The sequence below is a fragment of the Tinamus guttatus genome, unplaced genomic scaffold (genome assembly GCF_059628265.1).
Source record: "Tinamus guttatus ecotype Peru unplaced genomic scaffold, ASM5962826v1 Tinamus_guttatus_pri_ptg000045l, whole genome shotgun sequence".
Taxonomy (NCBI): domain Eukaryota; kingdom Metazoa; phylum Chordata; class Aves; order Tinamiformes; family Tinamidae; genus Tinamus; species Tinamus guttatus.
Window position 1 is genome coordinate 2,887,069 of NW_028288579.1, and position 144,179 is coordinate 3,031,247.

At 42.8% G+C, this 144,179-nt stretch overlaps 2 protein-coding genes across 3 annotated transcripts; both read right to left on the reverse strand.

Annotated features, from left to right (window-relative positions):
* Positions 1-10,950: 10,950 nt before the first annotated feature.
* Positions 10,951-13,313, reverse strand: NOG (noggin). Of its 2 annotated transcripts, none has more exons than XM_088538066.1 (2): positions 13,151-13,313; positions 10,951-12,702 (listed from the first exon to the last, which is right to left on the reverse strand). In XM_088538066.1, the coding sequence occupies exon 2, from the start codon at positions 12,242-12,244 to the stop codon at positions 11,573-11,575; it is 672 nt and encodes a 223-aa protein (XP_088394192.1). In that variant the 5' UTR covers positions 12,245-12,702; positions 13,151-13,313; the 3' UTR covers positions 10,951-11,572. The 2 variants fall into 2 exon arrangements, with proteins under 2 accessions (XP_088394192.1, XP_088394197.1); XM_088538071.1 differs by having other exon boundaries at positions 10,951-12,705.
* Positions 13,314-39,581: 26,268 nt separating this feature from the next.
* ANKFN1 (ankyrin repeat and fibronectin type III domain containing 1) lies at positions 39,582-97,318 on the reverse strand. The gene is made up of 17 exons (XM_010212519.2): positions 97,118-97,318; positions 91,160-91,370; positions 86,549-86,743; positions 85,017-85,130; positions 72,067-72,164; positions 70,770-70,860; positions 66,941-67,048; positions 60,035-60,134; positions 58,706-58,838; positions 58,276-58,392; positions 54,650-54,865; positions 52,329-52,495; positions 50,681-50,831; positions 48,736-48,904; positions 45,516-45,682; positions 42,726-42,945; positions 39,582-40,593 (listed from the first exon to the last, which is right to left on the reverse strand). Exons 1-17 carry the CDS (start codon positions 97,307-97,309, stop codon positions 39,797-39,799), a joined length of 3,246 nt encoding a protein of 1,081 aa, XP_010210821.2. The 5' UTR covers positions 97,310-97,318; the 3' UTR covers positions 39,582-39,796.
* Between the last annotated feature and the right edge of the window lie 46,861 nt (positions 97,319-144,179).

Genomic DNA, 144,179 nt, shown 5'->3' on the forward strand with positions numbered 1-144,179 from the left:
GACAGTGAGAAACAGAACTGACATACAGCACAAATGAAGATGCCAGGGGTACTGAAGTCAGCAAGAATCATTTTCATTTACTGAAAGAGGAGTTTCGTCAAGACTTGAGTTGTGTCCATTTCTGGTTTCCAAAACTCCGATGCTCAGTTTGGTACATAAGAAACTCAGGATGTCTATCTGGCATTTAAAACACAACATAAAGACCTGCAGATATGTACTTGGGGCTTGAAGACAACCACGGTGCCAATACACACACAAAGCGAATCCAGAGACAAGTATGAGTCAGACAAAGAAAAACTGCAGTATTTGTCCAGGCCCTTTCTACTTTTACACATGCAGAGAATCTTTACCTAAGCAAATCATCCCATTGATTACACATGCGAGAAGGAATTACTTGCATGGAGAAAGGTTACTGGATCTGGTCCCTGCTCTATGCACACTGTGATATAAAGCCAACTCTTACTTAGTCCCAGACTTGTTCCTATTAGTTCTGAGTATTAGGTTAAGGCACAGGAGACCACACGGCAGAGCGTTTTGTCTTCCCTGCCAACTTCGGTCTAGGTAATGAAGTCATTCTCCTCTGAGTTTGATGTCAGGTTGTTGGTTCCAACTTAAAGTTTGCAGCATGGATAGACCCTACAATGCAGAGTTATTTGCTTCCTTGGAATATCTTTTAGCAATATAAGAAACAGTTAAAAGCAAAGAGCACAGTAAGGGACAAATGGCTTTCCTTGTTCCCTGGCTACATTCTGGAAGAACCTCCCCACACACTTTGCTATTAGAGCTACATTCCAGCCTAGAGTTGCAAACTCGTACCCTTAGAAACAGTTGTACACACTCACAGGAACACACATATGCACATACCCATTTAGCAAATGACCGGCAACCAAAAGGCTTTCCAAGTTAGATTCCCGTCTTTGTGTTCAGAGCCGTGGAAGACGCTAGTGCGATTCCAAATTAGCCATGTCACTCACTAGAAGTGACCTGCCACGTAAGGGAAGATACCTCCCAGAACCGTAAAGCCCATTGATCCCCAGGAGCAGCGTGGCTACGTGCCTCGGAGCAGCCCCACAATGTCGGGTCAACTGTTGTTCCTGGCAGGACACTGCTGTGGAAAGCGGCAGCAGAATCAGGGACTCATCACTAGCAGCATGTGTTGCTATGGACACCATTGAAGAAAAGCAAAATCATTTGAGAAGGAAATAAAAGACTCTTTTCCATCAATAGTGGCAGACACTCTAATAGGTTAGTGATCCTGGTGGAATGCTAATCAACAGCACATAGAAAGACTTGGAAGTCAGGCAACTTTTAATATTCCTAGTGAAGGAGCGCAGGAGTAAATTCATGCAATACGTGGCTATCCACAGGATTTGTATTAATCCTTAGTACTGAAAACACAGGCATCAAATGGTAATGCTGCAAATAAATGAGGTCATATTTCTGTCTTATGAATTTTTCTTCTCATGGATCTCACACGCCGTATTCACCTGGAGACCTCCTCTACGCAGCCCTAGGAGCAGATGCCCAAACGCGCCTGGAGTCGCTGCTTGTGCAAACCGAACGGCTCTCCTGACACGAGCGGAGCTACGCTGATTTATGGCAGCTATGGATCTGGCATCTGATTTGAGCTGTGAGACAATCTAATTTTTCCATTCCTAGCAGCTCTGGTGAATAATTTAAATAAATGCTTGGAGCTCACCAAAAATAATATATTTTCAAATTTTTGGTGAATGGAAAAGTAAAAAAATATTGGCTTGGAATCATGCAAATCACTCTGTGCAGTCTTAAAGAGTTCAATTGTGACTGAGAGGTGCTTTTTGTCTTACATTGGTTTAAAACTGATAGATTTTATGCAAGAGAGCTGAGTGAGGATAGGACTTTCAAAATGTAAAAAACACACTTTAAATAAAAAAATAAATGGGTGTTCATATAAACCTGAAAATGTCAAAACAAAATATTTGAATTTTTAAAAATTGTTTAATGGTTTCCAGTCTGGAAAATGGCCACAGTTTTCAGCAGGTGTGAATCTTTAAATGTTACACTGCCACTGAATCACCATTTTTGCCCCAGAAAAGCTGCTAATATATTTTTCTCAGCTGCAGGAGTAGGTAAATCCATTGTCCTCAGTAAGACAATTAGGGCCAGGAGCATTTATTGTTTTAACTGAACCTAGAAAACTATTCTGAGCAATTTACAGCAGAGGTCTAGAAACACGGACATTTTCTCAAAGGGACTTTCAATCTACTTTCGCTTGCAGTGCAGTGACATGGATTCAAAATACCACAACGAAGGACAAGGGGTACAGCAATAAACTATAAAAATGCTCAGTACAGGTTAGAAAGCAGCGAAGTCCTTGGAAATAAAACGTTCGACTTGCACATTGCAAATACTAGAGCAAAAATTACTCTTGGGAGCCTCTGAAGAAGATTTGGGGATGATTTGTAATAGGGCTATTGACTAATCTGCAGTAGAGCTATCCAGGAATTGAAGGTATTCAGTCCTATAACTCAGTGCTGTGACAAATCATTTTATTTTTGGTTTTCCAAAGAAAGGAGGCTTATGGGGCTCCTTCCTGCCAGCCCATATGCCCTCTTGGTTGCTAGTATTAAATCCTTGACAGTGACAAAAAAACCCAGCGGCCCAATTGGGCAGAAAAACCCTACCGGACCTCTGGGATTGCTGGGTGAGCTGAGGCACGGGCTGAGCTTCTGCAGGAAGAGGAAAGGAAGGAAGAGGAAAACCCAGGAGCAGGCATCACCACCGGCAGCCCGGCGTCTCGACTCATTCCCAGTTGATGTCACCTGGCTCGCAGTGCCCGGCCAAGACCTCACTCCCCAGAAATGGGAGGGTCAGGTTAGCACTGTCCGAGTTTGGCTCCGGATAGATTTGGCAAATGAGCTCCAGAAATTCACTGTCAAGACATAAATCCACAGGAAACCAGGTTTCACATGTTCCATGGCTCAATACACTCTAAATATTGCAATTTCCCCTCAGTGTTCAAATGATTGTTTCCAGTGAGCAGCACAGCAGGTCATTAGAGGTTACAGTAAGAGCTGTCACAAAGTTGACCATAGGCAGATAGGCAGCACCCTTGTAAAATGAGTGTACTGTGCTCTTCTCCGCGACACAAGACAGCAGCTCCCTCCTGCTGCCGGCTAAGGGTTTCCTGCAGCTGCCGAGGCAGGGCTCTGTGCAGGGGCACTGCCGCAAGCTGCTGCCAGCACTGAGACCGGCTCCTGCAAGGGACAACCAACAACCTTCGCCCTAAAGCCGCCGAACACGACTGCTTTGCGCCGGGAGGCGTCCCAAGAGTTCTTGCAATTACAGGCTTTCATCTCAAACGCAGCAAAATCTCAGTGGCTATGCTGGAAATTTCTCACAAAATTCTCATGAATGGGCAATGTAACTTTAGGGTGTATATATTGTGCCAAAAGAAAAAGAAGTGATAAAAAGGCCATGTTTTGCTTTTTACAGAAAGCCACTGAAGTTCCAGAAAACTAACAATTTTCACAGAAAACTTTCAACTTCATAAAACATCTACTATTTGACTATTTGGTAAAAAAAAATACACTATGTTGACCAGCTTTAGGGAGGCTATGTTAACAGACACAGAGCAATTTCAGCGGCAGCGTGTCACTGTGCAAAAGGCAGCAAGATTTTAGGCCACAAGATAGAGAAAAAGACTTCATTTATTTGATAAGCAGATTAAGATCTTCAATTGGCATCAAATAGCTGTATTGAAGTCAATAGGCTTATCCATTACATAGGCAGGGGCTGATGGAGAGCTGAGGGAAGGAGGACTGGAGCCTGGGGCTGCCCCTTCGGCACGTGGCAGCAGGAGGAGGGAAGGAAAGGCAGGGAATGCTGCCTTAGCCCTGCCTCCCCATCCTTCCAGAAAACACGGCTTAGAAACTAAGTATTTTGCTTTAGGATTTCTCTCCTGTAAGAAACTCTCAAGTACTGCTTTTTCTCATGATTCCAGAGCAAGCAGATTTGGGAATGAGTATTTCGTAGCTTCTAAGTCAGATGCCTAAATCATACACATTTCTTCTATGTGCACCTACGTCGATGAGCTGCTTTGGAAAAGAACAATCTCAGTATAACCGGAATTTGCCCAACGTACATTCACGGTATCAGATACGAGCTTAAGCAGTAAGCCTCCATCTGCTGTCTTTTAACTGTGCGGAGTATTATCCTTGTCTCCTGCCGGGAGCTGGGAATTGAAGCATCCAAAACTCAACCTGTATTTTTTTTTCCTGATAGGTGTCTGAACGTGGAGCAAGATACCTAATCTTAGGCATCCCAACCTGAAAATGTCGGCCTTAAAATCTCTTGGCATCTCTCAAAAGCTTGAAAGTAAGAGGAGCCTAGTCTGGCTGTCTGAAAGTTTCATTTAGATTGCTTTAAATATATTGTGGATGATTACAGTCTGAACATTGCACTACATGCCACTTCATTAGGCTTACCCACTTTTTTGTTCGTACCATAGATGGGAAATTAAAAATGATCTCTTTAAAAACTCTGATATTTAATTTCCCATAAGATATGAGGGAGATTCAGGGCAGTGTCTGGAAAAAAATTAGGATAATAAGGTGTATAAATCTCTGCTTCATTTGAAACAAAGCATAAAAGCCAACCCCACATTAATTTTTTTGCTGAAAGAACTTCAATAAGTTTTAAAGTAAGTGTTTCATTTACTGCCACATGCCACACATACATGGCAAACAGTTTATACAAACCACAACACTCAGCTGTTCCTGGTTAGGTAGAACAGCGCTGCCCTGAACACCCAAGCTGCTTTTGGTTCCTGCGGGACTCTCTTACACAGGGTGCTGGGCATTCTGGCCTCATCCAAGGAGAACTTAAATGTTTTCCTTGAATTGGGAGCATGGTCCTTGTGTGGGAGAACTCCAAGTCTAGGTTGAGCACTTTGTTGGCTCAGGCTAAAATGCTTTGCGCTTTTGAAGACAGCTTACGCGCAGTGTAACTATCCCTGAGCTGGTGCTCTAGCACTGCTGCCTTCCCGTGTAGCTTCAGGGAACTTCCCCAGACTTTGCGGCTAAACAGAACGCTCCAGCGGTAAATGCCCAAGCTGAGAGAGCCAGAGCCCCCGTGGAAAGGAACTGTTCACACGCTTCACAACCCGACAGCCCAGGAGCAGGTACAGCAGGACACAGCAGAGATAGCAAGTGTGAAACGGCACCGAATGCAGCGCTTCAGCAGAACTAAGACGGGAAGCCTTATTCACGAGCGCATCAGGGTTCAAGTCAATGACCTCACCTATTATACTAGTATTTGTGACAAAACAAGAGTCTAGCTGCTTATTCCCAAACGACATGATGTACCTGGAAATCTACTCCATTTTAAAAGACCATATTTCAGGCCATCTCACCTGCTTATAAAGTCACTTTGACAACATATGCTTGTTTACAATCATATTTAGCAGTATTTTCCAGTATCTTGTTGCTATATCAAAAACACAGAGCACACAGAGGAATTGGTCTTTGCATGGGGCAAAATAAAGCTGACTAGATATGTAGTATCTCTAAATGTCCAAAGCCAACTAGGAGGGAGAGTGAAGGAAAATTATTGTCTGTCCATTTTATGCTCACAGACAATATTATGAAGTGCTTGGAATACCAGAAGGTTCATTTGGAAACAGAAGAGAGATGTTTACACTGACCCTTACATAAATATGTGTTGGGTTTATGTACTTCTTTTTCCTAATACTTGAACTTGAATTCAGCTTATTTACTGCTGAGAAAAGGTGTTGGACTTTTTATTGCAGAGAATTGGTGCAACACAGCAGCTTGGCAAACATATTCTGAGTCACAGCCCGTTTCATCTCTCATTCAGTAAAGGACGTGTCCAAAGCACCGCACGGCTGGGGTGCTATGTGAGGGTAGCATCTAACCTGAGCTCGTACAGCCTTACCCAAAGCACACCAACCCAGGCTGCAGTTTGCACTGGTACCATATGAATTTACTGCAAAATAATTTATACTACTCCATGCAGCAAGCATTTCCAATTAACGTAACAGCAAGGTGGGCACTTATATTGGCTGCATCCTCCTCTGGACCATCATTTTGCATCCAAGCCAGGTAAAAAGACTGTAACAGGCACAGGCCAAGTACAAAGATGTCACTGTGCCAGCAGGAATGTACTCTACACCGTTAGAACTGCATCTAAACAAGGGGCTACACTGGTCGTATTCTCTATCAACCCTCCTGAGATAAACAACCCCCCTCAACAACAGCATCCTCTTAGGGCTACTCGGTCACAAATGTAGAGCAAACTTGCTCATCCCGTTTCATTTTGCTCTTTTGATCCAGAATCCTTGCAAGCGTGTCCGTTCTGGTGGTGGCTTTGGGATCTGGATCCTGCTCGGTAGGATCTATGCAGAGACCAACAACTCGCTCTGCGCAGCCCACTATGCAGGCATCAGATGACTGTGGCTTTCAGTTACTACCTCTGGACCGAAGCCAGAAGCCTAGCGGTGAAAAGCTCTTTATACCATTACCAATCCCCCGAGCCACCCAGTCCTTCTCCATTGCATACAGGTTTTTAGTGTTGTGCCTTAAGATCTGTTCTGGTTCTGAGTAACGTTCTTTGTGATGGGAGTCTTGCCACTCCCCCTCTCATGAGGAAAAAAAATACCCAAGGAAGGAGTGCGAAACCTATTTTGAATCCCCTTTATGATTATCTGATGCAGCCAGGACTCCTGGATTCTCTTGGGGACAGGCCTAAGTCCTCGGGAATGACTGTCTTCAGTGAGGAGCAGACTCCACCTATGACATGTTATTACCTGTGTGCCTTCAGTCACTGCTGGCGGCTTTACCGTGGCGGCAGCTCCCTTGCAGAGGTCCCTCTGCACGCTGCCAGGGCAGTCCTTGCAGGAATGGCTGTTAGGCTTTCAGGGATATTTGCAGACTGACCCGGCCTAAGGCTCGTCTGATCCTGAGATCTGCCTCAGACCCTTGCATGGGTCTGGCCCATGTTCAATGGCATCCCTAAAGACAGAAGGTAGAACCAGTGAGTCCCGGGGACATCTCTGTGCAGTTGGCTTCCATCAGAATTCTCTATCTGAAGAGTCAGAGGCTAAATCGTGCCACCCCTGCAGCCCCTGGCTCCCAGTTCAGCAAAGTGGCTCACTGGGAAGCTGTACCCACACACAGTTCTCTTCCAGAAGTCCTCGGAAAGCAGCTCACATGTACCAGCTGGTTCCCCCTACACAGGACAGCAGGAGACCTAGCAGCAATACACTGGTACCCGGCGTCACGAAGGAGGGCTGGAAGCTGCTGATCCTGCAATAACACCTTAAAGGATTTAGAGTCTTTAATGTTGATTGCTGAATATTTCTGCTCCCCTCTGAACCATTCCAACAGTTGTTTCAAGTGAACATATTCATTCCTTTCCCTTTAACCATTGGAGCTTCTTGCTCGGTTTGTGAGCAAGAAGAGGGAATGAAAGGGTCTCTTCAAATTTGCTGTAGCTGCTCTCTTAAAAGAGAGCATTGACACAGATTCTGCAGCCTTGCGTGCAGTAAAGCTCCCCCAGGAGTTACATGCACAGAAAGACTGCAGGATCCTTGTGGGTACTCCAGGAAGAGCGTTGCTATTCTCCTCCCCACTGCATGAGACTATCGTATCTATTCCGAGCATGGATCTACCAGGTGGCAGCGTTCCCCTGCCAACATACCTTTGGTTTGGCTCACCTTGAAAGCTATGATGTTACATTATATGATGACGTCATTATATTTATTTCAACTTTCAATGAAGAGCCCTGGCAAATCTCCGAGCTGGAATATCTTCTTTTTAATGGATCCAAGATCCAGCCAGCATAGTGCAGATTACATTTATATAACACAACCCAAGTAATGTGAACTGCTAGGAATTTTTTTAACAGCTGTTGATGTTACTAAATTAAGGGTATTTCTCTGTTAAAACTATGGAAGAGGAAAAACTCGTCCCACGTTTACACAAACACTAATGCTCTAATGTCTAGCTGTGGTTATTTTTTGTGCTAATTCTGCCAAATCTCCAGAAGACTTTATCTTTGTGGTGGTATTTTTAAAGAGGCAAAATGAATCACATGCACTTTCACAGTTAACTACGAGTGTGAGAACACCACGTCTTAATGGGGGACGGGTAACAAAGTTTGCTAGTTAGTCCTTACCTCAACTCTTCTGGAATGGGTTTCTTACAAACCTTTGGAAACCTTACTTCTGGTCCTCATTTTTTATCCTATTATCTACAATGTTACTCTTATAACTTTGAAACTGGTCTACAACACAACTTGCTCTAGAAGTCACATACTTTTCCAGATAAATTGAAGTATAAAGTTTTCAGGAATGCTACACAAGATACTGTTTTGCACTGGCAAAAACATGCAGCCCCATGGAAGAATCCCCGCAAGCACTGGGCCTACTGTGCTATATTTTGTATCATCACATGATGAGAGAAAACAAGTCACTCTGGACAGAGAGTAACCACACAGATAAAGCTGAAGCCCTCTACACCTGGCACGGAGCCGTTCCACACAAGTTAAAGGACTCATCCAAGGTTACAGAGTTCATGGTGGCTGTGCAAATGGATTTATATTCCAAATATTGCACATTAAGGTACTAAAATTGCAAAGAAAGAAACTAAGCAGCAACTACGAGCTCACTTTCAACCTCTTCCTTCTTATTTCTTCCCCACAGTGGTCTCTGTGAGGTCTTATGATACCACTACAAAGACCAGCAAAAAAAAACTTGGCTGTGTTATGAATTGATTTCAATTTAAAAGAGTCATAATTCAATTTTGTTTTAAAAACATATTACAAAATCTAATATTAAAAAGATTTGCATAGAAACATTCATCAGAAAGATATTTTATTTGTTTGGCTTGAAACACTTCCACTACAAGCCAAATATTTCAACACTAGAGCAGGAGGACCAGAAAGTGAACCTGACCAGAAACAACAGTGAAAACTATTAGTTTATTTTTGCTCTAACAGCTGACAAAATTTAGCTATTTATTTAAAAAAAAATCCTTGTGGATGGTGAAACCTGTATGTTTTTTTCTTTTAACCTGGACTATTCTTGGAAAAGTATTAGGAATTGGGCTTTACTAGTAGCGAAAGTGTGTTATGTACAGGCATTTTATTAATTACAATCACTGTCAAATTAAAAGATAAGACAGATATGGAGATAGACATCTAGGCTATATATTACTAGCACGTTGACTTTGCACTCACATAACACCCACAGACACATGCATCCCTGCACACAGAACATTTTAAAATCTCTAACCAAGCCGTCCAAGGTAGTTTCCAGATGAAGTCTCTGTTTGCCCCATTGCTCTGATCACAGACAGATAAATCACTGGCTGAGTCTTCTAGCTAAGCAGTGAGAATATTACTTTAGTAAAGCTTGCTAATGGGGCAAAGGACCTTGTATTGTAATCCAGTGACATTTTCAACCTTCGGAGAACTTTTGTTGACATTCCCGAGTCTCTGGCTGCCATCCCAGCATGAAATAGTTTCTGTTCACATAATTCTCGTGTTTACCAGTCATGAAAAACTCTTGCTTTTGGCTTTTATTTTTTTAAGTAAACTTTTTTTTTTTTTTTTGCCAGAGAAACTCCATCTAAAAAAATATTGGCCCCAGGCACAGAAGGTTTTGCATAAATTCATATGTGATGAATGGCTGATTTTAATGTTATTTGGGTATTTGTCAGAACCTAACAAATATACATGGTAATGGTGGTTCATAAACTTAAACATCTCAATATCCCCTTTCTTCTAGAAATAAATTACGTTTGTTTGCCCTGCCTGGAGTCCTAAGGTAGCCGACATTAGGAATATTTTAAATGTGATCATCCATCCAGCATGTCTTTCAGGCGCCACGAAGATTAAATGAAAGAATCATAAGATGAAGGTCTTTAACTTTTAATCCTTTTACAATGAACCCTTAGATAGACATGGGGGCAGGGTGCCTCCTATGTGAGTAATAATGCCTCTGTTCCTCTTCACTAGGTTAATGAATACCCTAAATGTCCCAAGATCTGATTTTTTTTCCTTCCAAACTATTGAAATTAGAGGCAAGGAGACGGGTGGTAAAACACACCGAAGAGTGTGTGTGGGGGTGAATACGCACTCGGAGATAGGCACCCTGACCGCTGCCCAAAGCAGGGCTGGGCTGGGGCCGTGCGAGACCCACGGGTCTGGAATAATTAGTCCAGATTCCCTGAGAGAGGAAGAAAAAAAAAAAAAAAAAAAGAGGGAAAAAAGCGTTCGGTTCCAAGGTAAATGGGGAAAGGGCTGTCTGCGCTGTCAGGCAGCCCTTGAAGAGCACGTGGAGGGGCCGCCCGGCAGGCGCTATCGCCCGGCTCGCCCCGCACGTGGAAGCCCGGCGGGCGCTCGGGGGTCCGCGCAGGACGGCGCAGAGCCGCGGGCTTCCCCGCGCAGGAGGAGGCGCCGCAAAGGCAGCGGCGGAGGCCCCGCTGCGCGGTCCCGCGGAGCCGGCTCCGTCCTGCCCCGGCAGCGCGCGGCTCCGCCCGGGCCGGGGCCGCGGAGCGCGGCCGCGCGAGCTGTCACCGCAGCGGCGAGCAGCGTGTGCGCGCTGCAAAGCCCGGAGCGCCGGGGTCAAGTTTCAGCAGTGCCCACCACAATGGTAGGTGTGAGAGACACGTGTCGCGCTGGAAGTGACATGTCAGCGGCTGCAGAACCCGGCCGGCAGCTGCCACCGCGCGCCCGCGAGCGCGGCTGCGGGCGGGAGCCCCCCGCCAAGCGGGACCCCGCGCCGCTTGGTAGCGGAGGGGCCAAAAACTGGCGGCCGCCGCAGCCACGGGCGGGTGCCACCTCCCCCTGCCGCCGAGCAACGTCCTGCTGAGCGCGGAGAATGAGCAGGAGAGAGAAGAAAGACCCCCGAGGGCGGCCAAAGCACAAACCAAACACAATCCCAACGGCTCGTGTTTTAGTGGTTGACTTTAATTCTGCACTGCACTTTTACTACAAGGATATAAAGAATAAATAGCCGATACTCTTCATTTACATAGGATTAAGTCATTCAAACTGTTCTCTCTATTTACAATAACATTGTGCTCTAGGCTTTTTTTTTCTTTTCTTTTTTAATCTAAAGTCCGTAAGGAAAAAGAAAAAAAACTCACACACACGCTTTCCGAAGAATGGAAAATAGCTTTAAAACGTTTTCTTATCAAAAAGTTTGGTTTTTATTTTTTAATCCTTTTATTAAAAAAAAACAACAACAACAACAATAACAACAACAAAAACAACTTCGCCAAAGCAAAGCAACTTCTCTCTGGAATATAAATACCAAAAAAAAAAAAAAGATACATTAGCAACGATCAGGGTAATAGTCTTAAAAATACAGTAGACACTGATTATTTCACGTATAATACTGACCTTTTAATAGTATATTAAAACGGTGCCATATATACACACAATATACATTCTCCTACACGTTACAGTGCATTACAACGTTAACCGGAAAGCAAATGTCTTTTATTTTTGTTGCAGCAAAGGTCCACGTGAGTCCGCTAGAGAAGGGGCAGGCGGGGAGGTGCAAGCCCTAGCAGGAGCACTTGCACTCCGAGATGATGGGGTACTGGATGGGTATCCACGTGCAGCGCTGCCCTCCCCGGCGCTGGCACCTCCACCTCAGGATCGTTAAATGCACGGACTTGGCAGGCTTGCAAACCATGCCTTCTGGGACTGAACAAGACCTTTTACTGTAGCAGCTGCCCACTTTGACATACCGGGGCCAAAAGCGGCTGCCGAGATCGTTCCACGTGTATAGGACCGGGCAGAAGGTCTGGGACCAGAGCCACATCTGCAGCTTCCTGCGCAGCTTCTTGCTCAGCCTGTGCTTCTTGCCCGGCTGCAGCCCGTCGTAAAACTCCAGCCCTTTGATTTCGCTGGGCATCGCTCCCGAGGGTCTCTGCCTGAGCAGCAAGTCCAGCTCAGCCAGGTCGTCTACTCCCAGCCGGTCCTCGGGCAAGGAAATAGCCATGAAGTTAGGGTCGAAGTGTCCGCCCATGAGGCTCCTGAGCAAGGTCTCGTTAAGATCCTTCTCCTTGGGGTCAAAGATAGGGTCCGGGTGCTCGATTAGATCCACCAAGGGCAAGTTGTCGCTGGGAGCCGGGCGGATGTGCAGATAGTGCTGGCAGGCGCCTTGCTCCAACCGGAGACCCAGCAGAACCACTACGGCGTATATAGTCACAAGGCACTGGGAATGATCCATCCTCGGGAGATCGGTGGGGGGGGGGGAGGGGGGCTGGGTTCACCAAACAGCAGGGGAAGAAGGTGCAAGCAAATACATCAGAAAACTTGTACGGGGATATCCAAAATAGCTTGTCTTTAACGGGGATCACCTCCACTCCCCGCACCACCAGCAAAGGCAGCCCTCTAACAAGCCAGGAGAACAAGCCCCCTGCAAATTCTCTCTCTTGCAAGCTTCTCTATAAAATTTCTCCCAGTGGAGCCGCTCCAAATTTCTGCCGCTGCCGCTTCTTTTCACCTTCCCCGGGAAAGGGAGATGCCTCTTTTTGTTGCAAACTCTGTTTGCTGCTTCTGCTCCTCGTTGTCTGCCCGTCCGTAGGGAAGAAGTTGCTGCCGATTCCTCTTCTCCGCTCCTCTCCACCGTTTGCAAAGCAGCCTCCTCAGCAGCAACAGCAGCCACGCACGTTGGCACCAGTTTGTCTGCTTTGCAAGGACCCAAAGCCTTTAAATTTCCTGCACTTTCAGCTTCATCTCCATGGAAACCACAGACTCTCTTCTAGCCCACCCCACCCCCCTTAAAAAAAACACACCCGCACACACTCCCACCGCAACCCCCACTCCCACCCAAGTCCGGGAGCGCCTCGCTCCCCCTCCGCAGACACCGTGTGCCGGGCCCCGCCGCTGCCCGTCCCCCTCCTCCCCGCCCTCCGCAGCCGCCGCTCGCGGCTCCCGCGGCGCCTCGGGAGATGCTGCTGTCCCGGGAGCGGCGCCGCTGCCCTCGCTCCGCGCGCCGGTGACGGCTCCTGCGGCCTCCCCGCTCCGGCGCCGCTCGCCGCTCACCCCGCGGCGCGGCGCGGCGCGGCGGGCGCCCCCCTCGCTTGCCCCGCGCAGCAGCGGTGCCCGGGCTCGCCGCCCCGCTCAGCGCTACCTGGCTGCCGCGGCCGCCTGTGCCCGGCTCCGCACATGGGCCCGTGATGTAATTGCCGCTGGGCGCCCGCGCTGGCTCCCCGCCCGCGGGGACTCGGCAGACACCTCCTCTGGTTGCGCGGGGCTGCGCCGGGCCGCGGCCCGCGGCGCCGCCGCCTGCCCGGCCCGAGCGAGCCCTCTGCTGGCGGCGCCGCGCGCCGGGCCGGGCCGGGCCGGGCCGAGCCGCGACAGGCCGGGCCGGGGTCGCGCGGAGCCGGGGGCGACCGGCGGCGGCTCTGCCAGCACCTCCCGCGGGGACCGGGCCCAGCTCCCGGCACCATCCTCCCCGGGCCCGGCTGCGCAGCACAGGTAGAAACTGCTGCAGGCGCCCGAGCCCGCGGCCTCTGCACGGGGCTCCCGCATCCCCCGCACGCCAGTCCCACTGACTTGTCTGGACCGCACATTGCCCGGGCACATCATAATTCCTCAGTGAATTCCTTGCAAAACCCGTCATTTTCCTGTTAAGTTCTCTAGGACTTTCCCATCAGAAATACAACTGCTGGGCACCCACCTAAGCTACCATTCCATACACACAAGACATAAAGTCCAACTCGACAGCAAATACGTAAAACAGCTTTAAAAGACACTACTAAATGCAGCTTCCATTGCAGAATTATTCTCACAAAGAGCACTTGAGAGGGCATGACAGCACAGACAAGGAGGGCTGAGCAGTCTATTAAGATTTCAGTAAAATTTCCCGAAGTGCTTGAATCCCATTCCTGCAGGCTATTTAGGCACTTAGGAGCCTAAGTTTAATGGGTCTGAAGCTTAGTCATTTCACCTAAATTATTTATGTATTTTTATATGTTACCTTTCAAATTTAGGCTCATTATGAAAGTAATATACAGATTGTATTACCTAGGCTGAGCTGTTTTTCTAAAAATTAGCTATGTTTTTTCAACTGTTTTCACTTCCTAAGTAAACGCTAAAATAATGCTGCTTTAAGTCTTATTTTTCTTTATTCCTGAGCATGTAGGACACTTTATAAATAATACATAACAACTGAAACAAATGTCACAAGGTGAAAAACTTGCCCCAGCTCTATACAGTGACACTTGCTACTACAGTGACAGTTAAGGATCGTTTGGAGTTTTGATTTTTCTTTTTATCTGGTTGTTTAGGTCTCTAGCTTCATCTAGAACCTGGTGAGGATATTGCTTATTGCTGAAACTCGGCATACAAATTGTCCTTGGAAATAAGTGAGAAACCGCACTTATCTTTCAAAATGAAATCAAAAACATTTCAAGGAGCAGAAGCTTATCAAGAACTTGAGACAAACATTTGGCTGAATGTAGGGCTTTGATGCTGAGCTGAACACAGGCAAGACCTGGAGATGCAAAGCTCTGCACAGACGAGGCGAGTGTGCCCAGCCACGAGCGCCTCCGGCTCAGCTTCTCAGCAGGCGGCTCAGCCTCCTTCAGCCCCTGCGCCGCTCCCACCTCCAAGAAACCTGCCCGGGAGATATTGCTGAGCTGGGGAGGGATTCTTCAACCCTCCCTTACTCCCATACACACCTTTTTGATTCTGCCCACTGCAGGACAAAGCTGCAGCTGTGTCTCCTGGCATTGCCTCTGCCCACATGCAGGTGATCCATGGTTTCTCACTGAAGGCAGCACTGAATTTTGTTCATGAACAAGAATAAGGAACTAGGAGCTTGTTTGCCCAACTGCACTGCAACAACATTCAGCTTTGTAGTATTGCTAGAGCAGGTTTTGAAGAGGTCTCATGTGGCTGCTTTCAGGAGGAATTGCTTCTAAGATGGTAAAAAAGCAAAGGGCTTTTGGAGGTGTCTCTATCTGCGCTTTTCTCCTGCCCTCTCTTCTTCTGCCCAGCCAACCTGATCTCATTGCGGGAAGTGGAACTATTTTAGGGGGATTTATTGAGAGTGCAAGTAAGGATAGGCTGCTCTGGCTACTAAAACATGGATGTGTGAGGTGACTGAGGAATAAAGAATCTGCTCCTGCTTGGATTCACTCCTCTCGTTTGCCCCTTCTCAGGGAATCTTTGATGCTACACTTCTACTTCTTTGTAAAGGAATTCTATGAAGTTAGTCAAATACTAGGTTAGATCAGCCCCTTTTCCCAGTGAATTACTGGCAAAATTTGCCACTGGTATGAGCCAATTCCTCTTCATTGCGTACATGGCAATGCTGGCCAAAGAAAAGGCCACGAGAAGGTAGTAAGCTCTAAGTCAGTGCAAATATTTTTGTATTCATTTTTAAACTTGTTTAAACACAGAGACACAGATAACAATACCAGGTTAAAAGAACAGAACTTCAGCAGAAAGCTAAACTTCAGAAGTTACATCCTTTCTTCTTTAATAAGCTCATTTTAATAGGCTGGCCTGAAAACAATTTTTTTAATGACCGGTCTCTGAGTGACCTCATGAACCAAATTACACGCAGGAGGCCAAGCCTTCAGCAACGAGGCTGCTGCAGGTCGGCTGCCTCTTTCAGGGCCAGAGTTGCCGTTCCGGGCAGAGCAGACTGGGCTTTGATAATTCCTAAAGCGCAGGTGTCTGCAGGGGAGCAAGCACCGAACTCCTGGCCAGGCCGTGAAGGCTCTAGGGAAGCAGAAGTGACAGAAGTCACTTGTGGCCCAAGAAAGCTCTTGGTGGAAGGGCTGATAGCAGCACTGGGGAAGAGCTGCCAGGAACAGATCTGCCAGAGGCCTCTGGGTCAGAGGAAAAAGAGATTTGGATTCCCATCCAACTGGTTTATTTAGGGGTTTGCTGAAAACAGTCAATGAAACCAATAAATGAAACCCTGAGGTAAAGGGCCTGATCCAGACGCTGTGTATGATGCCAGCCTTTCCTGGGCTAGGGAGAGAGGCCAGCAGCTCGTGGAGGCCTTAGCTGGTCATTCTACTGCCAATGGTGCATAAAGCAGAGGAGAAAACAACTCCCTTCACCTCAGCTTTATTGGCTCTGGAGTGCTGACAGTAGTAAAAATGTGTTTTTTCAGTAGACAAAGTAAATACAACTTTCAAGGCACAGAGGAAGCCAATGCGGGCAAGACTAAGATGCCATTTCTACAGGATCACATCTCTGATGAGGAGAGAAGAGGTATGCAGCAGCCACTACTCTGCTTATGACTGCAGAGGCACAGCTCCCAAAACATTATGAAAGAAACTGATGCACAGAAGAAACTCTCAAAAGTTTTTCCCCATTAAATTGATTAATAGAAAATGTCAGGCAACTGAGCTCACTTTTAGTCTTACGTTGTAGTTAGCTGATAGATAAGGGTCAGACCCCTATACATTTTGTAAGAAACTTCTTAGGGATTGATTTTCAGCCTTCTTTTAAACTGTGTTTCTGAAGTAGTCTACTTTCAAAGTAGGAGTATTTCTAAAGGAGATGCAGAGCTCTCAGACATTTGCCATTCAGCTGTCTACCCCATTTACGTTGTCAGTAACTGTAGGCCTTGGCCATCTCCACAGGACTCCATTTTCCACAGGTAGAAAATCACCATTTTATTGCTTTCCTTGCACTCTAAAGATGCAGGAAGAAGATTCTTTGCATTCTAAAGATTCAGGAAGATCTAACTGCAAGTTTGAAATCAACTGCCATGCTTCAAGGTACCTTACTCATTTCCTTTTCCCTTTACAGAATCACAAAAAAAGAGAACAGCGTAAATGTGTTAATGGATCAGCTAGTAGATGATCAGCTGCTCTGAAGGAAAACAATTATGAATCACCTACTTAGGCAGGAAAACAATACCGAGAAGAAAGAGCTACCTCGAAATCCCAAAGGAATGGAGACATAGACGGACACATTTGGTCAAGAACTTGCATGTGCATTGATAAACAATATATAAATAATATATTTTGAAACTCAGCTCTCCAATGAGTGTTTTATAGTGAACTAAATTCTATGGCGAAAGATCCATTAAAGAGATGAAAAAAGCAAAAAGGAGACCATCAATTAAAAAAAAATGCAGATTATTTCTTAGTCTTCTATAACTACAACTGTATGTAAAGATAGACTTGATGCTTGCCAAATGTATCCACTGCCTTAAAAAGGAGAAAAAAGTGAAGGCCATAAAAGAACAGAAAAAAAAATCTGTCAAGGTCCTTAAGGAATTGCTCTACTTTGCTCATTTCATGTCATTCCTGCTCTTAAAATACTGTGCCTTTCTGATTCTCAGCCCACTCGCCTCTTGCTCCTGCATTTTTCCTAAGGTATAGACTTTTGTCTTTCGACCAGGGCTTGTGCATTCATCTGCTGATAAACTGTTTATCTTAGCTTTTATGAGGGCGCCTTGCTGCAAGCCAGCCAGAGACAGGATCCTGGGTGTTTGTCTTTTTTTTTTTTTAAAAAAAAGAGGGTCCGGGAAGTGGCGGGTATTTATACCTCCCCTTGGCTCTATATATCATGGGAGGTGGAACTCCACTGTCTCTGTTTCGTTTTTTCTCTCAGCAGTGTCTTCTGCCGTAAATCTGAATCTCGGAACACAGTTCTGCTGCCTGCAACTTCACTTGGAGGAATTAAACAGAAGTTTTATTTATTTATTTATACAGAAGGTTTGCAACAGGGGAAAGGCAAAGCTCTTCTAACATTCCCCCATGCCACTACCCCACCTAACCATCCTATTTTTTTTGTGCCAGATGTAAACATCTCAGCAGTCAAGTGAAGAGACCAAAGCTGGTTGAGTGTCTCACAGTTTGCATACCAATTCATTACAGAGAGGGAGGCCAGTGGGAGAACTGGCAAAGATGAAACAGAAACCAAGACATTTTTTATGTTAAAAAATGACACTTATATTTACAAGCAATGGCTCCTGACGGGTATTTGAATCTCCACACAGGCAACATTGTTTATCCAAACAAACTCCCTGTAGCAGCATATTTTATACATACACACTATATGACAAGTAGCAATGTATTTATGCTTTTTTTGCCACCCAGCTTATGAAGATAAACATCTACTGAGGCAAACTAAGTTTTTACTTTAATATTCCCTTTCTATAAAACACTAAAGACAACTGAGTGACAGGTATTCAGTGAAGAGAAAAAATACAGCAATGACCCCCCCCCCCGCATCAAGCCTTGTAGCAATGTGAGTGATTCATTGATGCCAGCTACTGAATAACCCTGATACATAACATTTCCCACCTCTGATATTTAAAAAGACCCTCCTGCCCTTTTAGCACCAGTGGAGCCCTTGAAATGTTTTATAGCTAATTGTCTAATGCTACTTGATGAATAGCTGCTTGACTGAAAATGACAACCTCTTTTCTCTCAACTACTTCATTTTCCTGGCTCCAGTGGAGGTGAAGAGGAAAAAATAAATCCGATTACATCATATTTAGTCTTCTGGTTATGAATGAAGGAAAATTAAACTTACTTTAAAAGTACCTCTATCAGCTAAGCTTTGAGCTCCAGATCCCCTGCACTAAGTAAGCATTGCTTCAGATGTTGGGGCAAAACATTCCAAGAGACTCAAGGGTTTTGTGGAAGCACAAAATCCCAAAGGCAGGGTCTAATTCTGACCAGAAAGCCAGGGGGAGCAGGATCACAAGTACATCTAACTCCGAAATCACTGGCCAAATCTAGAATGGCTTCACTTGGCGCTCAGAAGCACCAAGTTATGGTACAGAGTAAAAATAAAATAAAAATAAAATAAAGTAAAAATAAAACAGTATTTAGCATAATATAGCCTGTATAGCCTGACTGCAGTTTACTTCAGGAGGAAAAAGAGCAAAGTAAGGTCCCACAACTTGGTAATAATTGTATCATTATGCACTGTTTAAGTTTGTTCTGGCTAGAAAATCTGTAAAGATGAAGAAGCTTTAATAACTAGAACAAGATTAGACTGCATATCAGTTTAATCTTGCATGTCTTGCCTCAGTGTTTTGTATTTATCGCTCTTTCCTGCTTCTTACGCTTTATCCCTTTAGGGAACCTGATATCTTCTGAAAGACGCAGATCACAATGATCAGACTTGTGTGTGTAACATTAGCCAGTCTTATCTTTGCAGCCGTCACAAAATGTCACAAAACATGAGTTCATAATGACTGGGCTGGCCATGAAAGGCTGTGTGTTCAAGAGAATAACTCTCAGAGAAACGTGTATCTTTAACGGCAAGTGAAATGATTTCTGCTTTCTCCCCACATGATAAAACAGGTATATTCCTGGCAGTATATGATTAGTTCAAATAGAAAAACAGACACAAAGGAGACTGATCCCAAACTTGGTGATGTTCAGTATGAATCACCAGGATATATATCTTTGGCTTGGGAGTTTCAAGCCTTTCTTTGCCTGCAAAGGCAAAGGGAACCAGGCGAGTAAAATAATGAACCTAGGCTTCCCAGACACAGATCTGACATTTGCTCTCTCTGACTCGGGCTTTGACTGGGTTCAGGGATTAATTAGGCCATGCAAACGAGTTAGCTTCTCTCTTCTGGCAACCGAGTCACGTAGGGAACCCCCACCCCTCCCCTTCCCCGCACTCCCCTTCCCCATAATGAAGCATGACTGTAGTAAAACAAGTCTTTTGATGGTGCCTCATCTCATCGCTTTCAAGACAAACAACGTCTCCGAAGCCCCCCACCTGCTTTTATTTTTCTTATATCTACAGTTACATCTTGGGTGTGTTTACTCATCCTCATTAAATATGTTCCCCCCCTCTTTTTTGATATCCTTTATTGCAGTTTACACAACACATCAATTAGAGGATAGACTTAAAAGCTTTTAGAGTCATTCTTGGGTATAGTGCAACATGCCACAGCACCACCACCTCCAAAAGAGAATTGACACAGGGTTTAGTAGGAGTGAGAAACGATCATCCTCAGCAAAGAAAGAAGTGGTCACAAACATCTACTTCACTCACAGCAAGACATGTCTCACGTACAATCAATTCTCTTTGATAAACCTGAGAGAGGAGCGTTTTTCTTTTTCTTTCTTTTTTTTTTTCATTCAGAAATATTCCCAAGTAACTATTATCAGAGGATAATAGCATTCCTTTCAACACAGACACTGGAAAGTCTAAGACGGCACAGTAGGAATAATCACCCACCACAGGACTAACAATCAGCTAGACTTTCTTGCATACACCTTGGTCTTAAGATTGTTTCTTTTCAAGCAAGATTGAAATAATGACATTTCCACTGAATGCCCTCACTGTTTAGCATGCCTTCTGAAGCTACATCACCTTTTATAGTGGTTGTTTTCACAATAAACATATCAGCTGTCCATTAAGATACCACACACACAGTCATTCTTTTACCATTATTTAGATTTGTTCTCTGACCATGTGTGCGTGCATGCACATGCATGTAGAATTCCTCCTCATGTAGGAACAGCCTTGCTGTTACTCCTTGGTAGGACAGTGTGCCTTTGAAATAACTACTGTGTTTCATCTATAAAAAGATCAAAACTAAGCAAAGAGAGAGAATTGTCATGACCTCTGTGAAAGCTGCACTAGAGTTTTCTATACTTTTAGTGAGAAGGCTAACTTTTGTTAACAAACTGAGCACATCAACTCAAATATTATGCATTGAAACAGACTTGCAGAAGCGATTCAAACAAGAGACATGCCTTTGTGACAGAAAACGAAGCAGAAGTAACACTGCTGATTTCAAGTGTCTCATAACAGAGGCAGCTTTTATGCCACTTTCAATTAAGATCTTCCCACTTTTCTGATGGAAAGAAAGGTAAGAATAATCTTGCTCTGCAGACCCTAGCCCAGATCAGTCTTTCTAGGAGGACACGGCAGCTCCAGGTACTAAAGTCAGCCTGTTATCATTCTGTGTTAGATGTCTTCAATAAATAAAAAAACAAACAGCCTTCCCCTGCCAATAGACTCTTGTGTGCCAAGACTTAGGGCTTGCCCAGTGGCTTATTGCTGCATGACTTGAACAGAGTAGGGCAGGGGGCAAGGTGGGGGCCATCGCCCTCCAACACTGGGAACCGTTTGTAAATTACCCTAAGCTTCCCTTAGTCATTATTCCATTAACTGCCTCTTGGTAGATCTGTCAGTTACTAAGCTGGGACTTATTTGTAGAGAATCAGAGGCTATTTGCTGTACTAAGTGAGCCATGAGAGCGAAAGGGTTTGGGATTTATTTGTAATTACAGTCAGGATTTTTTTCTTCTCCTTCTTGCCTGGACCCCACTGGTACTTTCATTCACATTCCCTAAGCTGAAGCTGGCGCCAGGATCACAGGCTGGCCCTGTGTTTATGTCATTGAGACTAGGACAATATTTCAGTGTGGAGCCAGACCGCAGGGATCCACTCTATAAAACCCTCACTAAAAATAGACAGCCGCCCTGCCCCCAGAGCAGCGAGCCGCCGGCACCCTGCACAGCGGAGCCCTGCGCCGGGCCGCACGCAGCCCTCCCAGCTGGGCCCGCCGGCCCCAGCAGCCCCCGGGCTGCCGTCCTGCTGCCTTCTCGCTGGACGGGGCTCCGCGCCGCCCCGGCAGCCAGCGCAGATGCTCCAGCTCCTTCCCTGCCTCCCCACGGCTCCTCTCACCCCTCAGCTCCTTGCATGCCTCCAGGTGCCTGCCTGATACACACAGTACTCGGGACTCCTGAAGAAACAGCCTCTGCAGTCTCCCAGCTGGGTGGCAGAAGGTAACGCGCAAAGACCCCGTCCTGCAGCAACCTCAGACCAACCCTGCAAAAGGGCAGTGCCCAATGTGGCCGAGGCAAAGACGTACCCCAAAACCACCCCAGCAATCTGGTGAATCGGGGCTGCAGTGGGGAAAAAGATGCCTGACAATGTTGGCACTGGGGACTCCTACATCGCTCTGCAGCTGGCAAAGGAGTTGTGAGACTCCAGCAGGACAAAACTCGGTCAAAGGCTTCACCTCTGTCTAAAGAAAATTAAGAAAATTTCCATCTTAGAGATGTCAATTTTATTCACAAGCGTGAACCGGAGCAAATCATTCAACCTTTTGAATGCCAGTGATGTATGACCCCTCAGATTAGAAGAATAAATATAACTAGTGAAGTGTTTATTGATCCGTTCAATAGCTACACAGATAACACAGTAGCACTTAATGCACAGATTTTCGAAGTAGGAGCCTGATCCTGAAGTTCAGATCCTGACATTAGGAAGCATTTAATTCAAGAATGCTATGAAGCGGCAGAAAAGGTTTATATGGATTTTAACTGACAATAGATTCTTCCAAAATACCACACCAAGAAGCCACCAGGCCTCTTGATTCCCTTGCTGGGGAATATGGCAACTGTTTGTTCAGTTGCTTAAAAAGTATATCCAAGGACAGCAGACATGCCGGGTATACATGCACACACAAATTTCCAGAGAAGGGATGCTGCTACTGAGCACCTGCAGTCTCCAAGAAGAATAACCTACTCTGAGAAGAGTTTCCTTTCAGATTCCTGTCACTGAATCGCTATCCTGGCATAGTCCCTGCTTAAGTCAGTAGGAAAAGTCCCAAGCTTGAACGCTTGCTCAAACCAGCAGCAAACCAGTGCGAAGGGGAAGAGCCAGACACTGAGCTGTGACACAGAGCAGCTGGAAACGCACACAGGAATCTAGTTCGAGAGGCCAATTTCACTCCTTCAGCCAAGTCCAAAGCCCACTGCTGTTGTCCTGATTCTTACACAGCCCTGTTGGATCCAGAGAGCTGGGCCGAGCAGCTCATTCCTGATACAGCAGCAGCATTCACCACCTGAGCAAATGTGGCCCCATTAACCGCTGACAGAACCACAGACTGAATTCTGACCTCTCAAGTCCAGACAGGGCTTGGAAAGCCTTGCTGTGGCACATCAGGTGATGGTTACGAAGACACTTGCTTTGATTGGCTCAAACTCATGGAGTTGGAGGCACTGGGGAACAAGCCCTCTCTGAAAGGCGGGAAGGGTATTTGTATTACGGACTAGGAGCTTGGCAAAATAATGGCCTCTGGTTGAAAGGCTGATTTAAAATCTTCAGAACATCATGAGCACATATATATCAGTCTACAAGGACAACTGTGGTTTCATAAAGAGATTTATCAGGGATTCCAGGGACAAAATCCAACAGATTTCATGTAAATTGGTTCCTATATCTGTTTTCTGCATCCATGATACATGCACTAAACACTTGCTCAGTGATTATTCTGTTGAGTTCAGCTTCTTCTGTCAGTTGTTTCCTTTGCTTTTCAGCTAAATGGGTGAGTTGGGTGTTAGTACAATGTCACTGCAATGAGTACCAGGATTTTGCAGTAGACATTACATATTTGTGTTCAAAGGCAGTTTGAGCTCTGAATTCTGTATCATCTCAGTAGACTACACAAATAAAAGGTGAGTAGATAAAACTAGACAGAGCACAGAACTGGCTTACTCAAGTCACCAAACAGCAAAACTGTAAAGGGAGCTCCACTTTTCGCAGCTTAACACTGCGCTGTCCTTTAGAACAGTAAAATGCTGGCAGCAGAGGTCACACGGCTTCACAGATTTCATGGCATTTTCTAATTTCATTAGAATGAAAGTGAGTCACCAATAAAAAGGAAGCACCAAATCTCAGCATCATAAAAGGCAATGACAAAACTCCACACTCATGCTAATGATGGCCTTAGCAACTGGCAACTTTAGCTACAGAGGATAGCTGCACAATGCTATGAAATACCAGGTTCTCTCTGCACTCTTTCTCAAAGCAAGCAAGGAAATACTAAACCGACAAAAAATAGTTTAGAAGCAGCCTTCTAAATTTAACTTAATTGTTGCTTTAGAAGGCCTTCTCACTGCTATCTGAATAATCAGTATTTCTCAAATACCAGGTCTAGGTAGAGAGCACCTTCAAACACCTTCAGCCAAAAGTGTGGTATGTAAGGGAATAAAGCTGAAGGGCATTGGTGTGAGAATGGAGGAAACACATTTTGGACAATGATTCATTTTCTATCACACGCCATTACCATCTGAGAAACAGCCCTCCAGCCAGAGTTGTTCTCACACTTCATGCTACAGCTTTTCACTATATAAGTAAATGACATTTATTCCCCGTGCACTTCTTCCTTTAGTCAGTGTGCAGAATTGCTTTTTCCTCTTTGAAACTCATTGATCTTGCACCTGACAAAGGATACACGATGAAGGAAACTTACAGAAATCAAACTCTCCAATTCGTTACAACAATTAGATGGTGAGTAGTGAATGAAGCAGTGATTGCAAGATAAGGACAATGCTTGCAGGAACTGAATATTGAATTATCTTGCTGTATTCTGCCCAAGAGTCCCAGCAGTGGTGAATAAGCCACTGAAAACTTTCCACAGGTGGCCACTTAACATATATGCTTCATTTTCTACACTGGTTAAGCTATGCAGCCTCAATTGGGACTCCATTCATAGCAGAGCACGTACCCACGACAGCTGCAATTGGAGCCAACTGGAGCTGTTCTTCGAACATATAAAGTACTGACTGAAATCTCAGCTATTAGGTGGCCACAGTTAGGGGACAATCAATAATTTTGACTGTTGACCATCCATGTCTTAGTTTTCCTGGTATAAAATGATACCATACCCATGATGATACTATGGAGACAAAAAATATATATACTTTAAAAGATTATTTATATTATCATAGTAACTGAAAAGTTGGAAATGGACCCATTATATTTGTTATACAAATACAAAAGAAAAAGATGGGCCCCACCCCCACAGAAGTTTATAGCATAAACTAAAGACAAGAATTAACAGATGGATGTGAGAGAGATGATTAAATGGTATATTAGCCTTTGCTTCAGCACACCTATGCTTGGCTTTTTTTTTTTTTTTTTGTAGATAAAAGAAACAGGTTTTAACAGAAGGCTTTGAAAACTTTAGATACTGTGATGAGAACATCAGAAAAAATCTGTACAGTTTATACATTAGACTCTATGGTTTATGCTCTAAACATTTTCATGAACATGATATGTTTTCAACAAGTTGGTGCTACGAACCGTTACTGCATCTGAAAAATATAAATAATGTCAAGGGCTGGAGAGGTTACCTTCAAACACAAATGATGGCATACTAAGAGGTAAAAACCTGTTTTGCATATGCTACACAAAGGTACACTGAATTTTTACTTACAATACAAAATGAAGTCTCTATTTAGCTACCTGCTTGTTCTTTGTAGTGCTACCTGTAGAAACCAGTCAGATATTAGAGCCCACTGTCTGCCAGGCACTATGAATACGCACCACAACGATCGCTCCCACCACAAATACCTTATTATGTGATGGCTTTCACGGCTAATTTGAAAGGTAAGCATGTATTTTAATTTTAAAAGAAAAGTTGTTCAGAGTCTGCAGATCTCTGCATTCTCCTCAAATTACCATCAAGAACCGTGAACTTAGCAATCAGCTGAATTTTATACTTATTTCTAAAGTATTGTTAGTTGCTTCCACAGGAGATACCAGTGGACTCTTAGAAGTGTTTATAAAAATGTATTCTTTCAAATAACTACCCAGCCTTTCTCCCTACTCTCCACTATTTCAGAACAGGAGCACATATACAGTTCTCTCTTTTCCTTGGCATCTGGACAACTCTTCTACTGTCACTGCCCTGTAGTCCTCAGCTGGCAAAAGAATTCCAAAATAAATGAGCATGTTGTAATCAGGAGAAAAATATTGTGTCCTTGTGGTGTTGATGTTTTTGCAGCTCAGCTTCTCAATGGCCACCACAAATTAAACTGCATATTTCTTTACAAAAATATGCTGCATTGGTAGCTTGGCAGGCCACTCATTGAATAGACATTTAGCTATTTAACTGTTTACTGTTGCTAATAGAGTGCTACTGATGAACTTGAGTTAGGGGAGAAGAGGCACCTTGACAAAGACTACATGGCTAGCAAGCAGGCAGTCTTTACAGCAATCGGATGGTATTAACTGCACAAGCAAATCTGCTGGTCAAGAGGCTTTTATGAGCTTTTGTGAAAGACAAAAGCTAATAGTGAGAGCGACATGTCATAGCAGAATGCCTTTAAAGAGACAAAGATACTGACTAAACATTTTCTAAGTCTAAGCATGTTTCAGGAAATCCCATTGACAAAATAAACCTGAGCAGTTAATTTACAAATCTGCCTACAGGCAACTAAAGAAGAATATCCTAAGAAGAGCATGAGCCAATATCCAAACCAGCAAGGAAGTACTTAAAGATATGTTGCTACACACAGTCACAGGGCCTAAGGGAACATATTGCCCTGGAAAACTAAAAGGGCAAGGATGGGATTTGCTAAAGCACTCACTGTTGGTTTGGCTCTTCCAGCCTCTACTGCCTCCAAAGGCAAAAAGACAAATCTTATCTGTGCTCATCTCCCAGAGATGCTCCTGCTCCACTCCTGCTCACGCAATTCAAATTCCAGTATCCTTCACTTCTTCCAAAAAGTGAAGTTCTGGGCTAAACTTCCTTTCCAGTGAAACGAGATGCACAGAGCCCCAGTTTTTAGTGCTCCTGCATGCACTGTTTTTTTGCTTCCCCCCATCAATTCACAGAAAAAAATATCAAAGTATGCTTATTTGCACTTTCAACCTGTGCCTTGTTGCCAGGCTAGAGGATATGGGATAAAGCCAGGGCTGTATATTTGCTCAGGCAGGAAGATTTAAGTCAAGATCACTCAAACTGCCAACAGTTTTCCAATGGCCTTCCCACAAGTCTCCATGGAATGACAACTTCTCCCGCTGTTGCCTGGAACAGAATCAGAACAAAGAACTGAAGGATACGCTCCCACATACAGACGGGCAAGGCAAAAGCAGCAAGGTGAGTCTGCAGCGTATTCCCACCTGACTTAAGAGAACCCAACTGATCAGACCAGGTAATAGTCCCCCAGGTTAACAGGGCAGCACAGACCTGTCACTGCACTACAGCTCCGTGCACTTTGCACAGCTTCCCAGATTGCGGCGCTCGGGGGATGAGGGCAGGGACAGAAAGGAGAGAGGAATGGGCACAGCCAAACAGCACCATTTTTTTTTTCCGAAGTTGCCAATTTTCATTACAAAAAGGCAATTACTATGTACTATGAAAGTTAAGAAAATATGAAGCTAGCAATAAAGTGCTAATCTTCACGTGCCATGGTTTGTGGAGTCTAAAACCATTCTGTAAAGTGTGAACTACATTTAATTCCAGCAACTATTAACATGCAAGTTACTTTAGTTAGCAGGGCTGATTGGAATTTGGGCTGAAGTGGGACCATCTGAATTGATTCTTCTTTTAATGACTTCATCATTATCCATTTTCCTCTCTTTTCACAGAACTAAGCGTGTACACGAATAATGCCAGATCACGGCCAAACACAACCTATTCTGAGAAGACAGCTCCTCATAAAAATGTTATTTGATCTCATGCTGGGCCATATGAATCTTATGGTATATATCTATTTAATATTACTTTTAAAGTTCATTGTAAGTTACTTTTTGACAAGTAGGGAAAAAGGGAAAATGTATGGGGTGGAGTCAAAGCATTTTCTTTTTCTCATATATGATCAGAAAATGATTTTAGTGAGGCAGTTCAGTGCAAAGAATGCATGTCAATTTTAGGCAAGTTTCTCCAACCAAGAATTGTTCTCACTGATACATTTTGCTCTTTAATCCTACTCCAAAATTCTCCAGTATCCAGACACTGGGTCTCATTCAAAGACTTCTGCACAATCTGAAGCATCCTTCTCACAAACATATATCCTGATTAGGATATATGTCTCAGTCAGCTCTTGAATAAAAAGAGCCGGGAAGAGTTTTAAGTATCTTGCTCTAAGGTATGCTTCCCAATTCCTGAATCATCAGGAATCTTTACTGACCCTTCTGAATCTTCCTGAAGTCTCACTATCCGAACCGGACAGACTGCTTTACTACTTGCATCACCAATGCACTGATATGTGCGGCAATAACAGATAATTTCGCAAAGCAGCTACATTAAAATAGCTGATTAAACCACAAATAGAAGAGACATTTAGCAAGAAAGGCATTAATAAAATACATTAGTTTGCCACTCAAATGAGATTTAACACAGAAGCTGAAAACTAGACTATTACCTGCTTACCTAGCTGATGCTCATTAAAGATGAGTTCTCTCCAGCTATCATGACTCAGTGGGTGTTGAAGTGAATCCTCAGTTTGTTTTAAAGCAAATTGCCAAGGCTATTTTATTTCATTGTTTGAACAGATCTTCCGTGACTTAAGTTAGCAAATAACATGGAACATGGCAAAAGTGGAATAATGAAGTTCCCTGTCACAAGAACAACAGGCCTATCATCAGCTTGCTCATTAGCGGGCTCAGCGGCACCTGCTCCAAACTGAAAGCTATCAGCAGGTGATTAAAGGATATGCTATTCATAAATTATAACTACCCCACTTTAAATATTTTATCCAATGGATATTAAAGACGCCATACTGAAAGATGGCTGCAGAATGTAGGAGGCAGATGCATGAGATAAAAGGCAACTCAGGAGGAAGTTATTTCAGATATTGTGGGACTTAGCTAAGATTTACTTTAGGGAAAAATATTACTGTACAAACTCCTGCTGAGTAAATGTGGTTTTAAGAGCTTGTTGCCTTAAGCCTTTTATTTTGCTTTATTTTATGTACATTCTTACCCAAATCCTCCCTTGACATTGGCACATATCATGACAACTGTGGTCTTTGAATAAGTCCAGATTGTTAAAATATAAATGGATGATAAATATAATATACACAGTTATGGTAACCTCATATTTTGAAAACTGGAATGGTATCTGTTCAGAGAGTCCCTAGGGCCCAACGCTAGCATGAAGTTTCACAGCAGAAAGATCATCCAAACTTAAACAAAAGAAAATAAAGCTCCATTTCTTGTCAAGTACAATGGATTGACATGGAGGGAAAGTCAGCAGGGCCAAATTCATCCCGAATGTTAAAACCATGGACTACCATGGCATTAAGGGTCCGAGATGAGCTTGGCTTGCTGTGGCTATGGCATTTAATTTAATTAACATTTACATTCCTAAAAAAAAAAAAAGCAAGTACTAAGTAAGATGGAACAAATTATCAGCAACAGCAGGGAAGATTTAAAACACGTTTGAAGTCACTCAGAAACTTGTGCCATCACTCAGAGTGCTCTGTATGACCTTTGCTTTGCCAAGACCCCGCATACAAAACACGTTGCCATTCGACATGGGAGACGCTCAAGCTGTCTCCCATGGTAAAAACCCCTTGCCCGCGTGGGCCTAGCCTGAATGTTTTTGCACATCAGGTGCTTTCCTGAGTATTAGGACAGAAATTTTCCGTCCCTTTGGATTGCAGACCACCACCTCTACAAGGTGAGCTGCCATCGCCCGCATGTGGAGTTTAGGGCCACGGGCAACAGGGCCCTGTGGGACCCCCAGGACATGACGCTGAGATGCGCAAGCCAGGCCGCGCAATGGCTGTGCCGGGGTGCCGGGCACGCTGCCCACCCAGCGCCGCTGTTGTGGCCCCTTCCCCTCAGGCGCCCTGGCTCGCCTGTCCCTCCCGAGCACGGGCACTACCTGCAGGAGGCAGCGATGGCCACCAGCGGTTGGCAAGAAGGAAGCCATCCACGCAGGCCAAGCTGTGGCAACGAGGCGCCATTTTCTGAGGACAGCAGCGGCTGTGGCAACCCGGAGGCTGTGGAAAACAGAGGAGTTTTTTTTTTTTCCTCCCCATCGCGCTCATTTATAGACGCTCGGATTCGCACGGCCCTCGCCCGCCGGGGGGGCACGCGGGGCCGGCAGCCGCCCTTACCTCACGCTTCCCAGGAGAGGGCGCTGCGCCGCGGGCGCCATTTTGGGCGAGCCTGAGGCGAGGCGCGAGCGCTGAGGCGGGAAGGGAGCGCTGAGGCGGGAGCGCTGAGGCGAGGCCCGAGCGACGGGGCGGGAAGGGAGCGCTGAGGCGGGAGCGCTGAGGCGAGGCCGGAGCGCCGGGGCGGGAAGCACCGTGCGAGGCCGAGGCGAAGTCTGGGAGCGACGGGATAGTCTGTGGCCAGCGAGACTCCCTTTTAAACGCGAACTAGGGGCGGCTGCAATATTCGGACAATAAAGGATTTTTTTTTGTGCGTGGTTTTGTGTGTGTGTTTGCACCATGCGTGTTATGTCATTCTTAAAGCCCCACTCTTCTCAGGAAAAACAAACAAACAAACCAACAAACCTCACTGCAGGGTGTCACTGCAGCACCCGAGGTATTGATTACTACCTATATAATCCACACTGATCTGTGTTCTTAGTATGAACCTAGGGGGCTTGATAAGGACATGCTGATTTAAGCTGGTTAAAGTATCTGTTCTTCCTGAATAGAAAATACCATGTCCTTCATGCAGGAAGCTTTGTGATGGCTGTTGCGCTGGCCGCCTGCACTGAAGGGGTGATACTTGACGCTGGACAGTGATATCTGGCAGGGCGTAAGCGATGGCATTTTGTGAAACTGGTCTTCTCCAAGGATCCAAGGCAGGGTAAGGCGCAGTCCGTGCTTCGCTGTCGTTCGCTGGGTTTCTCTGCACATCCTGGGACACGCAGCGCAGCAGCGTCCTGCTATCCAGGGCTGAGGTAGCTCGAGTCGCGAGCATGTGCCTGTAGGCGAGTGAAAGCTCAGTTTCAGGAGAGCAGATCCAGACCAGGGCCAGCGGCATGTCCCGAAATGCTGCTTTATACATGTCTAATCAAATAAAAAGACATTGGACAGCTGCAAGTTGCATGGGGGGGCAACGTCAGCCTTTGTAAAGCGCAGCGAACAGCCCACGGTGCTCTATGGCTGCTTTGAAGAAGGACCTGAAACGGCAGCCTCCAGCTGAGCCTGCGGCGCACGAATTTACACTCGGTGCATCTTACATCTGGAGACAAGCAGCGTATAACTCTATACGTTGGAGCCGCGCCAGGGTTAAGCCCCCAGTCGTTGAAGCTGGATCCCTGGTAGCACTCGTGATGGGAGGTCAGGCGCAATGAAAGAGCCCTAGTAGTTCACGGAGGAACACACCAGCACCTCTCCTGATGGGAGGTCAGGCACAGTGAGCGGGAGGGCCCCCCTCGTGCTGGCAGCTCTGCTCCAGCCTTTGGCCAGGCTCCAGAAGATTAAAATAGAGCCTTAGAATGTCCCCTCTGCAGCACCGCCGGCCCCGGCCCTGACAAGCCGGGGGTTGTGCTCCAACGCGCGTCCCGCGGGAGGCCGGGCTCTACCCGAACAGCTGAGGCACTGACGAGGGCTGAGCTGGCGGCGTTCCTGCGCCCGGACTGGGCCCAGGAGGAGAGGGATCCGGACGGAGCCGTGAGGCAGACGGGACCTGTGCGAGAGCAGGCGCAGGGGGAAGGAGCGGTGCGTGCCGCCCCAGGAGAGAGCTGCAGAAATCCTCATTCTTCTGGGGCCGGGTTCAAAGCGTGAGCGGCTGCGAGCAGCGGGGCGCTTAAACTGTTCCAGCCCGAGTTCTCATTTAGCTCCTTTTCGTCATCAAGAACATGAAATAAATACAAGAAGCAACCTTCTCCTCTCTCAACTGATTTAGAAAGCAACCTGGGAGAGGTGAAGGCTGTGCAGGTTCTTTTTAATGCTTCCACGTGTGAAGCAAAATCACTCACAACCCAGAAATTACCACAGCTGAGGGGAGCTAGACCCAGCTTTTCATACACGTCTGACCAGTACTGTGCACCTGACTTGCAACAGGGAGGACCCCGAGTGCCACTGCAGTCAACGGCAGAGGCGGATGTCAGCATCTCTTACAGAAGGGCATTTCAAGCTCATCGTCCAATGTGGATTGATTTATCATCATTTAATAAATGCATCCACACCTGAAATATTTTGCTTCAGTATGTTTAGGAAGTGGTTATGAGGAGCACCGCAAAGAATACTTTGGCCTTGCTTTTTGTTCTGAGAAGTCAGAATTGGTTGACTGAATTTTAAAAGTAATTTATCTTGAAAAGATCACATTGTTCAGTCAAAAGAATGCCCATATCACCAAATTCAAAGATTTTATCTTCATGTTTCCAAAACAATACCTTTATAGTTGCTGCTACTATATATATACATATATATTTATACAGTATTTAAATTCACTTTAGCTTTAGTTTTTACAGCTTAAAAGCTGCTTCTCAAGTTTGCCATTTTTGTATGTGTTTGTGAGTAGCAGAGCAGTGGATTTCTTCCCAGCATGTTTTCTAAACTAAAAGTGGACTAAAAAGTCAGAATACATGGACCTGATATTCATATAACGAAGGAGTTTAAGTCCTACTGATAAATAATAATTTAAAAATTTAAAGAAAACAGAAACATTTTTAATAACTCTTCTTTTTCTAAATGAACACTTACTAAAGGGTGTTTGAAAACAGCAGTCCAGGGAAGACAGAGAGGAATTAATAAAGACTTTTTGTATGTTTGCAAAACAAACAAAGAACCCAATTCAAACCCAAAGCTTTTTATTTAAAGACAGAATTTTAGAATGAGTTAATAGATTGCTCAGAAAGATGACAGTTCATATAAGTTAACACATTTGCATGGAACAACAAAATGGTTATCTTTTGCTCTCAGAAGATCAAGTGAAAAACATGCCTGTAAGAGTTTAAGTTCTTTCCAGTTGGTTTAAAAGCATTTCAGTAAAACAGCATATGACACCGAGGCAATTATAAAACAGCACTGTCTTTCTTCAAAAAACGATGGCAGACTTACTCTGAAGAAAGGTCTGTAAGAATTGCACTGTCTACCCATTTATCTTCTTATATAAAGAAGAAATCTCAGCTCTGGGCAAGCAAAACCACACAAACGACTAGGGCCTAAAATGCATGGTACATGCAAAAATGCACCGAAGTAATTTAAGTACATGCACACACAGAAATCCCTCTTTATCCTCTGGTGTTTTTTTCCTAGTTAATTTCCTCGGAATTACTATACATGATTGATTACTTGCCCCCCCCCCTTTTTTTTCACTTATAATTGCTCAGAAAATGCATTAGGAATCCTAATATATTGAAGTTAAAAACCAAGGAAGCGAAAATGACAGACAGTCGTGTTTTATCTTACATTTTAAGAAATATTTTGTTCTGTAGTTTAACTCCACTTTGGCTGTGCTTTAGTTAAAACATTTTCCATCTGTGAAAATATCCACAGATACGCAGTAGGATGCTGTTATTCTGAAGCTTGCAATGAGTTGGCATGTCATGGCTGAAATACGGACGCTTGTCAACATCTACATTACCAAATGCACTTGGGCACAAGCTCTAGGTAATAGAGAGATGATGTTGTAGGGATGCTAGTCAGAAAATTGTGTCTAGTTCCCTGCCCTGCAGCAAGCTCTCTGCGTGACCTTGGGTGTATCACTTATTCCAGCTACAGCATTATCTGTACAGAAGGGAGAACAGTGCAGGAAACACGCTGAGAGGCTCAGACAGTCTTTAAGGTGGTTAAAATAGATGTAACAGAGCAAACAATCAGTTACCCAAAAGAGACTCACTCCAATTTCACAGCAGCATTCAAAATGGAACGGTTATATAAGGTTTATAAGGTGATTCTCTCGGTGGGCAGTATGTGGGGTGTTTCTTGACTTCAATCAGGGTATATAAGGCCACAATGCAGTATGTTTACAACGTGACTTGCGAGCGTGGATTCCCACCAGGAACGGGGCAGATTCTGTGGCCTGTCACTGTCCCCCCCAGCTCAAGGAAGGCAGGGAGCGCTGGGCCCGGCGGCGCGCGCGCTCCGCGGCAGCGCGGGCTCCCAACGCGCCTCACCTGCACGGAGCCATTCACACACAGGCAAGCGGAGTCCCAGCTCCTGCCGGCCTCGCTGGAAGATGGCGGTCACCCACCAGCTCTGAAAGTGCGCCTGTTTTATTTAGACTTCTGAATACTAGTGATGTAAAAATGTGGAGACCGCATCTGAAAGGTTGACCTTACAAAAAATCACTTACATTCCAGTAAAAATAAAAGAATTCCGAGAAAAAACAAACTACACTCAAATTCCCGTTGATCGTAAAGCTCGTCTATGTGGGTATCTGTTGATAGTCAGCTAGACCATATTAGAAAAAATAAAGTTTAAAGGTTATATGTATGGTATTTAAGATTACATGAATGTATGTTACCATCTTTTTCGGTAGGGCAGAGAAGAGTTGAAATGCCTGATTTTAGAAGGTCACGGGAGTTTGTAGGAATATGAAAGCACTTCAAGTCCTTTAAAGCTTGAAAGAGCTAGGTTTCTATGATATTAGATCAAACAAAAAAATCTATGTTAAGAATATTTTTATGACAATGATTCACTCGAATAAGTCTAAGATTTCTTTTCTTGACCAATCTTTTTTTTTTCTAAAATAGTATTTAATATCTTAAGTTATAAAAAATATTTGTAGTCTTCAAAATTATTTTTATTGTCTATGTTATGTACTATACATGCCTCTTTCAGGAATTATTAAAGAAGCATGAGTCATACGGCACTCATTTACTCTTGGCTCATGGCCATCCTCAATATATATTTTGCTATTTTCAAGCCATTTGTAGGTACATATGCATGAAAATACTGTTGTGTCAAGTCCCAAGGTCATAGTTAGCACAACATACATTGTTCACCTGTATATTTACAAAGTTTTAAAGCACATAAAATTGTGCATTATTATGTAGCAAAGTTTAAACTTTAACATACACTTGCTTGCATATATAGCAACAAGTTACAATAAAAATCTGAACAAAGACAACCAATAAACAGCCAAATTGCTATGTACAAACAAGGCAGGAAGCAATTAAACACTGCCTTGCACATTTCAGTTAAATTACTTTTTCTCTGAGGGGAAAAACCCAACCCCTCTTCCCCTCCCCCAGGTCCCCAGCAACCTGAACAGTCTTCATTTTTGTCAGTTTAATGTCGGGGGGACAAACCCTTCGTGCAGCTCCCATGGCCTTCAGTAGGAGATTCCCTTGCATAATATGGGAGTGACACCTGGTCCCTGTGTAAGATACAGCAGTATGTTCCGCAGTGCATGTTGCCACCACGGTACAACTCGCAACACGGCCCGTGGGGCTGGCCCTCTGCACCCTCCTCAGACAAAGTCCTGCTGACCTCTGGGGGAATATCCCATGAGATAAGCAGACTTTTGTCTTTTTTGCATGTATCTTTTTATATATATCTGCGTAACTGTGGTGTTTTCATGCTAACTCCACCGACCCAGGTCCTCATGTGGTACTACAGCAGCCTCCTGAGTGAGTGGAGCTCTGCTCATTTATACTGGGTGATATCTAAGTCCAGTGGACCTACTCATCTTGATTTACACTGGCGCAAAAGAACCTGAATGAGGGGTCCAAAGACAGCAGGGTGGACCTTTACATAAATTAAAACACAAAATGTCTGTGCCATTTAGCTTAAAATGTGCTTAATAAATTACTAAAGTTCACAGTTGAAAGTAATTAGTGATACACCAATCACTTTCTTACTTCAGATCAATTTTTTTTTCAAAAAAGAAAATTAAAATAATAATAAATATTAAAAATCATTCTTCTTATTTGACCAGCAAAATAGGAGGTTTTCTGTAGCCTAGTGTCAGACCAGCCTTAATACACATTACCCTATTATAGGATGACTGGGTTAAAGGCTAAATCCTGCCTAAGATGCTGTGAGGCAAAAAGGCCCAGGAAGATCTTCTAGGCTGGCTTATTTCACCCCAGAGACAGAGTGGGCAGAGCTGCGGAGCCAGCAGTAAGGACGGAGCTTCCAAGGGATGCTCCGAAGCGGAGCCGGGCAGGAGGGCCCGCGACGGCCCCGAGCGCAGGCGGTGCTGGCGGAGGTGGCTGCGCTTTGTGCCTAGGCGGGAGCGGGTCCTGCAGCCGGCGCGGCCGAGGGGCCCTTGGTGTCTGCACAGAACTCAGCAGCACCAACAGCTCTGCTTCCCGGCTCCGGGCAGGGCTTAGCCTCACCAATTCTACGTCACGGAATCAAAAGATAAATTATACTTACAAATAAAGTCATATTTGTAAGTATGTTTGTACGTTATTCTAGCTATTTAAAGTTTTGCTGTAGTGGAAAAATCAGAGACCCAAACTTGATGAAATCTCTGTTGTCTAAAAATTCAAGGCCCCTTTTCTAAAAATACTTTTTGCTGATGGCAAAGTTCAACACCTCAGAGAAATTCAGAGTAAGTTTCCAAGCTGTATACCATATTTTCAAATACACTATACCCTTGTTGTTTGTAAGGCTCCATTGAAGTTTTACATAACAGTCATGAGCCATGTGTTTAAACACCTTAAAAGAGTTGACCAGCAACATAATGCATTTCTTTATACCCTGGGGAATTTAAGGATGCACCAACTCTTTCCAAAACACTGGGATTTAAATACTCTAAACATAAATGTTCAGCATAAAATATTCCATCCTCTCCCTCCCCCTTTACTGGCTGTATTTAAAAATATTTATGCTTCAGCAGTGAAGGATTAATTTATAGATTTCTCTGTGTATGCTCTTACTATGTAGAAAATTTGGTTGTTAATTAATATCTAAAAAGGGCAAAACACCACCCACGCATGGGAGATGCCTGCTGTCAGCCACAGGTTTCTCAAGACGAATTATCCACGGGCAAACGAGCTGTTGTGGATGCAATGAATTGTGTCTATACCTGCAGTTTACCCGGATCACTCTTAGTGCCAGCACAAACCAGGAAGTTTAGGAACACTGGAGATGCGGGTCCATAGCTTATTTGTGGGGACATAATATGAAAAAAATGTCTTTTGTTGTGGACAGCCCAATCATGTCTACAAATAGTTGGGAGTGGGTGCAGCCCTGGGGAAAATGAACTCCCTGGAAAATGTGGGACAAAAGTTCCGTGGCAAGATTTAAGAATAAGAAAGAGGGATACCCAGAAATGTGCAAAGCTTAAGTACCCACGTCAGGGTAGAGCTTTGGCTCCTGTAAGGGGGTACCGACTTACTCATTTCAGCGGAGCTGTCTGCTGGCTAATGAAATTCTAGCATGCTGTGGTCTGAGCCTCAATATTTGCTGTGTCTATGCATGATTCCTTGGAGAGGGACCTGAGTTCCCACTGGAGAAAAGGTTCCTAAGAAAACTGCAGAAATGGTATAGTTAGCATTGCAACCATGCTTGAAAGGCACCTATTTCTACTATTTATTTTTCTCTGAGTGGGGAGCTGCCTTACTCAGTGACTCACTGAATAGGTAGGGATCACAAGTTAGAATAAAGAACAAATATTTCGACACAGAGACAACTCAGTGCTTTACAACCAGAAGTATTTAAGGTCAGAACTATCATTCACTACTTTAACTATTAAGGCATGTGGAAGAACCTCAGTAAGGAGGTACCAGGGTCAAGGCAGCATGTCCCCTGAGGCGTCACGCAAACACCTCTTCCACATAACAAGGTTAAAACCAGGACGGGTTTGACTGTGGCATCTGCACTCCCATGGTCAAGTTCTAAATCCTCTTGGTGCAGGTAGGGGTAGCTACTCCTAAGCCAAGCTCTTTCTACCATCAACGAATCCAGCTCTTCATCAGATACTTGACTACTAGAAAAGTCCAGCAACAGAAGAGAAAACAGACATTTTTACATCCTTATCTAACTAGTAGTACGTGCTTGTGCTTCTGCTATAGATTTTGTTATTTCTAGCAAACCCACTGTTTCTGAAGAGCCTCAGAAAAGCAAGGTGGGTTTCATTTTGGGAACGTCTTGCTTCATCTCACCACTTCCTGCAAAAACATATGGCCTCAACATATTGTACTTTTTATTCCTTAATGAACAGTTCTGCGGTAGTTTTGATTAGAGGCTGAACAGGCTGGGGAGCCAGGGCTAGGTGCTGTAGATACAAAAACAATATAAATTGCTTTGACATCCAAATATAAACCTTACACGACTCTGTCTCTCTCTAAGAACACTTTGCTAATGAACATAATTATCTAATGAAAAAAGGTGGTACTAGGACAGTAAAACGTCCCTATTTGGCTCCACCAGTGCATGAGTCAGGTTTTCCCCGTGCAGTTCCACGTGGTCTAAAACATACAATGTATGTCCTTCTAGCTGCAAGTTGGCACTGACATTTCTCCCCCCTTCACCTTCACACCCACAGGAATTTTCAGTGTGGGTCTCATTCAAAGCCTCTGGAAGTGAATGGAAGCCTTTCCATCCTCACCGGGCTTTGCATCAGGTAATGAATGAGTATTTTTGGTGCAAAAAGCTAACCTCCCTCTCCCCAAAAAAAGGAATTACAAATGTAAACCCCTTATAGAAAGTTTTCTCCCTTATATCACAGCAAAGACTCTTCTTGGCTTCTGCATACTGACCCAGTATAAAATAGTGAATAACATTTATTTTTGAATTTATGGATTGAGTGCTCAGGGATTTTAATAGCACTGGGGTTATGGAAGTGCTATTTTAATAAGGACCACAGATCATGGGCCCAAATCCTTACCTTCACCTCAAGGACTTGTAAACTCAACCATTTAACTCAAATCTCTTTATTGGAGGCCTCAGAATGCATCCACCTGGAGGCTGAAAAATTGAAAAGGAGAAGGCTGCGCAAACATGGAATGAGGGAATTTAACCAGCAGGAATGTGGCCTATAAAATTAAACTTCAAGAACTGTTTAAGAAAAATTAAAGCTTGTGCAACAGCTGGGTTTTCTCTCCATATTAGTTCCACAGTTCTCCAAAAGTTAGTTCTTATTAATACTGATTACATTTTTGAGATCATCTTTGGTAGTACTAACACTGTCTTATTCTGCTTGCAAAAGACAAAATCTAGACTCACTGTGATCTGCCTCCTAATGATATTAACATTTATTGAATCACCAGAGGTGGGCTCAAAAAATCTCAAGATTCAAATTCCCTAATATGAATTGACAGAATATTCCAAATTCACGGTGATTAAATAGCCTGGAGTTTACAGTGAGTGTTCAGGAACAAAAGTTGGTGCATTTCTTTCCCATGAGTGTCTGCAATGCCAAGGAACACACTCCTGTGTGGTGGGCAAAGCAGAAGACAGAGCTTCACTTTAGTCTCGTTTAGGCCCTACCTGATACTCATTCAGAGCTTGCCCTCCTTCTCTGTGCTCTTGACCTTAAAAGTTTGCCCCTTTCCTTCTAGGCATTTAAAATAATGTGCTACCTATATGATTTGAAATCTAAGCTCTTGAAGCAAAACCTTCAGTGAGAATAATTGTGTCAGGCTCTGCGAGCATTCAGCTACGGTACTGACTGTGTGTTCCTAGATACTGACAGAACTTTCAGTTCTCTAAATGGCTAGAAACTCTGGGATAGCCGTGTTACTTGACCAGTTAGCACGTTAGCTGTATGCAACTCAATCTATTCAAGAAGCAGGCTGAGAAATAGAAAAAGTCGTAGGAAATGCAGGAAAATGGATTAATAGACGCTTAGGACACAGTCCCAACATGACGACACCAAGGATGTTACAGTTTCTGCTAACTGGCAGGCAGAACCACTTGTGCTGAAAATTCTGCATGCTTGGATATACACAGGAATTAAGAGAGCTGCACTAGCTGATTACCAGATTGCAGCCACAGAGCGTTCTGTTACCAGGTGAATGGCATGACTCTACCTGCAAAACCACAGATGCAAATAACAACCCTTGCATCGTGAAGGACACTCCTGTAAGATTAGGACTCTTTTGAGTATCAAGAGTTGGCATTGGAGGAGTTGGATTTTTCAATGCGGTTTTCTAAGTATGTCCCTGTGTGCATAATGCTGTCATTGTGGAGCAGTGGGAAGCGATGCCGGAGTCTGGGTTAGAGTGTGCTGCTGAAGACTTCTGAGACAGAAGAACCTGACTGGTCGTCTGGACCCATTTGCTGTTGCATAGCATCGTGCACACCCTTATGTTCTACCGCCTGTGGGCTCATTGCCGAGGACTTGCTGCCTTCATCCGGTAACGTTGTTTCATAAGGCTCAACATGTATCCTATGGAGGTGCTGCCTTGATTCCTCATACTTGCCTTTCCCATCTTCTGGAAGGCTGGTTGCATGAGGTAAGAAAGCGCTCCGAGCCCCATTGGCAGGAGGCTTGATCTGCTCAGGGGAGGTAGGTTCTTGAGACAGATGTGCAGGTCTCAGGAGATGCTGAGTGTACACCCCCTCACACAGGGAGGCAGCCTGCGTCTCGCTGTGCACACGGAGCCAGCGGTGCTGACGGCTGAAGTAGGTGTAATGCTGATGTTTCCCTAGCCTTTTTTTACCCAAAAAGCTCAACGGCTGCCTGGAGCTACGGGACTTGTCTATGCTTTTTGCTGTCAGCCCTGACACTGTTAGATTACTCATGTACTCTGTGCAATATTCAGCATTACTATCAAAGCCACTACAGTCTTTTGGGCCTTCTTTCAACGTCAGGCAGGGCTTCATGTCATGCACTTGGAGAACATCAGGTGCGCTGCCTCCCAGGCCACCACCTGCCTGCTGGAATATGTCATTTGAGGAGGAATATATCAAGTCTAATTCTTTGGGACTTAGAGCATCACTGGAATCATAGTCACTGTCAGTTGGAAGGAATACTTCAGAGCAGCCTTCTTCATCTGAGCAGGGCTGGGAATCTGAAAAGAGAACTGATTACTACCAACAAGGCAAACAGATTACAGGAATTGCTTAAATGTCACTTTTTTTTTTTTTTCTTGACTTGGAATCCTACCCGCAATTCTGAAAATAAATGTGAATTTCTTCTGTGAAAATGCCCGTGAGCCTAGGAGACAGTAGCCAAGAAATAATCAGGGAGGATTTGCAGATGTATTAGAGAGGTGGTGGTAAGAATTAGGAAAACCCCAAAGGATTCATGTATTGAAAGGAATTGAGCACAGGGAAGAATTTGAATTTGAATTGGGATTAAGTTTTGAAAGGATCTGTTTTCTTTTATCTCGTTTTCACTAAATTTGATAAAGATAGGGATTTGGGAGACAGAGAAGCTCTAATCCAGATTCCCTGTTCTTTAAAGATGTCAGATGAGTGACTCCAAAGCTACAGCTCTGTAAACTGTGAGCATGTGTGTGGAAGAGGGCTGAGGCAAAGCGAGGAGGTGGATGGATGAGCAGAAAGACCCCACCAGGTGCATTATGTATGCTCAAATTCAGAACTGACACAATTAATTCCAATACGAATTCCATAAAATTTGCACTGGCACTGAAACCACTGTTGTCCTTCGGATACAGAAGGATCAATAACATAACGAACAGTGACGTATATGATTAGAGTGGACTGATGCTTCACAGCTCCACTGCTGCCCTGGATAGTTTACATTAGATCCAATGGGAAAAAAAAGAAAGAAAAAAAAAAGCCAATACATTTTATGTAGTGCCAACTATTCCCTTTGACCTAGTGTAAATTACCATAAAGCAGGGCAATAGTGAATGAAGCCCATGCAGGGCAAGATAATGCCTAGGTTACATGGTGCCAGAGCTAAGGCACAGAGGATTATTCTGCATTCAGGGTATGTAATACAGGGAGAAATTTAGCTCAGGGAGAGGTGCCGAGAAAGAGCACCCCTGTGTAAAGGAGCAAATAAAAGCATGTGACACCACAGCCTTCGCGGGTTCTTTTAATCTAATCTAATCAGGGTAGATTTCTGTGTTGTTCTTAACTGTAAAAAACTGTCACTTTGAAAAGTAAATAATCATTACCAAAACAGTCACAGGAGTTGTTTAATGCAGCATCTGCTGTTTTTGCTTTTACCATTTCATTTACTTATTGCTTAAAGATAGCCCAGCAGAATGATGGTTTACATATTTCTCCAAATTCCTTACTCAGTTAGGAATCTAACTTTCATCACTTTAATTTTGCAGCTGTTCAGAGAAGCAAAAATGGCGAAGAGGATACTGATTTCTGTAATTTTGTCTTTTAAAGGGCATATCTAAACCAATGAGGACTCTGAAATATGTGAAACTGTCTGTTAAATCAGACAGACTATCAACACGAACATTTCTTCCATCAGAACAAAGACAGAGGAGCATGAGGAAGAGTTACTTCAAAGCAGAGGAATGGTCAAGGAATGGAAAGAAAATGTCTGTAATGCTAGAGAAACAGAATTGATCGATGGTGACTGGAAAACGAGGACTCCCGTCCGGAGCAAAAACTACTAACGAAAAGACGTAAGCGCAATAAGAAAGGGCCAATAGCTTTTGTTCAGTAACTCATCACCAATCTAGTAAAGCTCTTTGAACATGTGGACAATGTAATACATAGGCACATTTGGATTTCTGAAGAGCTTTTGACGAGATTCTTCACAAAACATTCTTAAGAAATGAAGCTGTAATTGAGATAAAAGGAAAGCTCCTTCCTCAGATTAATAACAGATCATTGGTGCAGAAAACAAATGGACTAACAGTCAGCTTTCACCATGGATGGATTTTACTAATTCTGGAGGTCAAGGAAGAATTAGTGGTAGGACCTGTCTTATCCAACCTATTCATTAAACAATCTGGAATGGCAAGACAATAAAGTTGGCTGATGATATGCAAGTACCCTGAGTAGTGGAAAGCAAAAAATCATTCTAAGGATTGTAAAAGGTTCTCAGGTTCTCAAAGACAGTGCAGCTAATTATTAGAGTAGTCAATGATTGGTAAAATACCCTGTGAGGCATGGGAAAAAAACAGTCCTTTTATAAAATGGAATCCAAGAAGTGCTTTAACTAAAAGCGAGTTCAAAGATTTTCTCTGATAAACAAAACCTCTCTTACCACTCACAGCTTTTCTCCTCTGGCTTCTCGTCTCAGGTGAAGGGGGAGGTGAAGGAAGACAATCTAGATGTGAAGATGTGGAACTGATTTTCTTCTGAGTCCGTTCTTCTGAGAGATCGACAAGCTTCTTAATGGGTAGGCCAGGGGCTGGCTGCTTGTACCTCGCATACTGCAGCGCTTCTGTGATCCACCTCATTTCCCGCCAGATCTCATCAATTTGCTTAGGAGGAAAAAAGATGGCAAAAATATACAGTTAATTCTGGACTATATGAATTGCTGCAACCAGTGAATGGGGGGTAGCTGTGAGCACAATGTCCTTCTGTTGCAAAATCCATCCTAGAGCTTCCCTTGTGATTCACTTCCTGTAGAAGCTCCTGCATTTAAACTATGACTGAGACCTCACATTAATATTGCAGTGTTTAAGAGAAATTACTTCTCAGCTACACTAGCCACATTCTGCAAGAATGTCAAGGGAAAGAAGGGTAAGTAAAAGGATAGGCGAAAATCAGCGATACTTTGTGCAGTGAGCTTTATCAAATGGGGTTACAGCAGAAGGATTAATGAAGAGGAGACTATATTGATGCATTACAAGACTGGTTCACAAGCACATCCTCTTAGCTGGTTATTTTTATCAAATGCATAACCCAGCTGTGGAACTTACAGTCAAAGGATACCGTAGACGTCAGAAACTCAGCAAGGGTAATTCTTGCTGGGCCCCGCTAGAGATAGCACAGCTGGCCAGATGAATCTCCAGGTTGACCTAGTAAGGCCATATTTATCTAAAGGTGAAATCCAGTCTGCAGAGAAGTCAGTGCAAGCCTTGCCACTGAGTTAATCCAGACTAAGAACCTACCCCAATTAGAACAGTAAAAGGTTCAGGGATACATTTTTAATCCTAAATCATTTCCAGACTTCAGTGTATCCCCATGAAGAAAGTGCATTGGGTTCACCAGGTAGCAAGCTCCTCTCTGACTTGGTTTTGCGGACTTTGTATTTCCTTACTGTAATCCTCCCCCAACCCCAGACCACTGTATGCAGTTTATTAAAATGCAAATCCTATTGCTTTTCTCCCCAGTGTCATTCTACAGTGTCTCCTGGGATAAAGAGCCAGTCATTTCTAATGAACTGTGGTTCTTACACAATTTAGGAACATCTGAAGCATTACACCATATAAATTACAGCCTAACTGCAACTTTAGCTCCAGTGTCTGTAGACTTCTTCTCTTGCTCTCTAACATTCTGGTAAAGATGCCGAGCACCTTATCTGCTGTTTTTTTATTATTATTTTTTAAAAATCTTTACTTTTCAGTTGCCCTCTGACTCCTTTTCAGAGCTGCATTTATACAGACTCCTTTACTCTTTACAATGTTTGGTTTGTGTAGTGACTTCAACACTGTCTTAGATCTAGGATCACACAAATGCTCTTGCGGTTTTGTGGTCACCACTGAAGATTGCGGTATGTGGTGGGCTGAGATATTTTTGCCAATAGGTAGAATACAGCTGGTTTTCATTTGAGAGGAAACCTGACAAGGCTAATACACTGTCACAATAACTCAGCACAAAACACTGGAGTTCAGAATACTCTCCTATATTTTCTGAGCATACATAGGTGACTTGAACATCTCGGAGAAGAGGAACACAGAACTATCTATGCAGTGTATGTGTATTAATAAAACATGCATTTTTCTTTTGATGTGAAGGGTACTATTATCCCAAATGCTCCTATACACTGGGAACAACTGGCTTTTCTGGGTGTGAGGGTGGGAAGATGAGGAGGGAGCAGATGCTTGAAAGGTGGAAGCACAGTGGAGCATTCCCCTCTGGCCCTCTGCAAGTTTCAAACAGCTCCGGCATTGACAAGGATAAAGGGGTCAAGTATAGAGCAAGCAGGGCCAGAAATATTATCATTTGATTCATAAGTATAGAGGATCACGGAAGCTACCAGTGGGATACATGGTTGTTTTGGCCCCTATTTCAAGAGAAGGTTGCTTGAGTATTAACAATGTAGAACTGTAAATTAATCTGCACCTTCCTTGTAGAAAGACAGGTCAACCATCTCCATCAATACACTATGCAATCCATCATCAATCACCAAAAATGTTTTGTAAAAGCACGGGCCTTGCTACACTGCCCCATGGGGTGTAGTTCAAAGATCGCCACGTTGAGTAGGTGAAGTCTTGGTCTGGAAATAGGACTGGAAGATGCGTGTGAGCAAAAGCAGATTAGACAAGTGTGGTAACATTTGCAATTCGACCGCATCAGGGGAATGAAACAAAATTTCTTCTTGGTGCTGGGCAGAACTACCAGTTCTCTGAGGGTCAGCCTGCTACCCTGAACACAAAACTGCTTTGTTCACTGTGATACGACAGATGGAGATCGCCTGCATGACCTAGTCTGAATTTTCATTTATTTGTTTTTAATTGGCATGTTATCAGGGCAAAGATCCACTCATATGGAGAAAAGGCATTACCCAACGAATAGCCAAGCATGGTGTTAGCTTCCCTCACGTAGATGGGAGTAAGTTTTACAAGCAAACTGACACATTTCTTTATAACAGTCTAGTATAACTGTCATTTGATTTTACCCATAAAAATCCTTGTATAAAAGCAACAACTAAGGAAATCATGTTCTGGGTCTGAGTTTCATAAAAACAGAATTGCACTTTTGATACAACTGCTCTTTTTATGATGTCTGTGAATAATTCTCCAATTAGATTTCAAATTACAGCCCTATGCAATTTTAAGAAAGCCACCTTAAAATCTCCTTGGTGTAGTCAGAAACAGACTAGTACCTGTATGTAGTCTGTAACTTGCTGGTGTCTTTGTTTGGCTGCAGCGACTTCACTGTCTGAAATTGCTTCCCTTAGGGACTGCTGGGTTTTCAGAGAGTCCAGCTCTATGACAGCAGAAAGGCGGCAATACAGGCTTATAAATTTTTCCTTGTAACAGCAAAAATGAACTGTGAAAAGACCAAATGCAGAGGAAACGCCGTTATATTCTGGTCATGAAATACGAAATCCTTAGCTTTCAGAACACAAATTTTATTCAATATAATTACTAACACTTCAGATGGGTTACTTTAAGCTAGAAATAAATAACACAGCCTCTAATTCTTCCCTCATTTATACTAGTTTACTCTTTAACGTCCCTAATTTCCAACAAATCATTCCTAGTTTATATCTAAGTGAAGGGATAATCAGGTTCTTAGCATGCGGCTCCAGAGGCTGCTTTGTCTTTGATAGCTTTAATCAGAAAGGCTGATTCTAAGGCTTTTATAGCTCATTATGCAATAGCAGGGTTCTTGTAACACTGACAGTCTAAGAATATAAAAGAGGAAAGGTTTTCAGGAAGGGGTAATTTCTTTTATCAGGCAACTAGTGATATGACTGGAAAATGGAACCCATCTTTTATTTTAATTGAGTGTTTCGGAAAGCAAGAATCATTTTGGAAGGTAATAGCTTTGTCTTGGGCTAGACGAACTTCAACTCAGTAACTCAGATGCAAGTGACTCGGCAGTAAAAGCATTTCTGGGATGTCACAATGGGTCATACAATTAATATTTTGTAAGTGTCACTAATTGCACACTGTCCCCTGCTCTCTTACGCAGAGCTGACCTCCTGCCTCATCCATTCGACCTGAGGAGGGCACAGAGCTACCTGAGCCACACGAGCAGGGCCGTGCGGCGGTGCCGGGAGCCGCGCGAGCGCTGCCTCCGCTCCCCTCCGCGGGCCGTCTGCCTCCAGAGCCGGCACCGCTCACGCCAAGCTTGCCAACCACCCCTGCAAACGGCAGGGCCGGCACAGCAAAGCCTGCCGAGGGAGAACGGCTTTGCAGAAATACTCCCTCATTCATTGGCACTCCAATAAATTCAAGCAAGAGCACAATCTCATTACAGCGGGGAACAGCAGCTGGCTTAATGCTCCTGGCTTGTGGGCTGACTTTTTCTGAGTATTTCACATGTAAATTGCATAAACTGTTCTTATCGTAAGTCTTAGAAACGCAAGCAGAAATGCATATCATATCTGTTTATCCTTTGCAAATAAATGATATCAAAAGTAAGAAATCAAATCATAGAAGCATTATTAGCATCACAATAAAGGCCAAATCTGAACATATAAATTCCACACAAAAAAAAAAAAAAGAGAGTGAAAGAAATAATTCTACCTTCTGGCTTCCCAATGATGCCTAGATGTTGTAGGGATCTAGTCTGAATAGTGTGTGGTCTTACAGTATATATGCCATATGTGGTGGACTCTTGAGTGAATTACGGCCGCGGTTTCAGCTTCAGTGCTGAAGTTTCTAGCCTTTGTGGTTTTAAGTCAGACCCTTTAATGTTACTTTAACAAATGTTACTTCAACATAGTCTTTTGTGGTTATGCAATTATATAGTTGGTAGCCACGAGCTAATGGGGAATGGAAGCTTCTAATATTTGAGATGTGAATCACAACTATTTTATAGAACATCAGGGATACATATATAATAAGTCGTATAGAAAATGTCATCTGCATTTGGCCAGATGATTGCTTACTTAAAAAAAATCAAAACTTGAAACTCGGCCTTCCTAACTGTTTTTCTCCTCCATGAACTGCAGCAGGTCTGGCCCAGGATGCTATTTTAGAGACTGCCCTGTTGAATGTTTACCTGTACCACATCATCCCCATGCAGTCCCTACTGCGTTATCAGCTCAATGCAGACTGTGTCCCAGAGCAAACAGTGACTCTTGTCCAGGGCCTGTGCGCCACAGGGAGAGAGAAACAGTCTGCAAGACCTCTAGTGCAGAGATAACTCTCACCAGAGATGACAGGATTCATTAATTTGCACAGTGAATGCTACAGTCACCTCTCCCAGGCAGAAATAACATGCTTACTACACAGAATCTAACTGTAGACCTTGAGGTTACAGAAGATAGTAAATGTGTAGGACATGAAGTGCCATAGACATGTGATCCAAAGCAATGAACTAACTGTGCTTGTTCAGTTATCTTAGTTCTGTTTTGAAGGGGTAACTCTACCCTGGCAGACTACACACCAGCTCATACATTGTCTGTACCTCTCTCAAATTTCTGCTCACTCAGCTGTCAGCTGTTCCCCTGCTACGGGCATGAAAACCTGAAGCTGTCATAGGCACCACTCTGGGTGCTCTGGCTGATATGACATGAACACGATTTTATGCTTCCACCTGATGCAAATCAAATCTGTGCTGCTGAAGGATGGCAGCTCACGGATCTGTTGTGCCTGCAGAACCACAGCCCTACTGAGAGCCGCTGCTACCACCAGGCATCGTCCTCCTCCATCACGGACTCTAATAGCACTTTGCAACAATAAAATACTGGGAAATCCTCACCTTGGGAATTCCTACCTAGACAGTAATGCAATGGAACAGCAGGGCTGAATCCCGCTCCAGCTCAGCATGTGCTCCCTAAAGAACGAGTCTCAGTTCCAGTCTCAACCCAGCGTGAGCCTTCCTCACCATAACAGACTTCTCCTGCATCACAAAAATAGAATCGAGTCTCTCCTGTCTTCTTTTTTCAGGAATTTAAAGAGATGATTTGGATGTAGGAAATGACACTCACTCCTTGCACAAAGCTGTGAGGGCTCCTGGCTATTTGTAATCAGGGATTGCAAAAAATCTCCTCTACAAAACTGCTAATTATTCTTCTGACAATTTAAAGGAATGTTTAAATCTGCTTTCACAGCTCTAGCCTTTTTAACTTGTGTGTAATTTTCGGTTTTGTTTTCTAAAGAGCATCATCTTCCAAATAAACCTAGCCACATACTGGATAACTGTGGGCTTTTCTCTATGCTTTGCATTCCAATAACGATTGCTACAGTATACGCTTTAACTGCTCTGCTCCCTCTATAACTTGTACACAGTTATAGGTAGTGTTGTTGCCAAAGCCATCATGTGATTTATTGACTCTCCACTGGGACAAGGGGGAAAACAGATACAACTTTGTGATTTTATTATAAGGAGACTGGGTTAATATTTCTAGGTGAAGCAAGCTACTATACCGAGTTCAAACATCTGAAGAGGGAGGTTAAGAAATCCTGAGTGTGGGGTGTAAGGATTATTCTGTCCTGGGGCAGTGCAGACGTCGTCTGAGGCGGGGAGCAGGAGAAGAAAGGAGACATTGTGACCCAGCTCCAACACCTCCTGTGTGTACAGACGGAAGTGCTTAGCCTGTAGAGGGACACGCGCGGGGGAAGAAATAGGAGAGAATTACAACATGGCACTTATATAAACAACACCCCAAATGATATAAAACATTAAAGAAAATTTGCACGACATCAAGCTCGGAATTTTTATAAAACATAAATATTTGGGGGGGGCCCTAAATGTGGGTTCATGTCACTACATAAAATAAAGATTTAAAGCTGCAATGTTCCACATTAAAACAACACACACAGGCACAACCCCCCTGAAAACAACATTTATGTTTCTTATTAGGCAGAAAATGATCACATGCCATGTGCTTTTCAAGATTATGATTGCATAATTATGTGAAAACATGAAAATGGATTCAATTAAAAACCTTTAAGATTCAATTTAGGGTCGGTTAAGAGAAATATGCAGCTCTCCCTCAACACAGCACCGAAGAGTTTTAACAAGTGCTGCAGCAGGAGAAAATGGCACACACAGGAGCTGGCCCGAGGCTGCTGTACAGCCGCTGTGTGCTGTGCAGCACTGCATTTTGCTCTGCCTTTGCAAGTGTCACTGGCCGTGATTCCATTTGCCAGAGTAATAATAAAAACACATAAATAAATCTGCTGAATCAAAAATTCAATTTACTGACCCAGAGGTTGGGTCCTAAGTCATCAAAGCATTCGCAATTGTGTTCAACTGCAAGATCACATTTTTGCCCGTCCATCATGCAGAGTGGATAGGCCAAAATGCTTGGCTGAACTGCAGCCTAATGAACAAACTGCACGTTGATTTCAATATTTTAGTCTCTGGCTTAAAAAAATAGGATGCACAAAAGCTATGACCTCTAAGAAAATACACTGGCATAGAGATCCGTACAAAGCGCTATTGAATTAGAGTGACTGACCACAAGGCAGCACACCATCTGTCTTAATTTTGGATTTACTTGAAGCTTACTTGGCTCTTCTCTAGCTAGAAGGTGCTGCACTGCTGGATTCTTTTTACAAGTAAAGCCTAAACCTTTCAAAATCAAGAAATGCAGAACCAGATTAATTTATTCTAAAGCCACATCTTTCTAGCTGCACAAACAGACCTTGAAGAGAATATAAAGATAATTCACTTCTACTTTAAGCCATCTTACACTGGTAGACCAAAATACAATGGACTTTGTGTAATCAAGAAACAAATTCCTTCCTTAGCTTATTTCTTTGTGCATCTTTCACATCGTTGATTATCCTCACTTATTCACATATGCTTTTTTGGTACCTAAATTTGAAGTCAGAAGCCAGACACCTCTCCTCACTCACAGCAATCTGGAGGCCTGGAACCATGCATTTTTAGAAGTGCTGTGCTTACCTGTGTATAAAAGAATTGCAAAATGCTGTGTTCTTGGCAGCTCTTGTGTGCACCCTTGCTAGTATCTCCACAGAACAGTCAATCGCCCTGCTTCCCTGGGAAAATACCTACCTTTCTTTGCCAGCTGGGCGTAAGGGTGCTCACAACTATGAGATGTGTGTGCTGAAGTGCCTGTTTGCACCTTCCTGAAGCTGCATAAGCATGCTGACAGACACAGAAATTGAAGCTAAATGAAAACTTGTCTCTTAATCCTTATATGTTCACATATCCAGGGAAAGAACCCTTCTTGGAGGTGTTCTCCCCACACACATTTAAGGTAACTGGATACAAAACTCTGCTTTTCTTTTCTTGCAACCTTACCATTTAATCCCTACTTGAAAGTTACACATTTTGTAGTTTCTAGTTGTGTTCCTAAGAATCAGTTTTATAAAAGGTGATAAATACCACAAAGGAAAATACCTGATGTGGAGGTAGATTGATCTGTTTAAGGAGAGCTTTCACTGCCATCTGGAGCTCATACAAGAACAATTGAGCAGGGCAGTCTGAAGTATGATCCATACTTTCCACAGATTCCGAGCCAGAAAGTGTTTGGATCCATTCCCACTCATCTCTGTATGTTGAGTCAAGTTAAAATTAGAAATATAACAAAAGTTCAGTGCACAAGGAGGAATTCAGTGTATGTGCATTTGAGATCTGTTGATAGTTTAATCCTCATATAACAAAACATTCTAAAATTGTGCAATCCTGATTGTTTGTGGTTCAAAATCCAACTCTGAAAAGTTTAATTTTTCTAGCACATGTACATCAGGCTGAACACTCCTTGCTAACATCTGAAGGTCCAACTGCCTTCGATATTTCACCAAGGTTTCTCACTCCAGGTTTTCTTTTCCACATACTTTATTCCATATCTACCACAATCTTTTATAAAGCATGCACTGGAAATGACAACAGTGACAATTATTGGGAAGTTTGCTTTCTGTTACAAACTCTCTGGTACCACTGGAGCCAAAGAACTTCCTGGTTGCTAGACATTTACCCATTCTAGACCCGATCAACATGGCAATCATCTTTCTGGATCTAATTCTTAATCCACCCTCCCCATTATTCCATCTTGAAAGGCTGCCAGCACCAAATGTTCCACAGAAAGTACAAGAAACCCCACTACAGGACGAATAATAGACATGGGACAATCTGCTCCTAAATAAAGATCTGATCTTAAACCTCAAGAATCAGAGACTGTTATAAGCTCTGAGGCATTAGGCTTTATATTACTTCCAAAATTGTTGTTAGTATTAGCTACTACACTCTGGATATCCTTGTTATGCATATAAAAATTGAGTTCCTCTTTGAATCACGCAAAATTCTCAGCTGGTGGCTGAAAGCTTGTGGGATTAAAAAGAAAAGAACCAGGAGAAGAGGAGAGGAGACGAGAGGAGAGGAGAGGACAGGAGAGGAGAGGAGAGGAAGAGAAGAGGAAGAGGAAGAGGGCACCACCAGGCAAGGACTCAGCAATGCAAATAAATTGGGGATTTGCCCAATAAGACAAGGGAAGGAATGGACAAAGGACTGGTGGAAAAACAGCTTTTCCAGTACCTAGCAGTTCTATAGCTGATAGTGTTTGTCTGAATATGTGTGTTCAGTTGCCATGTGTTTGCTGTGGATTCGGGCTAGAAACTACACAGTAAGTGCACTGAAAAATCAGGAACAGCCACAGCCAGTCCTGAAGAAAATCAACACGAAGGGTGACAGTGAATTCACCGGAGGCTCCATGAAGGCTGCAGGCTGTGATACCAACAGACACGTGGAAGATCATTACGGCTCTGCAGAGTCCAGGATCAGCACCTTGAGCAAGCACAGCACACTGTCCACAGAAACCACGTGTACGTGTATGTTCTGGGGCCTTGAGAAATGTTGGGAATGGGCAGGTGCACCTCTTTAGTTCAGCACTGATCTCTACGGTCCACACCTGGGCCAAACTTTGCTGAAAGCTACGAAGTTGGAATGGTAACTCAGCATTTGCTTTGGAATTCGACGAACTGTTTCAAACTTAACACAAACGCTCTCCCTACACACGTGTATGTGAATACATATACGTATATTCACTTACTTGGAAACATTGCAGTTATCTCGGATTTTGACGTGACACAGGACATTAGGCAACTTCTGCAGTACAAGAACTTTGATTTGATCCACAGAGCTGCAGAGTTTAAGGTAACCCAAATACAAGCCAGGAGGGAGGCGCTGCTGACTTCGTTTGTGATAGGAAAGTATGTCCTGTTTTAAGAGAAACAGTCCTACATAAAAATCTCTTTTTTTTCCACATAAGCGGAAGAGTATGGGATCAAAAAGCAGCAAATGTTTTCACAGCCGTCTTTTTGTTTCAACACTGTTCCCAATTCGCAAAGCATTTAAGCACATGCTTAAGCATATAAATAATCTCGGGCAGTTTGGATGCACTTGGACAACTTTCTACTGCTGCATACAGATACTCAAGTTCTCTGTGTCCTGCAGGAACTGGCCCTAAAAACCCGAGGTTTCACATTCTGTGAACTGTGCTATTTAAATTAGCTTAAATAACACCCATCTCTATTCCTGTCTGATCATTTCAGCAGCGAGCTGTGTCAGGGAACTGATTCAGACAAAAACAACTCAGGAAAAGAAGCTGTTCTTTTATTATGTTATTTTATTCAGCCAGAGCAGTTCCCCGGTTTGCCTTGGTGTACAGCACATGTGGAGCAGAGCAGCACAGGGTAAAAGCTGTCTGCTGGGGAAGGCAGGAGAGGGGCTGCAGAAGCCAGTACTGTCACCAGAGAAATGCTTGTAGAGTCACAAGAGAGCCAAGGTTTCTCAAAATGCTTGCTCTGTATCACTTGCTATCAATAGGGAAATCTCTACGAGCATGGGGGATGTTGGTTTGCAAAGTTTAATTAATGGCTATGTTCTCAAAACAAGCATCTCCACCAGCAAAAAGAGCTCGGAAAGAATTAATACTGATGGCGTATTTGCTGAAGCCAGGAGACGTTTTTAAGGCTACAGCAATCCCTGAAGACTACCCTAAAAATGATGTCTGCTGCCATCCTTAGAAATGTGTGCCTTTGCAAAGGGTGAGGATTAAGACACCTGGCCTTATGCCTTTACTCTTGGAACCATCAAATTATCTGCCAATGCTATGCTTGGCTCTGACCACCGCAATTAGACCCTCATTTTCACAAGCACTTCATGAACAAAATACCCATTCGATGATTAAGCAAGTAATACAAGAAAGGGTGGGCATTAGATAGGAATGTGTAAACCATTAGGGGAACATTTTTTCCACTAGGATCTCTGTGGAAATCTGATCAGGCCTGTATTGTGGGTTTCCTAATATAAAACTTTTGCCCAGATTGACATTTTTCTACACCTTTAACACATTTTAATACAGTAAATCTAACATAGAGCAGGTAAGTTTTATTGTCTTTTGGAAATTTTTTAACGTTCCTAAGACTTGGTAATGTGTATTTTGATCGCCTGTCAGTTTCCGGTATCAAACCACAGTCTCTCTGAAAAAAATTCCTCTAATTCAAAAATTAGCCACAGCAGTTGTCATCTAAGGTGACTAAAGAAGAAACTAAAACAACAATTTGTGTTGTATTATTTTCAGTAACTATGCAACTTACTAGTTTCAGAGAGAAAAAGAGACTGGCTAATGACACTTAACAAGAAAAAAAGTTGCTCTTACTTACTGAAAATATTTATCAGTCCTACTGTGAACTATACAGATGATTCTAAGATGATTCTTAATGGTGCTGTAAATCTGTGACATCCGTGACAGCTAAAATCTGTGTTTTTAAGTGGGAAGTGCCTAAGCACGTTCCAGGACAAATCCTTTATCTTGGTACCATTCTAAACCTAAAGCCTGTCAAGCAAAAATTAAATGAGAGATATGCTCAGTAAAGAATTCTTCAGCAACAAAACGGGGTTTTCAAGAAACTCTGAACCCCAAAGAACAAGTTGATGAAGAGGAATTGTATGGCTTTAAAACATACAAGCTTTAGTGTTCAACCTTGGATGGAAAAATCCTACAGGGTGTAGAAACTGTAAGCATCTGTATAGGTGCTCAAGAACATCCCAGAGAATTTTAAAGGGTTTTATATCCCTCGCTAAAGAATATCATCATATGGTTTCCCAAAACTGATAGAAATTGCACCATTCTTTACTAGAACTTAAAAGCTATTTCTTTGGAATCTTATGAATATTTCACATATTAAGGATATGATCCTAGCCCCACTGGAAGTAACACAAGTCTTTGCTCTTAACGGGAATCTTGCCATTGATTTTATTGGGCACTGGATTAAGGCCTAAAATTCGACAAGACTCTTCCAAAAATCAGTGCTTTGGCATTGGCCTTAAGAAAGCAAACAACGTAGGGTAGGAGAAACAAAGTACTACCTGGATAGTTATAAGCAAGATGTCTAATGCTGTTGGCTCCTCTGGAGTTGAAAGGGATTTCCTTTGGCTTTGTAGTTTGGATATCTGCATCCATTTGCCATTAAAATATGAATAAAGACTCTCCACTTCTCTTATAGTAACTATCAGTATATTGCCATGTCGATCCTTGATTGGCTCATAATAAACTCTGCCTAAGTTGTGAGTCCCCAGCAAATTCTAGAAAGCAAGCAAATTATAAAATCACAATGTTATTTATCGCGGATGAGCACAGTGTTTTTTGCAACATAACTGTGCTTCCCGAAATCACAATGAGCTTTCTTGTTGACTTCAGGAAAAGCTAAACACGCAGCACTTCTCCAACCCGTGCTCTACAGGCACATCATTCACCGACAACAGCAGAAATTTTGCCCCAGGTTGCATTTAGGAACTCATTTACGGATCCTCCAGTTTTTTGTTCCAGTGATTTTAGCACAAAGCCTACCATTGGATCAGTAGGATCATTATGATCTTATTTGCGCCCGTGTGAAAACGGTGTGTGCAATTTTCAAAAGCTGTTGGCCTAGCGGTGATTCTTTTGCTATCCACGAAGCCCCTCTGGCCTGGACAGTGAAGAGTAGATGCTTTACCTTAACCTCCACATGCCCCCAGACACCACAGATGCAGGATTCCTCCCCTATCCCCAAATCATTCATATCGGACACTTCAAATGCCTTCTGTTAGGGTCATTAACTATAATCTCAGTTTTCTGTTCTCTGTTTTAAAATGATGCAGATTATTTTCAGGAGGCCCTCAGCTCTGAGCCGAAAGTAAATAATTGTGGAGTTAAATGATGGAGCATGCTAAGCAACACAAAGGATTCTGAAGAGCCACGGACCCTTTTCCTTTTTACTGCAGATACCAAGAATGTGCTAGACAAAACCAGCAGAACTAACAAACTCCTAATGCAAAGCTCTCCAGGAAAGTATGTGAGGATTAAAGAAAAGTAATTTTAAAAGACTTCACATAAAATACATAAAATACATATTTTGGTCAAAATCCTTTTCCTCACACAGTAAGGCATCTGCTTATAGGTGCAAACACACTCACTCCAGTGACCAGCCACTGAAGAGATTCCCAGATGTCTTAAAGAAAAATGCCTAACATTTAAAATATGCTCATTACTCTGGGACTTTTCAGGAGGTCTACAGTAAGGAAGCTGGATAGGGATAGGAGCAGTTTAAAATGAAAACCTGAATTCACAGTATAGCACATTGTATATTTAGGGAACTGTACAACTGTACATTAACTTAATGACATTGTAAACTAACAGATTATTCAGAATTTACTTATTTGCACTTAGCAGACAATATTTATTTAGAAACTGTATTATTAAGCTGCTTATAAACTCCAAATAGTCAACACAGAAGCTGGCATATATGTGGCATAACTTAGCTATTTTAGCTTTATGCACCCCTCTCTAGGGTGTGCTGTTGAAGACTAGCTACACTATATCCTCTTTTACAGGAAACTTTTCTGATGGTTGACATTAGGCTCCATAACTGAGAATCTTAAGTATATATTTTGTATTAATCCACGTGCCCATCGGTGGAACAAATCATGGCAGCTAGGTGTAAGTCATCTACTCATCACACTGATTTAATCTTTACAATATATGAATGTGCCTAGATGAGACAGCAAACAGATCTTCACAGTCATTGTCAACGCCCTATTCTGAGTGGCATTCCAGCAGGAAAAAAGGCAGTACATACATGAGTAGGAATATAGAGCCAATTCATATACTAAAAAGGTTTTGTGTGTGCTCATGTTGTATCTCTTGTGTTTGGCTTGCTTTAGTTGTCTAGTATTAAGAGCAGGCAAAACTACAGTCCCTGCAGTCTCTGGATCCACTGATCTAGCCCTTAGCAGCTGTGTTGTCACTGATCTTTTCAATTCTGCCCTACATTCCTGTGGAGTCAGTCTGTTGCTGCCTCAATAAAAGGTATTCAAGCGTATAAACTTTACGGAGATCTTTCAGTTGGTGGATCCCATTAGGCCACAGGCTGTTAAAGGCTGGCAGATCATTGATAATGCATGTGTTCATCAGGGGACCACACTAACAGAACAAACACTAAGGACAATAAATTTTCTACAAATCCTACAGAGCAATATACCCCACATGGACATATTTGCCATGGCTTCAAGTTCTGTTTTTAACACTGCTGGTAGTGAGTAATAGCACTAGGAATTGTGAGCAGCTCAAAGGGCGGTCTCTGCATGCTAGCACCACTCCGTTAGGGAAAATCTGTGTAGGAGAAATGAAACGGAGCTAACCAAAGGCATATGGGCTACCTAGGCTGGGCTATGCAGCCCGCAGGGAACACTCAGCAGAACTCAGAGTTCACGCTGTCCCTGGTGACAGCCCACAGACTGACAAGCAGCTGCTGCTTAGCGCAGGTGGTCCTCTAATAAAGGTGGAGCAGGCTGGCATGCCGTGTATTTTGGGACACTTTGGGGAAATCAATCAAGACAGGTGGCTGCCCAGAAAGGCTACTCCCCTGTATGGATTTCTGTGCCGAAAGATGTGAAACAACCCCCACACGGATATTCCTAATAATACCCACAAAGTATGCGGCTCTCATAGCTGCTATAAAACCCAGGTTATTACACTGACTGGCAATAACATGCCAGTAAGACTAAAGCACAAGCCCAACTGTATGACGATCAACCACTCCGTGATTCTGTGATCTGCATTAACTCCAGAACTGCATTTTATTATGCAAGGTCCTCAAATCAATGAAGTTTAGAAGAGCACTATTATCAGTAATTATTTGCATCTGAAAGCTTTGAGGCAGAATACAGATGCAAAATAAGAAGCCGGCCATGAGGTACAAACAAAATGTGGGAGAAAGCGAGGCCTGGGCATCCTTTTTCTAAAAGAAATGCAGGGCTCCGATGAAGTTGGATGGGATGTTGGTGTTAAATTCCAGGATTGCTTCCTGCTGTAGTCCAGCATATGGAGTGCCCGTCAGCATCACATGGCCCACAACACCGTAGCCCTGTTGTGTGTCAGACACGGTGCTCTGCTCTAGCTGTTCTTGTGCAGCTTGTAAGAGGCAGGAGAACCAACCTCAGCACCCTTCTTGAGCTACTTCTCTAAGTACCCTGATAGCACAAGAGAGTACTAAGCCTCAAGAAGAGTCTAAATGTTTCATTAATATAGTAATAATGAATATGGAAAAGGGAAGTCAAGAGGAAGAATAATGAATAGGCAGGAAGTCATCAGCAAAATCAATGCAGGATTCTGAGCAGTGAATATTAGGGTTAGAACTCCTGCATTCCCGTTCTTCAAACCCACTGCCTGGCCACATGATGACCACATTTGTGGTCATTATTTACTGTTTCATATCTATTTGTTTCCTCTTCTGCCACTATTGTTTCTTTCCTTCCTTCTTTTTCCTACCAGTATCATTAATGTAACTCCTTTCTTCCAGCTGGCACGACAGGCTTAGTAGCTCACTTCCCTGTGATAAGTTACTCTAAAGAATAGGTTAATGAAGAGCGGTGCAGCAAGGACAGCTGGCAGTGCTTCCCCTTAGATACCAGAAAGTCACTGAAATTAATAGGTGAAAATATGCAAGGGAACCGACCTGTAGTTGTGCTGCTGCTGAAAGCATCTTTTGCCTGGCCTGAAGTGCTGTTGATGAGGACACGGATATAGACATATTCTGCCTCAGCCATCTGATATCATCCCACATACAAGACAGCTGCAAAAATATATGTCATTCGGTCAGTCTTTGTTCCCAGCATTTACAAAAGCAGAAATGAAAATAAAAGCATTCTGGACTTGTAAAAATCAGCTGATCTTATTCATCAATTTGATTTTCTATGATGGCAATGAGCTGCCTGGGTGGAAACAGGTATCAAATCACAGGCACAAGAGGTGAGAGACAGATAAAGCACTTTGACATTTAGCTTCTCAGTGGCATAATTTGATATACTAAGAATGATCAGCCGAGGCCCATGCAAAGTCTAGCACCAAATCTGCAAAAGCAATATATGAAATTAGGTTCCTACTACCTTTGTGAACCACAGGAAATCCTGCATGACTGAACTACTGTGAGAGTCATCGATTTCCACAATTGGAATTTGATCTTCATTGGTTACTAATAAGTTGTCCTTGTAAAAAAATATAACAGATAAGTAGAGTCCCCTAAAGAAAGACAGAAACATTAAATCAAAAACCCTTCATGTCTAGTCAAATGCACACCAAATCTTAGCTAATACAAACCTTAGCCAAAGAATCATACATTTTAAGTGCTGAGGAAGCAAATCTGATCACTTGGTCTTAACTTCTGTGTTATACAGATCATGCAATTTCAGCCAGTTAATTCTGATAAATACTTGGGAAGCTCATCACGTCAGACTACAAAAATCTAATATGTTACGAATCTGGGAGATCCACTGACATCAATTTTAGAAAGAATTTTTTTAGAGTAAAGAGCAGACAATGGAGGCTTTATGACCTCCAGAAATTAGGAATTTTAACAAAACTTTTTATCAGAAGTTGGCTTAAGGTCTGCCCTCATTTACTTTAGAGCAAATCTGTAGAAACGCAATTGAAATCAGAAGGGTTATTATGGATTTATGTTAGTGTAACTGAGTGCAATTTGGCTAGAATATCTGTGGAACTGTTTATAGAAATCATCCCTTTCAATATTTACCTTTGCAATTAGTTACATACAGTAACCAGCTGCCTTAGGGAATGTAAAGACCCTGGAGAGCTCTTCCAAAAGAAACAAGCTCATAATCCAAAAGAATCAAAATCGTAATACAGAGAAGAAAAAGCAAACTGAACACTCACAGCAATGAAAGATTAAATAATGCACTCTAAAAAACTTTCATTTGCTAAAAAACCCTATCAGGGCTGAAGGTTTTTAGGTCATACTGGGTTGCAAATCTGTATTAGGGATTGCTAGATGCACTGCTTCTGGCCAATAGAATACTGGTATCTCTTAAAACAGCTTATCTGACTCCTGCATTGTATACTATGAATGAAGTAAATTTTACAGTCTCATTACAGAGCAGCCAGAGGCAGTACTTCAAATAATACTAACTGTATGGTTGTATTTGCATACAATATTTCACACTGTTACCATTCAAATCCATTTTCAGTAAAAACAATGAAAAGATTGCTATTAATTTCAGGAGGAACTGGAATGTTATTTGCCAAACAGGTGCATCAATCTTACATATATGCGATTTTATCAGGTTTATTGCAATTCTGTTTAATTGGGTGTAAAATTGGTTTACTTCTATTTTTGAGGTCCTTTTCACTATTACAAAACAAAAAACAGCAAGCTAAAATTCAGCATATTTAGGAGATGATAGATAAAATGTATGACAAACCGTTTCAGAGTCTTCACAAACTTGTTTGACGAATGGAAAAGATGCTTCAGACTTCTAGATACTGACTGCTTGCGACCAGCATTCTGTAATTTAGAGCTTTCTAAAATGGAAGTAAAAACCAAACCGAAACTTAAACTTCAGTTAGCATCTCGTAATGAACCTTTGTTGCTTAAATCATAGTACTAAATTTCAGTGTGTGCCCACTTTATTCCTTTCAACAGATGACATTTAGAGACATGCTCATAATACAACCTTTTGCTTATATTTTCATTATGTTAGTGGTATGGGTAATAAAACAATTTCCTAAATCCCAGAAAACTCAGACCCAGGAAAAATATTGCTTTGTTCCTAGGAAAAGTAGAGCCTGAACCAGTACCAGATACTCTCTGTCTTCATCTGGTTGCTTGAAATAGATTTCTGAAAGTCATCTAAAAAACACAAGAGTGCCACCAGTCAAAATTTTAGGATATTGTAATCCCTTCGGTTTATGCCCATTATACTCTTAAACTTCTAAGAACGGAGTAATTAGTCCCCTGGCAATCACTAAATAACACAGCAAAATCAATAATTTATTTTAAATAAAACTGTCCCTCTGCGCTCTCTCTCATCTTTCTTTGCATCTCATTAAATGCATGGCCTCTTTTTGGGAATGCATCTTTTTTTTCCTTTCACACTCACCTGAATTGCCTCAAAGCTTTTGCAGTTACATTTGTTCTAGAGGAATCTCGAATCCAAGGAAGAACTGTTTAACTCGCCTCATGTTAAAGCTGAGGACTGCTCTATGCCTGCAAGGACCTCAGAACAAACTCTCACAATGCAAAAAACAGCCTCGAAATTAAATATTTGCCCAATATTCTAAAAAAGAAAAGAGGCTAAACTTGTATTTATTGTGTCGCTTACAAAGAATATGACTGCATGTCTTTTCCCACGTGCCTCATGTCTCCCTTCCCTTTAAACGAAAGAAGAATCTTCCATTGGGAACGAAACCCTCACGCTCTTTGGAACAGCTGTGTCCACCTGTGTATCTGTAAGCAGTTTTTAGGGGATATGCCAATAGGTGGCAGTCAGGAATATGCAGCACTGTGTATGGATTTCAGCATTGTCATCGTCATTGGTTGCTATCTTTGCTCAAGTATAACTGAAAAGTCACACATGTCTTTCTACATATGGCTTTTGAAAAGAATGGGCACTAAAAACTCTTTTCTTGCATTGTCTTAGTGATGTCTCTCCTGTTGTAAGGGAATGAGCAAAAACAAAGTGTTCCAAAGATTTAAAGTCTTAAGATATTTCCTACGAGTGGAAAAGGAAAACAACGAGAAGAATAAACTGTGAAATTACACCTCATTTTCCAGGGTCAGACTATGTTCTCTGTATTTGAACTATGGACACTTAGAAACATTTTGAGGGCCACCCCTCTCCAGTTTGCTGAAGGCTGCTATCAGTCTGCTCACATGTTCACAGACTAACATATTTTCCTGTTACCTCCAGTGCAAGAAGAGAAGGTGTCTTCTTAATGAGTTCTAAGTTTGAACATTTAAAGAACATCTAAATTTGCTTCTGTCAAAACCCCATCTGTGGAAGTGTTCAACATATCTTTAAATGATGAATAAATTTGCACCGTAATTTGCACATTGAAAACCACAGAAAGAAGACGCATTGTTAACATAATTATCACTGCTGAACAGCAAGTACAAAGAGAACAAGACTTTACTGGGGCTGAAATCACACAACTCAGATATATATTAGATCATCAAATCCATTGTCTTTCCAGGGCAAACTAAGTTCTCCATGGCATATTCTCCAATGTGCTGTTCAATTTAGTTTCCAAAATCTCGCTGAACCGTGACTGCTCCTTTGAAGTAACTGATCTTTGTTTTCTTTTTTAATTTCATTTTTTTATCTAGTCTTATCTCCACAAATCCACTGTGAGCTTTTTTTCAGCATATCACAATAATGTAAACCAAATGCTACATGAAAACTCCTGTCTTACTGTTTCCTTCTTCCAAGGTTAAGACCTATATAAGAATATTAAGTTCATCCTAATTGTGCAGTTTTTATTTTCTCCTGTATTAAGGGCAGAGGGAATGGAAGAGGAAATTGCTAACTGCAAAGCAACATAAGTGTGTAAACCATCCAGAGACCGCAGCATTAAGCAGTAAAGTAAGAGGGTACCTTACAAGAGAAATATAGGTTATTGGTCTATTCAGTGGTTTGGGTTTGCTCCATAACTTCTTAGAAGCCAGCAACAAAAGAAATAATGTAAAGCTACATGAAATCTGGAAACTTCCCCCCCACTGCTGTTTGCTTTTGTTTTACTGTGTAGTGCATTTTAAGCCAAAAACATGGACCTGGGATTAGAGGATAATTTAGATCCATAGGAAATGGAACATTAACAGTCTGTTATTTAATTAAGTAATAAATAACACAGAATAACCTTTATAGTAAAACATCAGTAACAACAAAATAAACTTATATTAATAAATGACACACCAACTGAGCTGTGAGCTCTTTTAATAAAAGCTCAGGAACAAACATGGCCTAGAACAGATTAGAGCATGTTCAGCGAAATTTAAATCGGGAATATTCCAGTGTGGATTGAAACAGGAAATGAAGGGCTGAGGTGCACTTCCAGCACGAGTGCTCTTTCTCTTGCAGGGCAGCATGTCTGTTTCTGTGTTGTTCCCCTCACCGCGGCAGCGCTGCGGCGCGGCTCCCGGCGGGAATGCCGGCCGTGCGGGGCCACGGCACGGCTCCCGGTGGGAATGCCGGCCGTGCTGGGCCACGGCACGGCTCCCGGTGGGAATGCCGGCCGTGCGGGGCCACGGCGCGGCTCCCGGCGGGAATGCCGGCCGTGCGGGGCCACGGCGCGGCTCCCGGTGGGAATGCCGGCCGTGCGGGGCCACGGCGCGGCTCCCGGTGGGAATGCCGGCTGTGCGGGGCCACGGCGCGGCTCCCGGTGGGAATGCCGGCCATGCGGGGCCACGGCGCGGCTCCCGGTGGGAATGCCGGCCGTGCGGGGCCATGGCGCGGCTCCCGGTGGGAATGCCGGCCGTGCGGGGCCACGGCGCGGCTCCCGGTGGGAATGCCGGCTGTGCGGGGCCACGGCGCGGCTCCCGGCGGGAATGCCGGCCGTGCGGGGCCACGGCGCGGCTCCCGGCGGGAATGCCGGCCGTGCGGGGCCACGGCGCGGCTCCCGGCGGGAATGCCGGCTGTGCGGGGCCACGGCGCGGCTCCCGGCGGGAATGCCGGCCGTGCGGGGCCACTCCGCCGGCTCCACCAGCGTCTGCAGCGCTTTGTCCTGCCGCTAGACAAGCGGGTGCCTCTCCTCAAGTGGGGCAAATGGGAAGGAAAGGGAATTAGAGCAGTGCAAAATGATCCAAGGAGGGATTCTAGCCCCACAGATCTGCCAGTCGGTGGAACGGCTAAATATCATTTAGGGTGATGCTGACTACTGAAATGAAGCAGCACAAGGCAAGCTAGATCCCTCTGAAATCCTGGTGGAGGGCATAAAGTGGGGTATTTTGCTAACTGCATAACTTTCTGAAAACAGATCAAATAACTGAAGCTTCTAGACAAATTCAAACTCAATTAAGGACATAGATAGCAGGCAGACACCCCAGTAACTGTTATGACTTGAGATCATCATATATTCCATATTACCTCAGCTCAGGATGGGATGTCTTTCAAAGGCAATCCTGCACCTCGTGCAGAAGCTAGGAGCAAGACAATCATGTTACCGGGCGGTGCTTTGGGGACTGCAAAGCCAGGCTCTGCAGCTGATACCGTAACTTCTTAAATTCCCTACCTGAAATTCTCAGTCTGTGGCCTGGTTCTCAGTCTTGTTTATGTATATTTTCACAAATAATTATAATCAAAACTTCTCAAATGCCACATGGAATCAGAGATCCTCCTCACTGTTAAATGTAACCAAAGTATGTGGCCTGCTTGTGAATCAAATTACAATTACAGCATTTTTAGTTATTCCTGACTTGTCTAGTAAAAGGCATTTCAACTACATTTCAGAAAGAAAATATCTGGTAAGCGTTTTAGTGAAGAGTTGGGTTCCTTTCTTAATGAAGCATCATACAATTACTTAATCCACTCAGAATTGTTTAGAATGAATGCGCAATAAGAAAAAGCAAAATCCTTAAAAAAAAAACATTTGAAATGTTGCCAGGACATACAATTGTACTAACTCAGTTTGGATAGCCTGTAGCACGGTATTATGAAGACAAATGGATGAGTGTTGTTTGTAATCATCAGGGTTTTCCAGAAGATTAAACATATGAAAGCAAAGCTTCCTAAGTAATTCCCTAGGAGATTTCATGGTATCATAGAGCAGGTTCAAAAGCAACAGCTGATCTAATTCCAAAAGCTCTTAAACTCACTGTACATTCCAGCGTGTTCTTCCTGGTATTTTTGTAAGCTTGTTTTCTTCAGTCTCTGAAATGCAAAGCATAGGGCAAACCAGTAGGCTTCAGCGCGAAGCCTGGATGGAGAGCCTGGAGGCCGGGATCCGTGGGCTGCGGGCAGGGTAACCCCCGGGCCGCCCGCAGCGCTCGCGCGCTGTCCCTGCGCTGGCGGCTCCTTCCCCGCGTTACCACAGCGCCTGAGAGCTCCCACATCCACTGCCCTCCCGGCCCCTCTGCCCTTCTCTGCGCTCCTCCTGCTCTGCCCTCCTGCCAGCCGAGCAGCGATATCCCCCCAAGGGGCACGCCACGGTGCCAAGGTTTCAGTCTGTCCTTGCCATCACCTAGTTTGCATCCTACTGTTTGCTCAGCGCAAGGCTCGATTCTGCTCTTATTTATCAGGAACAGTGACTACAACCACATTCAAAGACATCCCACAAGCAATTCCCAGGTATTTACTTACATCTCTGAAACAAACGGGGAAAACAGGTAAAAAAAATTATATACAACCAAACAGAAGCACAGTAAAGACTGGATAAACACCAGGCTAGGTCCTCAACTTGCGCACAACAGCAAATTCATGCTGACCTCTATCCACATCAGTCCAATCATGTTAATTTACATTCGCTAAGAATCTAGCCCTGACCTCTGTATTATATTAAGTGAAAACCATTATTAGGGCTTGTCAGTCAGACACAATAGCCTATCTCAGATCCTCAATCAAACTTCTCGGATTTTGCTGAGGTTGATAAATTCCTGCATCAAATTTCAGAGTCAAAGTGATGTTACAATTCTTACTTTTTTCTGCAAAACATTTGTCTTGGTTCTTTAGCAAATTACTGAAAAACAAGGGATCGACAGCAGTCATATCCTTCAGGGAAGTCTCAGAGGCACAATCCTGATTTGTTCAAACTACACTGCTATATTACAAGCAATTATGAGATTTTTCTTTGGTTGGAGGCAAGGGTGTTGCTCAAACTCACTCCACAATGTAGTACTGCCATGTATAACTTCAGAGATCCTGTTTCTTACATGCAAGAAAATGTTCTGAGATAAACAGATCTTCTATATTGTTGCTATGGATTATTTAGGATAAGGAGCTACAAGATCAGTTACAGAGCTGACTGTACTTTGCTTTTAGAGAGACTTAATTTCTAGAGAAGAGGAATTTTATAAGCAGAAAGCACTGATATCATAATCTTTTCTGCCTTTTTATTTTTTAATAATTGTTTCTGTTCAGGCCTGGTATGTCAGTTAAACAATTTATACTAAGGATATTCTCAGATGTTCCATCATTTGTTCCCTGTTAACTAGAAGGGTGGCCTAAAAGACTTGTTATATGTACTAACTTCACACAAGGAAAATTGTACCACGGAAAACAGCTTCTTTAATAGCATGAAAAACCTATATAAGAAATAAAAAACATCATCTGAATCTGTGCTACCAAGACCACCTGCAAGTGATAATGTTTGTATGAATTTTAATTAGAGAAACAACATTTTCTTGCAGTATCTCCTTGCCCTTTCCAAGCAACACAGCTGAATAGTTTAAGTTGCTATGGTTACAATGGGTTGTGGCAGACTGTGGATCATCATGATTGTGACATATTTGCACATAAAGAACAAAGGCTGCATCTTTCCATTACAGCCAGATGACTTCAGTCCTAAATATTTCTAAGAATTTAAATCAATTGATGCAACTTGGAATATAACAGTCATATGAGGTGAAGAAAAAAGAAAACTTCATGGTAATTTAACTCTTCAGTTTAAAATACGTTCCTTTGCCACAAAGCATTATTCTAGTTAGGAGTTTACTTTAAGAAAATAAATAGCAACTTTTCAACAACCCGTATAGAACAGGAGTTTTTATATAGGCTTTAGAAAGTATGCCAAGCTTTTGCCTTGGCTCTTGAGATATTAAATGCACAGTCTGTTTCTCATGAATGAAGAGCAAAGAACTGGCTGAGATTTGTATTCTCTCCCAGTTTTTGTCCATTCTATTTGCAAATGTAGCAACTGCGCCTTCCCACTGCACTGTGCAACTACTTTTCATTATACATTGGCATCATATCCACTAGAATACTTAGTGACTTCCATTTAGAGCCAGCCAAGTCCCCTCTTTTGATCCAAGGCAGTTGTTAACTTTTCAAAGTATTTCTTTATATGAAAAAAACAAAAGAGAAATCCTTGAAACATTTTAGTGGAATCCTCTGAGACAATGATTTGTAGGAAAAAAGGCAAATCAATAGGTGTGTACAGTATAGAAAGAGGGAGGGTGTGTCTGTGCTTGTGTGCATTCTAGTTTGCAGATGTTTTCATCCAACTAATTTCAAGGGTTAAGAGCAAGATAGTGCACTAAAGTGAATCCAGATGGGCCAATATTAATATCTTTCTTTTCCTGATGAATGAGAAGGTATGACCTAGTTACAAAACTGCTAAAATTACAGGCGCCACAGAGGCTTCAGCTGGTGCCCTACCACATAGATATTTATCCTTACCTCTGCAATTATAATGCTGATGAGCTGCTCGAACCTGCTGAAGGAGACGTTCCAGGGCCTCAGTGTGTCCCCTGTGCCGAGGTTCTCTTCCACTGCAGTCTTTCCAGTCTATTGAACAAAGGAAATAAACAGAAATGAAACACAAAGGAGCAAGAGAGGGTTTTAAAAATATTTTCTTGCCGCTGCTATTTCTTGGCTTCAGAGGAGTCTTATATATCTGGGCATGCAGCAAAAAACGGCAGTTGTTTTTAAGAGTGCTGTTGTTACTTCTACAATAAGCTTCCCCTGCCTCATGCCAGAGAGGTAATTAATCATAATGATTGCTAACAAAGAGCTCACAATCAGCTCCCAGAAGCTCCTGTAGTGACTGGCTAGACAACATCTCTCTCTTCGGCACGTAAACGGCCTCTGCTCCTGCAGTGTCAGGGCTGCTGGAGCCGCCACCGCCCTGACCCCGGCAGCACCTCGCGGAGGTGACGGAGGTACCGTTACTGCTGCCTCCGCTTTCCCGGGGGCACCGGGATGCCCAATGACCCTCCCACAGCTGTACAGGAAGGTCATTGTGGAGCAGAGAATGAGCATCTTCCAACGGCCAGAGCCGCTCTGCAGGCACACAGGCAGGCTCTGCATAGAGGCACTTTGGCAAACCTGCTCCAGCAGAGAGGACTGACCGCTGGCGATCGCTGCCCTCGGCTCTGCAGTCTGCTCAGCACTGCACTCATGAGGCAAGAAGCTGCCGTTTCCGTCCCACATCCCTTCAACATACAAAACACTTTGTTTTCATCCTTGTTTCTGGTTACAATCTCAACCTTGATTAAAACAACAAAAAGAAAAAAAAAACCAGAAGCAGATAACCCTGTTTGGAGGCATGCAGACATGTAACTGCATATCAGAGAGTTTTCTAATTCCAGTTTTGACTGTTTTTATATTATTATTATAATGAGAAAAAACTATCCCAGCACAGTTTCCTAACCTAAGCAGTGGCGGCTGGCTGGGGGATCGGGAGCTCTCTCTGCCAGCCGAGCAGACCTGCTTCTCCTTGCTGGCACCGTGGCCGTGTTCGTGTCAACGCCCCAAGCTCTCCGCTCACTGGCTCATACAGCCCGGGTCAAGTCAAACGCTCCTTCCAGCGGGCTCACCGTGCCAGCAGTATGAATGGGCGGAAAGAGGAGGCAAGGGCTGCCCTGGCAGCCTGCGGGCACTCCAACAGCTGCAGAGCAACTGTCCTGCACAGGCTATTGCAGAGCTCAAGAGTCAGCTGCGCTCACGGCTCTGTGTGGGGAGGTCTGTTCTCAGATCCCCTGTGTGCAGCCAAGAGCTATCATTCAGAAATCAGCAACTCCAAAGTGCTTTGGGGAGAGGAAGCAGTAACACTCAGAACATGATTTCTCTAACTCCAGGGCTCCCAGCTTTCTGAACCTCTAGATTACTGACTGCCTTTCAAGTGCCTTGGAAATCGGACCAGCCCTTTTAATGTCCATCACTCCCTTACTAATCAGTGGGCCTACATGTTTTCCTGCCTTCCACGACTTCCTGGAGCAGCTGCACAGCAGTGGCAACAGCTTCTGGGGCTGCTGGAGTCCTTGTGTGGGAAACAGGCAGGCAGTGGCAAGTGCTCACTGTCATTATGCTGCAAAGATGCATCTCCAAAGATGCCACTGAGCTCTGATGCGCTGAGATTGTAGCAGACCAGGTTTAAGCCCTGAAGCTTTCATTTCTCTTGCATATTCTTCTGGCTGCCATGACACTATTGTAGACTGTTAATGCATTTACATTTAATTCTTAGCTTAGGGCCACATTCTGTTTTGCAACACCAATGTAATTGCAGGTTGCTTTCTTCTTGCCAAGCACAGTCTGTTTGTCAGTTTTCAAAACCAATGGTGAAGGCAGCCATGTGGATAAACTCTGCCCCAGTAACTGCATCAGTAAACAGCATCTTGTCGCCCGAGCTAAAATTGTGATACTAGTATTACTTAGTAAAAATCATTTACATTTAGGCTCTGAGGGTCTCACTTGCTGTTAAACGTAAGCATGTGTCACTAAGGATACTTAATCAAAACACCACATTCTTGCCAGCTATATGCAGGGAGAGCTGAGGCTGCCTAATGCTTCACTGTTCACCAACAAAGAACACATACACATACACACACAGCCATGAAGGAACACTGCTCTTTGCCACAACTCTCAAAAGTTCCCACACATATGAACAGATGCTCCTGTTCTCCCTCAGGAAAATCCAAGACTCCTTTTATTGCCTTGCTTACCTTTCAGAAACCACCACCACACTCATGGTCCAAAGCACTTCCATAGTCCTGTAATGAATGCTACAAGACCCAAAGTCAGGGACTCCCTGAGCTCTGAGCAGCTGCATGTGACAATGTGGCCCTAATTCTGACTAGTCTAGGACTTTTCTGCAGAGCCCAGAATCCCTGAGACTAAACATGGGAAAATGAACTTCATTCTCTAGATAGTTCTTGTGTTGATCCACTGAAATTTGCAGTAAAATTTCCCTACTTCCCCAAACTTTGGAACTGGCCCATATTGTCAGACTCTGAAAAGCAAGCGGGCAAGAAGCAGGCAGGGAAGACTCCAATAGGTTCAAAGCAAAATCTCTTATCATACAAAGATATAGCCTTAAATGCCGTTCATTTTGCCAGGAGTGCCCTGTGATGCTTGGTGTATTTAGCTGACTAACAGGCAACTACTGTAAAACAGTCCTGTTCCTCAGCTGATGGAAATTTTTGGTTTGTGGGGCCAAATCCTGTGCAGTTAGACTTGCATAAAGTCAAGGTAATTGCATGTCACTGAGTTAATCAAAACAACTTCATGGTAGTGAGTCATCCACATAATCAAGAGTGGAATTTTGTCCCAGGACTCTAGCATATTTTTGTTCCCAAATAGAAGATTTCTTTAATAAATTTCTTGGGTATGTGAGAACAAAATTTGAAGCAAAAGAGGACAATAGTACTGCAACAGCCTCACTTATCCAACCCTCTCTGTTACCATTACTGAGAGCCACTACAGCTTTATTTTCTCACATTAGCAATGAAGGTTATTAAATTGTTACATTAGTCTAATAAAAACAAGTGCTAATTCAATAAAATAAAAAGAAAAAAATGCCCACTTTACTGCACTAATCAATACAAGGGAAGCTGTAACATGCCTAGCTAGGCCAGTGAACACTAAGCCTAGAAGGGTGACTGGATTTCATAGATGAGAAAATGCAGGACAAATCACAGTCCTAGTTGATTCTGAGACAGCTAATCAGAAGTTTGTAAAGGAAGGAAGGCTTTTGGACATGTCTTGAATATCTTATTGCTTAAGGGCTACATCCTACCAGAAGGCAAGACTTGCTGATGTTGGATGAATCCCCCAACTTCAGCAGGAACTAACATTTGCAGAGATGGCCAGTGAATGGTATTATCTATAATGCCACAAACCAAGTTCGAAATACCAGAACTCTATTTGAGAAATTAAGGTCAAAACATTCTAATTTTTCTCAAGTGTTTGTAAAGTGTCTAAGTGTTTGACTAAACTTGACTAAAGTGTGAAGTTTGACTGGACTTGACTAAAGTGTAAAATGTTTGAACAGTGTCTAAACAGACATTGTTCACGAAAGGATTGAAGAAGAATAAAAGAAAAGGCAAATTAATATGCATATGTAATTATTTTGCTTGTTTTGGTGGGAGGACAGAACTGAATTGTATTTACTTTATTTATCCTAAATAACATGCCAATTAAATTTACCAGACTCCAGAATTCTTGGCTTACTCTGTGAAGAAAAGCAACATCACTAATCCAATTAGGAGGGTAGATAAACTCAACCTACTTGAAGGAGAAGCATATACTGGAGTAGATTGGCGTGGCGGTCCCCATCCTCTCATGTTGTATGCAGAAACATGGACATAATACCTCTGGCCCTGCAAATGGAAACAACGGACATCAAAACCAGCGCTGGCCTTGAAACCTTAACTATAATAACAAGACATCTGCCTTTCCAAAAGTTCTTTTCTTTCAAACCTCTGGAGTAGCTTTCAGGTGTGCCAACAGATGCCTTATGAGGGACTGAAACACAGTTCACAGACCTCAGAACAGGTGATTTGCTGAGATTTAACAGAGTACCCCAATTCCAAGTGAGGAACTGCAATCTCCTCTACCGAAGCAAACCACTGGGAACTCTTAAGCATAAAGAATAACAAAATCCCCTCTCCCTTGTAGTATTCAACAGGGCCCATGTGCCAGCACAGAGACTGAAGAAGCTTCATTTGGCTGCCACCAAAGTTGGCCAGACATTTATTACTGATTTTGACGCGTGAATCTAGGCCAGTGGAGAATGCATGTAAAAAATCTAGGTTTTCATTCTAAAATGTCATATAATTTGGAGAGTGGGGACAAACATCTTCTGCTGCACTGTTCTTGATATGTGCCTGTGAAAGTGACTGCAAGTTTGCTAGCTTTTAACTTAATGAAAGTTACTCTGTGTTGTTGTTAGAAAATGAGAATCAGAGGAATACATATTATGGCATAGCTCCCTGAAAAAAAACAATGATGTGCTTCAAATCAAAGATTTCTTCAGATAAAAGATTGGAGAAAAACATATTTTCTATTTTAGACAGGAGCTTTTTATATTGTGCTCAATGTTTATCTTCTCATTTTAAGGATTTCAACTCAAGCGCAGAGTCAACCAGGTAAGCTCCCATTGGGCAGTATAGAACATTTATACAAAAATAAAGAACAAAAATAAAAACGACTTCCATTAATGTATCTTGTTCTTGGAAGAAACAGAAGAGAATTAATTATTATCTTAGCTACTGGGCATCAGAGTCAGGACTCAGGAGCGTTTGATTTGCACTAGGACTATCCTATGATCCAGCCTACAGCACCTTTCCTTCCAGTCTTTTCTGGCCTGCTCATGACATGACAACTCATAAAACAGTTCATGCTGCCTGTCTATTCCTTTGCGATTTCCAGATTATGGATACCAGACCTATTATGCTTAATGACTGGAACTTGCTGTTAGAGAAATGGCATTCTGCAGTTATTACCAACAGGCACAGATGCAAATATCTGTCTTTGCATCACTGGTGGGGGCAAAATGAGATCTAAATGAAACATTTGACACTCACTGTTCTGAGGCCTGTGATGGTACACCTCAAAGACTGAAGATTATCGATAATTATTTCGCCAACCAAAGGACAAAAGTCTTCTGAACAGCTCCATTCCACTAAGAAACAAATAAAAAGAGAAGATTAAATCAGGTATCTGTCCAAACAACAGATTACTTGGACCTTCTTTAATCACTTTACAGATTTTCTCATTCCATGTGAAAATGTTTAAAGTCAACATAGTATTTAGTGAAACTTTGTGCAGTAATTAAGTTATGACTGTATATGTGTATGAGAGAGAGAGAAAAAAAGGCAAAATATTGTTCAAAAGCTTTCGATAAAAGAACGATTAAAATGCACTGGCATCAAATTATACTCTGTTATCATTTGCCCTCACTTAAGCAATTGCCTTTTAAAGAAACTAAAGTGGAATAGAGAGGATTTGGACCTGCTAGCGGCGTTAGGCAGTTTACACACCCACACCAACACCGAGTGCTGTTCTGCAATCCAACCTGCACAGGAGGCTTGGGCCCTTGCCGAGAGGCCTCCGGGTCCCCCCGTGCTGCACAGCTCTCACCACATCACATCGCCTTGCCTATTCCACACAAAACATCCGCTCTGCTCCAGATCCGACACTCACTAGAGTCTCTGCGCTGGGCGCAGGGGGCTCTGGCTCTGTAGCCCACGTTCTGTTCTGCTGTGGTCACTGAAATTACAGAGCTCCACAAGGACCTATTAAGTTTATCCACTTTCAAATTGAATTAACTGGCCCTGGGCTGACACGTCCCTCCCAACCAGTGCTGAGGCCAGCCCTGCCATCTGAAACACAAAGGGAACCTTTACCAAAGTGCTCCCATCACCGTGCAGAACCCGCTCATGCTCCTGCTGAAGAGGTTCTGAAATTAGCACCCTGCTGCAAGCATGCCTCCTCATTACCCCAAAAATCAACGTGAATGTACAATGTATCAACCAGAGCACAAGGAACGATGGGATCATTAAAAAAAAATAGAATACATGCAAGCAGGGAAAGGAAAACGGCTTCTTCTTCTTAAATTATATTTCAGAAATGACAGGTACCATGATTAGATTTAAGGTTAGTCCCACAGTCACACCTTTGGGATTTAATAACTTGTTCATCTAAAAACTCTTCAGACTCAAACTTTCAGACAAACCTATCAAAAATGCAGTGAAATTAATCTCTAAATTTTTCTACCATAAACATGGGAAAATACCATCAATTTTCTGGATTTATACCAGAATAACTGGTGAATAATTCAGCTCAAAGCTCCTCCTTTAAGATACCTAAAATAGGTTATAGATGCTTTATTTATATATGTATTGACCTTGGAGGAAACATTCTAGACTACATCACAAGGCGTGCACGTGAAAGCTTCACCTTCTCACTCTAAAAGCTCGTTGTTTCTTACTGCTATTTTCATATTAAAAGGCCTCACAGATTTTTTTTCCCAGCATAAACAGCATTTATCTAAAAACGCTGAGGTAACAACAGCACAACTCACTTTTCCTTTCTCTACCACTCCCTTTCCATGATTTCACTTTGTGAATGTACAGCATGTACTTCAATATTTTCATATTTTCTGCAAAGGAAAATGATACCATTTTTGTCTATTGTCTTTGAACTTTCTCAATGTATAATTTTGTAGTTTTCCATAGGTTTTAAAATACTCAATTACTGACACTTTTAATGGAAGCTATCTCTATATCCCAATATGAGTATGTAGAAACTGCTACTGTACCATGTTGTAGAGATTTTGTTGCAGACTTAATTACAAGAGTGCCTAAAAGTACTATTAAACTGGATGGTCTGTCGGAGTTTCCATTGTAAACCAGGATTTTCAGGGTTTTAAAACTGCATTAGATCATGCAGGACATTGTATACACGCTGCTAATTTTGACAGTTCTCCATTTTCCAAAAGGATAGAGAAGCCTTTCTGGTGCTGCTGAACATGCTGCTGGCAGACGGGCCGTCGCTTCAGGTGCCGCTGCCTTTCCAAGGAGTCATGTAAAGCAAGACAGTGTCACTCCAAACCAATTCACCGGCAAACGCTGTGTGTGCAGTGACGTCCCTGGGCATCCAGTGTGACAGCCCGCTGCTCAGCATGGGCTCACAACGAGAGGCGAGGGGGCAAGAAGGAAGCAGCTTTAAGCTACATTTGAGCTTCTCTAATTTTCAGCTGTTCTGTGGACTGGAGAGTACCCAGAAATAGACTGGGGGTTCAAGAAGCACATTTAAGTTAGGGTAGTTTACACAAAGAATCCTATCCTCTAAGCACCTACCAGAAAACACCACTGCCCTATGCTTCACACATGTCCTTCTTAGCCCTTCCACTCTAACACCTGCGTTTAGAGAAGTGCTCTGAATGTTTAGAGCCCCTAATACGTTAATTAATCCGGGACCTGGAGAAAACGACGCACCCATGGTCTTACCCTTGCAGCGAACCGAGATGTAACATGATGTCACGTTGTGCACAAGCAAATGCAGCATTAAGGCATCGACAAATCTTTGCTCACTTTTCAAGAGAGTGCACTCTGGGAGGATAAAAATACCAACAATCTGCGTAATTCTGAAGTTCTGGCACTTGAAGCAAGAACAAAAGGCCGACTACCCTCAGCCTTTTAGAAACTTGATATAAAAATGCTCAAGCCTAAAAACTTGAGGATGTAGAAGGCCCTTTGTAAGAGCCCAGGAACAAGAGCTGGTCTTGTAGACTGAACCAACTGTGCTGTGAAGGACCTGAGAGCTGCTGGGTGAGTTAAGGATGGAGCACGTGGCAGCGCTGCTCCGAGCACCCGAAAGGCCGGCTTTGTCTTGAACGCTGAATGTCTTCGCTGTTGCGGGTTTCCATCTGACACTTCACGTTATGTCAGAGCGAGGGGTTTTTTGTGTTTAATATATTGGTGACTATGTGTTTTAATGAAGGTGCCCTGTATTCCAGAGCGAGCAAATGCACGATGTGTTGCTGCGGTCGCCAAGATAAGTAGTAATTTTTAAATAAACAGCAGTATAAACAGTTACATAAAACTCATGTAAATTGCTGGCACATAATTTTAGACTGGCTTCAGTTATGTAACTTACTTCTGGCCAATTTTTTTTTTTTATTCTCAATTCATGCACTTAAAAATAAAGGGACAAGCTTCTTTTCACCTGTTTCTTTTGCACTCGCTGTCTTTCTGGTACACTGCCCACACCTCAGCAGTTCGCCAGAGACAGATGGGCAGACAAGGGATGAAGTGAAGGTCCAAAGCACTCCTGCCCTTATTGCAGATCCATTTGGGAAAGGGCCAGCGTCCTCCAGCAAACAGCACAAGCCCCAGAAGAATTTGTCACGTTTGTTTTCACTTGCACTTCAGTCGCTCCCTGAATTGCTGTGCAGATTCATTAGATTGAGGGACATGACTTATGTTGCCAAACTGGTGGCACATGTGAAAAGTGCACTGAGCTGGGCCTGGGTTTGCTTCTTTCAGGATCCTGGAGCAAAGACCTTCTCTCTTTCCTTTGCTCCCTGTGTTCAGGCCCCAGGCTCAAGGACGTGTGATCTTAGCGAGTGTTTCCAAGGGCTTTCAAAAAAATAATAATTACACTGTTCCATAGCCACCTTTGAAAGGTAAAACTGAGAGTCCTTAAACCAGAAACCTCTTTAAAACATCTTTTTCTGTCTGCTGATCTTTAGAAAATGATTACAATTATTTACACCCATAGTGTCTTATCAGCTTGATTCAAGGACATTGAATACTGTCATTTCTGTGAATAAAGGCAAGATGAAAGTTCCTAAATATAGATTTAGAAGTGTAACTCTAGTGAAGAGAGGTCCCACGAAGCTGACCACCCACTTAATATAGTATTAACAGTTAATGTAACTGTAGAAGTGCTAAACTTCAGACTTGACAAGACTTTAGGACAATCAGTGCCAGACAGGACATGCTCACAGACCTTGTCTACACTGGAGAAATTTCTCTCATTATCACCAATTGGAACTACTCTTCCAGTAGTTCAACTCATAACTAAGTGCGAGATTTTAGGGTAGTTCCACCTGTGTAAACAGTGGCCCAATACATTTCACACAAGGGTTCCAAAAGGAACTGAAGCTTAGATGCTCCCTACATGGCATTATAATTGTGTTTGTGACAACTGCGGTCCCTACGGAGCTACGCGACTCGCCACGGCTCTCACAGCAAGCTAACTTTGCATAACAGAGCTGAACGCAGCAATCCTGCCTCACGCCATCTTCTCCGCTTACCGGGCAATAATATCTAAGCTAGGCAGCAGCTTTTCCTCTCCCTTTTCCTTATGTCCTGAAGCTGTCGTAACACTGAACACATACCACAGACAATCAAATGCTTAAATTATGATCATTAATAACATACAAGAAAGATCTTGGAAAATTCCTAGTTTCATCGAACTACTATGCCACTTCCTTTATTATTTTGTTCTGACAGTTTTGAAGGGTACAGAGAACAACTACATGATTAGATGGACAAACTCCCATCCGTGTCTGCCCAGTAGTTCAAGACCTAGACGACAAGTTAGTCCTGGGTCCTACTTATACCATATCCACCATCTCCTGAGGTCAGCAAGACTGTGTATTGAAGAAAGATAAACAGGACTTGGCAGAGTGTCTCAGGTGGCAAAGATAACAGCTCATTCTGCAGCTCTCAAATAGCAGTGAGCTGTATGAGGAAAATCCAGGGTTTCTTTCATCCTGATACCACCTATACTCAATCACTGCATGGCCTGTTTTAGATCACTGTACTAACAAAAGCTCAACAGGTCCCCCTAGGATACTGTTGCCAAATCTTGGTCTGTGGACTACGGTTTCTTGGAGGGACACATTCTGCAGTTCAGACTTTGAAGCCTTTCCTTAACTCAGGCTAGAAGAGACTGCTCAAGATCAGTTTGTTGGTGCACACAGCATCACGATCTCAGATGGAGAACAGAGATGACTGAACAAGTTTGCATTTATTCATGTGGCGTTGCAGATTTGGGTTCTGGCTCTGTTAGCACCTCTCATGTTTGGAAGTTCTCCCAAGAATGACAGCAGCAAGATGAGCCACACCAGCTGCACGGAGCACCCGCAGAGATCCCCGCATGGTGATCTGGCAGGGAGCAATCTGTGTGTGTTCCCACCTTCACACGAAGCTTGTGATCCATCCATCAATGCAGGCTAACTCAGCATGTTCAGAGGTAGTGGCATTTTGCTTGATAACAGTGTAGATAGGGACAATATGACACAAGCCACGACATTTACAGAAGGGACAGGTGAGCCTTCATTTGTTTGTTTGGAGATTGGAATTTAGTGCCTAAGTGTTTCAGGCATATTGCTGTGCAAACACAGAAGTTAAAACAGCACAACTACAACTTCCAGGTACTACACAAATTAAAAAGTGAGTTCCTACCTGTTTTAAATACCACCTTTATTTTGCATTTTATCTATTACTTCAGTTGTTTCTGTAAAACTTATTCTATGCTCTTTGCACTGGAACAGCAGAAACATTCCTAAGGCTGAGGAGGAAGGAAGAAAAGGAGTGTCCAGCAGCAGGTTCTCCTGAGTGCATGGTGCACTACCGTGCCACGCTGCGAAGGGAAGAGCACGGCACACTACGCCCAGACAGCACATCCTCATCCCAAATGTCCAGCGCTCTGAGCACAGAGACACTAAAATATTCGAGCAATGTATTTATTTGCAGTGATATGTAAGCTTCTTCCCCTGTACCTTTTATCCCTGCTAATAGTAACAGATGAAATTAAATCACTTTTTCTGTTAACACTGTTTCTGGATGTTCCCTTGTGCGAAGCCAGAAAAATCAAGGCATAAAATAAATTATTACAGGTGGCATCATGACAGCAGGCTCAGTACCAAAGAAATATCTTTGCTTGATCATGGTTTCACCTATTCATTTTATGGCAGATACATAGTACATACATGACTTATTATTTCTTACTGCAACAGAAAATATGAAAAGGAATGACTGTTTTCTCTGAAGTATCTGATTGGTGTTGTTCAAGGGGTTACAATTCCTTATTTGATGGTACAGAAGTCTGTTACTGCAGTGGAAGAAGGAAAATTTTTCGTTTTTGTTAGTGCAAATGAAATTTCTTGCTAAGATTTATAAATAACTAAGAAAACACTCTGTGGGAGCGCATATGGCCTTCCAATGTAGGCCAGTGGATGAAGAGCTAATGTGGAACTCCACGTTGTAATACCATCAACCCACTCCTGTTGTGAAAAGGAAAGCAGAAGAAAATACATGCCAGAACTGTGAAAGGGCCTGCAGGATAAAGGAAACTCGCACAAAAAGGCTGGAAAGGTGCAGCAGGCTCAGGCTCCAGCTTGCAAATTTCCACTCTCAGTGGGTAGCTTCTGCTCCTGCAATCTGTGTATCCAACGGCAGTGGGGAAGCTTATGAAGGTAAGGACTAGTCACTTGGGCAAAGTATGCATTGGTTAGGCTCAGCTTCTTCCCAAAACATCATGCACTAAAATCCGATTAAAAATGAGTTGGGAAAATGCAAACAACAAGAAAAAGCCATTTATCAAAATGTACCAGACATTCATGAAGTGCAACACTGCACAGCAGTGTCAACAAAGAAAGAAAATACACAAGTCTGTGTTCAATTAACTCATTTAATGGGATTGCAGTGCTCCTCCTTTGGTTCTTTTGTAATCTTTTTTTAAAGAGAACCTTATCAGAATAGATGCTGATTGACTACATTTAAGGCATTTGGGTTTTTTTCTAAACTAATACCTACAGTCATTTAAAGCTGGTTGTCATAGGCAAAAGAGACTTGGATTTGGGGAAGGTTTACTTAATTTAATTTATTGCCAATTAACACAAACGTCTAATCACTGATCCAGGTATTGAGAAGAAAGAAAAGAATTAAACAAACACTTACGGAAACTCCTTTCCTCCTCCTTTCCCAGGCTCAGCTTAAGCCGAGCTCCTATCTTCTCCCCCATGGTCTCCCTGAGGTTTCACCAGGGGCTGTGCTCAGCCCTTCCCGACTCCGGGGGAGGCCGCAGCGCACGGCAGGCCGGGGGGCCTCTCCAAGCGCCCCCCTTGGGCATGCAGCTCCTCCTTCCAAGACCTCTCCAGCCCCACATCTTGTGGTCCATGTGTCTCCTTCCGTGTCTTCTCAAGCCTCTCCTTCACTAGCAGCTCCTGCTCCTAGAGCTGAGCTGGGGAGCAGTGGCCTCCTCTGCTGGGCTGGTGTTTTGGGGTGTTTCCATGAGCTGCAGAGCTGGCCGGGCCTGGCTGTGAGCAGCACCTGGCAGCCCTGGCACGTTCCCACGCAGGCTCCCCTGCAGCCGTGGCCACGCGAGCCCCCAGCCGTGCCCAGCAGCTCGCGGGGCGCCCGCGTGCGACGCGCCTGGGCTCTCTCCACCGAACTCCTCTGCGGCCCGTGCACATCCTGAGCACAGGGGTGCGCGGGCAGAAACTAGCTGGCTACTCGTGCAGGAATGCAATAAACCCGGCAACTTCTGCACAACAGACCTGGTAAGATCTTGAAGCAAAACTAGGGGCCAGATTTCAAATTTACACTCACTTATCAGTCCTGTGTGTCAGATCAAATCACTTGAGGAGTAGCAGGCTTCAGGTGGACAGGAAAACTGCCTGTGTTTTGGAGCCTGTAGGTTCTGAAAGCAAAGATTGTGATGGACCAAAAGGACTTCAGAAACAGCTTCAAGCAGAGAAACATTGCCCCATTCCCTCCCAAGAGATTCTGCTAACTTAATCTTATTAGTAGCTAACATTGTTAAGTCTGCAGTGAGGAAGTATTCCCAAACCCATGGATCAAAAGATCTGCTAAAGGATTCTCTTTCAAGACAGAAACAGAAGATCTTGGGTCCCAGTCCCGTTACTGACTGTAAGAAATTCACCCCTTCTATGCCAGTTTTCCTGCCTATAAACTGGAAGCTTTAGTGTTTAGCCACATGCAAAGCCTCTTTGAAAATGCTTATTAATGCTGTTGAGTCAGAGCAAATGTAAAAGGTAAAGCAATGTTCAAAATTAAGCCATGTTGTGATACAAACCTTTTTCTTAGATACACCAAAGACAGATAAAACCAGACCCTAGACGTCTGGGTTTTCTCATAGCCATTCATCTTGAGCTGCTGTTCAAAACGCTTATAAAACACAAAGCAAGAGGAAAGAATGATTGAATTGAATAATGTGCGTCTGATCAACTACATTACTTAATTATACCCTCACTCAATATGTAATCCAAGCTCAAAGGTGTCTTTAAATACACAGCAGACTTAACAGAAAATTTAAGAACTTCTATTTTTTAACTTCTAATGCATACTACAGACATTGAAAGGAGTTAGAAACAGAAAGGTTTGTTGTAACTTTTAAACATTTCTGTTCTTGTTCTGCATAAAAATAGAAGTCAAATTGCACAGTCCTGTTAGCTAGCAAAATGTAATGTGCAAATAAAGTGCCTGGGAGACCTAATAAAATGTCATAAACGAACTACTGTAAAAAATATCAGACCACACCTATTCAGCTGGATAAATTCAAATGTCTCACAAAGAAATGTCTTCTTTTTTTTATGGAGTAAAGAACTGATCTGAGGAAAGAAAGAATAAGTTTTGAAATATACACAGACACTTTGACTAACAAATGAAAAAGTTTCAAGATAAGTTGAATGCAGAATTCTACTTAAATCCACTACAAACTGGACGAATGTCAGGCTGTGACACACACAGCATCAACTGTGTAAGGATGTAGAGATATGAATGTTAAAGCTGCGCAGTTCTACCCATAAGATTCACTTCCACAAACATTCAATTCCATAATCAGGAATCCAGAAATCAAACGATCAAACACTTTCTACTCTGAGTGACACTGCAATGCGACCAGTCCCCAGGAAAGCAGGAAAAAAGCTGGAGAGGAGATGTCTCCTATTCTATACACACAAACACACACACATTTTTACTCGCAGATAAAACCCCACATGCACAAGGATGTCCTGTGTGTGAACTGCACGCGATGGAGCAGCCCAGGCCGCGCGGAGCCGGAGCCGGGGCCACACCGGGCTGCTCCTGCCCGCGCGGGACTGCCGGGGCGGCTGCAGGGGAACCCACACGCGGCCAAGCACGGCAAGTCTCCGGCGGGGAAACACCACGTCCCAGCTGCAAACTCCTAGAACAGTGTGTGTACACACACACAGCCACAAGCAGAGGCCCAGGCACACTTGTGAGATTGCCAGGGCGTGGAAGGAGTATCCGCGGGAGCAAAACATGCAGAATTCCACCCAATTCCTAGACTGTTTTTATAAAATTCCTGAGGCTTTTTGTACAGAAATTTTCAGTGGAAGATATCCACTGACACCATGAGATGTCAGCTGATAAACTCAGACAATGAATTTCTTGAGTTATAACACATATAATGTATAGACCACCTTGGCAAACTTACTTATCCCATAATCTTTCACTTTTAATGAAAAAGCAGCCCAGTACACCAGGCCTAGACTGCTCCTTTGGTGCAGACTTCTGGTGATAACATCAAATTGCACCAGCTCTCCAGGACAAATGCAGGCATCTACACCTGTATTGTGTGCTATATATGTGACCCCCATCAGAAGGGCTAAGTGGTGCAGTTCCTAAAGGCCACCCAAGCACCTTGCACAAGCAGCTCCAGTGGGACTGCTCCTGCAAGCGAAGTGGTGCCTATCTGCATGGTAGACTTTCATCCCAATGCTGAAGGGATTGTTTGCACCAAGGGAGTTACAGCAGTGTGATTCTGGAGTAAAAATACACTAATACAGTAACAACATGACAGCATGTACAAAATGTGGTACAAGGTTCGCCTTAAACTGTGGCATTTTGTATGTTAGCGTAGAACGTTTTGGTTGTGTTTTCAAAGACATAAAGCCAAGACAAGTCTTAAGTATTTCCATGCTGGATGTATAGTTGACTTCAGGGCATGATTAACCAAGGACAGGGGCTTTTCTTCTCAGTACTACAGCATTGCTTCACATCCTTCCTAAAACTGGCCAGGGTAGAGTCTCTGGCTTTAAATTTCTCTCTAGCGCAGAGAAGATTATTACGGTTATTATTGATTTATGTCCGACTTATGCTTCCAAGCTCAAAACACTTTACTAAGTTACAATATGCCTAGGAATAATTTCACTGCAGCCACCACCGCCCTGTAGCCTGCTCTGTAGGGAAACTGAAGGGAGCCATTAGGATGGTGCCTGCAACATGAACCAAGAAGCCAGGAGAGGAAGTCAGGAACACGCTGGCTCCGTACGCAGTGGCTCAGGAGAAGGCAGCCACTGAGCTGCCATCCAGCTGGGACACCAAAGTCAATACCCAGGCACCGTGTGTGGTTAAAATTAAAGCTCCTAATGAAGTGAGATGGTTTTAGTGGTTTGAGAGTGAGTGCAAAGTATTATTCTCCTCTACTATTATTTCTAAGTTATACAGCTAACAAGGGAAAGGATCGCACACAAGAAAATAGCAAACAGCTAGATAATGTTCCGAGCCCGGTTTTGAAATGACATTTGAGCAAATAAAATTTTGGAAAAATAAAGGGGAAAAAAAAGATGACCCAGAATAAAGGAATTGGCAGTTTCTCAGTGTTTTTAAGGAATTGAACTCAACTGAACAGAACTGTTGTCAGTTTTTATCCTCTACAACCCAGGCCCAGAGAAAGAACATTATTAGCATTTGTTAATGAGCAGGTATTCCCTAAACACTGCTGTAAGTGCTCCTGAATTTTCTTCACTAAAAAAAGAAGTACTGGGGAGAAAACCCCTAACAGCTTATTTTGGCTCTGAATTAGCAAAATACTTAGATGGTTCTCTAGATTGGGGGTTTATATATCAGATTAAGAAGATCCTCAGACACCGCTATCAAGCTCTTTCATGGCTAGTAATTGCTAGCTGGTTCTAATCATTCTTGCAAGGGATCATTTGGAAGGTTCATTTTATGACCCCTGAAACTAGCACAAAGAATCTCACTCCGTAACGTAATAAACAATTCTACAACCAGTGCTTAATTAATTCCCGAAAGTCACCAAAAGGAGCTATTAATGATCTTTCTTTTTATCCAGCCATAAATATGCAGGACTCCTGGGATAAGGGATTTTAAAAGAACATTCTGGCAGGACTAACTGTCAACTTGATAAAGCATAAAACGCTCACTAGTGAGGATAATTCAAAATGTGACGACACTGCTACCTCGTCTGATTAGGAAGTTAGGTCACGGTGGATTAAATTCCTCTTAATGTTTTACTAACTAAAAAGGGACCAGAGCTGGCATGGCACAAAACAGTTTCAAACCAAATGTATATGCAAGAGCAGAAAACCACAACTTTTAGAAAATATCTTTTAAAATTCCATCGTATTTGGGACTTGCTTTACTGTGAAAATACCAACATATACTATATATTGGGGACATTGTAGCAGGGTTGTAAAAATCTGCTTATTACAAAGAGCAGGCTACTATTTTCAAAAGAACTTAAGTGTTTTAGGAACCCAGGTATCATTTGCACAAGTAAATCAAGCAGTAGGAAGTCCGTAAATGAAATCGAGTTTCTCGGCAACACAACCCATTGTTGAAAATTAGATTTAGGCTTCTAAAGGGCTTTGATGCTTTTCAGAGTCTCCCTTCCTGCAGCACTCCACAGTCGACTAGGTAGAATAGAGTAATTTACCTTTCTCCCGAGGTTATAAACAGCAGAATCGCTCTGACGGGCTGGGGGCTGTCTGGGAAGTTGCCCTTTTTTTTAAACACTGTGAAAAAGGTTAGTGCTGGCCAAACCTGGCCATGACAGAAAGCAGGGGGAGGACAGAAAGAGAATCTACCTAGCGCAAAGGAAGAGTACGCAGTCCTCGGGGTGCAGATGTTGGGGGGCCTGTGCACCTGCACTTCCCAGCCGCAGAGGAGCCCCATGAGCTGCTGGGCGCTCCCGGACTGGAGCCCTCAGCGCCGCTCACGCACAGACCAGACAGCTCCACAACCCAACCGTCGCAGTCCTCGCTGTCCACAGGACAATCCAAGGTTCAAACACCTCTCCGATAATGTTTTGAATTATTAATGCAAACTGGAACAGACAGCAGGAAGGCTGAGATAGAAGTAGCAGGAAATCAGCCGGGGGACACTGAGGTCCCCATTCTCTGCCTCCCCCCGGCAAGCAAAGGCCGCTGTTCCTGGCACGGTGCTTTTATGGGGAAGGGGTATCCTGATACATATCCCTGGGACCCAACGGAACATGGAGGCTGCTGATTGCTGCACTTAGCTTGGAAGAACTTACTGTTCCAAACATTTTAGAAAACCTGGAAGTTCCTTTAAACAGGAAATTTTAAAATTTCTTATTTTTGTTCTAACCTGCAATAAAACTTTTTTTTTTTTTAAGTTGGAATTTCCTGTGGAACAGAAATTCTGTTTTGAAACCATTTCTATTCAACAGAGCTATTCAGATGGAAGCATTTTCCTATTCATTCCACTTTGCAACTAACTGGTGCCACCCCAAATGTATTGCTCTTCCAGGAATGATGTGGCAGCCCTGGAATAGCTAATTAGTGGGGCTGTATGATGATGCTGCCAGAAGTTTCAGCTTCCAGAGGCATTCCTTTAAGAAATGGTGGTGTGGGTTTGGCATTTACAAAGATACACATGGTTCCAGAAGCCCACAGGCACCAAAAGTTAGCTTGTGTTTTATAGCTGGCTCATCTCAACCCAGTCACTGAGCTGATGTCCTAACCACAGCGAGTCAAGCGAATTTCTTCAAAACACTCAAGGAGAAAGCTTTTGGTTAACTTATCTTACTTTTTTGAAAATTTCTTTCTTTGCGGGAAAAATTCTCTTCTGGAGCTACTGACAGGGATAATAATTAAATCCAAATATGTACACTGCAAAATGCTTTCTTGTAGATAAATATCTTGGTCGCTTAGCTCTCAAATTTTTGTACATAGCTAAGATAAATGAAAGATGTCTAAAACCAGTACCTTTATACTTGGTCACCACAGCTGAGTTGACACTCAGAGGTTCCTGGAAGGTGACAGTGAGTGATGTACTGCTTGTTACCATGAGACAGACGTTGGTTGGCGCCTCAGGGGCTCCTGGGAGAGAAGAGAAAACATCAGCTCTTCAGCACAACAAATCCTATTCAAACAATGTTTGTGTCTTCAAAGAACCCACTGAAAATCACCCTGCAATTGTGAGCTTTGGGTTGGAGGTGTTTGTGTTCTCTGCCTTTTGAGCATTTTAATTAGTGCCCCTGCTAACAATATCCTGCAGACACCATTTGTTTCTATCATGGTTTTTGGCTCCTTTTGGTTAAAAATATCTTCCTGCATATATGTAACCCAATAAAACAGATTCATGCTAATTATGTCAATGAAAAGCCCCTATAAATCTCTTGAGGTGGGTAAGAGGGGAGAAAAAGGACAAAACCACAAAGAACTAATTAAACCTTTATGGTTTCACTAACAAACTCCAATATGCCAAATGACAGAAACCATTTTTACATTATTGTGATTCAGAAATTGCATACTTCACAAATGTTTCTGTGTAGTAGTTCCAAAATACATTTGTCAGTTGAGGCTTAATGTCTCTTAAAACAAAGCTGAATTCACAGACTATCAATCAGACTCAATTCAGAAATCAAACACAAAATGTCACAAGTTACTGCTGATGTGAAGAACAATTTTTTCATTATAATAACTTACCATTAAACTGTATTTAATATCTAATACAAGAAACCCCATATCTGCCCTGAAAAAAAATTAGAATAGAAAAACCTTGCCAAAATTGTTTGTAAGTACATTTAGCTAACGGTGGCTATAAAAGTGTTAATGGTAAAGCTTGCTTTTCCTTGAATGGGACACAGTCTGAAGATCTAAATGGGACACAACTCAGCCCTGCTTGTTCAGTCCTTGTCATGGGTACAAAATAGCTTTTACTTTGGGTACAGACTCACTTGTAAGATTGTTTAAAAGTAGTCTAATCTGTGACAGCTCTCATACGCAGATGCCAAAAATAAGAGTATATTTTCATATTTAATTCCATTGTTTGATCAAATATTTAAAATTCCATTTTCCTAAAAGTTTTTTTTTTTAAATTGCAACAGGAAAAATGCAAATATTCTGTCTCTCTTCTCCTCTAGTCACATATTCCTCATAGTCATATTTTAAAGTCTGGTCACACTAAATGAAATCCAGAAGTAAATGTGAACAGAAAGAAGCAGGAGGGAATGTTTAGATCCTGAACCAAAAGCATGTAGGCTTCTTCTGATCAGTTTAAGCAGCCTGCTCCTAACGGAGCTGTGTGCTTGCTGCTCTCACATTTTTGCTCTTACATCAATTCTCTTTTCATTAGGGGTGATGCTACTTAGTTCTACTCAGTTTTCCCACCTTAGCACTCGTCTGCCTCACAGCAGTCCTGTGAGTATCAGAATATTTTTGTTTGATCAAGGCGGGGTACTCTCAGTGGCACGGAATTCTTGTCCTGAACTTCATAATGACTTTCCTCTACTCACGAGCATGCTCGTAGCCGGCCCTCATGCGCTTGTAGAGCCTGTATCTCCACTCCCATGCTTTCAGCTGCTTCTCTTTCTCGGTGCTGTCCATCCCCAGGCCTTCATTCAGCACTTGTGCAGACAACTCGGTAACGCGCTGCTGTGCTTCCTGGACCAAGGTGCTCAGATGCGCTGACCTGCTTTCCATGTTAACAACTTCCAAGGAAAGAGAAAAATAAATCATCACTCCACGGACTAAAGCAATAGAATTATGGCCTCGGGCATCTCAATTTAACCCGTATAAGCTCAAATCCTTCCAACATTGTCTTGCAGTAGATGTCCTTTGGTCAAGTGGATTACTGCCATGGCAATTTACACCACTTCAGAATATGTTCATTTGTATAAATTGAGCAAATTTTACTTCCCAGTGTTTCTTAAATGTTTTATAATATTTTAAGTAGTCTGAAAGAGAATGTTTTAAATTGGCAGAATAGTAAAAAAAAAGAACTAAAAAATTGAACATTTTTTCTCCATCTCCCTGGCCTCTACTTAGCCATAACAACGTAAGGTTCTATGGAACAAAGAGAGGCTGGTATTATAGATAAACATATACGATAAATATATAGATCTCCAAATGAAGAGAGAGTTTGGCAGGTAGAAGAATGAGTGCTGTGCTTAAGGGCTCTGGCTGGGCTTCAGAACATCCCCCACGTGCAGCTCTATTCAGTTCTCCAAGTCTTGACAGACAGTGAAGAATTTGCCACACAGAGGCTCTGTTTTTCTCCAGTGCACAGAACAATTTCTATGTTCTGTTCAACATTTAGCAGTCCATCCAGCAAACTTACAAACTGCTAAGTGCTATATAAAGATGAAAATGACAATAATATAGGTTATAAGCTAAAATAGGCTTTGATCTCTGCCCAAGTGCACAGAAGTGCCACAGATTAGCCCCTATGCAGTGAAACAAGTAGAATCAATCACTATTGTCCGAACTCTTTTTAGGTTGAGCTTGTTCAAACTATCTACAGCTTAAAAACTACAATTTATGAAGCTGCCTAAAATGAGAAGGAATGCAACAACTGATCTGATGTTCAATATACAGGAAATAGCCTACAAGAGAAGGAATCATGAAATCACAGAAAATAAATTTTATCTGGTGTCTGGTAGTTTTGCAGAAGAGCTCTCAGATACTCTTGATTTAAAAGGCCCCTATTTATCAAAAATGCTTTACTGTCACAAGCCACAACTCTTAGCAGTGATGGGGACAGCCAGGCCCTGGTTTCTCTAGGGATTTTATGGAAGCAGCATGAGTCTCGCACAAGCTGCACTGATCATTTACTTCTGCAAGAAACGAGTAGACATTTATGAAACAATCAAACTGTTGTATATTAGACCAAGACTGGTTTTTGACATCAAAACACACACAGGATAGACGACATCTGCCAGACATGTTATTCCTAATCGGGAATCACAGGATTAGAGGATAATTCATTGTGAAAGGGACCTTCTCTAGACCAGGGTCAGCTATTAGGTCAGCCCAGGTTACGCAGAGCTCCAGTCTGGTCTTGAAAACCTCTCAGAAAAACTTCTCAGGCTTTACAGCCATTCTGCACAAGCTGTTCCTTTACTTAGGTAATAAGAGTTATCCAGCCTTTTTAATTATTTATTTTTATTTATTTTAATTCATGCCCATTATCTCATCACTCTATCACAGTCAGTTCCACAGAGTCTAGGGATAACCCTGCAGACCACTGTGAAAAGTGCCATTGGATCTTTAAAAACCACAGGCGCAGAGCAAAGAATTACTTAACGCCGCTGACATCCAACGGGATTTGTTTAAGAAGGTTTGTCTTGAACATTTTGCTTTCAGAAACTGGCTTGCTGCCATCCTTGTGGAAGTCTGAGCATTCTTCATATGGACATCAGAGACACATGGGCCGGGCTTACCGCAATCTGCCGGTATCCTCAGCACCGGCTGTTTACCGGGAGGCCAAAGGTGACAGGGTTTCCTGGAGCCAGGCCTACAATAAGCACGCAGCACATCTGAGAGCACACCAGGACTGAGAGAGGAGCTTTTATGGGCCAGAACCTCAGGTGATTGTGAGCTGGCACTGCTTCAAGTTCCCACTGAGGATCTGGCTGTATCGCTTTAATCAAGATCCACGTTTGTCAGGTCTTGGAAACATGTCAGATCAGCCACTGGAAATTTTAATCTTATTTTTATTTGGGTTTGCATGAACAAGCCAAGCCGAAAACATGTGATGAATAACAGTAACTGAAAAGATGGTAACACAGTGGACTTTACAACAGTGAAAGTTCTACCTCCTCCACACTCAGTTAATATTCTAAACGCTGCACTTCTGATCCCGCTTACTTTGTGTTTAAGAGATGCTAGGTTCCTGGTAAGATTTATACAGTCTGAGCTTCATGTGGAAATGCAGATCACTTTTATTTTCTATGGTTTTATCCTCTGTTCTATCTATTCCAGGCAGCAGTCCAGGTGACACAGCTGGAAGCTATCTATCCTCAAGCTCTTCTTTTCTACAGCGTTATGTTAGCGGCTACACTGAGATTCCAGACAGATTCTTATAGTTAAGACAGTAGAAGAGCAAGAGCCTTCCCTGTAGGAAGCCTCCTGGGTGCACTTGGACAGGGCCTTCACCTCGCAAACTCCCGATCTGTGTACGTCCTATACAATCACCTATACAACCAGATTCAGTGATGCTTGTGTCCTATCCCAGACTAGAGCTGACTCGGAATTCTCCCTTAAAAACCATCCCTTTCCCAGAAAGCTTGGGTAAGTTTTGCCCAACTGCCCACCACAGACAAATGAAAATGCTCCTGCTGAGTGCTGGATCATGCTCTTACAGCCCTGAGACCACAAAAACAGAACAGATTTCATTCTAACAGGGCTGCTCAGGTACAGGAGGGAAAGCAGGACTAGAGAAAAGAGAAGGTGATCGCCATCAATTCCATGAGAATGAAGCCAACTACAAACACGATGCGAACCTTTGTTTTGAGGGCTTAAAATTTTTCTTTGCATTTTGCTTTCAAGCAGCAACCTTAACTCCTTAAGGAAAAAAACAATCATTTGCTTTTAGTGAGAAAGCTTGATGCGTTATTTCAATCAGAAAATCAAGATAAGTGAAGTGGAAATTTGGTGGGTATATTTTGAAATGGAAATGAGGTGGTTATATATTCATATTCTCTGTGTTCATAGGCATGTTTGCATTAATTACAGGAAATGAATACTAATTTATGATTGCCCCTGCTCGCCATCAGACTGCATTTATTTACAGATGAGGTCAATGAAAAATTAGTTTAGTCTTTTTTACTGCTGTTTAGAACACTCAAGACTGTGTTTTCCTCTAGATTTGTCATGGTTAATGAATGTTGCTTCAGCAGTCAATCATGTACTCTAAATGCTGTCACACTTTTTTTTAAAGCCTCAGTCATGAACCATGACAGAAAAATAAACAAATAAATATAAAGCTAAAAAACTCTTTTCACTGAGCAGCTACACTATGCAAAAATCTCCTGGGAAGGTTAAAGGAGGCCAGAATAAATGATAATATAAGTGCTGTGGACATAGAAAAGCAATAAAGGTGTACCAACACTGAGGGTCTGGCAAAAAAACCCAACACACACACGCGCACATGCACACACACTCTGCAGTGAAAAAACTGGCAATGTGAGTAGCCTCAAGGTGCAATTTCCTGGAGCACTGAGATTGACATGCCAGCACTAAATGTTGTTAATTTAACTAACTTGAAATTAATGGCAGAGTCTGCAGTGGCCGAACCCCTCAAACACAGTCTCATTATGGCCTTGCTGGGAATGTCCTAAATATAGGCATTGACAGCTTAAAACAAATTCGCATACATTGGGGTATTTTTAGACACAAGCAAGGCGTCAGAGTTTGTGTCATAGTTTACAGTTGATTAATTGGGTTGGTAAGTCACCGTCCAACCCACAAATTGTGCATAAAAATGCCCATGAAGGAATACAAAGGACAGTTTTATAACTACAATAACTGGTTATAAGTGAGAAGGCCTATCTCATGCTGATGTTTTCACTGGTTCTGTAGGACTTTGAAATTCTCGTGTGAGTGGGATTTTGGGTCACATGAAGAGTAGGACTGAAGAGTTATAAGCAGCAGCCCAAGGTAATGGCAATGACAGATTTCAACACACCCTCTCTCTTGAAGGCATCAATGCCAAGATCGAAAGGATAATCATCATAAATCATAGTCAAGACAATCCATTATACGGCCATTTTTGAAGACAAGCTCCGTATTTTAGCCTGCAATCTTTGGATTACTCACTGAGCTTCTGTTTACACAGTTCTTCTCACTACTGACTAACTCAACTCCCCAAATGTTAATCAGGTTAGAAGCTCAACCTGATTCATCGGTTAATATGCCTGGCTTAGGGAACAAAAAACACCTGCTGAGCACACAGCCAGCAAGCAGACAGTCCTTCAGATACCCCCCAGCGCTGTGGTGCTAGTGTTGGTACAATACTCTAATGATAACGCCAGTCCAACTTTGTGCATAACATATTTTTTGGCAACAGTAAACTTAATCTCCTAAGGGGAATTATCGAAGCCAGTTCAATTTGTGTTCTTACTTACAGTGTGGGCTTTCCTTCGCCCCAACCTGCAGAAGAGTCCTAGCAATGGGGACGTTGTTTGTCAAGATGGCAATATCCAACGGCGTCAGTCCCTCGCTGTTGGGTGTGTTCAGGTCCAGCTCCTCCGCCGTGTACTGATAGAGAAGAATCTGAACCGCGTCCAGATCTTGCTGTTCCACGGCCTCAAACATAGCTTCATTGCACTGGAAATTCTGCATGTTAATAAAAACAGAAATTCAGATCACTTTTCAAACGTCAGTGTTTTAAAATAAATGGAAAAAAAGCGTATTTTTGAGACTGCTGTAAAATATTGATCCTTGAGCTCCAGTTTAGGTCCAATTAGAAACATGCAAATTTTCGTCAAAACGCTGCTTGCTCGGCTTCCAGTCTTGTGTGTTTGAACTGAGCTCAGGTCTGTGGGAGGACTGATATGAGATTCAAAATCATCCAAAACAAACCCACACTTACCTAGAGATCTGCCCTGAATTCAAATTACATGAATGATATTGCATATTCTGTGCAAAACTCTATGAAAGACTGTGATTTTGGCAGTGTTTTGGATTACTGAGTTTTTCAGACCCCAAACTCAACACTAAAATCTGGGGTATCAAACTCAGGTGATCCAAACCTAAATTAAGGAAGCCATTCCAGAGAAAAACATTTACAGCTCCCACACAAACTAGAAATACCATAGTCCTTAATTGAAGAAGTAGAAATGAGTGTGAATAAACTGCCTGTGTACTCTCCGTATTCAGAAAAGATCCACCCAACACCAAGGAAGATAAAGCAAAGCTGAGAGTCCAAACTGCCCTGACTCTCAGGTAGGAAGAACCACCGAGGGCCTTTTCCCACCAACGGCAAGGAGATAAATGAAGAACAGCATCATACAAAGAAACTCATCATTTCTTAACTGAGCTGCACAGAGGCAGGTGCAGGATGCTAGCACGGCCTGCAGGTTTCTGTGCTGGAAACATCCTTTGGAGCTGCAGCAATGAGACATCATTTGCCAAGTTTCTTGAAATTCTCTGCCAGGGTCCCATTGCCTTAATTACCCAATAGGTTTTTGTTTCTTTTAGGAATGGTTCAGTAGAAGCAAGAGGCTCGGCAGGGCAGGGAGAGCCGAGCGCGCGGGCACGGACCGCAGCAGAGAGCTCTGCAGACACACTGTGCCAGCGGGCAAGCTGGAGAGAGCGTCCCCAGGAGAGCAGGGCATGCACATGCGTAGGGAAAGCACCCTGCTCTGCCCCGAAGCTCACAGCGGAAGAAACAGAGGCAATTTTCATAAAATAACATGTCGCTTATGATATGAAATGAACCCTGAAACATTCTCTCTACTGTGATCAGAAGTTAACATTTCAAGCACATCAAAACACTTCATCTCCCCTTTTTAAACGTATCTGGCATACTCTTGCACAACTTTTGCTCTCAGTGAAATAACATTTCCAGGTTGAGTACTGATCTGCTGGATTCGCACCTTTTTTCACCTTTAAAAATGCACAGACTAATTTGCAAACACCTCTGGAAACTACAGCCGCAGCCCATGGCAGAGTGCAGCGCTACACCTGGAATCGGCACCGCTCTGCAGGGCCCTTTCCAGGTGTTCCGCAAGGGAAAAGGGCCTCACGCAGCTATGACACACAAACCTGTTCAGATACCTAAGTTAGAAAGGTATCTCACTCGGAGGAAGTAATTTTTTTCTGTAGTTTTCTATGCAAAATAAAAAATAACTTAAGTGTTCCATGACAACAGGTCTCTGCCAAATTTCTCTTTGGATTGTGAGATCAAGATATCATTTTATTATCAAATACTCAGATCATAATTCAGTGTTAAGTGCAAGAAATCTTACAATAAGAAAGCTAACAGGTAAACAGCTAGGCTTATCATTCTCTAGCCATTCCCTCTGCTTAAGGCAAAAGATTCTCTTTAAGGACAAATACTGTCATTAGGGATTGCACATTTATAGTTTGTTTTAGAAAAGAGGTTGACTCTTATTTCTCTAATTTTAGGTAAAGCTTAAAACAGAACATGTTACTGCAATGCACCAGTATTTCCTTTCATCCCAGCAGCTCCACTGCTGCCTTGCTTATGTAACACCTTATTCTGAAATCAAAGATTGCTTTCATTCTGGGGATTCTCCCCTAACCCTTAAGTGATGAAGGGTCCAGAAATTTAAAATAATTTTAATTTAATTACAAAATATTTTAATTAACGGAATGATTCCTGTATGTATTAAGTGTCTCCAACTCTCACTCAAATAAGGAACACGGCAAATAGGTTCCTATCACTGTATTATGTTCTCAAAACTAACCTGCTTAGACCATTGATAGTCAGCTAAAGAGAGAAAAGCTCTGCTCCTCTGCACTTCGAAGCTTTATTAGGGGTGGAGAACTGTGAACTGATGAGAAAAGCAAAATATATTCATTAAATCTTAAAAAATATTTAAGTATCATTGAGAAAGTATTAATTTCACACCAATTTATGTCATTTCAAAATTTCTCACTATCAATTTTGAAACTTCCACTATACTGTCATTTTTGAAATAAAGGCCATTTATGATTCAGAAGCACCCCACATTTATTGACTCAGAAAACAGGCAAAATCTTATTACACTTGTAACTGATCACAGCTAGTAAAATCTATTTAACAACAAATTTATAAAGAGCCTATTACAAAGGGAATCAATTGAAGTTAACTGAAGGACTATATTAGATTCGATTTTTATTAGCTAAGTTCATCTGGGGAAACCCGGGCTGCCAGTCGGAGTGCAGCACAAAAAGCTGGAGCCGATGGCATTAATCAGTGACAAGTTGGTGGCACAGGCTCAAGCCGGAAAACCAGGTATCTTGGTTTGAATTTCCTCTCCCTCTGTGGCACTGGGTACATATGTAGTTTTTCCCTTTCTGAAATCAGAATAATCATTTTCTTTCAACAGACTTCACGGTGTGTCTATAAGGCTTAAACGCATTAGTACTTGTAGAGTGCTACCTAAGTGCTAGATTTGTTTTGGTTTTAATTCAAACCAAAGAAATTTAATTCAAAATCTGAATGAACTCTGATTTCATACTGCATCTCAGCAGTTTCTTGCATTATATAAAAACAAAAACAAACCCTTGAACGTAATTAAGAAAGAAGGGCTGAATTCTGCAGAATCAGTATTACAGCTGAAAATAACTCAGTTATATGGCTGACAAAGGCATTTGGCACTTTTCTAGTATCTACATAGATTTTAACAATAGATTTTATCCACCTGAATGACTATTGTAAAATTCTTGTCAAAACTTTGTCTGAGTTGTTATTGTTGGATTCAATTTTCAAGATTTAGACCTGCCTAGATGCCTTTGAAAATGCATCTTTGGATTTTTATTTGCCAAACTAAATATCTAAAGTATTTCTGAAATTTTGGCCCTTGATAATTTGCTGAACAGAATCTAAGCACATGCTTAAGTTAGTTCCTCATAAATGTTCTTGCCAGCAAATCTATTGGCAGGAATGTTTTACCAAAAATGCAAAAATAAAAGCAAATTTCTATTTCTTCATTTCATTAGAAATCTGATTGAAAAAGCTGCACTCATTTAAACAAGAAACAGAGCATGAAGTTTATAACTTACTTCATCCAATCCAAACAGTTCTGAGACCAAATTGCAAATATCAGGTTTTCCAAATGAACAATTCAGACACAACCAATAGTCTGAAATATGCTGGCATGTCTAGTAACTTCAAAGAGAGAAAAAACATGGGAATTGTGATACGGCCTTTCTAGCTAGGCATGTACGTAATCCCTCATCCACACAGTAGTGCGCAGCAAACCATAATAGATGCAATTCACTCCAACGACATCCTGGTGAGACAGCAAAATATTTACCACATTTTCAACCACCACAATAAATTTCCCCAGTTTGCACAGGAAGTCTGCATTGAGCGCAGCTTTCCAGGCCCAGAAAATGTTCTATACTCCACAACACTATTATATATTTTTTTGCAAAAACTTATCATATGCTATTTAAAAAAGTCTTTAATATTTCAGTATTTCTCAGATATATCCAGCCCAGGAATACGAAACTCAAACTGTGCAAAGATGACGATGTAATGTTATTAGGCCTCCTGATTTCTGTCTCCATTTGCATCTCCTAGATAATTTTCTTCTGCTATGAAAAGACAAACCACTGAATTCAAACAGAAACTGGTGATCAGGCAGTTTAGGGACAATTTTTACATTTCTTTTTCCTTGACTCAGTCCTGCAGCCTCTAATCACTAGCTTTAGACAGCTGTGCTATGTGATTAATTTATTTAGGTGTTACACTGGTGCACAAATGTATATACTGAAAAGGACTACAGTATTGCTTTGCTGTAAGTAATAACCATGTTCCAGTAAGTGATTCAGTGCTGGAGTGTTTAGAAATGCAATCTTATGTAGCTTAATTAAAATGAAGTACCCCTTTCAAGATATTTGCTCTAGGTTAGCCTGAAAAACTCTACTATGTGCTACTGGAGTTGGAAAAAATGTTAAAATAGTTTCTGCAAAGACTTGTTTTGATAAACATGAGTTCAAGAATAAAGCTATTTTGGGATATTGCTATGTCTGCAGCAAGACAACAATTTACTGAATGGAAAGTGTTGCACAGCAGAGAGAATGGAAAGAAAACTGTTCACCAGCCAAAGCTGAAAGAAAACAAATTTAACAAATGTTGTTCACTTGTCTGGAGCCTTGATTTTAGTCACAGAATTAGCTCAGTACCGCAGAAACTCAAAAGATTACAAAATAAATCAACTGGCAACGTGACCTATCTTATCTCTACCCCTACACTGATTGTTTCTGTGGTATTCAACTCTACAGAAAACTGTGAAAACAACAGGCAACTGGGAGATTCGAAGGAACGGGATGCGCAGCCTGCGGAGTTCAATGGGAATCTTTTCACTAGCTGCTGGGGACAGCAGCTCAGGCCCCAGGCTAGTAACACGTGGCCATACCCAAGCTCGCAGTAGGCCAGGAGCAACAACGGCGGCTCCGCTCTCCCCGCTGGGCAGCAGCTTGAGGGGAAGTTCATTTTACAGGCATCTCTATTCCACGAAGCCGCCAGCTCCACACAGTGTCAAACTGAGCCTTCACACTTAAATCGAAGTCCAAATTCTAGTGATCCCCAAACTGAAAGCACCTGGAAACCCACCGCCCACTGGAACCCACTGTTCTAAAGAGCAGCCGTGGCCTGTACTCCACACAGCTGTACTCCAACCACCAAGCCCAACTGCAGTTTCAGGCTTCTCCTGCAGTAAAACAAACTCCAGTGAGGCTACAGGAGAGCGCCATGATCCCATATGTACTTTGGATCACACAATCACGGCTTCTTCACACAAGACAGACAACAGCCTTTTGACTTTCCCATTTATTAGCGCTACGTTTCAACTTACCACTTCCAAGCGCCACGCCTGGGTCCTCTAAACTCATGAGAGGAGTGACCCTGTCTGTTAGCATCACTTTGAATTGATTTTAAAATTAGTTTCAGTTCCATGTATATAATGTCCCACTATAATGTCTCATATCTTATATGGATTTGTTAGTGCAAAAGGAAACTAGACTGTGCTGCTTCTTCTGGCATACTGTAGTATTTTCATCATCTGGCCCAACCATGTTCAGCTTATTCCTCTGCTGAACATCTGCTTTAGTGCAGCACAGTAATGGTTTCAAGAGGTGTCTCCTGGCATAGCCACAGACACTGTCATAAGTCATTGCTCTTCCTAAGTGGAGAGGAACTTTTTTCCTCAAAATAATTCAGAGGAGAAGTTGATGGATATGTCTTCCTAATTAAAGAAATAGTGGATTTGTTTTGTTGCAACAGTATTGGCAGCAAGTTCACCTTTCTCCAGCAAACAGACCAGGTTCTACTGCATATTGAGATTAAGGAGCAAGGGAAAAATGAGTAAGATAGTAAACTGTGAATTTGAGAAATATTAAGTAATTACCATTGAAGTCTTACGGAGACTGAGTCGGTCTGACCGGGCTCTGAAATACGCCTCATCGAAGGATGTATGACTGCCCTTCAGCTTCTCCGAGAGGTTCCGATACAACCGCTTCGCAGCGTTTGGAGAAGATGGCCCACTGCTCTTCTTAGTCTGCAGGAGACTTAAGTTATGCATTTGCTGTGTCATTTTCATCTAGTGTCTCTAGAAGAGAAACAACATAGCTTTAAAACAAATCTTTGTTACTCTGACACCTTCCTTTCTCACCCGCCAGCGGTAGGGAAGCAGATGTCCTGAGCACACAAGGATCCAATTGCGAATAACCTCACACATTCCCCAAGCTCACGGGGAAGAAGAGTCTCTGAATGAAGAGACTGGATCAAGATCACGCCAATGTGTGACAAGCAGAGTTGGTTTCATTGGCACAGCAGTGTGTACAAGCACAGGAGCAGGACCCGGGCGCTGCCTCCCTCCAGCAGTGAGCAGGGTGGTAAGCCGGGCACTTCAGGGGCTCGGGAGCTGCTGCACTATGGATGAGTGTGGACTGCCCTTCTCTGAGCATATGGACAAAAGCTGAAGTGAGGCTCAAACAGGAACAACTCCGTTCAGCCTGCTTTTTAATTAGTGTATGTACTCCAGCAGCCTGAAAGCGTATTTGTATCCTTCTCCTTAAACACATTTGACCAGATACCTTCCACAGAGTGTCCAGAAAGCCAAATCTGAACTATTCTGAAGCAGACGGAGAAGTGGTTTTCAAGAAGAATTCATTTTATTTAGTTAGTTTTACAGAGAGTACCTTGACAGCAGCATTTTCTTTTATAAGGGGAATTTAATCTGAGCAAGTAAATGAGAAGCACTTCTAAGTCTTTGGACAGTCTTCCAAGAAATCTGAGGGTTTGGTAGAGGCATTAGTTTAGCCACACATCTCCTAACATACATTTAAAATTCAGATAGTTTGCAGGTTGATTCTCTTTCAATTGTGGACACTGTAAGCAGAAGAAAGGCCCTCAGTGCTCCAGGAAGTTGGGTAGTCTCAGAACCAAAATCAAGTCAGGAATCATTTGGCTGCTGGCCGACACCTCCAACTCAAAAGCCAAGGAGCAACTCGACAGCACGCCTGCTCGCGCAGAGGCTGCTCTCCTGTGCACTGCCTCTACCCCTTAGTCTGACTGCAGCTTTACAACCCCGGGGCTTGCCCGGGTCTCTACCACTCTCATCAGGTTTAGGAAACAGGCCTTAGATATCCAAAGAGAAAAAAAAATGTTATTAACCATCTAAGCATTCAGTTCCAAGGACTGTAACAACAGATTTTTCATATTATCCATGGAAGCTTTTTGAGTGTGTAGCCAAAGCAAATCCCCAAGACCAACATGAATGTGTAAAAAGCACAAAATCTTATATAAACTCATGAAAGTTCCTCTCTAGTCAAGAGCAGGCAAGTCCATAGAAAAGCTAAATAAGAACTATAAAAGAAAGCAACTATCAGTGATAAAACAGATGGCATCCTTGCTGTCCACAAAGAATCAGTGCATTGCAAATAACTTCAAAAATGTCGAATACATTTTATCCTCTATACTAACCATCAGAACCATGGAATATTGCATGGAATTAACAGAGAACAGCAAAGCAAGAGCTGGATTAATTTAACGAATATGAGCCTTATTTTTCACCATTGTACTGAGACAAAATGCAAAGCATTGCTGATTATTATTGTACTGCAGATATTTTGGTCACATACAAGCTATGAAATGAAAAAAAGGAAAGGTAAATGCAAGCCACATATTCTGGAAAACTTTCTGGACGTGTGATCTTATTAAGTTGCGGAAATGACTCCCAAGAGGAGCAATGGAAATGAGATCAGGTAAAATCATGAGTAAAATATATAATAAGGAAAACAAAGACAAGTCAACTCACATAATTCTTTTTATTGGATGCTGGCATTTGCTTATTTTTACAGATGCAAACCATTTCACAAGAGCAGCTTTAGGCTCCTTTTCTAAGTCTTTCCTTTTTTGTTTAACCAATAATGTCCTCACTTCACCAGTCAGGTGAAACAGAAAAATGTACGTTGTCACTGTACAGCAGCCTGAAATATGCTAACATTACGATATATCACTGTGGCAACTTAAACTAAAGCTATATATTAAAGACTGACACTATTAAGGCAGTTTAGTCACAGGGGATGTCCATTATCAACCCTAACGATACCTGCACCTTGAAAAGCTCTGTGTATCTGGCATAGGTCAAAATAAAATGAGTAGGGAGATCTCATAGGGTTCAGAGTGGTTATGTATAATACAACCAACTTGTATTCTCACATTTGGTCAGGTACTACAACAGCAAATACTCTACGAAGTTTGCCACGAAAGGCTGGAACTGCACAGAGCAACAGCAGCAGCCACCCGTGTAACAGGAGCAGTGAGCGGCACCTCTGGGGAAGTCCCTGCACCACACTGGAAAGAAGCACCAAAACAGGCTCCCGCTTGGTACTGTCACCCTGCTAGAGCGCGGATCAAGCCAGTGACAGGGGAGCTTATCTTTGGGATCAGACTTTTTGTACCTCTAAGGGCTAAAGCAACCTTTTCATTCCCCAACAGCAGTGTGCTGGGAAGTCCATTTAAAATAAATAAGTTGTCCTTATACAAGTTTTTTTTTTGATTGATAAATATTCATCTATTATTCATGCACTGCTTTTAAATCATACTGCAGAGAGAAGAAAAATCTGAATTACAGATCAGTGTCTGTTTTATGTGGCACATAAACACTCTGCTCTACAGACAGGCACACTGGAAGGACACAGCATAGCTATGTTAACTTCAGATTTTAGGAAAACACACACAACAGTCAAAAAAACATTCAGCACTATATATGCACTTAAATATGCATGTTAAACCATTTCATACTAGAACTAATAATTAAAGAATACATGTATTCAAAAATAAATTTGACTTACCAGCTCAGGCTATGCAAGGCAAAACGTGAGCAAGTGGTGGCAATTGTTCCCTATCTTCCCGCAATGAATCACATTGGTTTTGCTGTCTCTTCCGGCTCAGCCTCTGGGCAGAACGAGCAAACCTCTTCCCCACACTGCACGAATGATCAGAAATGAAGAAGCTTATTACTGGCAATTACTGAAGTCCAAGATCACTGATTAGATCTTAGAATAAAATAATTCCTAAAGCAAATAATTCCATATTGCAGGTAAAAAATGTGGTGCCTTTATTTTACTAATTACTACTGCACTGTAAGAATGTCTAAAATCTAAAGCCTCTGTAGTCAAAAATGCCATGACTTCTGTATTCTTTTAGCTTGTTTTATCCCTTAACATTGATCAGCAGCTCAGGATGCAAGCAGAACAAATAATTGCTGCCAGAGTAAACAAAACTGCAATTGTAATTAATTTGTTATGAAGTACGGGCAAAAAAAACATTAATACTGCCATCTTAAAACAGTTAGTTTTATGTTAAACCAATAAAAGGGGAAAAAAAGAATCCCAATCCTGCACTCTGTCCAGTAATGCGTGTTGCATGTGATGTATTGTTTCTTCTTTCTTCAAGCAAGCTACACTACAGCTGTCTGCAATCATAGCAACAAAAGCAGCAACCACATCCATAGCTATGGGACATCTGCAAGATCGTTTGAAAGCTCCCAGCCCCAACAGGTTACCTTTGAAAAATATTATCAAATAAATAAGGAAAACATACCTTACTGATGCCTGCATTTCAGCTAAAACGGATCCTGCAGCATTAATACCTTCCAAAATATTGGAATGGTTGTATTTCAAAATAAATATTGTTTGCAATAGGCAAAAAATAAAAATTGTGGATCCCACAGAAACCAATAAAGCTGTTCCAAAGCCAGCATATGGAATAACCATGCATAGCCCCAGAATTCTAAAACCAATATAGGTGATGGACAAAGATAAGCAACAGTCTGGAAGAGCAGCAGCCGGTCAGGACGGTCTCCTGGCTGGACCCGGGTAAGCAGAACGCCCCTGTTTAACAGGTGGCAACAGGAAAAAGAAATGGAGACACCTCTCCTGGGTCTGTCAAAGGCAACAACTTCTAGGTCCTACAGTACGGACTTTTTTGTCTTGTTTTTAATTAGCTACCAAAACTACTACTATAACACGTAGAAAGCTTCACAGGCTGCATTCAGCCCTGGTACCTGTTTATGGAAAGTCCTCCCAGAGCTGCTGACCAGTCCGATTCCCCTGCCCTCCAAAACGCGCGGGCCGGGTACACAACCTCATACCAAACGGCACCCCTTTCGCCACGGCTGCCTGAGCCAGAATCTGGTCCTGGTCTGTACATTCGTGTCACTGCACTTTAACTTATTCCATACAGTTTTCATCAATTTGGGTACAGGCCAAACCATTTCTGAGAACTAATACATGTGTATATACAGCGAGACAGACTAGACGTACCCAGTGTTGGAACACACCATGCCAAATGTTCCTTCTCCTGTATTGTCACCAGCACAGGCTAAATCTGTGCTAAATCTGTCTCTTTTCCTCTGCTCTTTCTGAGAATCGTTAGCCATCATTTTCCACGGGGAAAGCTCCAGTGAATTTATTCAAATTAGTCTATTCTTAAGCACTTTCTAGCCATTTTCCATTGTGGATCAAAGTTTCCCTTTTCTCTCCTTGGCTTTCTCCCCTCACCTTAATGAAAATTAGAAATTCTGTAGTTGACATTTCCATTTCTACAATGCTTAGCACTTCTCCACTGCTACCCAAGTATCATTTGGTACAATAGTAAAATACAAAATTTGTCATCTGAGCTAAGAACCCAAGTTCTTAGAAAGATAATTAGTGAATATACAGCTAATTCTTCCTGTTACATGGATTTAAGTTTATTGTTCAGCTGTTCAAAATTTGTAAAAAACACTTACTACGGCAAGAGGGCTAATTAAGAATTTACTAAAAGATAAAATCATAAGATTTTACACACGTTCAATCATGATTGAACGTGTGTAAATAAATGCAAGATGCACCTATATCTGGTTCTCAAAATGGAAAAAAGAACCCTATAGAAAATAAAAGTATAGATTTAAGATAAAACACATGTAAGCAGAACTGTTAGTCTGATCTTGGGCAGGAACCTGCATGTTCTTATGCCTTGATGACTCCTTTAGATGACTCACAGACGTCAGCTGTTTATTCCTTCGCTTGTCTGTATAGTTCATACTCAATTAGCTGAGCCACATATTTCCTTTGCTGTACTTTTTACTACTTAATTAATTAAGCAACCTACTGCAACAGAGGGATTTTTATTCCATGTCTGCTCATTCTACAAGTTTCCCCACACGCAGCACACACGGATACTAGAAGCTAACACTGCTATTGCTAAAGCTTCATGAAGAGGTGAGTTTAGCAATAACTCACTTCATTTAAAGAGGTCATGTAAATTAAGATCAACTGACACACATAGCAAAATATTTACCCTGTATTAGTCTCAATTTTATACAGAATAGATATTTTAAGTAACCAAGCAGCACATTCTGAAGGCCATTAATTTATCAAAATGCGCTTGTTCCCTCTGGCCACAGGTAACGCTTCTGAAGCGAGTGATGATAAATGCAGTGTGTAATCCCAGGGCAGCTGGGAGACATTCAGCTTTTTTCAGGCAATCAATAGGTGGCAGTGTTCCCCCAGTTCTTCAAAAGCAGGACGTGGTCCATGGAACAGGAGCTACACACGTGCTGCCTCGTCCCGGGCCCACTACGGCCAACACTGCATGGCGTGGGCCATCTCGGCAGCAAGCGCTTCCTTGGGAAGCCAACGCTAACGTCTCCCTGTTCCATATCCCCTTGTGTCCCGGCTCTGCGCAGATACTGTCCGGAGACCAGTAGAGCCTGGAGTTCAGGTACACGGATTGGGGCTAAGAAACGCACTCCAACAGAGGGAATTCTGAAGCTTCACACGGAGTCTGACTTCACCTCCTGATCAACCAAAGGCAAAAGCGCGGCCATGACTGCAGGGACAGCTGCATTTGAGGCTGCTGGAAACCCGCCCGGCGAGGCAGCTCCCACGTCCGCAGAGCCTGGTGGCTGGGCCCAGCGGCGCACGCAGGTCCCACGGCGCAGCTGGACTCCAGCTTTCCTGCGCAGGCGGCTTAGCCAGGCCAGCTCCGCCTGGCATCTGTGCGCGGTCCAACTGTGCAAATCTACGACTACAAAGGTGGTCAAAGTGATTCCGCTCCTTGAAGCAGGATCATGTATTTTGTTCTTTCCTGTTTTGTGGTTTGGAGTTTTTTTTCCTATACATCTAAAGGTATACGAGAAGAGAGGAAAAATGGCCTACAAACACGTGTTTTTGCAAGCTGTTACACACACAAGCTCTTGCAGTAAATTCCATGCTGGTTTGGACAATTACGGCCTCTCTGGCTCCCCGCTTACCAATCATCTTCAATTCCGTGTTCCCGTTCCGCGCGTTTCCTCAAGGCCACTGATGTCAATCTCACTGTCTTGCCAGTGCCCTCAGCCAGTGTCCTTGAATCAAATCCACAGCTAAAAATCTATTATCCACAGAGACACATAACTGTTCAGTATATTCATAAAAAAAAAGACATTCCCCCGCTCATCTGTCATAGAAGTGAGCTAACTCAAGAAATTCTGAAATTGTTTTAGTGAAAAAAGAAGAGTGTTTGGATGAAGACTAGAAAATTTCCCAATGAAGTAATTTTCCCAAATGTTTTGAAATGTTTAAGACACCTGTGATCCAAGTGAGTAGACAAAACTGAGCTTGACAGTCCAAGCTCTGAGCTCCCTGACTCAGGCACGGCTCCTGATCCAGAATCCCCCCAGCTGCACACGGATTTCACTGGCACGCGGGCTCTGCTGCGGAGCTGACCCCGGCAGAAACGGCAGCGCGGGGGGCCCGGGGGCTCCCGGTGCTGCGGGGAGACACGTGGAGCCAGGGCTGCCCGCCCTGCACGCTGCCTTGGAGCCGGGATCCTAACGAGGAGCATAACGAGGAGCCAGGATCCTAACTTGTACATCCCTTTTACATGAACTAGCAGGAAACCAGAGCTGTTTGTCAGAATTCTTCAAAGATGTAATGTTTCTATACAGCCTGGTTTTTTACTATGTGGCATCTTCATTTTCTGGTCTCTAATTGGAAAATTCCTGCCCACTCTAACCTCTTGCTCCAGTAGCAGAAACAGGCCTGAAGTATCTGAAGCACAAAACGCTAAGTTTTCTTGGGTCACCTGGAGTATAAAGTTAAAGTTAACAGCGATACCTTAGCATGGAGATTCAGCACATCCTTAAAAATATTTCCGTTTTGAACCAGGAATCAAAAAGCTGCTGCATTTGATTAGAGCTTCTCACTAAGGATGCCTGATGGAGATGCTGCCTCATTACAAAAACAGCAAAGACCTGAATGTGTTTGATTACTGCATTTCTTCTCCATGTTACGAAAAACCTAAACAGGAGCAACCATATCCATGCTCAGAGAGCTACAACATTACATGCAGACCATTAGACAAATCTGAGGATATTGTGGTCCCTCAGAAAGAAGTTACCCAGCTGAACATCACAGAAATAATGAAGCTGTCAGCACACCAGCCCAAATGTGCTGTTTGGTCGGTCACGGGCTGGTTGCGCTATCGAGGCCCCACTCGCTGGAGATGCCTCTGGGCCCGGCCTGCCTGGCGGTGACTGCTCCCAGCTGCGCCGCAGCAGCAGCTCATCCGCACGAGCACAACAGTTCACAGAAACTAGGAGCTTTTCGGAGCAGGAAATCTCTGCATTAGGAAAGAATAAAGAAAAGGGCATTTACCAAAACTGAGCAGGAAAATGCTGGAAAGAAGTAGAACCACCCATGACTCTGGAGAAAGCTTTTCTTTAAATAGAGGTGTAAACTGATGCTGTCTTCCAGGATTAGAGCAATTTTAGGATTGTGAGACAGTCATTAAAAAGACCAAAAGCTCCTTAAATATATATAGACAGGTGTCATGGTAACTTACGTATGCTTACCAAAATTAGCAGTGTCCTCTTTCTGAAACTGAATCTATTTTTTACTTCAGAATTTGACGTATAAAAGCATTATTATAAAGCACTGAACAAGTGCCACTCTTTCACACTGAGCAAAGAAACTACTTTGATAACTCAACAAGAACTTCTTATTATTCTTTTAACCCCAAACAACATATATTACACTAAACAGGTACTGCAGAAAGAGCAGCTTGCTTGTGCTGATAAAGCACAAATCTGTTTAAAGGCAATGATCTCTCTTCAACAAATTTTACAGTGATAAAATCAAGCACCTCAATGAACAGCAAGGAAGCATCAGCATTTCAGAAAAAAATGACCTTGAGGACAGGGAACAGGAGGAGGGGAATTATTTACAAACACTAACATTAACTTAGTGAGAACGATCTCTCTAGATGCTGACACAGATGGCCAGTATTCAAAACAGGAGTTATCCGTAACACCCCAGAAAGACCCCAGAGGAGAACTGCCTCCTGGACCAGCTTTTCTGAACAGCCCCAAGGGTCATTTTTACAACAAACACCCATAACACTTGTGGGCTCTGCTGGTTCTGCACACTGGAATTCCTAGTGCAATCATTTCCTCCAGTGTGACTGTTCATTTATTAGTCAGAATGAAAATAACTCCGAGGAGCTCCAAACCATCCTCTCACAGGAGCAATACAAAAACCTAAACAGAATAGAAATGATGGCTGTGCAGTAACTCCAACCTTTCCAGGGCAATTCTATTTCACACTGAGTTAAAGAGCTCATTCTAACATTCACTTTGCTGAGTATTTATTATAGCTTTCAAAACAGGAAGATCTAAGGTTTACTGTGGAGACAATATACGCGCACATAGTTAGGAAGGGTTTTAAAAGATTTTTTTTGTAATTTGCAGAGACAAGGATATGACTATGTCTATTTTATAAGGGAGTATGAAGTACAGCAAAGCCAGTGGCAAACTGAAAGTATGTGATCATTCTTTCCTGAAAGCCAACATTTCAATAAGGGAAAATTAAAAGGCAGGAAATGCAACCAAATCTTTCCTGTGCAGAATTTAGATCTGTAATGTATTCTGCCAGAAATCATTACTTTTTATTGCAGTACAGACTTTTAAAATATGTAGCAGTTAGAATAGCAGTTCATGAAAAGATCCTCTCATCACTTTCCGCAAGGCCTGAACCCGCTGAAGGGATTTCCTTGCAGGTCGCTGTGTCAGCCCCTCGCTGCCAGTCCCGCCTCGCTGCCGCACAGACCCCAGCACCACGAACCAGCAGAGGCGGGAAGGCCAGCGCCGCCCTTCAGTGAGCATGCACCTATTTGGGGATAGATCTGCCTCCATGTCCGCTCTTTCCATTCCCACACCATCATGTCCTAACTGATGCGCTGGTCAGCACCAAAGGCAAGAAACGAATCTGGAAAAAACTCCTTCCTTTCACCTTTCATAGCAGCTTGCAGCAACTCAATACTCTGTGTTTTTCAACTAGTCAAAGAGGATCTGACTCAGAGTATGACATTCCTCGTTTTATTCCTACATTCATATTCCAGTCTAGCAAGCTAAATACATCAATCTTTAAGCACGCCAATATTTCTTCCAGAATAGAAAAGCAAATGGCAACGCCTTCACAAGGGATTGTGGTACAAGCCAAATCCTGGCCCGTTAGCAAAAGCCTCCTCTTGCGAACAGGCCGAGGGGCTTCTGCTTCCCTCACGTACGCTCGTCCTTCAATCGGAAAGGAGAAGGGTGCCCAGTCCAGGGGGAGAACCCGGCTGCCAGAGGCAGCCCCAGCGGCAAGTGGAGCTGAGCTGCGGATCAGAGCCAGGCCCACCCGGCGCTGCCCCGGGCCCGGCCGGGCCGGGCTCCCGGCCTCGTTTGGTTCTCATGTCCTCCCGAAACACTCGTCAGTCTCTGAGCGCATTGGCTGGGACAGCCCTACCGGTACCAAGATTATTTGCCCTGTAAGATCACAGCATCGAGGATATTTTGTTTTCTACATATTTCAGTTGCATGTAGCAAATGAAAAAGAACTTTAAAAATTAGCTTCAAAAAGTGTGCTATTACAAATAACTACTAAGTAAGATTTAATAAATGAATTACTTGGAAAGGATCTGTTCTTTACCATCTAGATACTACTTCAGTTGTAGTTGTCAGACAGATGGGCAGAATAATTTGCTGCTGTGTTAAGAGATTGAGTACTTATTTGAAAACAAGGACTTGTAGTCCAATGAAACCAATATTCACTGCAGCTAGAAGTGCTAATCTGACTTCATCTGAATTGACTTAATAAATGTTTGCAAAAGCAGGCAGCTTAGGTGGCTTAATTAAGAAAACACTTGCTTTTCACCTTTAGGAATTCATTTCCTCCAGGGTCAGGGTTTGGTGGTCTAACTGCTATCACACAAACTTCTACACAATTCAGAATGATTAATGACCTCTCCTCAGAAAAATTATGAGGTGCTACAAAGGAAAAATTAACTGAATTCACACAATGCAAAGACCCGCACCAAGTGCCCTTTCCCGTACTGCAATGCATCAGTGCAGCGGCATGCTCTGCACACATGTATTTCACCAAGAGCATGCATGTGAGTAACCCGCAGGCTGCAGGGAGCGATGGGATGCGCCATGGGAACGCGGGCAGCGCCTTCCGCAGGCGCAGCCGGACGGGACGGCGCTCCTGCGGGCACCCAGCGCTGCGCACGACAACTGCCCTTTCAAACATGCTGCCACGCGAGTCGCTGGGCAGAAACATTGCCCAAATGTTTGAATAATTCAGGTGTCCTTCTGCCCTTTGAGATTTCTAAAAATCTTCAGCTTTACCACAATAATGAATAGATTTGCAATTCTGTGACTTTTTTTTCTTCTGGCTGTTAACAAAATACTTCAGACCATACCCTGCAGTGCTTCCCTCGCTGCACCCTCCTGAATGACTGCCTGCAAAGACAGCGCTCGGGGCCAGCCCCGAGCTCTGGGCCCAGCTCTGCAGCTCGCTAGCCCATTTCCAAGGAACTGCTGCGGTGACAAGATCCCTGCACAGTCGGTGCTGCTGCTCAGCCAGCAGTAAGCCATGGATTCGCTCTGAAACGGGCACTAAGATCGGGTGTTGATTTGGGCAGTATCAGCAAATTTGCATGCGCTGTTTGGAATATGAGCAGGCAGTCAATTCTTTTTATTTCCTTGAACTACCTTTCAAAGCAAAGAAGAATCTGAACTGCATTTCCAAGCAAAGAATAAAAAAGTTAGGTGATTTCACAGAGATTACAAAGATTTCCCTTCCATGCAAAGCAGTGCACAAAACAACTGCTACAAAATATTCAGTGATCCATATGTTCTGTTCTGCAGTTCAGGAGAACAGAAATTATTGTACTGAAAAATACTGTATCAATGCACATCCATCAAATAAAACCCAAGAAAGTTAAAATCTAAAAATTCAAATACACATGATCTGTTTAGGTTGATCAGAGAGCAACAGTATTTCCCTCAGTATTTCTACCACATAAATAATTGTTAATAGCACCTTTGAGAAAGCGGCTTGCAGATTATTTATGAATAACAATAAAATCAAATTCACTGAAGTATTTGCTTCAAAATATATAACTAATTTTTAGTGTTTTTCAATATGGAATAACTAATACAACTGAATAGCATACACAGATGGTGAGAAAATAAAGCTTACGAGATAAATCTGAAAGTCAGTGAAGTATGAAAGTAATTAGAATGGAATTTTATTCCATTAGTTCTATATGAAAAGATATTAGCTCATTTTCACCTTTGGCTCTAAGAAGAAGCTGCAGCACATACTGATATGTAATTTCATGTATTTCAAATAACAAAGGACTTTACACTGTTATTAATCCAGGAACAAATAGGAAAGAAAAAAATATCACCTTTCTTTACAATTGACACGTCATGATTAGAAAAGATCAGAAAATTTAATTTCTATTATCTGTGCAGTTCTCAAAAATAGTGCTATATTAAAAACACATTGATAAAAAACATCTTCAAAAAACCCTCCAGAAATGAGCACTGAAGAAGATCAGTCATAAACCAGAAGCCATGATCCAAAGCTACCGCCCATTGTGAACCTCGCTCAGCCCTGAGCCCAGCTGCTGCGCCAGGAACGCATTGGCCTGGGTTAGCACTGTGCTGGTCTGCGCAGACAACACGTGGGGTCTCTTCTCAACGCAGTTTGCGCATCCTGCAGCGTGGTCCCAGAGCTCACCTGTCTGCGCTCTCAGTGGCATCTTTCATGGGAACACAACCCCAAATGCTCAGAAGTCATATATAAATTTTATCATCTTGCATACACAGCATCTTTGCAAGACAGAGAGACCAAGGCAGGAATCTTTCGCATTTTGGAAGTTAATTCAGCCCCAAAGGGCAGACACTTAGTGAGATGAAAGTAGATGAAAAGGCCACTCCAGTGATGAAATAGTCTCTTGTCTTAAAATAACTCTATCTTAAATTGATGGATTGCAATCAGTAAAGCAATGCTAGGCTCTATGGAAACTGCATGAAAAGAAAGAAATACATGTGAATTTGCTACAAAAATAGGACATGCTCTCCCACTAGGTGAACTCTGTGATAAGAGCAGTTGGAATTTGCTTTTCCTAAAGCTAAGGGAAGCACAATGACATCAACTTAATGTACCATCGAAAGCAACACTCCAATGTATCCGACTGTAACCTGACAACAGAGCATCTCCAGCGGCGCACATAAACACAGAGCATTCTGCCTTCCAAGAAAGCCCCAAGAACCTCTGTCACCTGGCTGGGGTATTACCCTAGGCAGCGTAAGGAACGCCAGCTTAATGAAAAGCCCAAACAGTCTTCCAAGAATCGCTCACATGGCAGTTCTTCACTGCAATTTAGCAACTGTTTATTACAGGCTAAATACGTTCCAGCTATTGCTACTGTGCTAATTGCAAGGAACTTTTTTTTAAAATAAATATTTAGGTAACCATTCAAACGTGTCACTCTTGGAAAATTAGGACCTTGCTTTTCCCACTGTTTTGACGGTCACCTTACATGGTGACCACAATAATTCTGAAAAACACAAAGCCTGAGAGAGGGATTGAAGATAAATGGATCTGACAGCTCTTCCTTTTATTCATGCTTCATATTGAAAGGTCAGAAGCACGATGCATTCAGTAAGCACTGCTGATATTTGCAATTCATGCAAACTATTTTTCAGAAACTGGAGCTGCTTATTACGCAAAGAAATATTCCTTGGTCAATTGCAACCAGGTAGTTTAAGCAAAACTGTTCAATGAAAATTTAATATACCCAGAAACTTATTGCAACGATGGAAAACTACTTCCTTGTATTTGGAATTATGTCAAAGCATTTTTAGAAATAACAAGAAAACATGAAAAAGTCTTCTTTTGCATTAAAACCGCAATAAAAGTAACGATTTGAAGGCAAAATAATACTCTGGAATGACAGGTCTGATCCCTGCAAAGCAGCGGTTAAGACCTCGCTAACTTTGCTACTGCAGCAACAACTCTTCCCGATTAATGTCTAGATGGAAACATTGGCTTTTATGGGCTCAGTGATACTCCGTTACAAGCAAACGGTAACATGTTAATGCCATACACACGGGGCAGCCTCTCCCGCACCCATGACACGGCAGTGGGAAACCTGCCAGCGCGGGGAGGCAGGAGCCACGCGGCTGCTAACGCAGGCCCAGGCGGCAGCACCGCGATGCTCCGCGGTGCTCGTGGCCCTTCCGCAAGGCTCCCGCAGCCCCGCGGCGCGCTCGCACTTCAAAGGTTAGGCACCCCATGGTACCTCTGCACCAATTTACATAACAAAACAGCCTTTCATGCAATTCCAAGCAAGTTTGCTAGATATTTCAACTGAAAATTTAATTATTAACAGACATTTCTTTAAGCTTCTAATGTAGCTGAAATTGCTTCCATTCTAGGAAATAAAATAGAATGAATCCTGCTTCCATCTATGTTTTTATGACCTTAAGGTTTTGTTTAAGCTAACCAAATTTTTTTTTTACAGAGGAGTCTAAATCCTTTACAAATAATTGTGAAATTTAAAGAGGTCAACATCATTTATGGAGCTGAATAAGTACATACAGTATGTGGTGAGACTACACCCAATCAGCTCTGCACTTGTGTGAATCTGGAAGCGACACAAAGCTGTCAGAAAAACAATCAAATCACATTTATTCATTATATTTCTATAAAACAGTTTCCACGGTGAAATCTTCACATCTAACACAGAGGAGAAGGCGGCCAGCAGGCAGAATGTTCACATGGGCACGTGCTTCCCCTTGTGCACAGCACCGCGCTGCTGCAGGAGCAAAGCAATCAGCACGGGGGGACTGGCAATCTGCCGAGCTGGGAGCCAGGGAAAAGGGTGGAAGCAGTGATTTATTTTTCCAGGGTTACCTGTTTCTAAAGCATCTCAAGGAAGCTGTTTTGGGACGTATCATACAATTTGGACAATCCTTTCACAGCCTGCAGGGTGAGGAGCCAGAGCTAATGCTGCCTTGAGTTGCCTCAAGTGGGCAATCCAGAGCTACAGGTCTACGAGCAGGCCCAATACAAAAAAGAATAGTGAAGAGATTTGCACACATCAAGATCAACTCCAGCTTTTAAGACCAAATTTTATTAAAGCTGCTAAGTCACTTCACCCTGGCCACTTTGCTAGTGATTGCAGGAAGAAATTGTTCCTTGATGAGCAACCGAGTGAACTAGACGTTTTCGACTTTTCTTCATTATTACTCTTGTTTCGCCCACCCACTTACAACCTACCCCATAATAAGACTATTTATGGTAACTATTACAAGATAAATTAAAACCACATTTTTGAAATGTATATACAAGGCCAGCACTCCACTTGACAGAGCAACCTTGTGTGCGTCACACCCCGAATTTCAAGTACTTGCCAATTCATCCGGGCCTCAAGGGGGCAGTTACTTCATTCGACCTCAAAGGTAGAATTTAATTAGTCGGGTTGCCTTGAGAAAAGACTGATTTGAGGACAAAAGCAGTACCTCAGAAGGACTGCTGATATTTGGTACTGTATAGAAAAAACACTGAACTTGGGAATACTGAAACACATCCAAGCCTTTTCACTTTTGTTCCTCTCTGATATATTAAACAGTTGTTTCTATGAAGTGGGGCAGTTCTGACAGATTGCCTTGGCTTTACGTTATTCCAGTTAGAGCACTAACCTGATATGAGGGAAACTCCTTCCTTCTGCACACCCTGTCTGCAGCCCAGTAGATTTTTAATTACTCTCTGACCCACCTCTTCCAGACAAGAAATGTAAACATGAGTTGGAAGATCACAAATTCAACGCGCAGTAGTCAAAGCTCCTGGTTATTTTGGCATCTCTCTTTAGTCAGAAATTCCAGCCTGAGCCTGAGGAAATTACTAATGCAAATGTTGACATCTATTTGGGAAAAAAGAAAGAAAGAACTTGAATTCTTGCAAAGAATGTTCTAGTAAAAAACACAATAGAAATTCCTGAGTAGCTCTTTTCAGGGTGCTGTGAATTCACCGTAATGACCACCTGCCATTTTGAGTAGGGCACCACCAGCAAGACAACGTCGGGGATGCTGAACAGAAGCTCAGACTGTTCAGCAGCCTGCACCAAAGCTTGTGAAATAGAAAAAAAATGCTCCTGAAATCTTTATACGACCAAGATATGAATAACAAAGGTATACGTCTATTGCATAGCTGAGTAACAAGAACAAAACCTTCATCTCACTTCTTGGGAAGTCAAATAAATCCATAAAAGACAGTGGCAGGAACGCACACCATATTGTTTGGGAAATCTTTCTTTAAACCCAGTAATACACAACGAAGTGCACATATTTATAACAGATCTCTTTCTGTAAATCTGCTACTAACTGCATTTTTTTAAACCGATCATTTGTTTAACTATCAGTTTCAATATAGGATGTTGTCTTGGGAGGGGAAGGGGGAGATGATAAAAAAAAGGAAAAAAAAAAGTTTAATTTGGCACTTTCCTTCGTCATTCTCCTGCCTAGTCCTAGCGTGTAAGTGGCTATTCTCCCTTCTCTTCAGATCCTTCTCTAAGCCCTCTCCTCAGGCTTTCAAAGTTAGATGATCAACTGTGCAGAGAGGCACTTAATTCCTCAGAGCCACTTCTGAAGGCTGCAGCCTAGGTCTCCAGCGAACAATCTTCTCTCTCTGCCTGCTCCCCTGCTTTTTGGCCTTTGATCTTTAGAAAGCAGAAATGCCACCGCAGCGAATAAAGTCCCGGCCCCCAGAGTCAATCCCCCCTGTTTACCTCCTGCTCCTGCCCCTCCAAGGCGAGCCGCGCGGTCGCTCGGCTCATAGGGCGGCAGGTATCGGCGTGCTGTGACAAATGGCAGTGTGTGTCAGGGGAGCCTGTTCAAACAAACAGTTGGATGCTTGGGAACGCACACAGAAGACCTAAGATCTTGCTCTCTTTCTCTTTTTCCTTCCCCCTCTGTCTTCAAAACAGAAGATTAAGTTTGCTGTGAACATGAGCTGATGAAAAGAATTCAAATAGTGCTTTGAATAGTGCCACTGGGAGCGTCACAGGAGAATTACAAATTGCTGCTGGAGACACCAGTCTCCCTTTACAGAAAGTTAACATAAAAGTACACATATCTTCTTTCTATAAGGTACTAACTTGTAAATTAACCTTTAATGGAGTATAAATGATGTCCTGAAAGAACTGCTTATGCAGCTATATTTATGATCTAGAAAATTGCAAATATTTACAAGATTATAGGTGTTAATGGTCTGTCAAAAATGTTTGTATATTGTACATACATTAAACCCTGGTTTAAGACCACCCTGCTATAAAGACCACCCCATTTCTAGTCCCATATAGAATTTCACTTTGATTCCATATATTCCATTCGGTATAATGGGGCTAGGCCCCAGCACACACCCAACCCATGGAGCACAAGGAACCTCTCCATAGGGTCCACACAGGGTCAGCTCCCAGCCTGCCTCTGCGGCTCTCCAGGGGACAATATGACCTACAACATATAGGTCACCTTCAGCAGCAGACATGAAGTACATTTCGCGTTGCTCCTGTGCTCGTGCCACACTTCCGGAGGAAAGCACGGCTACACAGGATATTGGGAGAGAGGTTTGGGCAAACAGGGCAATTCTTCACTGCAGTGCAAGGAGCATCCCCAGCTGCCTCTGCTTCTGCCTCAGCTTCCCCACTGTGATGGGACCACCCTTCCACTCACGCTCATCAATGAACCTTCTTGGGATCACCATCCTCCTCTTAGGAGCATATTCACTGCTCAAACACAGCCCACGAGCTCTCTTTAGAGCAGACAAGGCAAGCGCTGCTGCCCGGCCCCTCGCAGGCCCCTGTCCCCCGGCTGGCAGAGCAGGCCCCGCGCCTGGCCCAGCAGCAGCCCCTGTGCCCAGGGCTGCCCTCCCTGAGCTGCTCTTGCTCTGGTGTCTCCTCACCAGCAGGACACCGGGGGCTACACCCAACCCCTTCGTACCACACTCCCTGCCTGCGGCTCCATCAAACATGAACACTGCTTTTGCTTTACATTCATGTTTCAGCTTTGAGCTTGCTTGCTTTTTTTGAATAAAAAATACACCCTCCCCCTTGAATTAACAGCAAAATCTATATTTGTCTGCGGTTTAACAATTACTGAGCAGAACAAAAATTGATATAGCTTCTCCAGCCATAACTTTGTATGTTATAATAACAACTTCAACAGCAGCTATTTACCGGGCTGAGCTGGTGTTCAGTGGGTGCACGCAGCCTGTCACCGGCTCTAGTACAGAGTCTTTTCTGATCAATAAAGTAACTTTCCATGTCAGAAATCTAACAGGAGATTGAGACTTCTGAATCCAAAAATCTTTCTGCAAACATTTTCAAGTAAGGAACTTGGAATCTGTAGACTGTGATACTGAGATTGCAAGAAGTGAAAGTATGGATTTTTTTTTCTTTAGAACTCTCACTTTTCAGGCATAAATACAGCTGAGGAAAAATAAATATTTTAGGAACAAATACTTGGGACTGTGCCCAGGTTTTACTACAACAGATTATTTTCTTTTGTAATTTATCATTCACTGTACATGGCCTTGCTCAATGACTAAATAAAAAAGTTCTTCTTTAGGGTAAAAAAGTTAAACTTGCAGGGGCTCTGTCTCCACAGACTTCAGGCACATTTTGATAAACATCAGATTGCCACTGTTTTTTTGTGCCTTTTTTTTTTTACCCCAGCTGGGTCAGAACTTCAGCTGATTTAACCTGGCATGGGTCTCGTGGTTTCACTGCAGCCATCTGAGCCGAGCATCACTCATTAATCACTGCACATTTTCCCTTACACTACGCTGCAAGAGCAGCTCCTATCTTTGAAACTACGAACTATGGAGCTATGTCTCAAGTGAACTGCTATTAGGAAAATATTAACTTTTAAAACAGTATGTAGACCTTGCAATGATCTATAACATGCCATAAACCATATCAAGAAAATAATAAAAATTTTCTCACAAATTATGAAGCATTTAATTTTCTCTGAAATACAGTACCTGCTTGATTGCCTCAACAAACTGATGCTGACTGTTGGTTTTACACAGAATGAGCTGGCTTGTATCAGCTGCTAATAAGCAGCACATCAAACAATGAAGTCAGCATGATAATCTCCAGTTTCTAAGTATTATATTTGATCTGTTTGTTTTTTGCTGGCATAAGCAGGCACACTACCAGACTCCAAAGTATTTTTCTTCTGTCGAGTGTGTTAAGAGTTTCAGTGAATCTTCTAAGGCTGGTCAAACAAAAGGGCTTTTCGTGCAGGTCCCTAGATGAAGTCCAGAGTTTGACTTTTATCCTCCTACAGGTTATCTTCCACTTTCTGGGCACAGAAGCCCGGATCTCCAGCAGATCAAAAAGCCCATTTGCTATAAGCAAATACAGCAGACACCATCCAGCTTCTGCAGTTCTGACAGGTATTTTTCGTGTTAAAGAAGGGCACTATAAACTCAGTATTTATAACTGCTTATAGAACAAACAAAACCCTAATATAAAGATGAAGCTGGGTCAAAAAGCTTTGAAGCCTCTAACCTAAGATTCAAGGTCAAAGATGAAACTCCAGGATCTGCCTGCCTACATTTCTGAGACACCTCTTAATTTCTTAGATCTTCAGGGCACTGTACTATAAATTTCCATGAATATAGTTAGCTTTTTTGCTGCCAATTCTCATACTGGAATAGTGTTTTCAAACTGATAGATGGAAACCTCCTGATTCGCCATATGTATTTATTCATGGCGAGTTTATAATCCTTTGGGTTTGTGCCAATGTTTTTATTTGGAAGCTCATATCCAACTTTGGTGTCTTCCTTCCTGATAGTTTAACAGCCAGAGTGATCATGGACCTTGAATCAATTATTAGTTAATTTCCAGAGCAGTTAAGTGGCTAAATGCCCTTGTGGCTCTAAGTTTTCATTTTCCTGCATCTAAGTTTTTCGTGCGTAAAAGAAGAATAAACAGTCCTTCCTTTTCCACTCTTCTGTATACGTCCACCTTGTCTGTTCAGACCATAAATTCTTCAGGTCAAGAATTCCGTTAATAAATGTTGGTTTAGTGCCTACTACAATGGGTATCTGCTCACAGTGGGGTACTACTATACTGCAAAAAACTATACAGCAAATATTACCGACAGTAAAAATACAGCTCATCGACTAAAGGTGCATGAAAAGAATTCTGTCCTGTAGGACATCAAAGTTCTTAAAAATTCATATGTCAAGTGTTGCCATCTGAACTAAATTAGTTTTGTGGAACTAAGATTTCATGGCAAATAAAAATAGTATATCATCTTAATAAAAGCATCATGTGGAAAGGGAAAATAAAAGCAAGAAAGATATAATTTTATAGTACTCGCACAGTTCTTCTTACTCTGAACTGAAACTCAAAACTACCAAAAGCAGCAGACATCAGCAGCCACATAATCAATCTGCTGCAAAACTGGTGCTGGTCTCCAACTTATTTGATACAAAGGACAGTGGAAACAATAGAAAAGTTTGCAGGACTGTAGTAAATAACTCTAATGCCTTGAATTGCAAAGGGTAAGCAGCCTAAGAGAAGTATTCATCAAAGTCATATTGGAGGAAAGAAACATCACCAAACAGAACAGTGCAAGCCAGATGCTTGGAGATTAAATGGGGTCAAAAATGCATCCCTAATTTTCATAACATCCTCATAAAAATTCACAGGAAACTGCTTTCTGATCCTGTTATAGAAGATATTTTTTTCCAAAGCTAAAGTGGAATTGCAAAGCGGGATTCAACTGAGAGGGATCAGAACTACACATAAAGGAGGGAAAATGCAGGACTACAGAGGAAGTGCAAAATAACTGCTCATTAAATAAAACTAACATTATAAAAACAATGGCTAAAAGTACCTGACAGCTACATCTAGACTTGTGAGATCAGACTCCCATCTTCCAATGCGCACTCGTGTTGCAGGTTCAGCTCAGAGTCAGATCTTTAACCTCCTCAGTGAAGGATCTGGATTTCCTGGATCCCTGGACACAAGGCAGCAAACAAACGTGGTCTTTGTGGACCCCCTAGACATGCCCCTAAAAAACAGAACATCACTACTACTGCCACCACCAAGGAAAGAAGCAGCAACAGAGAACTCCAAAACATCCACAAACTTCGGTCATCTATTTTCAATCTTCGCGACTGTTACTCCTCATTCAACAATCTGAAATCGCATATTTGAAAATCAACATAAAAATGATTGCTTTCTAATGTTATTTTTAGAAGCTACTCAGAATCATAGAAAAAGGTTTAGTTGTATTGATTATTTTCATTTCCTTCTTCTCTGGAATCTCAAACTTCATTTAAATTTCCGATTTAAAGAATGTTTACTTCTACATTTGTTACACAATCAGTTGAAAATGCAAATTGAAAAAGCAATTATTTTCCATCTAATTTTAAAATTTATATGGAAAATACATAAAAGATTCCAGCTGTGCCGCTGATAACGTGTATTCTCACAGATCTGTGCATTCCCGGAAGTCACAACCAAGGGAGCCAACAGACACATCATCAGTTACACCAGTCTCCGGACATGAGAAGCCTCCAACAGGTAAACTGAGGCCATGTTATCCAGTATCTCTACATGCAATGAGTCCTAAAGTCCATTACAACAAAAATTACATCAACAGACTTCTTAGGAATCTTCATGATGCCCCTTGGCTGCCGCTCAGTCATTAGAAATCCCCGTTAAATTTTTCCTTGTCGCTACCAGTTCCAATGCTAGCAGCACTAGGACAATGTCCAACGTAGTGACAGGCATTTAATTATCAGCCTTTAATATTACCAAACAATGAAGGAGAGGGAAATGAAAACTTAACAAATTGGTTGACAATTTTCTTTTAAGCTCTTCCCTTTCATTTCTACCACTCCAATTTACCTCCTGCTGTTTTGCAAAACAACCACAGTGTCACTAATTTGCTCGGGTGGACAGTGAAGGAATACAGAACGCAGATACAGAAACTGTAACTTGGGCATATTTTTAGCTGGCAGTTTAAACTGTAATTATTATCTGCCAACTGCTTGCACAAAAGTGTAATCTCTAATGCAAATGAATGCTTGGAGGAGAAAACAATGAAGTTTTAAACAATGAGGCAAAAATAGCCACATCTGAATATACTGCCTTCTGCAAAAGGCATACAACATTCTGTCTTTTTCGAAACAAAACTTACTAAGTTGATATTGTGGCAGGACATGCAGCATAAACAAACCATGCACATGAGGGACTATGCAATGCAAATTGCTTCCATCAATGATTATAATAATTTACCATGACTATGAAGGTCAACTTCCTACTTATATGGAAATTTAGGAACAAAATAATTCTGTATCTCAGAGGAAAAATAAGTTTGCAATAAAAATGCAACTGAAGTACAAGATGTTACCAGCCACTACAGCAGCAAAGCATGAGAACATCTGGTGCCTCTGCAGCCCATGGCCGGGTCTACGCTCAGCGCTGTTGTGATCCATGGATCCCACGCACCGTAAATGCAGGAAACCGCCAGCGCTCGCGCCTGTGCGCTGCAGCCAGGAGCACAGCGGGGTGCTGCTCCCGCTGCAGGCCCTGCTGCAGCACACGCACCAGGGGGACGCAGGCCCTCCTGCAGCACACGCACCAGGGGGATGCAGGCCCTGCTGCAGCACACGCACCAGCAGGACGCAGGCCCTCCTGCAGCACACGCACCAGGGGGACGCAGGCCCTCCTGCAGCACACGCACCAGGGGGATGCAGGCCCTCCTGCAGCACACGCACCAGGGGGACGCAGGCCCTCCTGCAGCACACACACCAGCAGGACGCAGGCCCTCCTGCAGCACACGCACCAGCAGGACGCAGGCCCTCCTGCAGCGCACGCACCAGGGGGATGCAGGCCCTGCTGCAGCACACACACCAGCAGGACGCAGGCCCTCCTGCAGCGCACGCACCAGGGGGATGCAGGCCCTGCTGCAGCACACGCACCAGCAGGACGCAGGCCCTCCTGCAGCGCACGCACCAGGGGGATGCAGGCCCTCCTGCAGCGCACGCACCAGGGGGATGCAGGCCCTGCTGCAGCACACACACCAGGGGGACGCAGGCCCTCCTGCAGCGCACTCACCAGCAGGATGCAGGCCCTCCTGCAGCACACGCACCAGGGGGACGCAGGCCCTGCTGCAGCACACACACCAGGGGGATGCAGGCCCTGCTGCAGCACACGCACCAGGGGGACGCAGGCCCTCCTGCAGCACACGCACCAGCAGGACGCAGGCCCTCCTGCAGCACACACACCAGCAGGACGCAGGCCCTCCTGCAGCACACGCACCAGCAGGACGCAGGCCCTCCTGCAGCACACACACCAGGGGGACGCAGGCCCTCCTGCAGCACACGCACCAGGGGGATGCAGGCCCTCCTGCAGCACACACACCAGGGGGACGCAGGCCCTCCTGCAGCACACACACCAGCAGGACGCAGGCCCTCCTGCAGCACACGCACCAGGGGGATGCAGGCCCTCCTGCAGCACACGCACCAGCAGGACGCAGGCCCTCCTGCAGCACACGCACCAGCAGGACGCAGGCCCTGCTGCAGCACACGCACCAGGGGGACGCAGGCCCTGCTGCAGCACACACACCAGCAGGATGCAGGAGCACAAGGAGCTTCCCTGCCGGCACAGAGCGCTTAAGGGGGTTCTGCTCTCATTTCCAGAGCCCACCACAGAGGAACAATTCAGTGGCCCCTGTTCTGCTAAGGCAGCTGTTTGTGACTGCAGTAGTTTGGGCTAAAGCTAAGACATAACCAAGACTCTCAGAGGTTCCTACAAGCCCAGACCGAAGCACTTAAACGTGCGCTGCACACCACCTGTGCAGCCAGCCTAATGCCTTGAAAACATCCTGTCAGACCTACGGTCCATGCACGGCACAATTTTCTGCACGTGAACAGAGCAGATCTCCTATGCATGTAAAGAGAAAATATACAGAGCATGCGGAGCAGGTGAGATGCTTATGAGAGCAGGCTGGATTGAAAGCACATGTGTGGTAGGGCAGTTCTGTCCAAAGCTTCCAGAAAGTGTCGGACCTATTGCAAGCACACCGCAACTGCACACTGCATACACACTCACTCAGGCATTTCTTGGAAGAACCAGGCTTGCTACACTTCACTGTGCAGCACCAGCAATAGTCACTGATGCTCCGGTTGTGTTCTGTGATACCTGGCATACTGGAAAAGTACCTGAATATTGCAGGATTAACCAGCTCAACGTTCACATACTGGAATTGTGAAACAATCTACGTGCATGCAACACAGGCAATGTTTGTTGCTGCTGTTGAACACTTCAGCTCTCTCCCGGTGTCTTTTGCTGCACTTTGCAGTGCAAATGAAGCAGCCACCTCACCTTCCTCTCACTGCAGAAAGGATTCAGCCTTGGTGTAGACCTGCACGCTTCATTTTGAACAACATGACTGCCTTCCTCTTTCTACGGAAAACTGGCACTTGCTGGAAGATGAATACAAGCTTCCGGGGAGAGGTGACCACATATTCAAAACAGAGGTTATGGGGTTTTCTTTTTCTTTCCTTTTTTTTTAACCAGCTTGAAAGCTGGTACAACAAATTCGTTATTCTTTTCAAAGCTCAAACAGCTTAGAGAGAAGTCTCCTTTGACAATGCTGCCTAAATCTAAAATTTGGCTGCAGAAATCACCAGTCTACTGTCTTTCCTTCACAATCCTCTTTCGTCTGTCAAGCAACTAGATGTGAAAATTTTAAAGTATTAATAAAGATACAGAGGAAACAAAAATAACATGAACTCATTATCTCGGTGAAATTCTTTTTGCCCAATGTGTTATTTCCATGTTAAAATCTGTCTGGAATGATGTTTTCTGCAAATAAAACTAGAAAGTTGAGAGCAGGTTTGCTAAGCAATTTGCTAATCCCGTACATTCAGCTTCCCTATTAAGACTTTGGCTGTGCTCATTGTTACATGCAGGACAGTTAGGCTCTATTTTCTGATTTTAAACAGTGGTTGTACTTAAGCAATAACTAAGTACAGAGCTGGAGCAGCTAGGGGGGGTCCTGGCAACGCGCGAGGAGACTTTGTTTCCATGCTCTTCCATGCCAGTGACCAAGTCAGTTCCTGTTTCTCTGAACCCTTGCACCCCTGTCCATCACCCGGCTGCACAGCGAGCGTTTTTCCTACAGCACCTACTGAAACAGGCCCTCTGGGCGACCCCGTAACACAAATAAGACCTGGGCAATCTTTCTGCCTATGGCCATTTAGGCATGTTCCCTCCATGATACTCTGTGGTTATGATTCAAAAGACTGCAGAGTTTAACCACAAAACCCAGGGAATACATTACTGTCCTAATTCTGCAAATCTGTGAATCATTAACGATGCCCAAGGCCTTTTGTTTTCTTTGCACTCTGTAAAGCTTCTAAGACATATCAGGCAAACATATTTTCAAGCACCAATTAACGTACTTTCTCATACAAGAATGTGGAAAACTTGGTTTCCAAGAATGCATCAGACTACTATTGCTATGCACCTGACTACTTTATCTATCTGCCTATTTTATACCAATACTCCATAGATTTTAACTCATATTCTTTTATTTCTCATAACCTTTTGATACAAGAAGCCATCGGCAATCACTGGCTCTTCACTGTTTTTCACTAACAACATGTAACTTTTATCAAAAATTCAAAAAGGGAACAGAATGATGCTCAACAAAATAAACACACACTAAGGAACTAAAATTGTATTACTCCTTCTTAAAACATCTGAACAGTAGGAGAAAGTGTGGGTAAGGGTATGGAAGGAAATGGGAACTTTTTAATCATTATCTGAAAATGAAAAATATAGTTTTTATTATGCATATGCTTAATTGCCAGCTGGCATACAGTTTTCTTTGAGCTACATGCCTGATGGAACCAGACATCATCATCATGGATAACAGCTGGCGAACGCGAGACACACTCCCTGGTTAAGGTTCATGTCATCAGCAGAGTAAAATGCAGAGAGTTAAACCCTAAACCGTGTCCAGCATTCTGTTGCGGCCCTGGAAAGCATTAGCTGCATGATCTTCTTTAGCCTCTTCGAAGTGGAAGCAGTTCCAGTGGACTGAACGCGGCTCCTCACCACGTCAAAGCGGAGCGCAGGCCCAGGCCCGCCGCGCTCCGCAGAGCGGAGCTGCGAGCCCCGCGCCGGCTGTCAGCCCAACGCAATTCCCTCTCCCGGCGAGGTACCGCTCCGCACGGGAACAACCACGCTGGGAAGAGCAACCCGCGCTTGCACAGGTAGCCTGGGCACACTGACGTGCATGGGTTCGACTCCAGATCATAGGAGCAAGTTCAACCATGGCTCACAGCTCTCATATAATATTTGTGCAATACAAGGGATGGTCCAGCATTTTAAGACACAGTAATCAACTTGAAAAGCATCATGTTTTTGCAAGAAGAGCTCCATTTCTTGAAATAGTATATGAACACACAGCTCTGATGGGAACTCAAAAGAAAATTTTCTTTTATCTGATAATAAATATGAGAATAAAAGGATCATTCCTAAAATTAAACTAACAAAAATTGATACTGAATAAGGCGATCACACCTTAACCACCCCAAAATACACACACACACAAATGTAATAATCAAATGTCCGTCTTTAAACAGAACACCTGCATTAAAGACACCACCGTGAGACAAAACCGTTTTTTCCAACGGCCGAAGCCCGTGCCCTGCCGTGTGTGACGGGGTTTCCGCACGCGCCGCGGTCCCCCGTCCGTGAGGCACCGGCTCCGTGGACGTGCTGCTGCGCCGAGCTGCGCGCGGCTGCCTGCCCTCGTGCCCTGCCAACGCCCAGGAAAACGCACAAAATTGCTCTAGCCCTCTAGCCAGACCCCTGAGTAAGGGGCACAGTTTCAGGCACACCCTTTTTCTTACTTCTGGGTAATGCATAACATCTCTTACTAATCCCAGACCTGAAATTTGAGAAAAGTACCTTTTATCCTAAAATCTGTCATTAAATTCCACATTCAAGCAAGTGCATAACTGGAAATCTCAAAACAAAATTACCTTTTAAATATAGCCTCTTTAGAACATAACGGTATTTTACATGTTTGCAGTTAAGAAGCAGAAAATAAAGCTCAGCACAGCCATTTAATGGGAACAATCTTAAAGCTTGTCCACACAGGAAGTTAAGCTAAATTAGCTGAAAGGTGTGAATTTAAAGTGCATTAAGCTAAAGTGAACTACAGTCACTTTACCTCTGAATGAGAACATTCACACCACACTTTAATGCACTTTAACTAATATACTTTAAAATCATATCTTTAGTTAATTTGTCTTAGCTTCCTGTGCAAATAACTCCTCTCTAGCACTTACTGAGAGCCACAATATAGATTGATGTGGGTGTATTTATAAATATGCCTAGTAACCTTAAGACTGAGTCAATAAAACTTGGGATGTTAAACAGAAATAAAATGTATGTCCTTACATGAACTTCCTAGCGCAATCAGAATCCAAAAAATGCCCTGAATTTAGCCCTGAATTGTATAAAACCATGTTACCAACTTAGAACCAGTAAAAAAAAATGCTTGTTCTAACTGAGGATATTGTAAATTTATCCCTGAAACATATGAAATGGAAATAAACAAGGAAAAGTGGCATTTTCTTTATATACAGCAATTGCCAGCACGATTGATGACGTAGGGCTAGCTACAACGGACTTGCATCTGAATTCCCTTTTTTTTTCGTAAGCGTTGTCTGAAAGTCATGGTTCTAAAGGATGCCTCGGATTATCTGGAGAAAGCAAAACAACACTTTCCCTCAGCCAACCCGGGAAATCAATACAAACTGTGTTTTTTCCTGCCGCCGCTCAAGCTAAAAAAACCTTTTCAGAGCAGCTCTTACAAAAGCAGAACAGAGACGCACTTAACCCAGCATGTTTATGTGCCGGGACTTAGTGCTCGGCCACCTCAAAAGCAAGAGTCCAGCCTCACAACCGTGTTCTGGGATGCCGCTGTGCTGGGCATAAACCAGCGCCCTCCTTCCTTTGGAGGAAAAACGGATGGCCCTTGGCAAGAGGAAGGAAATCTCTCTCTCTCTCTCTCTCTCTCTATGTGTATGTTTTTTAACCACGCTTGCAGACTGACATGGTGTCCCCTCAGCAGGCATGGCAATGCTGGATGGACCACAGAGGAGGTCACTGGTAGAGCATCCTGACTCCATATTTAGCCTCTAGCTCATAAGACATTCTTCAGCAGCTAATAAATAGCATATATTTAGTTTGAAGGAGAAAATTTCACATTGTTGAAATCTACCTTTGTTTGCTGATGACTCACAGAATGGGATGTTGAGCCTCGAAAAGGATTTTCTGTGAAAAAACAGATTGCTAAAAGAACAACATTGATGGCTGCTAAGGAATAAACTTTTTAAAAATGACACTGCTCATCATACAATGCTATTTCCCAGCTTAGAAAGTCACGAGAAGCTTGATCTGATTTAAGCACTGGATGATCTGGTCTAGTAGCCTGCAAATGAATAAAGGTTAAAAAGTATCAGGCAGGTGATATGTAAATAAATAAATATTTGCATTAGCCTTCATAAATACTTTGAAATGCTGAGTACCTCCAGACAAAATTATACAGAATATATTTCAAATTATTGCTTCTGTTATAGACTCTTCCATTAGTTCAACCTTCATTTATCCTGCAGGAATATAATAGAGTGCAAGTCATCAAAAGTATTTTCAAGAGAGTCCTAATTAACGCCATGGAATCTCGCATTTCACCCCGTACGGGACTGGAACCTTTTCAAAGCTATTTCTGTTCTTTCCCACATTTCATTAACACGGATCTCAGGCATGCAGCACGCCCAGGAGCACTCGATGGCGGGACGAGAGCGGCAGAGCCAGAGGCTCCTCGGGAACCGCGGGAGCTGCATGTGTGCTCCTTCCTGTGCTCTCCTCTGCACACACACTCCACGCTGCCCGTGGGGAGGCGCCCAGCTCAGAAGCAGGCGGCACTGCCAGCGGTTAAAAAGAAATCACCAAGGAAGCTGCACCTTGCACCCTGGTATGACAGCGGAAGTTGAAAGAGTTTCTCTTTTGGGCATCCAACACTTTTTTCAGCCAAGAAGCTGCAGGCTGCCATCTACTAATAGGCTCTGGTTCAAATATCACATCTGTCCCCAACAGAAGGCCGTGACAGCAGCACACTGCTACCCACAACCGCCGAGAAGCAGGGCCATTTTCCACAGGATAGCCAGGCCCTGCCTGGAGCAGGTTTCACTCGGTGGAACAGGGACAACAAACTCTTTTGCTCACAGATGTAGGACAGGGACACAGCATGACCTACATAAAGGAATGCAGCAGTCTTACTCATCCCAAGAAAGAGAGGGCAGCCTTAGAACAGCAAAGGCATTAACACCTGAGACAGACACACGCCTCTAATGCAGAGCACCAAGTCACGGGCTAAAACTTTAAATTCAGTGATTATGCCTAGGACATTTAAACGGTTTTAAATTATAAGTCTAGCGGAATCACTTTTCTAATAATAAGCCACGAGTTCTGACAGTTTCAGACTGTCTGAAGCTAGGTGTGTAAACTGTAGCTGCATCAATCAGTGCTGTGTGTCTGGCTGTTTCAGGCGTTCCTTGTTAGTGTAAAGAAAGAACAGTTTGTGCAGCAAGCACAACAGCAGCTGAGATCCCTGTTGATTGATAACTAAATGTGCCGTAGTGAAAATATATTCGTACAGAGCCGAAGAAGCAGGCCCAGCAAAGACGTAATGGGGGTGGAGGAAGGAGAGATGAAATTGCCCACAACAGGAAATTCCTTCTCACGACTCTTCCAACTAGCTGACAAGATGGATTTCATTCCTGCAGGTAACTGTGCCTTTCTATTTAATCTTCTACGTCTGTAACCACGCAAATTCTTTACTATTCCATATGTAAGCTCAATTACTGAAAAATTATCCTTGCTGCTCTTGACACATTGTATATTTAGCCCTGTTTCACATACAGAATCCACTGATGTCAACAAAATCTGTGAGTAAAGAAAACATATGTATAATGGAAAGTTCTTCTGCCAATTGAAGAATCCCCTGATGATCGCAATTAGGTAGCTGGAAATTTCTGAAGTCTGAAGCAGTGTATCAAGATGTATTTATTTCCAGAAGACCAGAGATCTTGCTGTTAAAAATTGGCAGAAGTTCACAGATGTCACAACATACAGGCTGAAGAACCATATTTTAAAAGCTTCACAATTCTAGCTAAGAAAGAAATATTTTCTATTGAAATGTCACTATCCAGAGTATACACAGCAACAAGTAAAACTCAATTCATTTGCCAACTTGGTGAAAATTGAAATTTTTGGGTTCTTAGCCAAAGGTCTGTCCAAACCTCTGGGTTTTGACAGCCTGAAAACCAAGCTAGAACTTTCAGAGCAACAGATTTCCATCATTTGCAAACTGTGAAAACCAAAAGAAAATCTAGGCCATAAAACTGACAAAATTTGGCCTAGATCCCGATTTCATAAATAAAGTAAGTGAGCATCACTACACCAGTTAGTAACATAACATTAAGACTTCTCATATATTTGTCTCATTTGAAATATTCATTCAATCACTACAAAAAGACTTTTTCCCTCGTGCAATAAAATACCTAAGCATTCAACTTCTAAAAAGAAGCCAAAGTTGCCAGGAGTCCCCAGGTGAAGAGGCAAACATCTCCAAGAGCAAGCGAGACAACACATGAGGCAGTGGTTAAATCTGGATGTCACCTGTCTGCAGCGAGGTGACGCCACGCTCACCTTCTGCAAACACCTTCTGCAGTGGAATTACCGACAGGCGGCTGCCTACCAGCACCCACAGACCTTCTGCGTGCACTAGAAAGTCTGTCTGCCTGGCACAACAGCTTATTCATAACTAATTATCAGGGTTGCTGACTGTTTAATTCATCAGAACACAGACTATTGCACTGTTCAGACAATGCTTACACAAATAGCACTCAGATCTGCCCTCACCCAAGCACATACAAATACGTGCTCTGAACACAGATGGGCAGAAGGTATGGACAGGAGATGACTCAAGGTCTCTGATAAAGCCCTGTAAAAAGCATAATTGCACTGCAAAGGTGTTATTAAGCACCAGCTGGAAGAGCACTTGTGTATGCAAAATCTAAACCATGCATGGGTTGAGTGTTTTGCCAGAAGGAGGGTTTTAGTAACACATTGGTGCCCCAAAACTGAACGCTCCCTCCAAAGTCCAAGCAGGGTTATGAAACGAACTGATGCAGGGTGGCAAGATGCACAAGGCCAGCAAACGCACTCAGCGTGTCGAGTCTATGTCCTGTTTCACTACTATGCTAGAAAGGAGCTCTCGGAAGAACTTAAAATTTCTAGGAAATGTTTTCTTTTTTTGTAAGATGCAAGTACAATAAGTACTTCTATGAAAAGATTTTTATAAAAGGTTGTCATTCTCTGAAAGATTTTCTCACCAATATCAAAAACAGCAAAAGTACAAGAAATGTACTTAAAAACACAATACAAGGAATGGGAAAAGGTTGCTGATCAAGGGAAGCTGAATGCTAAGAGGGTGTATTCAAGAACGGAAGCACTAGCAAGCCAAGCCCTTGGGTCCCACATGACTCCTAGCCAGGAAGCTGGTAACAGGTTTATACTCCTTGTTTTACCATTTTTCTCTTCTGTCTCTGTGTTTCTAATATTGCAAAAAGAACTCTCATCCTTCCTTGCTAGAGCAATTTTCCTCCCTGTAACACCAAGCTGGGCGCAGGAGCAGGCCCAGGTGAAGAGGACGGTCCCTCCGCTCCTGTTCATTCCCAATCAACCTGTGCGGTCCGTGCAGGTAAACCCCGGCAGGTCTGTGCCTGGACACGTCTGTGAGAACGAGGGGATGCAGGATGTGGTGCCAACCCGCAAGGATCACTGTGGAGGCTGAGCTTCCCAGTGGACAAATCTGGGGAAAAATCTCACTTGCTGCCCCACTGGCAACAAAAGACATTCCAGGAAATGATCTATATATATTATTGTTGCTCAAAGGGCAAGATTTTGCAAAGGAGCCTAAGACATTTAGCTGTCATATTTCCCACCTGCACAATGATATCCTGCACTCAATTTTCATAATGATTAGCAAATATTTAATTTTCTACTTCTTCCCCGCTTGTCCGACCAAATATGCCACATAAAGGTCTTCCCACACGCTATCCAACACTCTAGGAAAAACTAGGTAAAAATAGTGTTTCCAAAATCGCATACAACAGATGCAAAATGAGGAGGTCTGCCACCACTGACTGTCTCACAGAATACGAAAATAAAACCACAAGTCAATGACTGTCGATTTTTACATTCCTGTCCATGCAAGAGTGGTCATACCTTCTCTAAGAACGTATCGTGCTTTGAACTTGCAAGAGATCCTTGGCACCCTCTTTTGTGCACTGGGTTTCCCTTATACCCAGCCAGTTCTGCAGTCTGCATTGCAAACTGGGGTGTGCTCTGCTTCTTTGTCCATTATTTTCCATTTCATTTTAGCAAATGTTGCATCTGTCTACACAGGAAATACTGCAAATTACACTGGGCCATACATTTATAGCAAACCAATTGCTTTTCAGTAATATCCCATGCTAATCCCTTCACCACACCTGAAATCCCTAGAAAGTGGAATAAACTTTTGTACGTGCCGAGTGTTCAAAGTGCCCACACAGAGAGCTACTGTATATGCTAACATCTGCAACCTGACACCCTAGCTCACTTTGCAACAGTTTTGCTTTAGGGCATTAACTAGTTTTCAAAAACATCTTGGGACAGGTTCACTAGGTATCTGCTGGTACCTGACTCTGCAGGTTAATCACTGAATTCTTCCTCTGCAGATCTCCTTCCACCAGGTAGTGAAGAGTCTCCCAGGACAGACTGCTGGAAGCCACTATTTCAAAATTCTGATTGTACTGAGTCCTCAACACTCCAGAGAAACCACTGCCACGTATTTGATGGAAGCCATCGTCAGCGAGCAGGGAACTTTCGAAGTTACCATTGCTATTTCAGACTTAACAGGAGCATAGGAAGCCATTAAAGATGACTTTCACCTTTAGAATCAAGTACAAACTTCCCTGGTTTCATGAGGGGAAGAACCTACCTCAGCTGGCACTCTCTCCCAAGCACTTCTAAGCCCGAGCCAGCTCGCCGCTCGCGTGACTGAGGAGGTTTTGGTAGGCAACAACAAACAGCATCAGCCCTGAGGGCACGAGCTGCAGAGTCTGTTAAACCCACCTGGTTCCAAAGGATCAGGACACTGGCAATACTGATGGCCCTCTAATTTCTCTGCACTGAAAAATGCAGAGGACCAGCCAACGGCGTAACATTTGTGTGCTTTTGGATCCACAGAAAACCAAGGCGTCTCCCCCTGCTCAGCCTTTCATACCTACCACACATGGTGTACTTTTGTGCCGCAGAAGCACTCAATTATTTAAATCTGACAGCTGAAACTCAGTAAAATGGAAAGCTTTCACCGAATGAAAACTGGAAGCTTACAGATGACCAACAACTAACTCTAGTAAACAGCAAATTATAAACAGAAAACTTAAAAGTCTGCTTCAAAGGAAAATTTTACTTATTCTTGCAATACAGAAGTATGAAGAGAATAAGAAAAAAAGTGGTAAGAGCAAAGTCTGAATTAGGATCTGTGGAGATCCCTAATATTACATATTTTGGAAGAGAAGAGGGAATATACATTAGACAATAAACCTTTTTCAAATAAAATGATTTAATAATCCATGGAAACATGGCATGCATTTTTATTATGTTTTATTATGTTTGTTACCATACTGCTATTACATTTCAGTACTCGGCAATACAGGTTAATAACTCCAGTTGAAAAGAACATTGCTGGCAAGCTTAAGGACACAAACCAGTATTCCATATGCCATACGGGAGCCAACATGACACATTTCTACCATAATCTGCACTTGGTCAGCTCTAAAGCATCTAATTAAAGCAATTATTCTAGAATTTAATTATTCATTCTTATTACAGCATCAGGAGGCCCCTGCTGCAACTGGGGCTATATATGCTCTACAAACACATAGCAAAAGGAATACTTTCCCTCCTGATCTTTTATGTAAATAAATAATACAGAAGAAACACTCAGGTGAAGATGTTAGATGATAGTTAACACAGGGGTGCAGACACGGTAAGCAGAGGTCCTGCTTTGTCTCACTGCACTGTCTAATCTGGGTTTTGTATGGACATCTTTTGAGTGCTAGACTCTAAGCCCATCAAAAGCAGCTGAAAAACTTCCACTCGTTTCAAAGAGGGCTTTGCATTATGCTCCCTTTCCCTCTCACCAAAGCCTTGCATAATAATCTGAAACCCTGAGATAAGACTAAAATCCTTGTTTGAGGAACCTAGCGCCCTATTTAAACCTCTTCCTATGAAACCACCTTTGCAAGCAGGGTGAAAGCCCCAGTGAAACAGCCTGGGCTCTCTGTAAGATCTTTCCTATATTATGCATACGTTTATTTCAGGCATGCGTGAATTGATGTTCTGATCCTAAACTCCTCCCTAACTCCTTACGATTTAAAGAAAGACTGTACACATTGATGTGTAAAAGTAACGGATGAGGCAAGACTGACACGTTAGTGTTTGCAAGAGTAAGGTCTGAGACATCCAAGAGAGAGTTTGCTGAGTTTCCAATGAAAATACTCTACATGCCACCAATTAAAGAGGAGTTTTTCAGTAAAAATAGTAAGGTCTCCTGGGGGCAGGGGGAAGAAAAGACATGCAACAAGGACGACCCTTAATTCCTGCCGTGTAACTTCTCAGCATCTCACCACAGCAGAGCACTACTATCACCTCTCTTCCCTCTACAGACTCCCGCAGAGGAGTTCACTGGAAGAAACTCAAAATGACAAAGATAATAGGATATCATATATATAATACACATCTACCTGTACATACATATAACACATATCTACCTATACATATGTGTGTATAAATATGATATATATATATATATGTAAATTTATGCATTTAAAAAAAATACTGGAATACAGTGGGTCTATTTGTTTTTCATCCAAAATTGACCACAATGGTCACTTTCAGACAAAATAGCTCTAAGCTTCATAAAATTGTTTTAGAAGCCCTAATACAGACCACATGAAGAAAGCCAGCTGCTCATGAAGATGCCACTTAAAGCAGCTTCTTTGTACATGGTATCGCTGTGAAAAGCAACAGGATTACAGAGAAGGGATTATACAATGGACATCGAATTTAACATAATGAATATTAGCTAATTAGACATGGACTATTTCACAGGAAATATTATCTTTACCTTTAAAAACAACTTTACATGCAATCATCTGGATTACATTTCAACTTAAACAATGAAAAATGCTATGTTGATTATTTTTAAAGAATAACTTTCTGGCTATATATTAAATAAAAATTGAATGATTACCTTCACTTGTGAGCCAAAAGTATTGTCACACCAGACAGAATCCAATAAAAATGGCCAGTTCTTTTCCATATCCTTTTGCAATGACCATACATCAATTTTTCCATACATAAAATGCCTAGTGATATATATATTTTTCAAGCGGTACGAACGGCTAAATGGCAATTCTAGCTCAACATTAACTTCTGTACAAATTTGATACACTTCATTATAATATTTTTTGAAATAGTCATATTTTAAATATTATTACAGCAACTTCCTCAAGCTCTATAATCACGCATCCAGTTAAATATTTCAAACTTTTTCCTTTGCTTTTCAAAAGAGCACTAACTACATACATCATCTTTCACAACATATTATTTTAGTCATTACAGTGTCAGACTGTAAATCCCTACACATTTCAAGTGACAATCTGACTGATGTAAAACTCAGTTTGGTTACAAGAAACATTTTGTTTCAGTCTGAATATCTAGTCTCCTTTTCCCAAGGAATTTGTTACTCCCATGGTGATGCATGATAGCTGTTGTATAACCTTGCTCTGCCCCAAAGGAGGCTATAGAATTCAGCCTATACAAGCAAAGATTTATGAAGTGGCAAATATTTGCCTGAGACAATTGCTGACCTCAGAGGACCATCTTCAGGAGACCAGGCATGCTGAGCGTTGCCATATGATTCACGCAAGGATTAGCTCTGAACAAAAGCTGCAGCAATTTTGTATTTAGATGAAACTTGGATTCAGGTACATCTCCTCAGCTTGAGTCCATGTGAAATTTAAACCCAAAGAGCATTAATTTTAACACTGTCAAGATGCAAAGGGAAAAGGAGACATTCGCCTTAGAAGATTCAGAAAAGGGTGTTTTAGGGTCCCCTGCAGATTTCTAGCTTTCTCAATACACCCGCTGCCTTAAGGCAGGAATCCAAGCCTTGCCTCGGGGGTATTTCCGCTGTTTCTGGGGAAGACCAGACGCCTACTTTAGGTCAATTCTGAACTTCCAGACCTTCCTCCAAAATGCTCTCCCAGCTTTTAAGGTTTACCCTCACAGCTCTTGGAGAGCTCTCTTCTCCTCACTCTGGAACAAACTGAAGCAGCTGCTGCTACGTTTGTTGTCAGTGCTGCTGTCCCCAACATGAGCAGCAGCACAGCAGCACATGCCACAGAACTACCACGTTCAGCTCAGCAATGCAGCACAGCCAACAGTGACGTGAGGGCAAGGAAGGACTTGGGGCTCCTTGTCCACGTGCCAGCACCCATCCCTGCATTCCTCTCTGCATAACCTAGTTGGGCCATTAGCTTTGTGGGCTAATCTGCATTTGAGGCACACGCACCTCACTAGCTACATCACAGGGGCTGCCAAGCAGACACGTCCAGGGTCAGGCCCATGGATCCCAGTCCTAGCGACTTTTCTGAGCAGCAGCTACAGGCTGCAGCAGCAACCGGTACTGGCTTCCTAACTCTTGCAGGGCGCTCTGAAAATGCCAGACCAGTTCCGAGATTTGGAACAGCTGCAGAAGAGGCAAAAACAGTTCCTGGTATTTCAGGCTCTCCTCAGAAAAGAGGCTAAAAGTGACTTCTGAAGAGGATGCCCTTTGTCTGCCTTCCATGGAATAGGAACAGATTTTAGTGATAGATCAGAGCATGTAGACAGATTGCTAGGGGCAGTATCACACCAGACTTCCTCTGATCAGGACTACAATATAAAAAGTCATGATCCACGGTAAAACTAATGGATAACTTGCTTTTTAACCAGAGATGTTTTGGAGGATCTGTGCCTGCTGATATTTTAAATAAGACTAAACAAAAAATAACTCATATCATAAGCCTTGTCTCTACTTGGTGTTGAAAATCATATGGTGTATAAAAATGGCTAGTCCAGCAATTGGATCTGCATGTCATTATCCTTCTTGTTAGAAGAATGAAAGATTCCCAACTTCTTGGCCACAAGCCACATACATAAAGAATCTTCTCTTAACTGTTTCTGTAAGCCAATTGTCATTATTATTATTTTTTTAATAACACTAGCATTCACCTCCTTTTCAGGAAGAGCCTTATTCTATAAATGCCCTATATGTGAAGCATCAAGAAAGTGAGATAGATGTGGATACCAGTCTAATCTACTTTCCTATCCTTTAACTTTCTTCTCTCTAGATTTCTGGGGAGGCTCCACTTCCATTTGCAGAGCACTTCAAATGCTTAGATAAAAGGCAAGGTGCAACTCCAGCTAACAGCTGTAAAACGTGGTACTGAATCTGAAGTACCAGCTCAAAGTGCCTATCAGCAGATAATTCATGCAAAATCACAGCAGGTCTGGGACTGATATTTTGTTGTCCTGAATGAAAACAGAAACTCCCCAAAACGATGGGTAAGCAACTAACGAGAGAAACCGCAGAAGCACGCACCAAATGAGAACATGAGAACTGGTTAAGGAGAGCAATCCACAGTCTGCGAAAATCTTCTCTAAAAAGAACAAAATAGGAATGATGGACACTATTTTCTTTACAATACACATACTGATTTGTAATTTGGAACTTGAGCACGGGCTACTAAATGTAAAACATTCCAATCCTGTACCTTAGTGGGTGTAACTGATACCTATAGAAAAACTGGTGGAGGCAGAGCATAAAAGGAAGCACAGAAAACCAAGAGAAAAGAGGAGCAGCTCATTTAAATCACATTATTGCCTTCGTCTTTATTCAGGTACAAAAGCACACAATTACTTACACAAGTACAAATATGACAATGTTTCTCCAACTAAATTGGAGCTGAGGCAAATGGTAAATGATCATGCAAAAGGCAGTGTTCTGACTATCTGAATCTTTCATGGCCCAGGAGCAGCTCAGTGGTCCCAGGTGCTGCCCAAGCTCGTAGCAAGTGGTACGCAGCCCATCAGCACTGCACAAGGAGTGGGAAGAGGAATAACAGTTCAGCACGAATAAGACTGCGGGCAGCTGATGCCTGATACATGTGCAGCTGCTCTGCACACACAGTTACCATCATCTATTCCATCCTGCAGTAATCACATCTGAAACAAGGACAACTAAGTTGCCTGTGGTGCCAAATATATTCACTGCGACACTAGGAGACTCATCCTATGTCTGAAATGAAAGGAAGCCTGCATCCACACAGTCAATACACAATATGATTTGTCAAAATATGAACTGAAATGCCCGAGTTTTAATTTAAATGTGATCAAAAATTACACCTTATATGCACTGTTATCAGAGGACTGCTGTAAATTAAATTCAGAAGAACTAAATTTAATTCAGTTCTTTAATTCACATGCAAGCATCCCCCGTTGACAATAACGGACTTGAAACTGAATGAATTCAGATGTCATTTCAAATAAAACTACTATAAACTTATGTAGTTGATACATTAGGCTTTTTCAACGAAAACCGAGAAGAGCTCTGATCATAAATAACACTTCAGGCACAGCAGAATATTTAATATTTCAGTGCACATGAAAACTAAATTCCATTGCATTTTAACATGCTGGATTTCCCTGAGACACAGCTATTACTTTACCGAAACTGTATCTATTTGGGGAGAACACTAGCATGCACCAACTTATATGTTATATATATACGTATATATATGTATGTATACAAACCCACACACAGACATTACATATCCATCTCCTAAAGCCTATAAATAATGCACCACAAAGGAAAAGTAACTTGTTCAATCTCCAGAAAAGTTAAATTTTCACTAAACAAAATGAATATATCATCTCAGATTCTTCACACAATAGCATTAACTTCAAATGCAGATATAATTTTGCCAAGCAATAAGGTACATTTCTACAGAACTTCTGAGCCCTCTCAGCATCCTCTTGGCATAATATCTCCATTTAGTGGATGAGGAAGGAATACAGAGGTGAGATGGCCAGAGCTACAAAGCAGATCAGTAGCATGTTAAGGAGGAGAGCCCAGCTGCACTAATGTTTCCAAGCCCTGAAACGCTGAACTCTCGCCATACATTATCCCAGTAAACAAGCTCCGCAGCACAGCAGTAGCCCTGCTGCAGAGACACACGCCGAGTGGGAAGTGCTGGACAGTTCTGTTGGCAGCCAGGAAACTTTCCCCTCCTCAGCATGAACTCTGCTCGTGCGCCAGCTCACTTACCCGCGGCTGGCAGCGTTTCTGTCTGAGGAAGGCAGAACAATCGCGGCGCGAGCACCGCCGAGCTAGCGCCCAAGAGCCGCTTGCCTCCAGCCCAGCTGTCGGAGGCTCCATGCAAGATGCTGTGCAAAGCGTTGAGTTAAAAGAAAGCCCGAGGAGGGGAAAAGCAGCTCTCTGAGAATCTCCACATGGTGCCTGTTGCTAGGGGAACCACTCCCTTTGTCTGCATAGGTTAAGAATGGCTGCTTCCTTTGGAGTCTCTCCTAAGTACCGAAAACAGCACATGCAGCTTTGGGAAGAAAAAAAATCCCCAGGATATCTTATAACCAAAGAAAAAATGAAGACACCTAGGAATTCCTCCATTAAAAGCAACTAGCAACTATTCTTCCATTAATTCTTCCATTAAAAACAATATTAATAGTTGACTTGGTGTGAGTGTGACGATGCCTTAGACACATGTGCACCACCTGAGCGGATGGAGTACCCCTGCACACAACGTCCTTTCGTTAGTCCATGTACCTAGTGGGCTGAAGGCGACCCACTTTCCAACAGGAAACCAAGTCAGGTAACAGCAACAAGTATAGGCTTTTCCCACACAGTCACGCTAACACACGTGAGATGCCTTGATGCCCACTGGCCCCCAGATGGCCCAAGCCAGAAGCCCCAGCTCCCTAGTCCATGACTGCTCTCCCCCGCGGCTCCCTTCCCAAGGCCCTCCACAGCCCGGGCTGTGCTCCTGCACCCCCGAATCTCTGCAAACCTGAATTGTGCACAGGCTCGTTTGTCTCCATCCCCCTCAGAGTAGGCATCTGAGAATCCCTGCTTAGCTTTGTCCCTCGCTGTTGCCAACAAATATAGCAGTATGCATGCTTCGAGTCTGAGGTCCTATAACATTAATAGAAATTCTCCTGCAGGCCAGTACACTGGGAAGAGAAACACCTTGAATCCTCCCATGTTTTGTATACTTCAGGAAAGCCAGCCCCTTTGAAAACAAGCAAACATACAGTATACACACAGTCATGTCCCGTCTCTCTAAGGTCACATGAGGAAGAGTCTACTGACACGGTCCTTTCTCTCTAGAAATCACTTATTTCAACACTTTATTGCTCGGTTTTCAAGACTTATCTGAGACCCTAATACATCTACAGAGCAATGTGAAAGCATGCAAGCACTAATGTTTGGATGAGTAGACAAAACTTCAAAGCTTAGATGATGTGTTCTTCTATGGAAATCAGGTTTTTCTCATTCCACCACAGAGCAGCTGCTAGTGCCTGCAATAGTACAGAGAGGTCAAAACTAGTTCAGTCTTACTGAAAAAGCCCTGAACTTCACTTTATAAAAAGTAGTTGTTGAGGAGAATCATGGGCAGTGCTTTTATTTTCACGATGGTTCAGAGTCAGACTGTTGCCATGAGAGGCCCGCGGGCAGCTAACAGTGCGAGACATGTTTGCCAACACGTCACAGGCCAGCGCGGGCGCTCTGACACGAGGGCCTGAGGAATCCGGCCCTCACTTCATTGCACACGCTGACTCCTGCTCGCAGGCATGATAGGTGCTGCACTGCCCTCCTTTCCTCCTCTCACCCCCATGAGTCAAATAAAGCAGGCAAGTTTGCCTTGTAGAGAGGCCCTTCTGTCCTCCGCAAAAAGATGAGGAGATTAGAGACAGCAACAGAGAGTTCCATTTAGGGACATTAGAAAGCAACAGTTAACATACAGGTCTCTGCACCACCTGCAGCAAGGAACAATTAATGAGGAAGAAACCAACTAAAAGGTTTAGAAATTTTATTAATATTAAAACTCCCTTTCAGAGCATTAATTTGAGTTGCTCAGCTCCTCTATACGTGTGTATATATATGTACATACACGTATATATATAAAAAAATATATGTACATACACACTCAAACACATACCCTATTTTCTTCTCCTTATTGATAGACTGATGCCAAGGTTAATGTAAGCAAAAGATTTTGACATTCTGTATAACTGTCACAAGGGCAATGATCACTTCAAGGACTGAACTAAAGTTTCTACTGTAATACTCTTTATCCGCTTTCTGCTGCCAGTTGGCAGCCATGCAGCCTTCTTCTGCACTATTACAATGACATGGGTAAAAACACACACATTTAGAACAGACAACATTAACTCCCAGTATATATATAAAAAAACTTTTTCAATACCCCAAAATAATGTTAGTAATTCTAAGAGTACATTTACCGAAACATTTTACCAACAATGGTGCACTTAATGCTATCACAAACACATCATTATTTTACTTATCATTCCCATTTTACTGATTCAGAATAAAAGGACATAGGTGGCAATTTCAGATCACACTGCAATTTTCTGGAGGAAACAGGGACAGCATCAATCTTTTCCAGAAAAAACAGCCTCCTACTCTTATTACACAACATCCCCCACAAAGAAAGAACAGTCAATTCCCTCCCCATCCCATTTTGACAAGAAAAGAGAGACTCTCTCTCTTCAGTACTGACTTTAGCATCCTACACAGCAAAGATGGTCTCTCGCTCTTGAGAACATTTAACATTTACCTGTTATTACAAACGCAACAGTTTCGTGAAGGATGGGTAATGAGGCTTAGACTTGCTGATGGCAACGACACTTTGCACAGAAAACGAATTCTGTTCTTTAATGACCCAGGTAAAGAGTAAGAATTTTACCTACTACTGTGAAGTCCGGCTTCTCAAAAGCTCGACTGAAAAGGTAACTGTTTGCCGGTATTGATCCCCTAAAGTGCCTGACGTTGTGATGCTAATCCACAGTATTGAGAATAAGCAGAAAAGGAATTCATAATGACTATGTTAATCAATTACTTTTTGCCTCAAATATGAACACATCTCCCTGGTCAGAAATGGTCAGTGTTGTGATTGGAGTTTATTAATTTACTTACATATAACAAGCCACTGGGCAGCTTGCAGAGTATGAACTGAGGCTATGGAAAAGCAGGCTACAGTTCTCCTGCTTCAGGGACCTGTCTGCCAGAATGTCATTACAGATGTCTATTTCTGTTTATTGCTCAGTCAAAACACACTGAAATCCCTCTGCCTCCTCAGTCCACAGACTAAAATTTAGCAAGAAAAGGTGGCATGCCTTATATTAGGTGGTTTAATATGAATTTTGAAAATAAGTACTGGCAAAACTAGAAAGATTACTCTGTTTCGATAAGGTTAAAAGACATGTACAAATATCTTACCTGCTACAAATACAAATTTTGTTGTGCAGTGAAAAAAAGAAGCAGAAAGCAGATGCATAGACATGACAACAGGGCAACAAGCAGTTGCACATAACTAGTATTTCCCTTACAACAAAAATCCTTCATTTTCCCCATTTTTTTAAATTGTAACTTAGAATGAAAATTCAGACATGGTAAATTTTCCATAGATTGGTCATATAAAAAAAATAGGCCAAGAAATCCCTCCATTTTAAAAAAAAATCTTTACTTTGAATGAACTGACATGGATTTAAATGACCTGTGAGAGAATGTGTATGGTTGTATGTGCATGTATAAAGTTTCTTGTCCACTTTCGTGAGCCCAGACTCCCATCCTTCATGGCAGCCTGCCAAGCAGGCCAAGAACGTGCAGAAACTTGACTTTCTGGCACAATTCCAGGTTAGATGCTGGGGAGCGGAGAGCCGGGAAAAGCGAGTAAGCTGGCAGAAAACCAGGCACATTCCCATCAAAACTTTCATTGGAATAGACATATTTTCATGCAACGTGTTAGATTTTGGTGAACCAGCATTAGCTGAGAGAAAAATGTTCCACTGGAAAGCTTCCAAATTGTTCTAGTGCTGAGATCTCCTTGAAACTTGTGCCTTGTATTTTTCATGCAACTGCAAAATAGATTTCTATTTCCCATTGTATCATGTGCAGGGATAGAACACTATTCCTTGTGCTACTGATTGTCTAATATTATTTGTCCTGCTACTGTAAAAAGTAGTCTCATTTTACCATCCTGCAGCAAGTGCTGATCTCGTTCCTGCAGCTTTTTTCAGGATTCCCCCTCACCAATATCCAAATGAATCACAACAAGGAATGTCAGCATATGAGGCGTTCACTGCTTAGGGAACTAGTTTTGACTCAGAGACAGATTTCAATCTTCCTTGTTAGAACAAGACCTGTCTCATTTTCTGTACAAGTGCAATGGAGAAAACAGTACTTCTCCACCTGACAGTGCTATTAGAATGAACATGTAAGGACAATAATAGACCTATAACATTTCTGAGACATGTATAAAATGCAACAGTTTCAACTGCTAGAGCGCAGAAATCTCTTAGACACAAAGTAGTTAACATTATTGGAGTCACGTTGCAAAAGCAGCGGCAGAAAACAGGGAGAAAAGACTATAGGACTGGATGAGCAGTTAACTGTAATGAACACATGCAACTCCCTCTCCACTTAGAGAATCTGTGAAATCAAATACTTGAAGATGGAAATGTGTATGTGAACTTAATTTAGTCTACATGTTACAACACTCCTTTAATTACTTTATTTGCTTAAGCAAAACTGCCAATTCCCTCCTCCTCCTTAGTCTTCATTGAAATCAGGAGCTGAAGGAACTGGTGCATCCATATGGCCTCCTGCAAGGTTTTCTTCCCAATCTTTTGCCTTTCTTGCACATGCGATTTGAGCCAATCTAATATATTGTCTCTAAGATCTTGCTCCTTTGACATCTATAAGTCACTATGGACACCAAACAATCATTGCAACAGGCCTTTCTGCAACTTACTTTTATTCTGCAATTGCTTCAAAGTAGCTAGCCGAACATGAGAAAGTCTAAAAACTCTGTGTATGAACTAATAGAATAAAACATTGCAGAGTGGTACCACCGAGCCAAAACACTCAGCTCTGCTTTCAGACACATCCAGATTTTTCACAATTCAATCATGTGTGTGCGTGAATATTTCATTGACTCTCCTTCAAAAATTCAGACTATTCAGCTGACGGAATTAGTACAGCAGTATCAAAATAGTAGATCCCACACAGAAAAAGAAGTCAGATGTTGATCAAAGTGACAAGCTGTATAACTAACTCCATGTATTTACTCCATTTGGGAGATGGCTGCTGTTTGCACTACACCTCTATCTAGGAGAGTTCTCTTCTGCTGGGTAAACCATTTTAGCTACCCAATGACCCAGAAGAGAGAAGATGGGCTATAGTGCTGGACAGAAGTGCAAGGGTCTTGGAAAACCCTTAAGCAGCACTTTCTTGTGGGAACTACTAGACCCACTAGCAGTGAAGGAACTGCATAAGCCCCAGGATAAACCACCGGCTGGCTGTAGCTTCACGTTTGATCTTACACCTGCTTTCCCAGGTAGGCTTGCATTGAAATTTGTACTGGAGAGAGATCTTCTGCATTGCGTTTGTATAAAGTGCTCTACTATTTATTTTTCCATTAAAATAACCACCTCTGGAACAGCATTTTATAGATAAAATCCTGAACTCCTCCCATTCAGACCAAATTGTTCCTTCTACAGAGCAATTTACTGAGAGGACAACTGGATCCTTGGGAAGATAAACTGTAGATAGAAGTGCATTAAAACCTGAATAGTGTTGTTAGTGTTTAAGATATAATGAAACAGCAAGTAAAATGCAGTAAAATTTATCCTATTCTGAGTTATATGTGTGAAACTTCTGAGCTTACTGCAAAGCTTGAACCAAACTGAGCTGTTGCTGCTTCGGGGTGATGCAAAACTGGACATGCTTAATTTTTGAACCTGCCTCTCAGAACATATTATGCCCCATTCAGGAAGTGATCTCGCTGGAAAATCTGAGCAAACAGTAGCACAGAACTTCCAGACTCTCAAAGAGCTAAAGAATGTTCTTTCCCCCCTCCTCGGCTTCTTTTAAACGAATTTAGTGCTTGTGAAAGGAATCAGATTGACAACCCCTGGGACTGAGGCTTAGTATGTATGCACAAGAACACAGACAGTTTGAGGGAACCAGCTTTGCACTGATGCACCTTTCCCCTGAATTGCAAGTTTAACTCACCATCTCACACTCAAAACTAGTGCAGAGATAAAGCACAAGTTTCTAATGCCAGAGGATAAATAATTATGGATTAATCATAACATACACTGTAGCTATCTAAAAACTATGCACCACAAGTCTGAAGCAGAGTCCAAAACCCTGTGTTAGGTGCCCGAGTTCCTAGTACAAACAGCAACTGAACAACCAGGACTCTGAACAGAAAGTCACATAGAATTAGCTAATAAAGTACCAAATTAAAGGAAATACCCAACACTGCCCGTTTCTAGGGCTCAGAAATAGTCCCATAGCTGTGAGCTGCAACAGATATGTATGATCCAAGTCAGATGCAAATAGAAAATATTTATGACAGATTTACTAAAATCATCAAGGGATGATTTTCAATTTCACACAGCATTTGGCCTTTCTGACAAAGCCCACAATGCCCCGGGCAGCACCCAAAGGAGCAGTGATCCTCATACTGTGAAAGCAGAGGTGGCATGAAGCAACCATTATGCCAGGACACAATAACAAATTCTCAATTATTTATCACTGGGCTGCCAGCACAAGGTTAAAAGCTGCTTCTCTTTTTGTAACTCACCTTTTCAGGAGCAGGGAACCCCCTCTTCTCCAGTTCAAGTTGAGGTCAGTATTTCCGGGCTGAGCAACTGCTTTCCTCAATACCTAACACAAGTGGCTGCAGTAACAAGGATATTACCGCTCCCACCATCTTTCTCTGGAAATCTCAGTATGGTCATATCAACCATGGAAGTCTTCTGAATCTCAAACGTGCTCAGTGGTTTATATTTTTTACTCTTCTACACTTTACTCTTCTCTATTACACTTGCCTATATTTTACTCTTGCTAGTTCCATCTACAGATTTAAAAAATATTCCTATCAGTCCTTTGCAAAAGGAACAAAGTAATTGTTGGTAATTTTTAAAGAACATGAGTGGCCATGGGAGACTGAATGGCAGAGGCGACAGCATTAAAGGAAAATGAAGGAATGCAAAACAAGTGGAACACTGAGTAAGGGAAAGTCCAATTAAATTCAACTCAATTCCATACAATTTTAAGGGTATGAAATGTCCCAGGCCTGCTGAAATTGATGGAAAATCTATCAAGCAAAGTATTTGCATTGAATTAGCAGGCACAAATCAGACCTGCTGACACATACTGGTTAATACCTCAAAGCACAAAACCATTTTACCTGAGCTGAAGTCTGCTGCCTCTGCTTGACAATAGGGTTTATCCTACATTTCCCTAGAAGTCACAAGAGCTGACTTCAGCTTTATGTCTGTAGCAAATTTATGTTCTTAAAAAGTATATACAGATTTAGCAAGTTTTGCCCACCTGTAGCAAATTTAAATATCCAAATGATGGCAAAATTCATCAATACTATCATGAGCAAAACTGTTTAAGCGCGTTTAATTATTCTCTATAGACTGTGCCTCGTATTTTTTAAGATCATACTTAACACATATATTCTGCAGAAGCTTACTGCACTATGCTTGATTTTCCTTCACTATGCCTTTTTTTCCATGCTATTCCTGACAATTTTCAACGTGCACATTTGCTGACAGCTCTGGATCCTGTTCTCCCATGCCTTTGGGCGAGATTGACTCACTCCCATCCTTTTTGTTGCTGTGAAGAAAGTAAACAGTAGCTGCAAAGCTGTCACTGAATTGGGTTTCTTTTTCTCCTGTATGCATTTAATCTTTTTTTTTTTCCTATATCCCTGAGACAGTTTGTTCTAGCATTCAATTCATACCCACAGTTTACAATGGCTCTTAATTAATTTGGCAGAAATTTATACCCAGCTTTGGTGTTCTTTTCACTTTCATTAAGCCAGGTGAAAAACAAAATAACACAAGTTGACTAAATTCAACCCAACAGTTCTGATAAATGTCTCAAAAGGGAAAAAATGGGAAAAGCGTGCTTTTTGCATCACCAAGTACACACAGGTAATGCTCCTTTCTGTGTCTCATAAAGGCAAGAACTCCTAAAATTGAACTTCACCCACACCAAT

Bases quoted from the DNA above. Each gene is read 5' to 3' on its own strand.
- ANKFN1 (XM_010212519.2), bottom strand. From the start codon at position 97,309: ATGAAAATGACACAGCAAATGCATAACTTAAGTCTCCTGCAGACTAAG. The intron at 86,744-91,159 runs GTAAGTAAGAAC...TTTCCTTGGAAG, and splicing joins GGCGAAGGAAAGCCCACACT to TTGTTAACATGGAAAGCAGG. The intron at 67,049-70,769 runs GTAGGTTGAGTT...TTTGTTCAATAG, and splicing joins AGTATATGCTTCTCCTTCAA to ACTGGAAAGACTGCAGTGGA.
- NOG (XM_088538066.1), bottom strand. From the start codon at position 12,244: ATGGATCATTCCCAGTGCCTTGTGACTATATACGCCGTAGTGGTTCTG.